This window comes from Dama dama, chromosome 30 (assembly GCF_033118175.1).
Source record: "Dama dama isolate Ldn47 chromosome 30, ASM3311817v1, whole genome shotgun sequence".
Classification (NCBI taxonomy): Eukaryota; Metazoa; Chordata; class Mammalia; order Artiodactyla; family Cervidae; genus Dama; species Dama dama.
Window position 1 is genome coordinate 70,147,826 of NC_083710.1, and position 144,179 is coordinate 70,292,004.

At 40.4% G+C, this 144,179-nt stretch overlaps 2 protein-coding genes and 2 non-coding genes across 7 annotated transcripts; 1 reads left to right on the forward strand and 3 right to left on the reverse strand.

Moving 5' to 3' along the window:
* Nucleotides 1–19,526: 19,526 nt before the first annotated feature.
* Nucleotides 19,527–19,599, reverse strand: TRNAF-GAA (transfer RNA phenylalanine (anticodon GAA)). Its single transcript has one exon. It is a non-coding gene; the product is annotated as a tRNA-Phe (tRNA).
* Nucleotides 19,600–37,316: 17,717 nt separating this feature from the next.
* Nucleotides 37,317–55,123, reverse strand: TGDS (TDP-glucose 4,6-dehydratase). Of its 3 annotated transcripts, none has more exons than XR_009691229.1 (12): nucleotides 54,932–55,123; nucleotides 52,812–52,878; nucleotides 51,971–52,039; nucleotides 50,746–50,836; nucleotides 46,506–46,648; nucleotides 45,275–45,373; nucleotides 44,129–44,188; nucleotides 42,845–42,888; nucleotides 42,078–42,243; nucleotides 40,620–40,678; nucleotides 39,887–40,087; nucleotides 37,317–38,724 (listed from the first exon to the last, which is right to left on the reverse strand). XR_009691229.1 is itself a non-coding variant. In XM_061133049.1 (12 exons), the coding sequence occupies exons 1-12, from the start codon at nucleotides 55,015–55,017 to the stop codon at nucleotides 38,639–38,641; spliced, it is 1,068 nt and encodes a 355-aa protein (XP_060989032.1). In that variant the 5' UTR covers nucleotides 55,018–55,122; the 3' UTR covers nucleotides 37,317–38,638. The 3 variants fall into 3 exon arrangements, 2 of the variants coding, with proteins under 2 accessions (XP_060989032.1, XP_060989033.1); XM_061133049.1 differs by having other exon boundaries at nucleotides 39,990–40,087; nucleotides 54,932–55,122; XM_061133050.1 differs by lacking the exon at nucleotides 51,971–52,039 and having other exon boundaries at nucleotides 39,990–40,087.
* Nucleotides 55,124–58,132: 3,009 nt separating this feature from the next.
* On the forward strand, nucleotides 58,133–96,390 carry GPR180 (G protein-coupled receptor 180). 2 transcript variants are annotated; one of them, XR_009691228.1, is made up of 11 exons: nucleotides 58,133–58,322; nucleotides 60,432–60,590; nucleotides 66,459–66,659; nucleotides 72,109–72,289; nucleotides 72,432–72,481; nucleotides 75,435–75,592; nucleotides 79,115–79,306; nucleotides 81,180–81,257; nucleotides 82,253–82,582; nucleotides 90,980–91,065; nucleotides 95,898–96,390. XR_009691228.1 is itself a non-coding variant. In XM_061133045.1 (9 exons), exons 1-9 carry the CDS (start codon nucleotides 58,178–58,180, stop codon nucleotides 82,409–82,411), a joined length of 1,323 nt encoding a protein of 440 aa, XP_060989028.1. In that variant the 5' UTR covers nucleotides 58,133–58,177; the 3' UTR covers nucleotides 82,412–84,532. The 2 variants fall into 2 exon arrangements, 1 of the variants encoding a protein (XP_060989028.1); XM_061133045.1 differs by lacking the exons at nucleotides 90,980–91,065; nucleotides 95,898–96,390 and having other exon boundaries at nucleotides 82,253–84,532.
* Nucleotides 96,391–116,809: 20,419 nt separating this feature from the next.
* Nucleotides 116,810–116,999, reverse strand: LOC133049769 (U2 spliceosomal RNA). Its single transcript, XR_009691457.1, has one exon. It is a non-coding gene; the product is annotated as a U2 spliceosomal RNA (small nuclear RNA).
* Between the last annotated feature and the right edge of the window lie 27,180 nt (nucleotides 117,000–144,179).

The following is a 144,179-nucleotide window of genomic DNA, read 5'->3' on the forward strand; positions in this document are numbered from 1 at the left end:
GTTGCCTGAACTGGGGCCTCTGCATGGATCTCCTGCAGCCTCTCCTGCTTCCCTCCAGTGGTTCGTCTTTGATGATCACAGTTATTGCTTAGGAGACAAGTTCGACCATCTCATGTCTATGTTTAAACTGAATTATCAGGATAGATTCCACTTGTAGGATAAAGTTACAAATACTTAGCAGGGACTCAAAGGCTCCCGCCCCCCATCATGATTTGTCTCTCCCCTCCCTGCAGTTTCTTCTTGCCCCATGGTTCTCCTTAATCTCTAAGCTTCCATATTATTTCAGTTCCTAGAATGCACCAAATTCCTTTGAGCTTCAAGGTCTTTGCTCATATGCCTCTGATTGGATGGAAAGTCCCTTCTCCCTTGCCCCCTCATCATTCTATCTGGTGATTTCTTAGCCCTAGTAGCTACATATTTAGCTTAGATAGAGGGAAAAACTAGGAGATCCGAGATACAAAAACTGAGCACAGCCTGGTCTTGCATCTAAGGAGTTCACATCTGGACACTTGTTCCATCTCATCTAATCTGATCCCATCATAGAGCGAAATTATTTTACATCAAGAAGCATATTGAGACACGTGGCTAAGGAATTTAAGGAAGAGTCATTTGAATCATGGCCACTGTAATCTATTGCATGGTTTCTGCCCTGCTCAAAGAAACATATTCAGGAGGTAGCTCATAACTAAAATCCACCCACACTTGACTTTCCAAGCTATGTCAGTGGGGACAGTGTCTGTGGGGACTGCATCCCCTGAAGACGTGCCTTTTCTAGTTTGCACAAAGTAGGGTAGGGGCTGCACTTCCCAGGTGGTAAAGAATTTGCTAATGCAGGAAATGAAAGAGACCCAGGTTCCATCTCTGGGTCGGAAAGGTCCCCTGGAGTAGAAAATGACAACTCACTCCAGTATTCTTGCTGGAAAAATCCCACGGACAAAGGAGCCTGGCGGGCTACAGTCCATGGGCTCGCAAAGAGTTGGACACAACTGAGCAACTGAGCAACACATGTACACACAGCGTAGGGGCAAGCGGCTTCCTTGATTCACATCCCGAAGGATGTGGGTCTCGGTGATGTCAGTGGTGTTCAAACAGATGGAATAGCCTGAACGCCAACCAGGTAGCAAAGGAACCAAGAAAAATCCGACACTTGTGGCAGATCCATTAATCAGCCAAAGAGCAACTCAAACTGTTAACTATGAGGGAGAACAGAAGAGATCTAAATTCCTATTGAGTTCTGAGATGGCAATTACGGACTTCTAATAGAATCTGTAAGTGGTTCCTATCTGACTTTAAGATGTCTCTCAGAAGTCAAGAAGGGTCACACGGAGCCTCCAAACACAAATCCTGCTGCTTAACATGCCCAACAATCTCAGTGTTCACCCCTCAACAGCTTTCAGATGCTGCACCACTCATCGCAAAATTAAAATTAGAATCAATACAATGAATACTCGGTGTGTAAAACAATTCAGGGCTCTATTTCAGCCTGAAGTTTCATTTAAGCTGTCGGAATAAAAAGAAAAGACAACCCTTTGTTCTCTCCATTTCACAATCCTGCAAAAGGCCTCTTAGCCAAAATAGCTCCTCTAATCTTTAAGTTTTAATTAGCTGCCCACAATTCATAAAATATCAGGAATGAAAATGCTGATACCTCATTCTCCTGAGACATAGCACACAATTAACCTCTTTTTTTTCTGGTCAAAGGCAGAAATTGAGAAAGGGTAATGACAAAATTAATCTATTCTAGTGGTAAGGCCTGCCACCGTGCTGGAAACTGCCTTGATCCAGCGTCAAAGGGGAATATAATCTGGAGTGTCGGGAATGGTAGATGCCTTGAGGAATGCCTTCCGTATTCACAACAGGTTACATCACAAAACCACATTGGGTCCCCAAGTCTTACTAAAATGTTAAGTGATTCCCCAGTTAATAGACCTAACTGACCCCCTTTTTAATTTCCACTGAAAATAGATACACACGTAGGCTTTTTAAAATATAACTTTATTTGTTTATTTTTGGCTGTGCTGGGTCTTCATCGCTGTGTGGGCTGTGGGGCATGGTCTTCTCACCGCTGTGACTTCTCTTGTTGCATGGGGCATGGGCATGGGGCATGGGCTTCTCACCGCAGTGACTTCTCTTGTTGCAGACTGTGGGCCGTAGGGCACAGCCTTCAGTAGTTGCAGCACGTGGGCGCAGTAGTTCTGGCTCCCAGACTCTAGAGCACAGGCTTGTGAGTTGTGACCCTCAGACTTAGTTGCTCCTTGGAGTGTAGGATCTTTCCCGACCGGAGATCAAACCTGTGTCGCTTGCATTGGCAGGCGAATTCTTTACCATTGAGCCACCAGGGAAGCCCCCATAGGCTTTAAATAATATCTGAAACTCTGGCTTTCTAGTAAGGGGAAGAGAAGACTGAGAAACGCACTCCTTCCTGGAATGATCTCAAGGTCAAAGATATGTCCGGCAGCAAAGACAGATGGAGTTGCTACTGCTGAGTTTATGCTTTCTTTGAATAACTGTTCCCTGAAAGAGTTAGACTCTGCTATTTTTTTTTCCTCCATGATGGCAAATTACATGGTGTATATTTAAGTAGGACTAGCCATAACCATCTAAATTTAGTGGAAAGCCTACAGAGGCAAAATAGAGTCCCAAACCTTGCAACATATGCTCTCAAGGAAGATGAGGGGAGGTGAAGGGTAGGATGGAGGCTGTAGAATCTACCTTCCTTTAAACTCCAATGTGGTGACTCACTAGCTCTGTGATCTAGGGCCAGTTGCTTAAGCTCTCTGAGCTTTATTTGTCCCCATATGACTAAATGACTGAAAAATGGCTCAAAGGGTAAAGCGTCTGCCTGCAAGGTGGAAGACCTGGGTTCGATCCCTGGGTCAGGAAGATCCCCTGGAGAAGGAAATGGCAACCCACTCCAGTACTCTTGTCTGGAAAATCCCATGGACGGAGAAGCCTGGTACAGGCTACAGTCCATGGGGTCACAAAGAGTCGGACACGACTGAACGACTTTACTTTCAATTTTCACTTTATGTCTAAACTGGGGACCAAAACTTGTGTAGGAGGATGAAACAGAGAGCCTGGCATTTCAGGCAAGTGCTTATCAAGGTTAGCGTCTATATGGTCAATAGAGGAACCCAGATAGCTTTTAATGAGTCCAAAAACAGAAAGATACCGTTTCACATTCAGAACACTTGGGTAATTCCAACTGCTGCTATTTGTTTTTCAGGTAACAACTTTATTGAGATATAATTCCCATGCCATACAGTGAACTCATTGAAAGTGTCCAACTTTCCATTTTTAGCACATTCACCAAGTTACACAACCATTGCCACAATCAACTTTAGGACATTTTCTTTGCTATACAAATCCCCATACCCACTAGCTATCACCCTCTTTTCCTCCCAGCCTTAGGCAAACACTAATCTACTTTCTGTCTCTATAGAGTTGACTATTTTGGACGTGTCATATAAACTGAATCACATAATATGTAGTCTTTTGGTAAATGATTGCTTTCACTTAGCATAATGTTTTTCAGGTTCATTCACACTATAGCATATATCAGGACTTATTTCTTTTTACGGCTGAAGAATACTGTTGCATGGATATATGACATTTTGCTTATCCATTGCTATTATTCCTTGATAGACCCATTGTAAATTCAGTGCTAAATAATAAAAGCATAATAACACACAGTGCCAACCATCACCTATATAGAGGTGCTTTCTAGCTGGCAGGGTATGTCAACACATGCAATTTCATTTGCACATGAGCGATTTTATCTGCAACTCACAACAATCCTGGGTGGCAGGCATTATCTTACGTTTCATAGATGAGTGCAAAGAAATTAGACATCTTAGCAAAGATTACATTGCCACACAGTCACTAGCAGAGCTGGGACTCAACTCTGACCTTCTGAACAGAGTCCCTATTTTTCCTGATTAAGGCTGAGCTGCAATCAACTGGTCAACCTGCCCCATGGTGAGGGGTGTGTAAAGGTCCCTGGTCCAGGATACATGTTTTGCACCTTGGAGGGAGCAGAGAGGAGATACAAGATCTTGTCCGTGACCTCTATTTGTCCCCCAAGTGCAGTCACCTGTGACCACATAGCCAGGAGTGGAGGATCTTAGCTTTCCAACTTCAAAGTGAATGTATTAATATTACCACTTCTACAAGGGCTGGCCAATTCCTTGAGGAAGCAAAACAACAGTTCCTTTGTTAAAGTTTCCATCGTCACAACCACCTCCCTCCCACACACACACCGGCCAGGTCCCCATTTGAGGTTTTACAACTAGGCCATTTCCAAGCAGCCCCCTTGTAAGCAGACACACATTCACCCCTGGCCTCAGAGAAGGGATCAGTTCCTTCTTCTGTATTGACCCCCCTGCAGCGGAACCCCCTTTGCTCTGCCACAAACACACACAATAGCCCGTTCCCTCCTCTTCTGTAGATTTTCCTGCTCCTTTAGCTGGGCAGAAATGACTTCACTTTATTTTACTTATTTACTTATTTTCCAGATAAGTGTTCTAAAAACTTCAGTTTTAAAAAATCACTTTTCATTTCCCTCAAGCCCAAATCAGAGTCATCTGATAACATTAATGTCTCATGGATCCAGCTCTAGTGTGTACGAGATGTATATACAATAGCTGGAAATCACTTGGGAAGAAGGGGATAAGGAAAAAGATAAAGGAGGTGGGAATCTATCTGTGGATTCAAATTCAGTAAAATGGCGTGCTGCAGTCCATGGGATTGCAAAGAGTCGGACACAACTTAGCGACCGAACAACAACAACAACAGAATGAGCTGACCCCCTCCCCCTTTATTTGAGGACAAGATGATCTCCTTCCAGACTGTTCTATCCAAGAAAGACCTTCTGGAGCAAAACTCAAAACCAGCTGTGACTGGGGCTGAGGCGGTTGGAACCTGTGACCAAGAACTACTGGCGGCTCACTTCTCTCAGAAGCTGCAGTGAACCCAGCAAAGCTCCTTAGAGGCCCTGGAAGTTCAGTGGGTGGCAGCATCTTCAGAGGGCCCAGCAAGGAAAAGCATCACTGCACAAAGCATGGCGGGATGCCAGCGAGCCGCTATGGGTATGGCTTCTGTCTGCTCCACATGAGAGGGTGTGAGGTTGCAGGGAATCCAGGACTGGGGCCAGCCATCAGCCTCCACCAGCTCTCAGCCATCCTGGGTCAGCTCAGACGCTCACCAGGGCCATTCACCAGTGGCCCTGGGACCCTCAGACACATGGGCTCAGAGTCCTGGGCACTGAGGTGGGATAAGACAACCTTAGCCAGCATCACTCTGCTGGCTACATGGTCCTATCACCTTCCATGAAAAAAGGAAGATTCTGCTCCAATTTAAGCTCCTGGGCAGAGCTGGTTCCTTTCTCCCTACCAAAGAAATAATAGAATCTTCTCTTGGTTCATCCTCAGTGGCTGTTTTCAGAAAATGCCAGCAGGGTTTCGTTAAGGGTTGAGTTGTATTCCCCAAAAATAAATTGCTAGCCCCAGTATCTCAGAATGTGATCCTGTTTGGAAATAAGGTTGCTGCAGATGTAATTTTTTGTTGTTTGTTGTTTAGTCTCTAAGTCGTGTCCAATTCTTTGTGACCCCATGGACTGTAGCCCTCCAAGCTCCTCTGTCCATGGGAATTTCCAGGCAAGAACACTGGAGTGAGTTGCCATTCCCTTCTCCAGGAGATCTTCCCAATCCAGGGATTGAACATGTGTCTCCTGCATCACAGGAGGATTCTTTCCCACTGAGCCACCTGGGAAGATGTAACAGTTAACTAAAAATGAGGTCATTCAAGTGGGCCCTCACCCAGTATGACTGGTGTCCTTATAAAAAGGGGATGTTTGGACAGAGAAACACAACAGGGAGAACCCTGCGTGAAGATGACAGAGATCAAGGTACTGCTTCTACACACAAAGGCGCCAGCAAACCACCAAAACAAGGCAAGAGGCACTGAACACGTTCACCCTCAGAGCCCTGAGAGAGCCAGCGCTGCCCACACCATGATCTTGGACTTTTAGCCTTCAGAACCGTAAGACGATAGTCACCAGGATTGGGGGATATTGGTGGGACAGCCCCAGAAAACTAATACAGGTTCCTTTCCTCGGTTTCGCCATTACTTCGCATCTCACCCTAGACCCTCCCTCACATCACAGAGGGACCTACCTCTGTCACTTCAGCCTCATTGCCAGGGGAGGAAGCATTCCCTTCACCCTTGCAGGAGGTGGTGCCAAAGTGGAGTGTGTTATGTTAAACACAACTTCAGAGACCTCCAAATGGCTGAGAACATGAAAAATACCTTTCCTTTTAATAAATTCATCCCATTTGTCTCTCTGCACTAAATTATTGAGAAGATGAGAGAATATCACTCAGCCACAAAAAGGAACGCATTTGTCAGTTTTAATGAGGTGAATGAACCTAGAGCTTATTGTACAGAGTGAAGTAAGTCAGAAAGAGAAATATAAATATTGTATACTGACGCATATATATGGAATCTAGAAAGATGGTACCCATGAAATTATTTGCAGGGCAGCAGTGGAGAAACAGACATAGAGAACAGACTTATGGACAACAGGGGCAGGGGACGGTGGGCAGCAGGAAGAAGGAGAGGGTGAGATGTGTGGAGAGAGTAACACGGAGACTTACATTACGATATGTAAATTATATAGCCAATGGGAATTTGCTGTATGTCTCAGGGAACTCACACAGGGGCTCTGTAACCATCTGGAGGGGTGGGATGGAGAGGGAGGTGGGAGGGAGGGGATACAGGTACACGGGTGTACCCATGGCTGATTCTTGTTGATGTTTGACAGAAAATAACAAAATTCAGTAAAGCAATTATCCTTCAATAAAAAAAATAAGTAAACTACAAAAAAAGATGAAAATATTTTTATACTACAAATATTTGACATAGTCATATAGCAAATACCATTTTAGATCTTTTCATGTGCCAGCTTCTGTTTTTTTATATATATTTTTAATTGGAGGATGATGTTATTTTTTTTATGTTATTTTTAATTGGGGGATAGTTGTGCCAGTTCAGTTCAGTTCAGTCTCTCAGTCATGTCCAACTCTTTGCAACCCCATGGACTGCAGCACACCAGGCCTCCCTGTCCATCGCCAACTCCTGGAGTTCAAATTTCTGCCATAGAACAATGTAAATCAGTCATAAGTATACACATAGTACCTGTCTCTTGAACCTCCTTCCCACCCCCACATCTCACCCCTCTAAGTCATCACAGAGCACTAGGGTGAGCTGTCCGTGTTATACAACAACTTCCCACTAGCTATCTATTTTACACATGGTCATGTATTTATCTAGAGAAGGAAATGGCGACCCACTGCAGTACTCTTGCCTAGAGAATCCTGTGGACAGAGGAGCCTGGTGGGCTGCTGACCATAGGGTCACACAGAGTTGGACACAACTGAAACGATTTAGCATGCATGCATGCATGTATATATCTGTTATATACATTAGCAATTAAATGATCACAACAATCCTATTAGGGAAATACTATTATCATCCCCATTATACGGTGAGGAAACTGAGATATAATGATTCCCATAGGGTCAGTGGCAAAGCCAGAGGTCAAAGCCAGACTAGAGCCTGGCACCAGAATTCATGCTCTGAACTACTGTGTCAGACCACATCTCACAGTCAGGATTTAATAGCATCCAGCTGGGGTTCTGAACAAGGCCCATCATTCTGGGTGTCAGTAATCCCTGCCATTGAGGGGTCCAGGCCAGTCCTAAACGTGAGATGATGGCGCACTTCCATTCTACTCCCCGGGGGTTATTTTATACCACAGCACTAGCAGAACTGGAATCCATAGGCAGGTCTCCCCCACAGAACATAGAAATGATCAGCACCCTGACAACACGAATGTATCCATGTCAGGGCCCCGTGGAACTATGGCAGAACCTATGAGGCCAAGCAGGAGACGAGAGAAGCCTGGTAGACTAGATTTCCAATGGTGGCATCCAGCAATCCAAGATTTTTTTTCTGAAAATATATGAAACACCTCCAGGCAGGTAGGCAAGATTCTTTATGATTGCTGAGTTCTTCAATAAATAGTTGGGGCAAAAGACTTTGAATTGGGGTAAAAACTTTGAGTTATTACCAATACCATGACCCTATCTGTACCCACAGGTTGTTTTGGCAGGGCGAATTGTGTGTGTGTGTGTGTGTGTGTGTGTGTGTGTGTGTGTGGTGTGTGTGTGTTAGTCACATAGTCATGTCCAACTCTTTGAGACCCCATGAACTCAAGCCTGCCAGGCTCCTCTGTCCATGGAATTCTCCAGACAAGAATACTGGAGTGGGTTGCCATGCCCTCCTCCAGGGGATCTTCCTAACCCAGGAATCAAACCCACATTTCCCGCATTGCAGGTGGATTCTTTACCATCTGAACCACCAGAGAAGCCCAGGCGAACTGTAAATAAGTGCTAATAACATATCAGTACTTTAAGATGGCACAGGCTAGCTTAGATTGCCCTCTTCAATGGAAACTACCTTCCATAGAGCACAGAGCCTCTATGGAAAACTGAAGTCAATTCAGCTCCTCAACAGACAGCCCAAAGAGGTGTTAGCTAGAAACAATATAACTCTCAACCTGGGAAAAGTTGGGCTATGCTTCCAAAACAGTATTAAGAACCAGCTTGGAAGCTAGTAAGTAACACAAAATCCTTCTACAGCTATAGAAAGTGTGCCCTTTATTTAAGGCCCAGCAGGTCAAAGTATGTGCACAGAAATATGGCAGCTACCAAGGACCAACGGCAGCTACAAGGCAGATACAATGGCAGATATAAGGTCTAGGATCCAAGGCTGACAGGTCTAATTCTGAAAATAGCCAAGTACCAGAAGGCCTGGACCAAATGATTTCACATTGACACTGGACAGAATCAAGTCCTGGGAGTTGTCAGGGCCTGTGACATCTGGGAGCTGCTTTTCAAAGGGGACCTCCCCAGCACTTCCACTGAAGGCCAACACCTGCGAAGCCTCATAACTGGCAAGAATGAATGAGCTAGTCATTAGCAGATTAAGCAAAACGTTTTCATTATTAAGACATGTTTCTATTGTGCTGGATTGTTTGCTTTCTTTATATTTCTTGGGTCACAAAACCTTTATTTAGCTCTTAATCTCCATTACATCTGGAAGGTTTTCTAAAACCTGTTTATATAGTGGTTGTTCAGTCACTCAGTCGTGTCCGACTCTTTGTGACCCCATGGACTGCAGCCTGCCAGGCTTCCCTGTCCTTCACCAACTCCTGGGGCTTGTTCAGACTCATGTCCATTGAGTCAGTGGTGCCATCCAACCATCTCATCCTCTGTTGATGAAGATTTGTGTAGTTTTCTATTTATCTAGAAAACTATGTAAATCTTCCATTTAAAAATAGCAGTCAGTATATCTTAAAGAACTTGAAAGATGGAAAGTTACTGTTGTTAAGACATTTATTGAACGGCAACCATGTAATGTGTGACTGTGACCCTCCCTCACGGGTTTGTGACCTACATTAATGCAGGTCAGTGCCCCGGCAGATCCTGGTCCCAAAATGCCTCAACTTGTCTGTGAGGCCAAGACAACCGCATTCTCTTTCTGGACACTGACACAGAGGCCCAGTTTCTTGCTTGCCTATGTTGAAGAAGGTTTAGAGTTAGTCGCTCACTCGTGACTCTTTGCGATCCCATGGACCACGGCCCTCCAGACCCCTCCATCCATGGAATTCTGAAAAAGGTTTCTTTTTCTTCCTTTCCTAAAATGATACAAGTGAAGAAATATTTAATACATAAACCAAAGGAAAACACTAAAATGCATCCATAATTTTAAATCAACCACAAACCCTTTCTAGTCTTTCTGAAAGAGTTACCCACTGTCAAATCAATAGATGTCAAGAAGCATTTCTTGAGAACCTAGAATGTTTCTGACACAAGGCTGGGTGACCTAAGGCACAGAAAAACAATAGGGGGACTTCCCAGGTGGTCTAGTGACTAAGACTCCATGCTCCCAATGCAGGGGGCCTGGGTTCCATCCCTGGTCAAGGAACTAGGTCCTGCATGATGAAACTAAAGATCCCTTATGCCACAAGAAAGAGCAAGGACCCCAAGAGCTGCAACTAAGACCCAGAACAGCCAAATAATTAATAAGCAAATAAACATTGAAGAAAAAAAAAGAAAGAAAAGGAATAGGAATCTCGGCCCAGACCTTCAAAAGAGTTTGCTCTCTTGTTAGAGAACAAAATAAAAACAAGTACAGCCAGAGGCTATAATATACTGATGAGCGACCATCACCGCTGTCAGGAGGATGAAAAGGGAAATGTACTCATTTATTGGATAAATCTGCATTGAGCACCTGCTGCGTGGTCTCTGCTTTGCACATGGATGGACATCTTAAGGAGATGATAGCAGCCAGTCAGGAAATATTATCTAGGTGGATAAACAGATAAGGTGCGGGAAGCACCACGTGGAAAAACCCCGAGGATTTCCCGGGGAAACCGGCAGGAGCTGACGCTTGAACCCAGTCCTGAAGGAAGAGAGCGGCCAGCAGGGGGCGCCAACTGAGCGCTAACTCTATGCCCAGTGTCACAGGAGCACTTCCTGGATCATTTCATTCAATTCTCTCATGAGCCCTATATAATAAGTATTTATTTTTCCCTCTATTTTACAGGTGAGCCAGCCGAAACTGAGAAGGGTTCCAGAACCTATGAACATTTCACAGCCAATAGGTGGAGTCAGAGCTCAGGCCCAGGCAGCTCCCACCACGTGTATCCACAGAGCTGCGGTACCCACCTGTGGTTTCAGCCTTCTCCTCTGCCTCTTGCTGGACCGCATTCCTCAGCTGCATCTACTGCGGCCGAAAATGCACATGACTTTGATGAACCGTCTGTTTTTACAATGTGAGAGTTCAAGGCGATAAACCATAAACTGTTGCAGTGACTCGCAATTCAGGTCCTTCAGCCAGGTTGGTTGAAGCACTCCACTGTTACCATGAATGCAGCTGAGAACTCAGATTTAAAAGGAATAAAGTTGCTTTCTGGCTCTCCTGAAGTTTCTCTCAAGGTCTGAGATAACAACCCTCTCCTAAGTGTTCCCCGCTTTTAGGGGCGAGATCAGCCGTCCCAACGTCTGTCTCTCCAACCCCACCTCCGCTAGGGAGAGGATTTGACATCCCCTACTGCAGAACTTCCATGGACAGAGGAGCCTACAGTCCATGGGGGTCACATAAAGTTGGACACGGCCGAGCGTCTACACCACCCCCACCCCCACCCCTCCAGCCTGCCAGGTTTTTTTCTGTTGTCTTTGCCCTTTTCCTTTCCTTCTTCGAGCCCAGCACTCCTCCAGCCTCTCAGGGAATCAGCTCACATCCTTCCAGCCATTCCCAGTCAGATGACTTCTTTCAGAGACCACTCCTCAATAATACTCACATTTTCCCGCTAGAACACGGAGACTCTCAAGATGGGACAGAATCACACGCCCAGTGCAGAGTGCAGAGTGCATAGCGACCAAAATGGGAGCAATCCATTGCAGCTTAATCTATGGGGGATAGGCTTCATGAAGAGGCAAAATGTGAGAGAGAACTTGAAAGATGGACACTGATTGAGGAGACACTAACAGAATTAGATGCGGAATAAAACAGGAACTTGACTACATTTTTCTAGGAGCAGTTTGCCATTCTGAAATAAGAAAATGCTCACAAGGGAGATGTTTCTATGCACGCTCTACCAGTATTTCGTTCCTGCCTTCTCAACAGCTAAACCTAGTCAATAAATCAGGCCTTCATTTTGTTAAAAAAGGAACAAAACCAAACTTTTCTGTTAATAATTATTCCTAGCATAAGAGGTCAGATCGTTCAAATGTAGATATAGTTTATGGATTTAATATTAAAATCCCTTAGCATTAAATGCAATTAGGGAATGTAAACATCATTGCTATTGGGTGAGATTATCTCCAATACTTTAGGGGATACTAAATATGGTTTAAATGTTTCAGGGGTTTCAGCTCAGGGGTTTCCCAGGTGGCTCAGTGATAAAGAATCTGTCTACCAATGCAGGAGACATGGGATCAATTCCCTGGTCCAGGTAGATCCCACATGCCGAAGAGCAGCTAAACCCGTTTCAATTTGCCTGAAACTCTATTGAATTTTTTTTTTTAATTTTTCTAACACTGAGTCCATCTTTAAGGAGACATTTGCTCTGAGAAAAGCATTTAGAAGAAAAAAAAAGTAGTCTACTTGCTAAGAAGTTAGATAAGGCAATCCAAGTTTTAAAAAGACTGGCTTTGGGACTTTCCTAGTGGTCCAGTGGCTGAGACTCCGCCCTCCCAATGCAGGGTTAGGTTCCATCTCTGGTCAGGGAACTTGATCCCACATGCCGCAACTAAGGCAAGGTGCAGCCAAATAATAAATAAATAAATAATGTGTTTTGTTTGGTTTTTTTTTTTAAAGACTGGCTTAAAAAAGAAAACAAAACAAACAAGAAACTCTTAAATAAATCCAAAAAAACATCCAACAAGCCACATCTATACATAAGATGAGCTGTGTTATCAAATTTATAGTTCGTTTGTTCACGGTAGGAAGAAGTGATTTTGTCACAGCATTTTTATCTATAAAGGTTACTACCTGTCTTCAGATAACAACATTGAGATGGTTGTGAATGAAATTATCTTTAATACAGAGTTAATAACTTTCAGGAAAGGCTCATAGTTTCATTTATCATGGGGACTCTACCCAGATAGAGGGATGCCCTGGGGGGCTGTCTTGGTCTATCTTAGGATGCAAAGTGCTTTTTAAAATTCTGAGGCAGGTATACTGGTATACTGGTATTGCTTCTAGACACACTTAACATTAAGAGACAACAGGATCGATCCCACTGAGACCACCACACTTTTTATGCTCTCTGCCAGCAACGTCCACAGCTCACTCTCCTCCACCCTCTTCCTTCCTGAACTACCAGCGGCAACAAAAACAAAGAAGAAATCACATCTCAGGAGAGATTTTTGAAGGGTAGCAGATTCTGCCTCAAGGGTAGCAGAATATGCCACCCCAAATATGCCACTTTGGCAGATTATTATTTTGCGCTAAAGGCAAATGAGAAGAGAAGATGCAGATACAAGCAAAGCTCTGACCTCCCTCATTTGCTTAAAAACAGGACTTAAACTTGTAAGGATGTTCCCCCTTCCCTCTCTACCAGAGAGGACAGAAGTTAATCCCCGGAGACAACTATACACCCTACTCAGCCCACCAGTGGCACCTGAAAAACCTCTGGAATAAACTTTACTAACTAGTCTTATCTACCATTTGTTGTCGTTTAGTGGCTAAATGGTGTCCAACTCTTTTGTGACCCCATGGATTTGTAGCCCGCCAGGCTTCTCTGTCCATGGGATTTTCCAGGCAAGAATACTGGAGTGGGTTGCCATTTCCTTCTCCAGGGGCTCTTCCCAACCCAAGATTTGAACTTGTGTCTTAGAATGCCTGGACATGGACAGCACTCTGGAAATGGCAACTCTGGTCATTCTTCGCTTCTCTGGACTAGAAGGCCAGTGGTGTATGTAATGGCAGGGTTGCCCCCAATGCACTGTAGAATATATTTAGGTAGTAATAGTCAAATATGTGCACACCCCTGCTTTAAGACCACTCATTATATGAAATTTTCCATTTTTTTGAACTCACGTGAGACCTGGGCATCTGTTATGAAGAGCCTTGCCCCTCATCAAACTGTCCTGCTTCATTCCCCAGGCTGTCTGCTGGCCCTCTCCCAAACATTACTCGGCAAACAACCCTCCAAGATTTCCAGTTAGATAAGGGAGCTACCCTTAAACAAAGCAGTCCTTTCAACATCACCTATTAAGGATGATTGTGTAGGATTCATGCATTCCCAGAACTGAAGGCAAATTCCAGCAGGAGTCGTAATTCTTTCTTTTTTTTAAATTTTTTTTCTTTTTTTTTTCCTTTTAATTGTAGGCTAATTACTTTACAATATTGTGGTGGTTTTTGCCATACATTCACATGAATCAGTCATGGGTGTACATGACCCTCCCTCCCACCATACATTCACATGAATCAGCCATGGGTGTACATGTGTTCCCTATCCTGACCCTCCCTCCCACCTCCCTCCCCATCCCATCCCTCAGGGTCATCCCAAAGGAGTTGAATTTCTGACCAACATCAGATTTCAACGTTAGATAAGTCTGAGATGGACAAATACTATAACATGAAACTAAGCTATAAACCACTCTACATTTAAATGAATAGAAATAGGACCTAAGACTAATAAAATGGGCATTAAGGCATGTACACATTGATTACACAAAAAGCCTCAATGAATTATTAAATGCTCATCTAGTTTTATATTGTGGGTAACAATTGTAACAGTTTCATTATATCCTAGTTCTGACCTAAAATGAATATAGCATCTGGGATAATTAAGAGATAGTCATTTAGCAATGCTTGCATGTCACCTTAGAAATTTATCAGATGACCCAGAGGTCCCAGGTTTTTTCCAAAAGCTCACCAAGGAAACAGGAGAAAAAGCCTTCCCCCTGGCCACCCAAGATAAAGGCCTTGAAGCAAGAGGAGATATTCACAACCTTTCTGCTGACAATAAAGACCTGGGCTGAGCATTAAGTCTTATAAATCTTTAATGTGATGGTGTTCTTTCCATTGAAAGCATTTCTCTTCTGGAATAAGGGCTGACTCCACACCTCACTTTCACCCTTTACACCCTTCTCTGTTTATAAAGATCTACACACCACCTCTGATCTGTTATCAAGAGCCAGGAGATGCCTGGCATCAGAGGGTCCCTAGAAGACAACGCATGTTCAGTATTTCTCAGCCTTCACCACCGGAAACTGATGGTGTTTGACATCTAGGAGAGCAGGTCACATGGCAGTGAAAGGCAATAAAAATGATCAGATTACATCTTTAGACTTTACATATAAAGGCTAAAAAATTACATGGTATGAAGATACATGTACATGTGTGCGTGCTCAGTCATTCAGTTGTGTGACTCTTTGTGGCCCCATGGAGTGTGGCCCACAAGGTTCCTCTGCCCATGGAATTTTGCAGGCAAGAATGCTGGAGTGGGTTGCCATTTCCTACTTCAGGGAATCTTCCCCATTCAGGGATTGAACCTGGGTCTTCTGCATTGGCAGGCAGATTCTTTACCACTAGCTCCACCTGAGAAGCTCCAATATGTATATGTATACATGTGTAATATTTTTTAAATAAAAATGTATGCATATATAGTTATTTTTAATAAAATACATATTTAATTTTTTTAAAGGTTGCCTACCTTCTTCCTAATCATTCTTGCCTCCCTCAAAGTCAGCAAAACCTTTTAGGAAAACAGATCCAGTGGAGGCCCGCCCAAAATATCCTCTTAACTGTCCCCTTGTTTAAAAAAAAAATGAGCTATCATAGTTTCCATATGCAGTAGGCTGAAATATTTTGAATTGCTTAATTTTTGAATTTTATTTTTAAGTTGCATGCTTTATTTTCTTGCAAAATAAAAATGTAATATAAAAGCAAAAAAAAAAAAAAATTAGCTATCAGGCCCAAACTGTAGCCACTTATGCTAAGCCCAAGGTCATCAAACTGAGACTTAACACCTAACTTGTCTATGGCTAAACCACCCTGGACGCACCCCATCTCATCTGATCTTGGAAGCTAAGCAGGGTTGGACCTGGTTAGTACTGGGACGGGAGAATTAATACCTAACCAAATGGCAGCTTCCTCCTCTCCCAGGAAGGTCATCTTCCAGTCAGTCTGGCATTAGCTGGTCAGCACTAGCGAGGTGCCAGTGCCCAGGGTAGGTCACCCCAAAAATGTGTCTCAATGGCATATTGATTATTTTGAATCAAAGCTACTTAAGAAATGGCCTGGGAATTTCCCTGGTGGTCCAGTGGTTAAGAATCTGCCTGCCAAAGCAGGGAACATGGGTTCAATCCCTGGTCTAGGAAGATGCCACATGCCAAGAAGCACCTAAGCCCATGCGCCAAGAGAAGCCACAATAAGAAGTCCACACATTGCAACTAGAGAGCAGCCCCTGATCTCCACAACTAGAGAAAGCCCACGCACAGCAACAGAGATCCAGTGTAGTCAAAAATAATTTTTTTAAATGGTCAATGCTAGAGGGACCCTGAACCCTCTGAAGTCTCCCTGAAAGCAGGAAAAAAATCTCCCCTGTGAATGGTGCTCTCCCTGCATCTGGACGTAAAGGACACCCTTATCACCAGAGAGGGGGAATTCAGCCCAGAAGCCTGTATGAACAAACCTGGTTACTGTCTCAATTTACCACCCCAAGCCCAAACTCTGCTTAGATTCTTTGCTAATTAAGCACCCAAAGCCTTAGTTTCTTCACCCTGTCAATTCCTCACAAATTGTTTCTTCGTCTAAAGACAAAAAGCTGCCCGCTTTGTCCATTTCTTAGGTCTCCTTTCTCTGGGACTTCCATGAGCATGTATTAAACTTGTCTCTTTTTCTCTTGTTAAGCTCTCTTGGGTCAATTTTATTATTAGTCCAGCCACAAGAACGCAGGAGGGGTAGGAGGGAAATTCTCCATCTCCAACAGAGATGAAGTGAAGTGAAAGTCACTCAGTCATGTCTCCAGGCCAGAATACTGGAGTGGGTAGCCTTTCCCCTCTCCAGGGGATCTTCCCAACCCAGGGATCGAACCAGGTCTCCCACATTGCAGGCAGATTCTTTATCAGCTGAACCAACAAGGGAAGCCCTCAATTCGTCTGACAGACCGCTGTTGGCCCTCCCAAAGGAAGGTGGCCTTGCCTGAAACAATCAGATCTTTGCTAGAATAACTTCCTGTCCCGCCTCCTTCTGCCTTCTGAACAGCTCTTCGGACCCCTTTTTATTTCCTAGCAGGAACTCTGCCTGGTTCCTGAATCACTGAAGAAAGCCAATGCGATCTTTAAAATTAACTCAGTTAAAATGTGTTTTCCAACACCTCTTCAGACTTCTAACCCAGGGTGTGCCTCAAGCCCACCTCCCATGCAAATATCTGTGCTCCTTGTTGTGTCTGCCCACAAGGTAACCGGGCCTCAGGCTGCCTGAAACGACAGTCACTGTCACCGCCTGTCACCCACACCATTCTCCTCCCATCTGAACAGGTGGGTGTCTGGGTGCACTCCAGTTTGGGGTTTCCCTAACCAAGAAACCTTCCTCTGAGGGCCCAATCAAGACCTACTTGCCCAGAGAGCCATTCCTGATTAACCAGCAAAGCTTTTAGTTTATTCGTGCAACTGTTCTTCCCTGGGTGTCCCTGGTGGCTCAGATGGTAAAGATTCTGCCTGCAGTTCAGGAGACCTGAGTTCAACCCCTGGGATGGGAAGAACCCCTGGAGAAGGGAATGGCTACCCACTCCAGTATTCTGGCCTGGAAAGGTCCCAGTCCATGGGATCACAAAGAGTCAGATTTGACTGAGTGACTTTCACTGAAACTAATCTTACTTTTATGCACCCAAACATCCCAACATCTGTTCACTTTTAATAACATTTAGGATGTAGACACCTGACATATGCTTAATCCTTTCACTCCTATGACTGTTATGTGTAAAATGAAGATAATAATAAGCAACTTCACAGGGTAGTTATAAGGATCACAGAGAGAGAGGTATATAAGTGGTGTTCAATCAATGAGTGAAATAACCTGAGTGCACACAAGATTTCATAATGTGATTTGCCTTCCCTTTCAACCCAAGAGAAGCAGAATATATGCAAGATTTCATGCATAGGTCCCACAAGTGACTGTTTTTCATCTGTTGACCAGCAACTCATCACCTCGCTAAAATGCATCATCCCTTTTATAGTGACTCCAATAGACTGAGGGCTTCTCTTGTGGCTCAGCTGGTAAAGAATTTGCCTGCAATGCAGCAGACCTGGGTTCGATCCCTGGGTTGGGAAGATCCCCTGGAGAAGGGAAAGGCTACCCACTCCAGTATTCTGGCCTGGAGAATTCCATGGACCATACAGTCCATGGGGTCACAAAGCGTCGGACATAACTGGGCGACTTTCATGTCACTTCACAATAGACTGAATTTTCTTTCTTCAATTAAATCTGCATCCTTACAACTTCTACCTTCAGATCCTGGCTCAGCTCCCAGGAGCCCGCACAATATATATCAGGCCCCCGGGCTCCTTTTCTTTACTCAGAAGCACCTACATTAGCCTTGGAGTGGGTCCCACAGACCAAGGTCCATGCTCCCAGCACATCCCACCACCAACACACACATTCACCATTAAAGCAAAAATTCTCAGAAAAATTAATTCTGAGCAGATGTCAAAGCTTTATTTCAAAGTTGCAGGGAAAAAGACAGCTCAAGGGAAAAGTCTGTCCGCAAAAACAGTCTTAGGAAAGGCCTGTTTTAAAAACTGAAAGGAATATCTAGATAAGCGGCTCTCAAACCTCAGCTGCTTCAGAATCCCCTGTGCTGGCTTGCTTCAATACTTTTAGACCCTTTGGGACCCCATGGACTGTAGCCCGCCAGGCTCCACTGTCCATGGGGATTCGCCAGGCAAGAATACTGGAGTGGGTTGCTATGCCCTTCTCCAGCGGATCTTCCTGGCCCAGGGATCGAACCCGAGATTCTTATATCCCCTGAAGACATGTTAGAAGAGCTAGCGACGGGCCCACCCCAGTTTCCCACTCAGTTAGGTGTCAAGCGCGGCCCAGAACTTGCTTCTCTAAGTAGTTCCCAGGTGAAGTTTTGGCTGCTAGCCCTGGGATCACTTTGCGAACTTCTGATCTAGACTGTAAATAAAGTTGTTGCGACATAGAACTGATTAATTTCACGGAGATGTGAAGCTGCCACGCTTTTACCTATTGGACAAGTAACCCTGACCGTGGCATCCCAGAGCCGCGTTCGGTGCGTTTTCACCAGAAATACCAGCCGTCCGGTTCCCTCCCTGGGCAAGATCAGAGGAAGGCCATCTGATTCAACAGTAGGGATTTTACTTTTCAAATTGGGAAGCTTTGCGGATGAAATTTGGAGAAGGGCACAGCAACCCACTCCAGTATTCTTTCCTGGAGAATCCCACGGACAGAAGAGCCCGACGGGCTACACTCCACAGGGTCGCACACAGTCGGACACGACTGAAGCAGCCTAGCACGCGCGCACGCACGCCGATGAAATTTAGGACGAGCTTTCCCTTTTGGCCGCGCCCCCGCCCCTGCAGAAAGATCTACTCTTTTCTCACGGCGACCAGCGCGCATCCGCCTCCCACCACCCGGGGGCGCTGCGGTCACCGGATCGCGGCACTTCCGGCTCTCGGCTGGAGCAGGGAGGCTGCAGTCCCCACGCGCCGCATTGCGCACGCGCAGCAGCGCCTCCGCCGCCAGACCAGGAAGCGCTCGGGAAGTGGCCGGGAAGAGAAGCCACCTAGGGCTTCCCCAGAACGGCTGTTCTCACCTCTCTCTCGCCCTTCAAGCCTCAGGCTTTACCTGGGCAGGAATTAATGAGCCAGGCTACTCTACACAAGGGAATTTACGAAATTCGAATGGCTGGATTGAAAAAGAAAGACTGCCGAAACCCGGGATCGAACCAGGGACCTTTAGATCTTCAGTCTAACGCTCTCCCAACTGAGCTATTTCGGCGCCCTTTTTGCCGCCCTCAGAGTAAACTATCACTGAACTCCTGGCGTTGGCTTCTTCCGTCTTTTCCCAGTAATCACTAAAAAGTGTCTCTTCCTTGTCAGATTAAGTGGTTTTCTTTTTTTAATGGCTATACCTAGAAGTCTGTGTTTTTATGAGCCATGACTAAATAGCTAAGTATACGTTACTTAACTTTTTCCAGTATAATCCGAACCTCTGGTTTAATCGTCGCCAGCCGGCAGCGTGAATGAGCCGGTGTCTCGGCTGCAGGATTCGGGGGTCGGGCTGGCCCGCAGCCGGGTGGAGCGGGGTCAAAAGTAGCGATGGCTGCGCGCCCTCCGCCCCGAGGCCTCCGCGGCGCCTCTGCACGCGGCCTCAGTCCGCCCACAGCTGGTTCCAGCGGTCCCGATGGAGGGTAGTCCCTTTGGCTAGCCCCCTGCACTAGGAGTAGCCCCTTCGAGCTGTGAGCGCACACTCTTCACTATTGGTATAGACATGAAATGGACCGCGATCCCGAGTCCTCGCCCCGCTGCGTTTACCTGCCACCACGCTGCACGGAATCAGCCAGGTACATCTTAAAAGCTTGGCGAGCTCATTGACCACGGTCACCCAATATCAATACTAAATGTTTCTGAAGCACCAGCTACGTGTCAAGCACAGACATTCTGCACCGCCCAAATGCCCTGTTTGTTTTGTTTTGCTTTTTTCCCATCTCCAATTAAATTGTAATTCTCCAAAGGCGGGGTTGATTACCACCGCCGTTTTACCCACTTAAGTGGAAGCTTCACAGTCAATTTTGAGGGATAGATGTATGTATGCATACGAATATAAAAGAAAAAAATGTTTGAATATAGGGAGTGATAGCCATCTCTAAGGTCGCTTTCTGTGTTCCTTTGTTGTAAATCCAAACAGAAGAGCTTGGGATTTATCAGAAGTCATTGATTAAGGAAGGGAAGAGACCAAAGCGAGCTTGGGGATAGAGTTCTGTGTAGGCTTAGGAGAGGTTGGAGTGGAAGAAGGAAAAATTTGGAGCAGCTTCCTTACGCAGGTCAAACATAAAGAGGTGGGGAAAGAGGGTTTTTCTTGAATGTCATGAATGTGGGTATCTTTCACATTCTTCTCCAAAGACTGTAGGGAAGGCTTGAACCTGGGTGACTAGGAAAGTGACAGGTAAGTTTTAATGGGATTTGGAGTGGGTGTAGGGATGAGGAAAAAATCGGAGTTCATCACCTACCCCTATCTTTGCATCAGGTCCAAGCCCTTTCCCTGGGGAGATGGTAAACATACCCTATTCCATACCCTCATGTGAATCCACTTCCAACTGGCTCTAAAGATGAATGAAAAGAATCTGGACCACTACCCAGTGGAGACCACAACACTGATTTCGACCATTATTCAGCACACATGGACCAGAAAAGTGTGTATTAAGGATCTTAAGCTCACCTTCTTGTATCCCGTGATGACGTTTATGCTGATCTTCAGTTTCTTTGTTTATGGCAGATGGCTTACATAAAAAAAAAAAAAAAAAAAAAAAAACTTTGTTATGAAAGAAAAAAATATATATATACCTTGTTTTCAATTTATGTGTTACCATTTTTTCCAAACAGTTACAAAGATGTTAGACACAAATACTTAATAAATTGTTTGGGCCTGAGTACTTCATGAAAGGAACTGTTTGGTATTTCTTTTGGTCTGGGGGCACTGGAAAAATTTACAGAGACAGGAGGAGCATTATATACAGAGAAGGTTTGGAAGCCTCTAGCTTAGTGCCCTGATGTTGATAGCAGTGTTGAATGAATATTACTACTAAGTTTGGGAGAAAAATCTGCTTTGTTCTCAAGATTATAGAAGCTAGAAGAACCATCAGGCTTCTGCAGAGACCAAATGCCAAGTGCTAAAGTGAAGGGGAAAGTCTATGGACATGCTCACAGTCGAAAGGAACTGATGATAAAGGAGTTGGCATCTAAATCACTGAAAGGACTCCATGTTGAAAAGAAGCTTTGGCTGCAGTCTTGTCTCCCAAATTAGTCCAAGGATTCTGGCCAACTCCAGTCTAATTACCTATGATAACCATGAAGACTAATTAAGGGAACTAACGAGACGATCTAAGAATAACAAAACTGAAAAGAATATGTTGTATATAGTTATAATATCTAATAGATTTTTGAACAACTATCGATTGATAATCTGTCCTGAACTTTGCTCCTGGGACTTCACAGTCCAAAAAAGTAGCACTTATTTTTATTTGTGTATGATTTTAGTCAACATTTCTCAAAAATGTTAGAAGGAAGGGAGTATATCAAAAGGACATAAGAGCCAGTTTGAAGGGGCTCTTACTGGCCAAATCTGGGGAAATCTATGCTTCAAAATTAAATAAGGAAGGTGATAGATTATTTACTCCTTGAATAAAATAAGAATCCATGAGTATAATAATGCAGAGAGAATGAGATTGAGGGTTCTGGCCAGCACATAAATAATTTGCAATGACTGAAAAATGGCTCAGAGGGTAAAGTGTCTGCCTGCAAGGTGGAAGACCTGGGTTTGATCCCTGGGTCAGGAAGATCCCCTGGAGAAGGAAATGGCAACCTACTCTTGCCTGGAAAATCCCATGGACGGAGAAGCCTGCAGGTTACAGTCCATGGGGTCACAAAGAGTCAGACATGACTGAGTGACTTCACTTTCACTTTTGACTGAAAAATATGGATGGAGTGGTGGCATTGAAAATCGCCATTTTCCAAGCATGATAGTAAGACTGGTTGGGTCAAGAATCATCAGTGGATGCTATGTCTTCAGGGAAAGTTATACAGTGAGCAAAATCATGGTATGGTCTCAATGTGTCTCTTTGTAGATTCCTTAATAGTTGCAAAGGGGAAATAGAAAGTATACAGTGGGAAAACTGGACAATTCCTTGATCTGGTCATCAGGATGAACCTCACCAGTGAAGGACACTTTAACATCATGTGCCTTCTAATGTGAGTCCTTCAAAGGGACCCAGCTTGCCACTTAAATCATGGTCCAGTCAGGGATGCATAACCTGAATGGAATCATGAAGCAACATTAAACAAATTGCAATATAAAGGCAATCAAGTAGATGACTGGCCTATACTCTTCAGAACTGTTAGGTGATGAAAGCAAAGAAGAGCTGGGCCACTGTTTCAGATGGAAGGAGGCAACAGAGACATGACAACTAAATGTAATATGTGATGCCAGACTGGTTTCTATTCAGGAGGGAAAATGCTTTAAGGATAGTAGTAGAGGAATTAAAGAAATTAGAACATGGGCTGTAGATTACATAAAAGTGTCGTGTCAATGTTAAAAAACCATAGCTAGGTGAGAAAATATCCTTGTCTTAGGAAATACATACCAAAGGGCTCAGGTATAAAGAAATATCATAGCTGCAGCTTACCCTCAAATGGTTCAAAAAAATAAAATAATGATGTGTGGGCAAATACACAGAGAGAGAGAGAGAGACAGAGAGAGAGAGAGAGACAGAGAGAGAAAGAGAGACAGAGAGAGAATATGAAAATGTAAATAGGGGAAAATATTGAAAGCTGGTGAACATGGGTAAAAGATACTTGGGACCTGTACCATTTTGTAACTTTTATGGAAATTGGAAACTCAGAATTAAAAAGAATTTTTAAGATTGCTGATCTCCTGGAGCCAGAAAATTTCCATTAGAATCATGGTAATGCTAGATATGGCAGAGACCATGGGGTTTATTTAGCAAGGTTCCACAAATTTACATATCAGGAAACAGATAACCAGAGATGCTATAGACAGCTTGCTTAAGGATACCGTCTTAGTTGGCCTGGGCTGCCAGAACAAAGTACCATAGACGTTGGGAGGGTGGAGTGAGGCACTTTAACAGCAGAAATTTATTTTCTCAAGGTTTGGAGGCTGGGAAGTCCAAGATCAAGGTGATAGCAGAGTAGGTTCCTCTTGAGAGCACTCTTCCTGGCTTGCAGATGGCTGTCTTCTCACTGTGTGCTCACATGGACTTTCCTTGGTGTGTTCATGGAGCTCTCTCTCTGTCTCTCTTTGTGCCTTCTTCTGTCTCTGTCTCATTGTCTTCCTCTTCTTCTAAAGCCACTAATCCTATCTGGTTAGGTCCCTACTTTTAGGACCTCCTTAACCTGAAGTACCTCCTAAAAGTTCCCTCTCCAAATACAGTCTCAATGGCAGCTAGGCTTCAATATGAACTGGAAGAGAACAGTTCAGTTCATGCCAGTTACACAGTTAATTTGGTGCAGAACTGACTACTGATCCACAAAGCATATTCTACAGCTTCTACCAAATGCTCTTAATTTTTTTTTTTTAAAGACCCCATTTCAATGAAAAATTGGCATGAGTCTAAATCTGAATCTGGAGTCTGGGATTAGGGCTCAGCTTTTCTAATAGAGCTTTTATTTAATGCGCATCTCTATACCTTTTGAAATTCTCTATATGTGGAAAGAATTTTTTTTCTTGATGGATAGAAAGTGATTTCTCCAAGACTTATATATTAAAGTTGTAACTTAGGGGAGAAGTATAAAAAAGTTAGTAGATTGCAAATATCATCAGTATGCTGAATTGATCCAAAAGAAGTTAATTTATTTAAAGCCATTAAACCACAAGTCTATAAAGACCTTATTGGTTTTTTTGTTTTTGTTGAATCACAGACATCAATATTAAGCCTTGGGGTATACTTACAAGGCCAGAAACAATTAAGTAAATTATACTTAAGAACAACCAACTGAGCTTTTTCTATGTTCTAATCTAATCCTCCCACATCCATCAGGCAAACACTTAACTAGCCATATGGATTTTGCACAATGCCTTAAAGGCCAGAAAACTTGGACTCCAGAGCTTGAGTTTCAGAGGCTTGGCCATGCTTTAAATAATTGTTGGTTTGTCTTGTCTCCTTTCTTGATGAACTGGGCCAGCCTCCCACCTGCGTCCCTGCTCCATCTCCCTACTCCACCCTATCCAGCCATTAAGGAGGAAGACCTGGTTATTCACCCAAAGAAATAAGGCAGAACAAAGTTAAGTCAGGACTTCCCTAAATCCCTTGTTAGTTAAAAAAAGCCAGAAACAAGAAATAAATCTGTCTCTTCCTTTGCCCCACTGAAGATGCACAAAGTGAAAGTATTTGTTGCTCAGTCATAGAGGGTAGCAGACCAGGCTCCTCCGTCTATGGCATTCTCTAGGCAGAACACTGGAGTAGGTTGCCATTCCCTTCTTGAAGGGATCTTCGCAGCCCGGGGATCGAACCCAGATCTCCTGAATGGCAGGCAGATTCTTTACCATCTGAGCCACGAGGGAAGCTAAAGATACACGAGGCAGTGTAAAATGACCAGAGGCTCAGAAAAGGAGGGCACAGAAGCACCTGTGCTGTCTGGTCCTGATGCGTCTCCAGCCTCCCAGGTGCCCAGCACTCTTGACTCTGTCCTCTGCTTCCATCCACCAGTCTAGCTCTGTCTGTTGTATCCTTACACCCCCAACTCCGTGTCCCTCCTCTGACCGCTTCCTTACCCACCTCGCTTTTCCTCTGGACTCTTGGCGACGAGTCAGTTCTTCTGTCCCCTTCCTCCCTGTCCTCCTTGCACACACAGGCCAGAGTTCCTCTGGAGGACATCTTTGGCTGGAGGGATGGGATGAGACGGACTGCGGAGCTAGCTTTGCTGCCTGCTCTGCTCAGGACCTGCAGTGGAGGCAGAGGCCTCCTGGAACGTGGTCTCCTCTGTCCTGCAGGGGGCGCTGTCAGGGCAGGTGTCCAGGGCGCTCCTAGGTTACTCAGAAGGTAAAGATCTGCCTGCAATTCAAGAGATCAGGGATCCCTGGGTCAGGAAGATCCCCTGGAGAAGGGAATGGCTACCCACTCCAGTATTCTTGCCCGGAGAATCCCATGGACAGAGGAGCCTGGAGGGCCGCGGTCCACGGGATCTCGAAGAATGAGACATGACTGAGCCACTAACATTTTCACTTTTTTCAGGTTACAGGGACAGTAAGCAGGGCCCTGATCCCAGACTCTCCCACTCAGCTATCCAGCACCTTCCCATCATTAGCAGTTGGAAAACATTACACTCAGTTTTCTCCAGCCACCGAAGGCTGCATAGGGCTCAGAAAGGGCTGCAGCTCCATGCGTTTTCCCATAGATGGTTGGGTATCCAGAGCTTCCTCGAGGGGTAGGAAGGAAGCCATTATCACATCACAGACAGAAGTGTTGAGATGGTTAATTTATTGCCCTCTTGATAATTGGGTGGTTGGAAAAAGGAGAATGCTTCAACTTGGGAATGGCTGAGGTTTCCCCGCTGCCCCATAAGGAATGGGAGGCTTAAAATCAAAGTGTTTTTTCCTGTCTCCGTGAGAAGTAAACACTGACATGCAATCACACCGGTGCTTGTGTAATATTTACAGGTGGTCTCACATTGATCAGCTGGGACAGTGGCCTCTACTTTATGAGTGAGTCAATAAAAGCCCCAGAGGTTAATGATTCCCCAAGTCATACAGTCGTTTGGTGACAGAGCTGGGACCAGAACTCAGTTCTGAGCCCCAGGCCAGGGTGGTCACACTGCACAATGTCTGTCCCTGTATTAGACCAGCTTTTCTGAAATATGGCGGTTGATTTAAATCTGTGGTCCACATGCACTTTGGAGATGTTGGGTTTTGAGGCAAGCGGTCTTCTTGACCTTAGCAAGGAATCTTGCTGCTTACACAAACCTGGCTCATTTCCCCAAGCACAGGAGCAAAGTTTATGCCTATGTTGCTCTGAGAATCTTGAGGCCTAATTGCTTTCGATTCACAGTCCTCTGATGAAACTCTGGACTCAGAAAAGGACTTGCTAGGAATCGTTTATACCTCAGTGTAAATAGAAGACCTTCAGCCCGTTTTTATGGGCTTCCTAATCCTGCAATATAACTGTGCCTAGGCATCACCTTTGAAGTTCAGTTCAGTTCAATTGCTCAGTTGTGCCCGACGCTTTGTCATCCCATGGATGGCCTATGAAGCCTTCTTGCTGAAAAATGTTTGACCTGAAACTACCCATCGTCTCTAGGTAGACCTAACTTCCAGTTTATAAGAAATTCAGAAAATGGAGAAATAAGTAAGATGACACATGAAAAAATAACTAGACAAATAAGACATTCTCTAAGACTTCTGGATTGCTGTCTTCAAGATACCACTGTTATGAAAAAACAAAACATCAAAAAGATAGGAATAGAGCTCTATATGAGACTGTTAATAAAAGGATGTAACCAAAAGTAACGTGTGGACTTTTGTGGCTACAACTAAAGCCAAATAAATAAATAAATATTTTAAAAAGAAAAAAAGAGTAGTTAGAAAATAGAATTTGGGGGATATAGAGGAAAAAATCTGTTTTCCTTCTACTCATTTTGGGTTTCCTAGATGGAGTCCTGTAAATTTTTCTGACAAAAGGTAGATTAACAAGAGAAAAACAACATTTTGTTTATTAACCTGTGCATTGCACATACTCATGGAAGCCCCCAGTGACGAGTAACTAAAAAAAGTGATTAGAGGGACTTCCCTGGTGGTCCAGTGGCTAAGACTCTGCATGCCCAGCACAGGAGGCCTGGGGTTTGATCCCTGTCAGGGAACTAGATCCCACATGCCATGAGTAAAGATCCAATGTGCTACAACTAAAGCCAAATAAATAAATAAATATTTTAAAAAGAAAAAAAGGGTAGTTAGAAAATGGTATTGTCATTATGCAGGAGAGTGCTATGGTTTTAGGAGATTTATGCTGAGCTATTTAGGCTTGAAATATCACCGATGTCTATACCTTACTTTTATGTCTCAAAAATACACATATATAGATAAAATCAAATAGCAAAATGTTAATGATTGTTGAATTCTAGGTGGAGAAATTTATCTCCCAATTTTTCCATATGTTTTACATTTTCCATAGTGAAATTTTGAAAAAGATAAATATTAGTCTTATAGATCCTAGAAATTTCCAAATTCTAATGCTATTTTTTTTTTTACTAAAGATGTAAGAACTTATTAATGGAATCTTAGGCATCAGAATATAGCTAAAAATCTATTTTGCAAGAACAGAGAAGCCCTTTCCAAAATACATGATTAGTCTAAGTAGCCCCTTAGTCCATCTAGTGCTGAAACTTGTCCTATATATTTCAGGAACATATTTTTAGAGTCACCAAATTGGGACATATGGTCTGACAAAGAATTTTTCCCCCCTACTTCACTTTTACACACATGAAATCCTTACAAAAGTATAAAAATCAGAACGTGTAGAAATGATTTTGTTTATTAATGTATAGTGAATCTCCTTTCTGGAAAAATAAAAATAGCACAGTTAAGTGAAATTATGCTGTTTCAAGACTTGGAAAACAGTTGCATACCTTGTAATCAACTCCAATGTGATTTACAGCAAAATCTTTAACTTTACAAGGTCAGCGTAATAATTTATCATGACATATGTTGGGGATTAAAATGTCTTCCTTGTCTTTTATTCTTAACTTTTAATTTCCTTTTTGAATCAGGCTTTCAGTTTTGACCTTCATAATTACTAAGGAAAATCAGATTGCAGTAATTAGAATATTGCAGAAACATCATCTAAAACTATGTTTTGATTAGTCCATTAACTTCCGCAACCACAATTTCAACTCCTGAGAATTTTAAACTGATTTAATTTTAGCTATGTAATACTTTATTCTTTTTTTTTTTTTTTTTGATAGCTGAAATATTTGTAGAGTAAGTCTGAGGTAGCACACTTAGAAAGTTAGGAGGGCCAAAGGAAAACCTGCAGAATAGCTGATAAGGTAAAGGGACATGTGTAGTTTCTAAACAGTAGTACATAGAATTTTTGCATGATATGTAACACTCAAATAGCTAACATAATTTGACTTTGGAAGCTTTTTCTGGACGAAGAAAAATGGCTTCACTTAGGGTTATTCTGTTGAAAAATATGTGAAGGGCTGAGCTCCAGAGCCATTAATCAAAGTTTAAAAATTTGCTAGAAATAGGAAGATGCTTCTCAAGAGGCTTATTTGGCCTCTCTTATTTTAAATTTCTTCTATCTGTACATTTTTATTCAGCATTTTACCCTGAAAGTGTGCTTTTCCTTCTGTTCTACACCTATAGCAGCTAATTCTCACAACTGTTGCTAGTAGGGGAGCAGTGTTTCCATTCCAAGTCAATAGATGAAGGGCCAAGTGAAATACAGAACTGTTATTAGACTCCTTTTTGTGGCTGGCACTTGACATATGGTGTCTTAGCTCCCTGACCAGGGATGGAACCCATGACCCCTGCAATGGAAGCACAGTCCCAGAACTATTGTTACCAGACTTCTGATTGGAGGGTTTTCCATCATTTTGGAGTCAAGAAAGAGACCATGAATTAGAATTGCTTCCTTTGCTCCTCAAAATTGACCTAATTAAGTCAGGATAATGAAAAGGAACCTGCCTACTTTCTGCATGTAGGATAGAAGGATTCCATTGGTAAAGTAGAATATTTTCTGCCCTTGGGTAAAACTCGTCTTTTTAAGAGTGTGTCGATTTGAACATAATGAGTTTGGCTATAAACACAACAGTATTAGCAAAACTGGCTAGTAAAGCTAAGAGATCAAAGAAGAATTATCCAAAGGTAGAAGTTTCTACAGTGAAGGACTGAAGTGAGGATTAAAGAGCAGTCCTTCTAGACAACAACAAAGCATAAGTGAAATCAGTAGCAGCCTCAAGATGCAAAACTGACTCACCACTTTCTTAAAGAGTGAAGTTAAAGGAAAATGTGAGCTTTAGGTGGTCAGGGGCGTGTGAAAAAGCAAAGGGTTCCGAGTGGAGTGGGGATGTGTGTGTGGAGAGAGAGGCAGAGAGAAACCAAGAAAGAGACAGAGACAAAGAAGCTGCCCCTTTAAAACAACCACAAATGAATAGAGATGCTGCATGTCCAGGTCATGGAATACAGAAACGATTGCACCACCAGGAGTCATAGATCTAGTGGAGCACACAAACACAAACCTATAAACAGATGAATCAACCAAGTGATGTATGATGGTAATAGAGAGGACAGAACCTCGCCATCTGCAGGTGAGGCCCACTTTGGTGAGTGGCTGACATTTAAATGAGATTTTCAGGGTTGACCAGAAGTCCTTCAGATGGAGAGGAAGTTGCATTCTGGCCGCATCGACAACTGTGCCAAGGCACAGGGCCTGAAAGGACCAGGCATCCAAAGAAGACCAGCATGACCGAGTGTGAGGGCAGCTGTGGATGGAGCTGAAGGGCAGGAGGCAGTCTGGGGCCACTCTTTGGAGATTTGTGCATTGGGAAACAGGGAACTGCATCAGGGACTGGTTTGATTGATAAAAATACAAGTCTGGGGAAGTATCAAGGAAAGATCTGAGTGGACAGGGTCTGGAAGCTGGGAAACTAGTGAGGAGGGTGTCACCTAAATTCTAAGGCATTGGTGATGAGTAAAAGCTGAAGAGGAGATGCCAGATCTCAGAGCTGGTTAAGGAGGAATCTATAGGATTTAGTGACTAGACACGGGTGGTGAGAGTCAGCAAACGGCATCAAATTTGCCAGATTTGGAAAAGGTCACTGATGACATCTTCTTTCAAGACTGAGAATGCAGGAAGTGCAATTTGGGACTATGGAGATGTTCTACAGTGTAGCTATAAAAGCTGAGGCATCTTCTGAATTCCACTTGGGTAGGTCCAGGATGCAAGAGGTGCTCTGAGCCTGGAAAACCCAGATGAAAACAAAGAGGTGCTGGGAAATGAAATGTGGGAATCGTGGTCATCATGAGGACAAGGAAACAGGAGTGACTAAGAGGGTGTAAGGAGGTGGGAACATTACCCTGGGGCAGTGCTTCTCAACTCGGGGTGTTTTTGGTCCCTAGGGGACATTTGGCAGTTTGGAGGCTCTTTGGTTGTCACAACTAGGGAGAGTGAGTAGACGCCAGGACGTTGTTTGTTCTGCTTCAGTCCACAGGGCAGCAGCATAATCAAGGGAATAGGCAGCAGAATAAGAACGCAGCAAGAAAAAGAGCGGAATCTGAATGGTGAGTGGAATGGGTTTGAGGGATGCTGCTAGAGGCAAAGGAAAAAATGTTTTTGAACAATCAGGGTATGAATAGGACCGCGTGCTGCCGAGAACGAGGAAAACATTGGTCATTCTAAGAGGTTATGAGTGACGATAGTCAAGTGCAAACAGACTCAGTAAGGTAATGGGAGCAAAAATCAGATTATAACGAGGGGCAGAGGTGATCAGGAGGTGAGAACATTGGACACCGAGTGATGACTCTCTCCCCAGAGTTTGTTGGTTTGCTGCACAGCCTCTGTAGGAAACAGTATGGAGATTCCCCCAAAAATTAAAAGTAGAACTGCCACTCAGCAGTTCCATTGGTGAAAGGCTCAGTGCCACAAGACCACCCCCTATTCAGACATTAATTGCAAGTCCAGGTTACCACCTGTTCCTCTGACCAATTGGCTATAAAAATCTCAGGTTCCTGTGATCCACCTTCTTGAGTTCAAGAATTTGCTAGAATGGCTCACAACACTCAGGGAAACTCTTTACCTACGTTTACCAGTTTAGTATAAACGATGTTATTCAGGAACCACCAGAAGGAAGAGAAGCCTAGAGCAAGGTATGCGGGAAGGGCCTGCCTTCGGCAGGTGTATCTTCCTCCCAACACCTCTCTTGTTCACCCACCCGGAAGCTCACCAAGCCTTGCTGTTCAAGAGTTTTTATAGAGAAGGGGACGACAGAGGATGAGATGATTGGATGACATCACTGATTCAATGGACATGAGTTTGAGCATACCCTGGGAGATGGTGAAGGACAGGGAAGCCTAGCATGCTGCAGTCCATGGGGTTGCAAAAAAGTCAGACATAACTGCAAGACTGAGCAAGAACAACCTCCAGGTTCCTCTCTCCTCTTTTCCAGTAGGTCAGTGGGCAGGGCTGAAAGATCTCAATCCCTAATCATGTGGCCTTTCTAGGGACCCCCCCCATCCCCAGACTAAAAGAGCCACCCTAGGTCACTTAAGTAGCATAAACAACTATGACCAAAAGTTGATCAAAAGCTCCTTAAGAAAAACAAAGACACTGCTGTCATTCAAGAAATACCAAGGGGTTTTGGAGCCTGTGCCAAGAGACGGGGGCAAAGACCAGATATATTTCTTTCTTTCTTTTTTTTTTTTTCAAATATATTCCTTATTTTACCACTTAAGACTTCCTGGACCTGGATCATCCTTACGTAAGCATGTGAACGTCACTCAGTCATATCCAACTCTTTAGGACCCCATGGACTGTAGCCTGCCAGGCTCCTCTGTCCACAGTATTTTTCTAGGCAAGAATACTGGAGTGGGTAGCCATTTCCTTCTCCAGGGGAATCTTCCTGACCCAGGGATCGAACCCAGTTCTCCTGCCTTGCAGGCAGACTCTTTACTATCTGAATCACCAGGGGCCCAGATCGTCCTTAGGGTTGGCCCTAACCTGGCTTTACTCAGCTCCTTGGAAAACTGGTCTGGAATTCCATTTCTCTATTTCTCCAAGCCTAATCATTACTCAGTTCTTTATTATTCTCATGCTCTCATTCTCCCTCAAGCCCACACTCCACTAGAATGACTCTAGAAAATTTGCCTGTACATGGCTGAAACAAGTGGGCCCTTTTTAAGTCTTTGCCTTACTGAACTTCAACTCGCCACCTGCTTGTTATTATATATCTGTCCCGTTGGTGTCTGTGGTATTATTTCCTCTTGTTCTCTTCCACTCTTTCATTTTTTATTTTTTAACCACTCCTTCTTAATCTCCCTGGCTTTCCTGCCTGCAGTTAAAACCTTGGTATTTCTCATGGTTTGTCTATGAATCAGCCACCATCAACTTTGTTATTTTGTATTTTCTCCTTGTGGGGATTTATCATTTAACTCCTAAATATGTTTCTGTAGATCTCAAACCCTGCCCACCAGTTTGAACATCAGGTTCATGTTTGACTGTTTGCTAGATATCTGCAACTCAAGGTGGCTCAGGCCATAAAGAATCTGCCTGCCATGCGGGAGGCCTGGGTTTGATCCCTGGGTGGGGAAGATCACCTGGAGAAGAGAATGGCTACCCACTCCTGTATTCTTGCCTGGAGAACTCCATGGACAGAGGAGCCTGGAGGGCTGCAGTCCATGTCCTTGGATATCCCACAGATCCCTAAAACTCGTGCATGTGTGCTCAGTCACGTCTGACTTTTGCAACCCCATATACTGTAGCCGGACAGCCTTCTCTGTCCATGAGATTTTTCAGGCAAGAATACTAGAGTGGGTAACCATTTCTTTCTCCAGGGGATCCACCCGACCCAGGGATCAAACCCATGTCTCTTTAGTCTCCTTCATTGCAAGGGGATTCTTTACCTCTGAGTCACTGGGGCTTCCCTAAAGTTCACCATCTGCGCAATAGAATTTACCATTCTCCACTTTTTTCAGTTCAACATTCAAAACCTTAAAATACCAGCCAAGAGAGTGCACCTCCCACATATAATCAATCAATGAGTTTTTTTAATCTAAAGAGTTCTCACTGCTGTCACCGATGCCACGTGTTTGGGGTGTGGTGCTTCAGGCCTTATCATCACCAGCCTGATTTACTGCCACGGCTTCATAACTTGGATCCCTGCAGGAGCTCAATCTTGCTTTCCTTTAAATTCATCTTTCATCCTGTTGCCAGAATGAGCTATCAAAAAAGTAATTCTGCAGTCAATAAAAATGGCAAAAGATCTCATAATATGTAAAAATGTTCATGATACATTGCTTAATGAAAAAAAAAAGCAGGCTCCCAAACAGTAGGTTCATTCTGACCCCATTTTAGTCTTTTAAAATGTGTATATACGTTCCAACAAATGAAATGCAGAACATACATCTGAATATTAGCCAGAGTCTTTGTCCAGTGGTAGACCTTGAGTGGTTTGCATTTTTTATTGATTTAGTTTTCTGAGTGTTCTGCAATGAGCACATATTAGTTTGAAATTAACTATTAGATAAATCTCACAAATCCAATGATGTTGATTTCTTCCTTAAAATCCTGAATTAACTCTCTGCTGGTGCTGGAATAATGAGGTATGAGTGAGTGCTCAGTCATATCCAATTCTTTGCGATCCCATAGAATGTAACCCACCAGGCTCCTCTGTCCATGGAATTGTCCAGGCAAGAATACTGGAATGAGTTGCCATTTCCTTTTCCAGGGAATCTTCCTTTCCAGGGATCGAACCTCCGTCTCCTGAGAGGTCTCCTGCATTGCAGGCAGATCCTTCACTGCTGAGCCACTAGGGAAACCCGGAAGAATGAGGTAAAAGCACTTTTTTCATGGCAGACAAGCCCCTCCACGGCCCAGGTACGTTGCTTTCTGGCCTCCTCCCGCCGTCTCACATCATAGAGCAGCGGTTCTGAAACATTAGTGATCAGAATCACTGGGCTCCATCCCCAAAGTTTCAGATTCTGTAAGTCTGCGATGGAGCCCAGGAATTTGCAGGTCTAACAACAGATAAAAATGCTGTTGGTCTGGGTACATGTTAAAAAGATTTTTATTATGGTGCTAAAATTTACATAGCAGAAAATTTACTATGTTAATTATTGTTAAGTGTACAATTCAGTGGCATTAAGTACATTCAGGATGCAACCATCATCCACATTTAGAACTTTTTCATCATACCAAATAGTAACTCTGTACCCATTAAGCAATAACTCCCCTCTTCTCTCAGCCTCTGCTCAATCTCTGCTCTACTTTCTGTGTCTATTAATTTGCCTACTTTAGGTACTTCAATTAAGTGGAATCATATCATTCCATTGTTTGTATTGACCACATCTTTTCATTCATTTGTAGATGTACATTTGGATAGGTTCCAGCTTCTGGAATGTTCACTAGAACATTGGTATACAAGCACCTGTTTGAGATCCTGTTTTCGATTCCTTGGGATATATACCTAGGAGTGAAATTGCTAGATCATATAGTAATTCTATGTTTAAGTTTTTGAGCCCTTAATCAAATTTGTTTCAAACTGGAGATCATTTCAGTTCAGTCGCTCAGTCATGTCCAACTGTTTGTGACCTCATGGACTGCAGCATGCCAGGCTTCCCTGTCATCACCAACTCCCAGGGTACACCCAAACTCATATCCATTGAGTCGGTGATGCCATCCAACCATCCCATCCTCTGTCATCCCTGCCTTCAATCTTTCCCAGCATCAGGGTCTTTTCAAATGTGTTGGCTTTTTGCATCAGGTGGTCAAAGTATTGGAGCTTCAGCTTCAACATCAGTCCTTCCAGTGAATATTCAGGACTGATTTCCTTTAGGATGGACTGGTTGGATCTCCTTGCAGTCCAAGGACTCTCAAGAATCTTCTCCAGCACCACAGTTCAAAAGCTTCAATTCTTCGGTGTTCTGCTTTCTTTATAGTCCAACTCTCACATCCATACATGACTACTGGAAAAACCACAGCCTTGATTGGATGGACATTGTTGGCAAAGTAATGTCTCTGCGTTTTAATATGCTGTCTAGGTTGGTCATAACTTTCCTTCCAAGGACCAAGCGTCTTTTAATTTAATGGCTGTAGTCACCATCTGCAGTGATTTTGGAGCCCCAAAAAATAAAGTCTGCCACTGTTTCCACTGTTTCCCCATCTATTTGCCATGAAGTGATGGGACCAGATGCCATGATCTTAGTTTTCTGAATGTTGAGCTTTAAGCCAACTTTTTCACTCTCCTCTTTCACTTTCATCAAGAGGGTTTTTAGTTCTTCTTCACTTTCTGCCATAAGGGTGGTTTCATCTACATATCTGAGGTTATTGATATTTCTCCCAGGAATCTTGATTCCAGCTTGTGCTTTATCCAGCCCAGCATTTCTCATGATGTACTCCGCATATAAGTTAAATAAACAAGGTGACAATATACAGCTTTGATGTACTCCTTTTCCTATTTGGAACCAGTCTGTTGTTCCATGTCCAGTTCTAACTGTTGCTTCCTGACCTGCATACAGATTTCTCAAGAGGCAGGTCGGGTAGTCTAGTATTCCCATCTCTTTCAGAATTTTCCACAGTTTATTGTGATTCACACAGTCAAAGGCTTTGGCGTAGTCAATAAAGCAGAAATAGATGTTTTTCTGGAACTCTCTTGCTTTTTCGATAATCTAACGAATGTTGGCAATTTGGTCTCTGGTTCCTCTGTCTTTTCTAAAACCAACTTGAACATCTGCAAGTTCATGGTTCACATGCTGTTGAAGCCTGGCTTGGAGAATTTTGAGCATTACTTTACTAGCGTGTGAGATGAGTGCAATTGTGTGGTAGTTTGAGCATTCTTTGGGATTGCCTTTCTTTGGGATTGGAATGAAAACTGAATCTTTTCCAGTCCTGTGGCCACTGCTGAGTTTTCCAAATTTGCTGGCATATTGAGTGCAGCACTTTCACAGCATCATCTTTTAGGATTTGAAATAGCTCAACTGGAATTCCATCACCTCCACTAGCTTTGTTCATAGTGATACTTCCTAAGGCCCCCTTGACTTCACATTCCAGAATGTCTGGCTCTAGGTGACTGGAGATCAGAAGCTCAGAAGAGATCTTGGGTAGAGATAAGGAACTGAAATTGAAAAAAAAAAAAAAAAATAGTAATTATAGCAATGAGAGTAGATGGTATTTCCCAGGTTTTTTTAAAGTATTTCTCAGTATACTGGCTACATTACATGGCATCTGGGACCTTAGTTCCCCACCCAGGGATTGAACCTGTGCCCCCTTCATTATTGGAAGTGCAGTCTTAACCAGTTGACCAGCAGGGAAGCCCCTTTCAGGAAGGTTTTTGAGGCTGATGACCCAAAGGAGAATTCCTGCCATGGAGGTAGAATGAAAGTCAGCAGTAAGTTGAATACACAGCAGGGAGAAAAGGGGGGCAGTTTTTAAAGGCTCTTGGAGACAAAATATTTTCAGCATTGCTTCTTTTCTAAAGTTGTTCTTTTTTGTTTGTTTTTAAATATTTTACATATTTAGGTTGCTGCTGGGTCTTCCCTGCAGTGCACAGGCTTTCCTGTGGTGGCTTCTCTTGTTGCAGAGCACAGGCTCTAGGGCCCGGGGGCTTCAGTAGTTGTGCACGTGCTTAGCTGCCCCGTGGCACGTGGGACCTCCCCAATCAGGGGTTGAACCCATGCCTCCTAGATTCGTAACCATCGGGCCACCAGAGAAGTCCCGAAGTTGTTTTTTTTTTTTTAAAGATGATTTTTTAGAGCAATTTCTGGTTTACCACAAAACTGAAAGGGAGGAACAAAGATGTCTCATGTACTCCCTGACCCTACATATGTATAGCTCCTTTATTATCAACATGATTCATCAGAATGGTGCTTCTATTTTTTTTTTAACCAAGGATGAATCCAAATTGAAATGTAATAATCACCCTAAGTACACAGTTTATCTTAAGGTTCACTCTAGCTCTTATACATTCTCTGGCTTTGAAAGTAAAAGTCAATCTGTCGAGTCCAACTCTTTGTGACCCCAGGGACTATACAGTCCATGTAATTCTCCCAGCCAGAATACTGGACTTTCCCTTCTCCAGGGGATCTTTCCAACCCAGGGATTGAACTCAGGTCTCCTGCATTGCAGGCAGATTCTTTACCAACTGAGCTACGAGAGAAGCCCTTGGATAGATATAAATTGACATATGGACATCATATCATCATACGGGGTATTTTCACTGAATGAAAAGATCACAAACATATGTGCAAGAACAAATGATGCAGAACAAAGGACACAGAGTGAGTGTTTTTATTTTGTCATCTACCCTTAATGATCAAACGCCATTGAAGACAATTTGCTCTGTTTGTTCCATTTTCTGCCTGTAACTTCCTACAGCCGCTTCCCTGAGCTCTTACCCCAACTCCATTTTCTCCAGAGCTCCAAGAAGCACTCCTTCCCTAGACAACTAAGACCAGAGGACCATTATGTCAGTTGTTCTCACTCAACTCTATAGTCCTTGCGCCTCATACTACGCCCAACTCTGGCTTGGTCTAGTCTTTCAGCTTTCAGAATTCTGAAATGACAGTGTTTTAACTTCAGTTTATGTTTCATTCTTGTTTGGCAAGTCCCCTTACTAATTTTGGATTTGCTTACTGCTCTTTTCCCAAGCTTCACATTCTCCTCTCTATCATCCATCCTCAACCACTTCTGAGTTAATAACCTTACTTTCTACTCCACAGAGGAAACAAACTACCACTCATACACTGAAGCCAGAAAGTTGGGTATAGCCTTTGACCCTTTTCCTTAACTTGGTGTGATATCCAATCAGTTACCTTTTCAAATCATCTTAAAGAATTTAGGGGAGAGAAGAATTAAAAATACATGATAATCAAGTACTTTAAAAAATTTTGTACAGCAAAACAAAGACACACTTTCTAAAAAGCCACGTGATACATTAAACACATGAAAATATTGATAATTTTATAAATAAAACCATTTTAAACAGTAAATACATGATAAAGTTTCTCTGATACAAGATGACTTACATAGTTCCATGATCGATTTTGAAAATATAAAAACTACCTCTTTTATAACTTAATTTTATAAAAATTATCAAAAGTTAAAAAGTGCTAGATATGCTTCCATTTGTTCCGTTTTTAAAGCAACTGTAGCATGACATCTGACCTTAAAAACATAAATTAGGGCATAAGGCTCATCCTACATTGCCTAAAAGACTTCAGAGACTTTTTAGGCAGTGGGAAAAGCTGGAGAGTTCAATGTCAGCAAAGGCTGTCATCTGCCCAGAGCTATTACCTGTCCTTGTTCTCAGAAACAGGAGATTCATCCTTCCCGACCCACATCTACCAAGGAGTCTTTCTATGCATACTGGTTCCTAATTTTCAGGATAAAATGTTTCTGAGAGAATTATGATTATTTAAATCCTATGCTGATACTGAACCTCTTCTATAGATTGAGGCATTTTACATTTGAATTTTATACACAAAGTCATAATCTAATTCCAAATGAAAAAGAAGATGCTTCATTTGGTCACTTGATTTCATATTGCTTGTCGAGGTAGGTAGGATAATTTTCTTCTTTCTCTGAAAACTGTCCCGGCTATACAAATGGTGGTTGTACCGGAAAGGGTTCTAATGCTTTTTCTGCATTCTTCCAGTTGTGAAAATTCTCTCTGTACCACTCAACTGATAAGACAAAAGACAAAAAAATTTTAAAAACTCAACATCAGTTAACCAACTATTTACTGAGTTCCTACTAAATAAGAAAAGTCTTGCTCATCAGCTAATGTGTAGGCAAAGATTGCCTAATGATGAAAACAATTTGATTTTGAACCAATGATGTTAATCAGGAGATGTTTCATCACCTGAAAACTTAGATTTAAGAATCAACAATTTTGGGGGGAGAATGGATACATGAATATGTATGCCTGAGTTCCTTCACTGTTTACCTGAAACTTTCACAACATGGTTAATTGGCTGTACCATACAAAATAAAAAGTTTAAATAAAAGAAAAAAAAGAATCAACATTTCTTTTTCTCTTTAACTTCAAAAGTCCTTCAATATTGAATTTGCTGGTATAAGTGTTAAAACATTCTGATTTTAGACAGTTCAGGGGAAAAGGTAGCTAAGTCACCTATGCTGGTTTTAAAGTCATAGAAAAAAAGTGTAGTATTTTGTTCATGTAAATGTCACAATATTGCATGATAGGCATAGTGAGATGTGAATTTCCTTCTGTTAATATGTAAAATTACTTTATGCTGCTATCCTATTAACAAAGTTTTTCAGTTGAAAAAATGATAAATTATCTTTTAATTTGCTTTTTAGAACTCAATATAAGTATTTTGTATGTCCAGTTCTGAACAAAGACTTTTTTCCTACACTTGGCTATCTCTTCTCATGAGTACATTTCTAAACAGAATTTAACAGTTATAAATATTTATATGCAGATTTTATATAGACTTATTTTAATATATTTCTGCTGCACATATTAAATTTGTTTCCTATTTGTTTCAGTATAAAAAGATTCAAGAGACTCAAAGACTGCAACTGTCTCTATTTTACCAAATCTCAGATGTCTGATCTTAAGATGAACCATTACTTTACAGATTAGTAAGAAAAAAAAAAGTTGAAACAAGAATTATCAGACACTAGTGACTGTAAAACACATACCCCTGAAGGAGGTGAAAAAAGTGAAAAATGTGCATCTGAGAATCAATGAAATAAGTATCTGACAAATGCTAATAAGAAGAAGCCTGATCAGAAGTTAGTCTATGAAGTTCAAGACACTTAATTACTAATATTAGAAATAAATTAAATGTAAAAATTTGAAAAGTGAAATTGATTTACCATAACATTCTGCCGAATTTGTAGTCTCCTAAAAAACAAATTATTGTGCCTTAAAATTTTTCTGAATCTCCCCCTACCCTCAAGGGATCAATCCATAACATACTTGTTTTTTTTATTCCTTCTTTCCAAGGTACTTTAGGTCTCCATCCTAAGCCATGTATTTTTTCTGACTTCATTGGATATCTCATGTCATTGGTAGGTCTTAGAAAACAAAACAGATTTAAAATGACATTGTGGATATATATTTACAAATTTAAATACTTAAGAGAAATAATGAGTCCATAATTCAAATTTTTTTCTCAAAAATTTTCCCCTGATGACCCCATTATAGAAAATTTATAAAATAAAGTATATGTTAAAAACCATCTATAATTCAGATGCCTAACCCTCTGTGGCTTATCCTTTACTTATTTCAACCACATATAAACTTGTTAGGACTCTTTATATTATATGTCCTGGGTCTGGTAGTTTATAGACATTAGAAATTATATTTTAAAATACTTCCATAGCAAGATGTTACTATCCCTATGTCACACTCAAGGAAATCTCAGACTTGGAAAGGGTCAATAAACTTTAAGTCACACATGTATTCTTATGACATTTATAATTAGGAAAAAATATTTTAGCAGAAAACTGAAGAAAGAAACTTTTCTGGGTAAGGCCATACATTTATAATCTTATTAAGTACCTAAGATTTCAAAACTTTTCTCCAATTCTTTAACTTGTTACTCACCTATCATCAACATAATCAACCCAGTTTTCCATTTCAGACTCTGAATTGGTCTCTTTGATCTGTCAAAAAGGAGAAGACGTTTGAGTCAAATTATAAAATGAGGTCAGTGAATAAAAATGGTATTCAACTGTTTCAAACAACAAGAAAAACAGCCTCCTCCAAATGGGAAGACAGCTAAGGTGAATAACATTTTATTAATACTTTCTACACTTTATAATCTAAATTCTAGCCGGAGCTCAGAAAGATTACACATTATAAAAACTATAGGACAAAAATGAATTTTTTGGCTTTGGATTATTACTGAGTGTGATATTATGATTTAAAATCAGAAACGTCTATTTGATGTTCATCCCTGTTCCTGGCACAGAGCTCCTAAAAATTCCTAAGTGATGAGAGATAAAGGTGTTGTTGGCTATTTATAACAAGTCCCTTTCAACTACATCAGCATTTATGTTAATGAGTGATTTTTGGAAAGCCCCTAAGGATGAAGACTGGTGCCAAGGGAACCAACCAAGCAATTAGGGGATGGAACTCAGCCTTCCTGCCCCCACCTCCGGGTAGGGGGAGGAGGCTAGAAGTTGAACTAATCATCAGTGGCCATGATCTAACCCATCATGCCTACTTAATGAAGCCTCCATAGAGACCCCATGAGGAGAGGGTCCAGGTGCCGGGAAGGTGGCACACACAGAGGGCAGGAAGCTCCATCTGCTTTCCCTTGTATCGTGTGCCCTAAGGATCTTCTCCATCCTCTGTAATAAACCGGCAATCTAGTGGGCAAACTGTTTTCCTGAGTTCTGTGACTTCCTCTAGCAGATTATCTCAGACTTAAACCTGGCTGATTGGAAGCACAGGTGACAGTCAGGTCTCAGGACCGACATGTGAAGTGAGGGCAGTCTTGGGGGACTGAACCCTTAACCTATGGGATCTGACACCATCTCCAGGTAGATAATGTCAGAACTGAGTTAAACTGTAGGACCCTACTAAGCTGGTGTCTGAGAATTGCTGGGTGTAGAAAACCCACACATTTGGAGAATAGAAATGTTAAGTGAGTAGTGCAAAGGAAAACATGCTTTTCCATTTGCTCAGTCGCTCTTTCTACTGCATCCTGAGATTTATAATTGATGCTCGCTAATACATACAGAACTATTATTTATATATCATTGTTTCTTGATTCTAGGGCACACAATTTAACATTTGATTTCTTGAAATTGCTTATGTCTTATAATGGGTATGTACATTTAATATAGTGGAATTTTTTTCCTGAAAAGCTGTGATTGAATGAGTGATACACTTTGCAAAAATGACACATCTCAGCACATAATTATGAAGCTCTATCTCTTACCTGTTCACTTTTCCAGTGAGTAAATGGTAAATTGCTGATTTTGACAAAATTTGTGATTACTATCACTAATTCAGTGACTATTTTGAAAATATTATCCTTCTATAATATATACATACCAGCTGTATTAGTTCCTTGGCAAGCTGGAGAACTGACATCTCAAAATTGGTTCCAATGTTATAAATTTCACCTGGTTTTCCCTTTTTGAGGACAGTGAGAAATGCTTCTACTACATCAGTAGCATAAAGGAAATTTCTTGTTTGAAGCCCTGACCCATGAATGCAGCTAAAAAGATGAAAAGAGAATCATAAAGTGTAAAAAAGTAAGCTCTCCCAAATCTGGGTAACGCAATGACAGTACAATTTCAGAGAAGCCAATTCCCATAAAGATCCTAGATATCTCTTACTGAAAATACAAATTCTCATGACTTCTAAATTTTATCTATAATTCCTAACACATCTCCAAACCATCTGTGAGTACTCATTAGGAAAGTGGCAAACACCTAAGTGACCCCTGCAGAAATAGTTATTCATCAATTCTATACCTTAAGTTCACTTTGAAGACTATCTATAGTTCTAGGAATTAAATAAATCTTTTGCAAAAATAAAATTACATAAAGATAGATGACAAATTGTAATGCCATAACTCAAAGTTTTAAGGTAGATTATTTGAGAATTGAAATCATCCATAATCAAATTATAAAGATGAATTAACCATTATAATTATTTTAAAAACTATTACTACTAATTGTAGAAGGCATTCTTAAATTTGCTGTGACACTAAACTCTAAGGCCTCCAACTCTAACGCTTTATGATTTTCAAGAAAGACTGACACTAAATACTCTAACATACCAGAAAAACATGCATATAAAGGTAAATAACATACCATTTCCTGTTGTGTTGTAGTAAAGATATAAATTTTGGAATAACCTAAAAGAATATTCAAATATCATTTCAGACTTTGGAAATTCATTCATAACTATAAACTTGAACTCACCATAACATTAAAATGTTATTATTGTTAAGAAACAAACTTAAGGGTAAATTTTAATTCTTATCAGTTCACAAAATACCTATTGTAATTCTGATAAGTAAAAGAACTCTAAGATCATTTCCTATTTCATAAAACCAGTTATCCACTAGATTAAAATGAAGATAAGATGATATAAATAGTGAAAAAGTGTTCAGGTAAAGTCTTCATGAACAGTTTATTCTCACTGTAAGCTCACTTTTGTGTTGGTTTTCTATAGGCATGAATCATAGCTTACTTCTTACTTTAAATACAGTATCTACTCAATAAGTTATTGTGAAATTAACAAAAAGCAATTCCAGTGCCACTGTATTCAAAGAACATTTATGTTAAACATGGTGAGACAAGAAATTATTGAATTTATAATAAACATGTTAAGAATATTCTAAAAATTAAGCCAAGTATATATTAGTATCAGCAGGTCACGATATGGTCCTTTTCTTTGGGCAGACAGATCAATGCAATAGCTAAGAAGTAAGAAAACCCAGCTCGAAAGTTTAGCAGTAAGACTAGTAGTTACTTAACATTGGGCTTTATGGTACAGAATCAACCATATACTCATTTTCAGCCTTTTAACCACACATCTTATTTGCTAAACTACTTTTTGGAAGACACTCAGGCCTGCATAATACAGAGGAGTTGGGGAACAGTTAATCAGCAGATTGTAAGACAAATTTATGTACAAGCTTCCTGCATCACTCTCAAACTAGTATCTACCTTTCTGTTCAGCCTGACATATGGCCTGACTGCAAACTAGGAAGGAGTCTTCACTGGCAAGATATTAATGATGGGAGTATTCTATAGTACTTTAGAATCCTGCAACGTACAAGGCATCTTCACATACATCATCTCACTGGATCTTTCAAAATTCTTCCTAAATATTATCATTACCCATCAAGTTAAAGATGATGCTCAAAGGGCTTAACTAAGGCCATGCCAGCTTGTAAGTATCAAGCTGAGACTGAAATCAAGTTGTCACACTCCAAACCTATCGAGATTGGCATGTGGCCTATATAGCATTTATAATTATGGTTAATTACAACATAAATCATTTTGTACAAATAACTGAAGTGAGATTATTTTAAATCATGAGAAGTTATAGTCACTAAAACACAATGTGAATTCAAAAGTAAAATGTACCTTTTCTGGATATTGATGTGGTCCATAAACATTACTGCTTCGTGTGATGACAACTGGAAACTTAAAGAGTATTAGACATTAAGGTCATGGAAAGTTCCAATAATTGATTATCTAAAGATAAGCAGTTTTAAAATATGGGCACTTTTGGCTAAATAATTCCACACACCTTTAGGACAGAAGCGAAGGGATTTTTTTTCTAATGTAAGGTTCCTGAAAAGACAGGAGAGGATGAGATTCAGAAAAAGACAGAGGTTCCAAAATAAAGAAGAAGAGTCTCTTTACTGGGACAAGGGAAGGATGAAAATAGATGGAGGCAGGTCTGTAGGTCTGACTTCAGGAAACTAAGGACATTTCCACCTGATTATTTCAAAGACCATCTGAGCTGTTAACTTCCAAGTTGGCTTTCTCTGTTGGAACAACCCTTACAAATGAAAAGAGCTACAAGACCAATGCTACTGGAACATAAGAGCCTAGAGAACCTGAAGTAGTTCCTTGCTTCTCCTTTCTGACCCAGTCCCGAATAACTGGAAGATCAGTGGGAAGTGAAGTGCAGGGATTCAAGCTGATGATTCACAGTGGGCAAGGCTCCCGCAGGGACACTGACAGCCACGGGGACAAACCCAGCTCCGTCCACGAGGGGCCGAGAGGAGCAGTGGCAGGTAAGGGAATCTCCTCTCCCTCTGTCTCCCTTCACTCTGAGGACTTCTTGGAATCAGGATTTTCCAACAGGGCTTTTCACTCTAGCTGTCACACTCTACCTATTAGTGAAGTAGAAACAACATATATACAAATTGCTCCTTTGTTTTTTTATTTACTGTTTTGGCCATACTGTGTGGCTTACAGGATCTTGGTTCCCAGACCAGGGACTGAACCGAGGCCCATGGCAGTGCAAGCGCCAAGTCCTAACCACTGGACTGCCAGGGAAATCCCCAGAAATTGCTCCTTTAAGTGGTAGACTGGATAAGAAGAAAGGCCAATGCTTTGTCCACAAAATGTTGAAAATTAGTTTTTAAGATTTCTTAATATATAACTTTTCTCAGACTATGTCTTCTACTCTAAAAATGAAATGTGGCCTAATGATAACCTGGAGTTTTAATACCTAAGTCCAAAAAAAAAATGATTCCAGTTTCTGAAGCCAATTCTTACCTTATACTGTTCCCAATAAGACTGTACGAAACACTCAGCAGCTGCTTTAGACGATGCATAAGGATTTGTAGGTTGTTTGGGTGAAGATTCATCAAATTCCTAATTTTAAAGATACATTAAAAAAGTAAGTATTATGTATACTTCCTAAGCTGAAAAATCAGAGAACATATTATAAACTTGAAATGTTAACCACTTACATTTAAAAGACATTTACTGAAACCCAGCTATGTGCCTGGCATTTTTCTAAGCACTTTCTTTACGTGTAGTAACTTCTTTATAGTTCACAACAACCCTACAAGGCAGGCAGGACAACAAGTGCAAAGTCCCTGAGACAGAACTGCGTCCAGTGGAACTACAAGGAGGCTGGTGTGAGGGAAGAGAAACGTGAGATGAGGTGGGAAAGCTAGAGGCCAGAGCATGTGGAACCCTGAAGGCCTGTCAAAACACTGACGGGTTTTTGATCAGAATAACATCAAGATCTGACTTAGGTTTTAAAAAACATCCTGGCTACTGTGTCAGATCTGATGTAGGTCAACGAGAGTATAAGAAGGAAGAGGCTTGCTTGATAAAAATTGCAGAAAGATTTTGCAAATGGTTGATTCTCAGAAGTGGGATGGGGCATAAAAGAGAAACGATCAGGTCTGCTTTTTCTTACTATAAGTCTTTTCAAGCTACTTTTTTTTCCCCCACTGTTTATGTGTTTTGGTAAATAAATATATTTTTAAAATAAAATGAAGTCACTGTAGCCACAATGAAAAATAGAGTGAACAATGGAGCCACTTTTTGTGTAAAAGTATAATATTTACAAATGATTAACAAAGGAGAACAGATTCCAGCTTCTATAACAATTTCACACTAACTCCTTGACAGTGCAATGTGCTTTTCTGAGTGGAAGATAAGGGAGACAGGCCTTACGCTGCAGCCTAACTTACACATGCACTGGGCCATGGGAATGACATTCATGATGTAAGACTGGGTGGTCAGTAAGAGCTCGTTTTCAAAATACTGTCAGTCAAATTATATAAAATCTGTACCAGACTAGGCTGTTGTTCCCTGTGTGGGGTGGCATTATTTGATTTAAACAGAAGACACAATGGAATAACAGTCTGAAGAGTCCCACAAGTGTGTAAAATCAGAGGATTAAAAAAAAGTCCAGAGTATTTTCATCAGACAGGTTTGTTTGTATGGTGGTACAGGGTAAGTAGCTGAAACAGACATTTTCTAAGCTCACCTTATCAAGACTGCCTCCATAGACCTCATCTGTGCTGACGTAAATAAATTTCTCCACTCTGGCTTCATGAGCAGCACTTACCAACACATGAGTACCGTAAACATTAACGTAGGTAAACTCAAAGGCACGGACGAATGAAAGGTCTAAAAAAAAGAAGAAAAATTCAGAACAGCTGCTTTCAAGGGACAAAGGAAATAGCAACCAGTAGACTCAGGCTGTATATTGTCACCCTGCTTATTTAACTTATATGCAGAGTACATCATGAGAAACGCTGGGCTGGATGAAGCACAAGCTGGAATCAAGATTGCCAGGAGAAATATCAATAACCTCAGATATGCAGATGACACCACCCTTATGGCAGAAAGTGAAGAACTAAAGAGTCTCTTGATGAAAGTGAAAGAGGAGAGTGACAAAGTTGGCTTAAAGCTCAACATTCAGAAAACTAAGATCATGGCATCTGGTCCCATCACTTCATGGCAAATAGATGGGGAAACAGTGGCTGACTTTATTTTGGGGGGCTCCAAAATCACTGCAGATGGTGATTGCAGCCATGAAATTAAAAGACGCTTGCTCCTTGGAAGGAAAGTTATGACCAACCTAGACAGCATATTAAAAAGCAGAGACATTACTTTGCCAACAAAGGTCCGTCTAGTCAAGGCTATGGTTCTTCCAGTAGTCATGTATGGATGTGAGAGTTGGACTATAAAGAAAGCTGAGCGCCGAGGAATTGATGCTTTTGAACTGTGGTATTGGAGAAGACTCTTGAGAGTCCCTTGGACTGCAAGGAGATCCAACCAGTCCATCCTAAAGGAGATCAATCCTGGGTGTTCATTGGAAGGACTGATGTTGAAGCTGAAGCTCCAATACTTTGGCCACCTGATGCGAACAGCTGACTCATTTGAAAAGACCCTGATGCTGGGAAAGATTGAGGGCAGGAGGAGAAGGGGACAACAGAGGATGAGATGGTTGGATGGCATCACCGACTCAATGGACATGGGTTTGGGTGGACTCCGGGAGTTGGTGATGGACAGGAAGGCCTGGCATGCTGCGGTTCATGGGGTGGCAAAGAGTCAGACACGACTGATTGACTAAACTGAACTGAACTGAGACTCAGGCTTGGGCTTCCCAGGTGGCTCAGATGGTAAAGAATCCGCCTGCAATGCGGGGAACTTGGGTTTAATCCCTGGGTTGGGAAGATCCCCTGGAGGAGGGCATGGCAACCCACTCCAGTATTCTTGCCTGGAGAATCCCATGGACAGAGGAGCCTGGCGGCTTATAGTCCATGGTGTCTCAAAGAAGAGCTATATTCACTTTTTTTCATTTACCACAACTGCAACAGCATAAACTAACATAAAGGTGCAATGCTATTTATGATTTCTTCAAGATCAAATTACATACTACATGTACATTCTTAGAACCTAGAAAACTATCAGTGCTATATTTGCAGGAAACACTTTTTTTTAAAAATTCTAAAAAGAAATGATACAGCTAAAATTTTAAGTGCTCTTAAATTTTAAAAGTTTTGGAACTAAAAGGTAGGAGGGTTTGCTTCGCTGGTATCAAGAATTATTATAAAGTTATAGTAATTAGAGTGTGATAATGGCATAAGGATAGACAAAGACCAGTGAAACAGAATAGGAGCACAGAAACAGAACCGTGCGTATATGGGTACTTGATTTCCAATAAAGGGGCAATGGGAAAAGGCTGACTCTTTTCAATGAACTGTGTTGGGCCAAACTGATATTGACATAAGGAAAAAAAATCTGAATGTAGAAGGCAAAACAATAACTTTTATGAAAAGAATATAAGAGAATATCTCCATGCCCTTGGAGGTATGAAAAGAATTCTTACATAGATTTCAAAGAGAACTAACCCTATAGGAAAAGGTAGACAAACTGGACTACACTGAAGTGAAGAATTTCAACTGGTCAAAAGATACCTTTAAGAAAGTGAAAAGGCCAATCACAGATTAAAAAACAGTAGTGGCAAAAGGCTTGAATTCAGAGTAAGTAAGGGACTTATAAAGGAATTCCCTGGTGGTACAGTGGTTGGCACTAGGCGCTTTCACTGCTGTAGCCCCGGGATTCGATACCTGGTCAGGGAACTAAGATTCCATAAGCCATGTGGCGAGGTCAAAAGTAAAGAAATAAATAAATGACTAATAAAAATCTGTAATGAAAAAAACTGACAATCCTTTAGAAAATGGTATAGAGACTTACTTACACAGAAACTTTCTAAAGACATATATGAATAGGAAAGCAACGAGAATACTCCAATAAACAAATGCAAAGGTTTTAACCTCATTAATAATCAGGGGAAAATATAATAAAGTCACCAAAGGCTGACAACAGGAAGTACTGGTAAGCATCTCATAAGCTGCTGGAAGGAAAACTGCTTTGTCATTAATCAAGTAAAAGGATTTGTTCTAATAGATATGAAAGATTAGTCAATATATTGTGTAATCAGCACAGGCACAGACAAATAGACAAATGGGGAGTTGAGAAACAGTTCCTTGCATAAAATACTTGATATATGACAGGGCAGTGAAAACTGGTGAGCTTTCCCATGAGCAGAAGAGGTCCAATTAGTATTCAAAAATAAAACTGGATTCTCATCTTATACTGCATGTAAAAATCTATTTCAAATGGATTACAAATCAAAATGTGAAAGGTGAAACTGCAAACCTTTTCAAAAATAATATAGGAGAATATCTTCAAGACCTTGGGGTGAAAGAGAATTTCTTAAGACCCCCAAAACATTAACAATAACAAAAGATACATAAATTAATTCATAATTTATGTGAGAATATCTGCTCATCAAAACACACTAGCAAAAACATGAAAAGATAAGCCACAGAGTGGGAGAAAAAGATATCTGTAATACATGCAACAAAGGACTAGTATCCAGTCTATACACATATGTGTGGGTATATGTGTATATACTATACTCCTACAAATCAGTGAGAAAAAGGCAACTAATTTACAAATAGGCAAAAGATTTCAATAGGATTTCACAAAACAAGAAATTTAAATTATTAAGAAACCTATAAAAGGTACACAGCTTCATCAGTAATCAGGGAAATACAAATTAAAACCATAATGAGATATCACTCTGCACATTACTCAGACTGACAAAAATGGAAAAAAGCTAACAACTAAGATTTGGTGACATCTGGAATAAAAGGAGGGTTCCTACGTTCCTACGTTCCTGAAGGAGAAGAAATTCATACAGTTGCTTTGGGAACTAATTGGAAATTATCTCTACATTGAAGTGTGCAGATCTTATGATGCCAGGGCTATAATGAGAGAAATGTGTATTAATGTGTACCAAGATGCATGTATAAGAATGTTTTAATGATAGTACTGTTCAAAATTCCCCCAAGTGCAAATAATCCAAATGTCCAACAAGAGTAAAACAGGCACAGAAGTGTTATATACTTAAAGAGATGAATACTGTATGTCACTGACAATGAAGAAATTATACCTCCACCCAACTGCATGGATGAATCTACCAGCATGGAAAAGCAAGACCAAACACACCTACATGTTACTTTATGTGTGCCTTTTTATAAAATCTAAAAACAGACAAAACTAACCTAAACTCTTTAGAGATAAATACAGAGATATTTAGAGATAAATAGAGACAGTAAAGCTGCACAGAACACCAAGGGAAATTGCAACTTAAAAATCAAGTACTAAGGCAGTAGCAATACTACTTCTAAAGAGGGTTCAGCAACATTCTACCTTTTGCTTAGGTGATGACTACCTGGGTATTTTATTATCATCATTCATTTAACCTTACTTCTAAATTCTTCTGAATATATGCTATATTGCATAACATAAAATGCTAGACAAATTATTAGAAGATATCTCAGCACAAAACAGTACAGATAATAATATAATGTTTAACTGTGTATCGACCACTCACCTTAAGAAAAACAATATAAAAATACAGCTGAAGGCCCATTTCCCCAGAAGGAATCACTGTTCTGGATTTGGTTAAACTCAGTTTTCAGATAATGTTCAAGGTTACATTTTACTCTACACTAACACAAGTAATCTGGAAAGCACCAAGTATCTTGATAACAGTGTGACCATGGGCTATTCTGATACAACATGGTATATGTTCTTTCACATATGTTAAGTACCTGTTTGTTCAACCCCATTACTGGACCTTGATTTTGGCTAGACACTGGAAAAAAACTTTGCCTATTATAGCTGCAACATAAAACAATGCTTACCTACATGTGTTTGTGCGGCAAAGTGTAGTACTATGTCTATTTTCTCCGTTTCAAAAAGTAGTTTCACGAAGTGAGAATCACATATGTCACCCTATATAAAAAAGCAAACATGAAAAAACGAAGTCTCATTGAGCACTCTCAATCATAATCACCATTTTATTTCATGAACAAAAAAAAATGATAAGAAAAACGTTAATCCCACCCCAGGTATAGAAAAGAATATCTTGAAAATTCAATTGAGGGGTGAAGTATAGACAGTAATGGGGTATTTCTTCTGCATTCTAGTACACAAGATATTCAATTCAAAATATGTTTTTGTAAATAAGTATCTAAAACAGTATTTTTTTGAGCACCAACTACTACTATAAATTGTGCTAGTTTTTTTCCCTTAATAATTCTTGCCAACCTGAGGTAACTATGTTAACAGGAAAAAATTTAAACATATTTTTTAAAGTTTGAGATAACCATTATTGAAGTATATCTAAAATAAGTGTAACAACTATATTATGGATTTCACCACAACTAAGTAAATATTTTTAATGTTATATGTATATATTAGTTCTAAAAATATGTATTCTTAACAATTCTTCAGTAACTGAAGGAAACACTTTCACACAGAAGAAAAAAATTATGAAATGTTTGCCTAGTATAATCTTTATGATCTGCTGTTAAAAAGAGAGTTTGTACAATTACTTAAAATAACATAAATCACAAGTTAGTTCCATTTGACATTAAAATTTCCCTTTCTGAATTAGTCACCTGGCTTATTCTTTGGACTCTTCGAAGAGCGGCTAATAAGAATCAGCATTCCAGGGCCAATTCATCAACTTCATGGGAAAAAACTACCATGCGCTGTAAGCTGGGCTTTTTGATGACTGACTGGCCTCAGTAACATCCTACTTTGTATCAATCTCTTTAAATCCCAGCAAGGCCTTATTTAGAAGGCTAGTGAGGACCTAAAAATTACATACCATAGAAGTTCAATCAGCTACTCAGATCAGCCAAGGCACCAAAAATCACATGTAACTATAATGCAGTACTAATCTACAAGTATCAGTAATATTCTCTATAGCACATGTGCTTCTGAAATTAAAAAGGTCATTAATAAGCATGCTTTCCAAGCCTATATCACACAGGTTTATAAAGTAGAAAGCTATAATAATGTCTGAATGACTAAAGAGGCACAGGACAAAATAATTATATAATTACAAGAATACTTTCATACCTGTATAAATTTATAATTTTGTTTATTAGAAATGGTTTCAAGATTCTTCAAGCTTGCACAGTAATCCAACTTAAAATAAGTAAGGGGGACAAAAACAACACAAAAAGTGATAATAAATAGATTTTCTTATAAAATATCGATTTATTTTAAACACTATAGATTTTCTAACCATAACATAATTAGCAAATCAGCGTATACCAACGGGGGAAAACTTATTGTCCATGGTTGGCAGGCAAAAATTATTGACTTAAAGATTTTTTTTGTCTGTATATTTTTTACTATTATGCTTTATGAAATTACGGTAACTAATTGTATCTTGTGCTTAAAGTCAACAATGCAATGATTATGAATCATGGCTTTCAGAATCTCCAAGGAGATTACAATTATTACACAAATACTCTCAAAACTAAATTAATTTAACTACACTTTAGTTTTTAAAATAAATATACAATTTTCAGGGTGTGGCAGTTATAAAACCATATAATAAAATAAAATAATCAGAATATCTCAATGCCAAAAAAGGTTAACAATCACAAGATTACACTAAATATTACACCAAACATTGAATTTAGAGTGAAGACTTTCTTACAGTAAAAATACCATACTTAAAAACTTTACATTATGGGCTATCATAACAAATTTTAAAGTGTCAAGACTTTATCTAAGATTAAAAACCTATATGATCACATGACTAGGTAGGCTCCTAAGTTGCTAAAAATGACCAAATGCAAAACTAAAATATCAGCATGACAGGATTCTAATAATTTTTAAAAATATAAATAAGTTTCAGTACACAGAGTTCATTTTCTTTTTATATGGAGCTCATTTTTGTCAAACTTACCTTGTCTAGATTTATGATCATATAGTTTGGATAATCTTCTACTAAAGAGACAATCATATGTGACGCTCTATAGAAAAAAACATATCTTGTTAGTAGAAATTTAACCTTTTCCTTAAATTTTCAAATGTTACCCTAAGCTATTGAGTATTAGGAAACTATTCAAAGATGCCATCAAATTATTGCAAGATGACAGAAAGAATAACGACACTGAATATACCATCCACATTTTTTCATTAATCTTCTCAACAGTATTGATATACAAAGTCTTACATTCCCTTTTACACTATGGTGAAGAGAGAATTTATTGGTCCTGGATATAAGAAAATAATTAGCCAAAAGATTATCCATGCATGCTTTGAGTATGGGAGTAAAGCAATATCATAAATACAACAGGTGATGGTCAGTGCAAATGGACTTAAACTATAATGTGCTTTTGCAGAGACTGTAGGCATAACTGTGTAAAAATTAAGCTCTTATGAACATGGGAATTGTCCATGTTCACTGTAACCTTATTGCAATTTCTGCATGTCTACAGAAACCCTATTTCTTGATATAAGAATTTGGTGGTGTAAAGTAGAATCCTGGGGGTGGGGAGAGAGGAAGGTCCTAGAGAAGTTCTAGGGTAAACCTTGGTTTCCAAGGCTAAGAACTGCTGAAACCATCCTGAGGTGAATATCCATAGCGGCATCATGGGTATCAGATGGACCCTGAAGTGGAGACAGAGGCATCTCTCTGTGAGATAATCCACCAGATTTTATCACATGCACCAAAATGCTGGGCTCCTAGGAACAAATTATGAATCCAGAGTTTGTACCTGATAGCTCTTTCACAGAATTTTCTAGGATGTACCTTTCCTGGGCCAGCACTTAACCACCCTTCTATGCCCACGCTTCCCTTTCACTAAAGAAAACTTGCCTAGTATCCTCCTCCAAGTCACTGTCCCATTAGAAGAAGTGATCTAATGTACTAATGGGGTGGGAGCATTCCTCCAGGTGTTGAGGGAACCATAGTCTCTGTCCTCACCAGTTTACATGCTAGGGTGTGAATGCAGACACTAAGCAAGTAAACACAAATATGCAATATTATTTCAGAGAGTAGTAAGTGTGTTAGTTGGGAGAGGGGCTACTCAGATAGGGTGGGCCAGGAGGAGGTGATGTCTGAGCAAACATCTGAGCTGAGTGATGCAAACAAAGCACATCAGCAAAGGGGAAGCAAGGACCAAGGCCTCAAAAGAGGAGGAACTAGCCTCCTATGTTTCAGGGGGCAAGGGTGGCAGGCACAGAAAAGCAAGAGGAAGAAAGACAGGAGATCAGGTTCCAGCTTGGGCACCTGAGAGTCTTCTAGATGTGGCTAAGAGTCTAGATATTATTTTAAGCCCGAAAGGAACCTTTGGAGTGAAACGAGACACTTGTTTACTTAACAAACACAGACTCTGTGCCTGAGAACAAGCTCTAAGGGAATAAGGGTGAAAGAGGTATGGCTAATCAGGAAGTTACAGTAGTAGTCTAGGCAAAAGCAGACAGTAACAGGGTTTAGGGTCGAGTGGGGAGGAAGGTGAGAAGTGGTTGCTTACGAAGTAGAGAGAGGACTTGCTGATTAAATACGGGTGTAAGACGGAAAAAGGCTTTCAGACGACTAGTATAGGTCAAAACACCAGCAGAGATTTTTTTTTTTTTAAGTCGGCTGCATAAATGAAACCGCTCTCATAATCCAAAAACCATTTCATGAAGCCTACACGTACAAGGCCTGTGTTTCGACGGGGTGAGGATGGGATGGGAACTGGACCGGGGTTGGATGAGTTGATGAGAAGCTTTCTGCAAAGCGGGAGTGCTCAAAAGAGTGACAGGTACATCCCGGGCTAGGTAGAAAGGGGGACAGGTACCACGGCACTTCTGCTTTGATTGGGAGACTTTTAAAAGAAGTCGTGGTTTCAAAGGAGCCACGTCTTCGCCGGCCGGGAAAGGGGGAGAAGGTAAAACGATCCAGGTCGTGGGTTAAGACCCTCCCCCTGTCAATCAGATCCCCAAAGCTGGTCCCAAGTTGCCAAGGGCAAGCAGAGGCGCAGGAAAAGGCTGGGGTTTCTGGGGAGCCACTACTCGGCCAGCGGCGCCGTTACCTACATGAAACCAGCACCCCCGGTCACCAGGACCCGCTTCGCAAAGCTGTCGGGAGGACCCAAGGACTCGGCGCGGCCCGCAGCCGACATCTCCCAGCTCAGCAGGGCTTGGCACCGTAAAGTGCCAAGTCTGTAGATCGTAGGGAATTTCCACCGCGACTTTTTGCGACACGTCCCACTCCCCGCGACACGTTAAAGGCGCAGATAGCTGCTGCTTCCGGAGCTAGGACGGTCTTGTCCCCGCCCACCGAGGGCTGGGCGGGGCCCTCCTGTGTGCGCGCCTAAACAGCCGAGAATTATATGAACCCAGAAACCTGGCAGTCTGCAGTCCATAGGGTCGCACAGAGTCGGACAGGACTGAAGCGACTTAGCACGCACGCAAGATGAATGGGAATACTCAGTATACGTGGAAGTGTCTTTTTGTTACAGCCTTTTGAGGGAAACAAGTAGTAACATATATGAAAATTTCAAACGCAGAGACCACTCTCAGTTCAGTTGAGTCGCTCAGTCGTGTCTGACTCTTTGCTGCTGCACTGCATCATGCCAGGCTTCCCTGTCCATCATCAACTCCCGGAGCTTACTCAAACTCATGTCCATCCAGTCGGTGATGCCATCCAACCATCTCATCCTCTGTCTTCCCCTCCTCCTCCCGCCTTCAATTTTTCCCAGCATCAGGGTCTTTTCCAATGAGCCAGTTCTTCACATCAGGTGGCCAAAGTGTTGGAGTTTCAGCTTCAGCATCAGTCCTTCCAATGAATATTCAGGATTGATTTCCTTTAGGGTGGACTGGTTGGATCTCCTTGCAGTCCAAGGGACTCTCAAGAGTCTTCTCCAACACCACAGTTCAAAAGCATCAGTTCTTCGGTGCTCAGCCTTCTTTACAGTCCAACTCTTACATCCATACATGACTATGGAAAAACCATAGCTTTGACAGACCACTCTATGATCCCCAAATTTCATGATGTATAATATAGATATTGCAAAAAAAAAACATATGTTCACTTTTATGTTGCTTACAATAACGAAAATCTGGATACGATGTATGTGCCTACTAGTATTGTCTCACTTTTTAAATGTAATGGGCTGATAAAATTTAATGCAATGGGCTCTAAAATTTAATTTAATGCAATTGAATGATAATGGCCTTTAAAAAGGTTGTTCCAAAAGAAATGAAGGCCAAAATATATTGCAGGGAATACTTATGGTTTTATCTGACCAGACTTCCCTACCTTTTCTCATGTTCCCAAGTTACTCACCCAGGCAGACCATAGAATGTGTATCTGACTCACCATAGGCTAAATGAATCCTGTTCCTGAGATTTGGAATTGGGCTAAGGTTTCAGCATAGTCTGGTTGCTCTTATTGAACTCTGAGGACCTATGAAATTTGTGACTTGTTAGCTATACTAATTCAAATGAAATGAGGAAGCAAGAAGCCTGTCTTCAATGAGAGAAAGGAAGATGATCATGAAGATTAGAAAAAAAAGAAATCTTCACAGTATTCAAGGCCCATGTTCAGATTTTTTTCAGGACCAATTTTATTCCTGTCCTTGGTTTGCGAACACCACCAATTTGTAAATGTAAGTCTTAAAGGATCCACCCTGAACTATTAACAAGGAGTTACATTTGGTATCAGTATGAGCAGGGAAATGAGGAAATGAGGACTTCCATTTTGATCTCATACTTTTTGTCTAAATTTTTTTCTAAGCAGCATGAGTTACTTTTATAATTAAAAATAATGTTATTTTTAAAAACCTCATAATACTAATATCTCCAGTATATTCCTAGTCAGCCAGAGTTATAGAAAATGCTGGATACATGATATGAAGTTTTCCCTCAAGGTTTCCTTTTCTAAATTACAAGGTCTGTTGTGAGAACTTGCTTGTATGTAATAAAAGCTTGTTGTCAAATGAAAATAATTTATACACATTTATTCATGAAGTGATTTTGAGCTTCTACTCTCAAGATATAGTCTCTGACCAGCTGGAGCTTAACAATATATTAAGGTATTCAGATAAATCAGTAGACATTTACAATATAGTTTGGTTAAGTGTCCAGGTAGGGTAGTAAGAGATTCTGGTTCTTGGGGTATCTAACACAGATCTGAAGGCTTGAGAATGTCTTCTTAACGTGCCTTGGGAAAATAGAGTAGGAAAATGAGATAACGTGGGGGTTAAACAGTAGAATATGTGAAGTACTGCAGCCAGAGGGATCTACAAATGCTATAGGCCCAGAGGGGAGCATTTGGAGTGTGTCCGGCAAACTGACAGTGGCTCCGTATAAGGATGGACATCAAACACCGAGAGGTGGAAATCTGAGAGGCTTGAAAGTCATATTCTGAAGAGTTTGAGTTGTGTGCTAAGGCAGAGAGCCTCTGAAGGCAAGTGACGCAGTCATACAGTGTTTCCCAAAGCTTTCCGTGGTTCTAGGGTAGAGATGGACTGTGTGTAACCACTTGAAGAAAACTGACTGTTGTCAAATCAGTTGTCATAGGCCAAGTAAATGATGGTAAGGTGGTGGCCTGGGTAGTACAGAGGCTAGTACTTCCTAACCTAATCGAACAGAAGAAGCGCTAATAAACTGTTTCTTTGAACTGATTGGATGGAGGGAGCTTAGGGGCGGGGGTGAGGGGTTGCTACAATTAGCTCTCTGGCCTGCGGGATAATGGCATAACACAAGAAGACAGGAAACCTAGGAGGGAAAAGTCGGTTGGAGGTGCCGAGTGGCCAGGCGTTAAGCTGTGGACAGGGGCAGTTTCCTGCCTTTGAGACATCAAATTGGGCACATAGGACTTTCTTGGGTGGAGCATTTCCTCACGTCACCAGAAATGGTGCTGTTGTGTCTTTCTTCTTTCCGAAAACCACACATCACCGGAAAACCTTTCGGGCCGATGCCACGCGCAGGCGCATGCGCAGTGGCACCACGCGCGTGGCTGAGAGAAGGGCAATAATTTTTCCGTAACCAGAAGCAACATCCTCCCGAGTCTCCATAAAAAAGGCGGGAACTAGCCAACACGCCGGGGAGTGATGGGACTCCCGTATCTGCAGTCCCGCCCATGTCAGCCTCTGATTGGTGAATATCCTTGGATCGTGGCGGAGGGGCCCATATCATTGGCTGCTATTCTCCTGGGGGCGGGCCCGCGATGCCGGTCCTGCTCCCATCATCCCCCTCCCCCCATCTCAAGCTGTCGACGTGGGGCCGCGGCCGCGGGCGGTTAGGGGTTGGGGTGTGGGTTCCGAGCAGGAGGCGGGGATGGGGGGGCTGCGGCTTCTGGCAGTGGCCCTCACCTGCTGCTGGTGGCCACCAGGCAGCCAGGGTAAGACGCTGCGGGGCAGCTTCAGTAGCGCCACGGCCCGAGACGCTCAGGGCCAAAGCATCGGCCACTTCGAGTTCCACGGTAGGTTCGGGGCCGGGGAGAGGGATGAAGGCGCGTGAGCCCATCCCGCGGGCCCTTCCCTCCCCGCCTCTCTTGGGGAGCCTGGAGCTGGTAGCAGCAAGGCTGGGGACTTCAGCCAGCTTACCTGCGCTTCCCCTGTCGCCGGTTGTCTCCCCTACCGCGGCTTCCCGAAATCATGGGATGCGTTTATGGCCAACCCCTCTGTTGCAGCTCCCCAGATCCTCGTCAGCTCCCTCCCCCATGAGGGATTGTATCCTGCACCTAAAAGACCGTTTCCCGTTTTCCTCTCCTGCTAACGAATGTGCTGTTCCCTCTCCTGCTGCAAGTTTGGAGATCCTTCGCTCAAAGAAGCGTGCTTTATTCACTCCTGTCAGCTTGATTGTGTACACTAAGACACCGTAATTACATTTGAACATAAGTTCCAGAACTGAGATTTCCTGGGTTTTGTCCTTTTTGTTTTAGGATCAATTTGTTAAAACCTGCTTGCAGCACAGAAGTTTCGAATTCTCCTCACCACGTCTTATAATTTAGTTGTCACAATTGTCGGAATAGTTTGGTTACTTCCCTAGCTTTACTGTGGACCACGAGGCCTAGGATGAACTTGACAGAAATGCATGCAAGGGCGTCCTGGAAGCTTCTTAATTTGTATCCTATGTGACCCTTCTGAAATGAGATTGCATTTGATTCTTCACTTCTGGTCCCCCTCAAAAATCCATAATTATTAAATGAATGAATCTGCTTTCATTCTAATTTTTGCTTCATTTGCACCCTCAAAGTTTGAGTGTTTTTCTTGATACTTACTCTTAGTACTCTTAATTTGACTACTACTATATTTCAAATAATTATTTGCTCTGATGAAGTTAGGACCCTTATTTTATTTTATTTTTGGCCATGCTGTGTGTGGCATGCTCAAGTGATAGTAATGTCACTACGATAAATGGCACAGTCTGGACAGTGCCATGAGAAAATCTGGCGTGTATGGCTTATTCATGATTTGCAAACAGGCTTAGACAGCCCATATATTTAATTGATGATTACCTGATAGATATAGAGGAGAAACAAGTAATAAATCCAGATTTCTGAGGAAAGATTGAGGAATAGAGTGTTTCAAATATTTTAACATATGCACTTTCTCTTTTTGTGTGTGTTTTTACTATCATCAGTTTTCAGTGAATTCGAATTCAGTAAAATAATAATACCAAGACCATACTTTTGTAAGTACCGAAATAGGAATCGTAATTCAGAACATGATTCAAAATGTTAATAGGGGATAGAATCACTTTTAAGGCTGTTGATAATTTATAATGTCATTAGTTTATGTCAGAGACTTAAATGATTTTTTGATACACACTATACGTATAAATTTGTTTAAAATGTTTTGTCAAAGTGATAATAGTATAAAACAATAAAAAGAGAATTAAAAGATCTTAAAATGAAAAAACAGTCCCTTGTTTCACTTTTCCTTACTCACAGTCCCTTTCCCTAGAGGGACCTAGGGACTTTTTGCCATTTCTCTTCTAGGCCTTAAATGTAGTTGTGCTGTGCAACAAGGCTCATTGTATAGTTGTCTTACAACATATATTCTTCTGAAAATCCCTATGTAAAAGTCTCAGATGTCAAGTATATCTGAAATTCATTTATTTAAACTTTCTTACTATATTATATATGTTTGCTTTTTATAGTAAAAGAATAATTAAATATTAGCATCCATGTTATATTAAAAACCAAAAGAAACTGGCAGGACATTCCTATAGATAATTTATAAACAAGTGTTAAAGATTTGGAGTGGTTGTAAAATGAGGCGAAATTCTATCACAGTGCATGTCTACCTACAGCAGATGTTGCTGTTTATTCAGTGAAAAGCAATCAGTTATCAGCTGAAGCATAAGGAAACACAACACATTGTTTTGCATAATTAATGTGAATAATCACTTGACTTGTGTCTGAATGGGATGGTCATTCTAATATGAAGTACCTAGTTAAAATGAGATTTAAGAAAAATTGTGCTCTTTCAATTCCCGTTTTGATAAATAGAGTTATTGAATTGTCCTGCCATTTCAGTTCCATACAAGATCAAACTAGTTGATAATTTTTGCTTTAATGTCCCAGGTGACCATGCTCTTTTGTGTGTCAGAATCAACAACATAGCAGTAGCTGTTGGAAAGGAAGCTAAACTCTACCTGTTCCAAGCCCAGGAATGGCGAAAGCTGCAGGAAGGTGGTCCTGAGTATAGCTGCAGTGAAAAATTATCCAAAGCTCAGTTGACAAGTGAGTATTTCTCCTTTTCTTTGATCATTATGTGTTTTTTTTTTTTCCTCCTTAATGTTAGGAATATAGTATTTACATATCAAGATGTTTCATGGCACAGCACACACCACACTCTGCCTGGTACATTTTAAGCTAAATTTTAAGGAAACTAATCTTTTTGATCAAAAGATAGACTGCCTTTTTCCCCTCTTATTCAAAATCTTTGAAAAAAAAATGCAGATAATTTATAAAGGTATACTTTCCTTCATTCAGACTTCTAATAGGTCACATAATTCCTACCAATATGGCAGATGTATCTTGACCCAGTGGCAGCATGGAGTGAATGATTGTATTTGTTGAATGCTTATTGTCTGGTAGCACTGAGCTAAACACTAAGCATGTGTTATCTCAGTTAGTTGTATAATTTACCCCAAGTGATGCTGTTTTGCAATATGCTGTTGGCACACTTGGGACCTAGTCACACAGTGCCACAGTGTATCATTTTGGACCATCCCAGGACCACATCATTTGTAAACCGCAAGGTTCACCTCTGGAGAGGCTCTGCTTTTATTATTCTAGTTGTCTGAATCCTTGATCTCTTCCGTTGTCATCAACATTGTCCCATGCATTAGGGTGTTTGCCATCCAGAGTGAGTGCAGGCATTTTTAATGTAGAAATGAAGAGCCTGCTATGCCATGCTACCCATCCTACCCCTTGGAAGTTAACTGGTTATTAATTAGGAATGTGAAATATCCATGAGATAAACTGGGAAATATCTTTCTCCCCTTTTGCCCTTTATTTCCCCTACCATATTCTACATATTGATGAGTCTCTGAGTCTTCTTTTAGTCCAGTCAGTCAAGCCCTGCCATTTCTAAACATCCGTTCTTTGTCTTGGCAGCTGCCTGGTTCCCTCATAGCCTGAGTAGGGACGAGAGAACAAGTCCCATATCATCGCCGCCTATTGTGGGGATCTCTTGTCTAGGTTTCTGAGATGACATTGACAGTCTGCTGAAGAAGCCTGAATGACTAGATTCAGATATCAAAGAGACAGTTACTTATTTACCTCAATCCTGAATTGTAGAACTTATCTGGGAAATTCGTACAAAAGGTCATTGTCAGTTTTCTTTGCCTTTCTACACCAATTTGCTCAGCTAAGTGTTCCACACAAGTATGAGAAGTTCTGACCTTCAGTCCCCAGTTCCCATAATGTCTGCCGCCATGGCCATCCAAACCTGACCCTCTTCCAGTGTTCCCTGTTTGAGGAACCGGCACCACCATCTAGCTAGTGAATAAGCTAGAAACCGAGGAGTCTTCAACACTCCTTTCTTTAACCTCTCTATCCCCTTCCCGTCTAGTAAGTTTCCTCTAAAGATCTCTTGAATTCATCTACTTTTCTTCATCTTACCCCTATCATGTTATTCCAGGAGGCCATAGTCTCTTGCCTGTACTATTGCAATCCCTCCTGCCTGGCCACTGCCGCTGTGTTGTTCCCCCTCTGTAAGCAGAGTTACAGAACAGCAGGTTTACACCCTCACCACACCCTTAAATACTGCAGTGGGTTCCTACTGCTCAAAAACAGAGATGGCCCTCCTAACCTGATCAGGAAAGCCATCCGAGAGTCTGGCTGATACTAACCCCCCTACCCCCAGCTTCATCTCACAGTATTGCCCACTTTGGCCTCATTTTGTTTGTAGTGCTGGTTTTGTTTCAGAGCTCCCCTGGGCCTTTGCATAGGCTTTTCCTGTTTGTTCTTCCTCTTTGACTCTTCCATCCACTGAGTTAACACTTGAGGTTTTATAGCCTGTTTTCTTCCACAGCACTTGTTATAGTTACAAGTTTATATTTATTTGGTATAAAATCAATCAGTGAGAGCAGAAGGCCTCTTCTGATCTATTCATTCATTCATTCACAATACTTCCCATACTATGCTAGGCACTAGTGATAAATCAAGGGACCAAAATACTGACACTGTCCACACTGCTTAAGGCTGCTAAGGGTATGGATCAGGTCACTGTAAGTAAATGTGAAACTGAGGTTGTGATAAGAAGTATGAGTATTAGTTACATTTATGATTGAGAGAGAGTGAGAATTTACAATCACCATAGTGCTCAGTTAAGCATTGGCTAAGTATTTGTAGGATGAATTGTCATGCAGCTTAGTGCTTGAGGGGGTTTTGGTTAGTAGGTCATTTCCTTTGTATTTGGCACCTTAAAGTCTTTTTGCTTCTCTGTTAAAAGTTGATCAGACAGTTTAAAGCTTTGAGCTGTAGGAATCGATTTATTTTCTTATATTACATGGTCAATGTTATACCATATTGTATATACACTTGCAAAAACATAATTTTTATATCAGTCAAATACCTTCAGTCACAGAACTTATGTATATGGAAAGACTTGGTGCACTGGAAAGACCCCTAAACTGAGAATCACTGTTAGTAACTTGTAATAAGATCTTGTTATCTTTCACCTGCACTTTACCTATCTGTGCAATAAGGAAGTTTGACTAGTTTTCTCCAAGGTTCCTGAAAGTCTAAAATGCTGTGATTCTAATTATGACCCTTTAGGTGGAGTTGCGTGTATAGAGAGCTATAATTTATGAAACCTCTTGCTGTTGTTTCTTTTTCTATTCTCCCTTCCTCTTCCTTCTCTGTTATGTGAAGGGTATTCTTTGAAATTGTTGGAACGGAAGATCTCAGGAAACAGGAATTTTTGAGGAATGAAGATTGTTTTGTTAAATTTGAAGGTCTGAAATAAATTCAGTACTGATGGCATATATATTCCTTTCTACATATTTAATCAGTTCTTTTTCCACAACAAAAGCCAAGTCTTAACAAAATCTATATTCTCTAACTTTTGCATATTATTTTCATATTCATAGTATATTGTTATCTAGAAGCTTTGATGCATTGAAACAAAAAGTATATCCTTAAATTCATGACAGTGTAGTAGTATCACATATTTGAAAATAATTCCTTGTAAAAAAAAAATTCTCATTTCCTGACCATTAATGAGACTTTTAAGTATTAATAGCCTTTCACCTACTTGGTGATGAGCTCATTAACTGTGCCTGATTCCTATGTAAAACCTTATTGCTGCCATGAACTATGAAAAGATTAGTAGATTTGAAAAATCTCAGTGTTGAATGTTGCTTGTGATTATACGTTCTCCCCAAATTAATGTTTGAAGAATTATTTTTCAGTCTTCCTTTTTCCTCTTTCAGTAATGACATAAACCATCAGATTTTTTTAAATGGTGAAAACTATTTTGTAGGGTTTTTTTTTTTAAGAGCAAACAAAGAAGATATTTAAAGCACAGAAAATGAGTTTCTATGCAAAAGAAATTTACTGTCAGATAACAAGAATTAAATGTAATATTGTATATAAAACATTTTCAGTATTGTCTTTTTATATCATATGTATATATTTCCTTTTGTACATTTGGTATATTTTATTAACTGCTTAAAAGTGTTAGTATCTTATTATTTTGAGTAATTTTGTTAACAGTATTCATTTCATTTTATAATTCTATTGGGCAATTAGCCATTCAACGCCATTCTCTGCAAGTCAAGTTTTGTTAATATTTGAGGTACTAATTGCATCAGCATACAATAAGCATGCTATGCTGTAGTCTTTTGTTTCAAAAACAATGAACATGCAGTTTTGTCAAGAGGCTTATTTCCTAGGCTTACTGAAAAAGGCAGCAAGACAAAAACTCAAACCAGTATCTCTTTATGATGTGGTAATTTAAAATGAACACATAATTTAAAATGAAACATCAAAAAGTATATTGATGAAAATATAATAGTTAAATTCTTATTTTATCTAAGAGAAAAAGTGGAAGTGATAAAACCTCAACACAGCAGAGCTTTTATATAATAAAGTCAGATTATATAATTGCAAGCTGCACATTTCAAAAGCCTTATTTCTGAACTGCTTATTGATCATATATTGAATTCTTATTAAAGGTCTTCAAATATTTAACAGAAACTTGAGTCCTTGCTACTTTTTCCCAGAAGCTGTGCCTTAAGAAAAACAGTATAAATGTCAGCTAAATTAAGACAGAAAAAAAAAAAACAATGCTGTGGTATTCTTAACAAAATCATCTTGTCCATTTTAACTACTATTAATGAAGTTCCCAAATGTAAAGTTTTAAGTCCTCCAAATTTGAATCCTGTCTGGATAAGTCCCTCAGTGATAAAGACAACTTACAAATAATGTTTTTCCAACTTTTTATCAGGAAAATTTTCAGTTATACATACAAGCTGAAAGCAGAGTGCAACCAGCATCTGAATATTCTTGGCTTAGGTTTAATAATTTTAATATTTTGTTACATTTGCTTTATGTTTGTGTATGTTTGATTTTTGTTTTGAACCGAAATGAAAATAAGCTGTGGGTGTGTTGAGCAATTCAGCATACATCTCATAAGAGTAAGGACATTTTTCTCCATAAATATTACCGTAACAATACCATCACTGCGTTTAAGAAAATGAACGATTTCATAGTACCCTCTAAAATCTTTTCCATACGCAAATTTCCACAGTTATCTCAAGAAATGTCGTTTATTTATTAAAAAGTTTTGTGCTTTCAATTGAGGAAAAGATCAAGACTAGCTGGCATGCAGTAGGGGCAGTCTGGACTTGGGAATTGGGCTCATCATAATCCTGTATTTTAAGAACTCTTGACTTAGGATTTTCATCTACTGTCTCCTTTGCTCCTTATAAGGATTCTGAGTCAAACAGGGCAAGTGGCTTAAGTTTACTACTGAAGAAACACATGTAGAGAGGTTAAGTATTGTCTTTATATGAGTCCCAAGGTTATAAGACTTGCTCCTCTAACTCTCCTACTGTCTTTATTGCACATGGTGTTTGAGACTTTAGTCTCCTACCACGCTTATGGTGGGAGTGAGTTTCTCTTAGATCAGGATCATAGTTTTAGATTGAGAAGGAATCTCAGACATCATTTAGTGTTTCTCAAAGGGAGTGCTATTGGCGTTTTGGGTAGGAACAGGTCTTTGTCATGGGAGACTATGTTAGGTGGTGTGAGGATTAGCACTGCCCAGCTTCAAGTGTGTTCTCAACTGCTGTGACAGCAAAACTGTCAAATGCTCTACAGGGGAATAGAATTACCCTGGGTTGAGAACCGTTGATTAGTGTAATCACCTTATTTTAAAGAAAGGAAAAGGGCAACTTGTATTCAGCAACCATGCTGAGTGTATAACTTAGTGCCTGCATTGGCTCTTTGCTCTAAGTATTATGTTCATTTTACGGATGAAGAAAGTGTCATTGCTTATATAACTTGCCCAAAGTCATATAGAAGGTAAGTATAGTTTCCAAAGTTGAATGCTCCATATTTAAATATAACTCAAATAAGTAATTTTCAGAAATGTCACCATGATGGTTTACACAGCATTGTGAATGTACTTAATACACAGCTGTACCTAAAAATGGTAACTTTTGTGTTGTACACATTTTACCACTGCAACAAAGAAATTTTTAGTATTGCTCACTTACTTGAAAACTTTGGAAATATTTAATTGAAATTCAGAATTTCAGTGCAACCTTTCTAGTCATTTGTGGTATTACATAGAATTTTTTAAAACTATTTTATATTGGAGTGTAACTGATTAACAATGTCATAGTTTCAGGTGCACAGCAGAATGACTCTGTACATATTTTCATAAAACTTTTATGGTGATACCTTTGGTTGGTTAAATACAATATTTTTACCTGCTTGACTTACAGAACTTATTCCAGTACTACATCAGGGTGTGGATTACTGAGGCAATAAGAACTAAACAAAAGAATTCTAATTTCAAATTGATTGTGTGACTAAAACAATGACTACATTTGAGGGTTTTGCTTTGAAAGTGCTATTTTTTTTTCTTTGAAGTGGCCATGAATCAGACGGAACATAACTTAACAGTGTCCCAGACTCCTCACCCTCAGAAGTGGCACGTGTTCTACGCAGACAAGTACACGTGCAGAGAGGGCGGGGAGGAGTCTCAGGGGGAAGACATCCCATTTGAAATGATGTTACTGAATCCGGATGCTGAAGGGAACCCATTTGATCATTTCAGTGCTGGAGAATCTGGTAAGGATATGCACTTAGATATCCTAAGTGCAGAAAAAGATTTATGCCTGAGAATCTTCTTGTTGTGTTATTCGAATACTGAAAAATTAAAAACAACTTGTGTCCAACAGTAGAGAAATGGTTAAATAAACCTTCTTATAAAATTGTAACAGCTGTACTATTAAGTTTAAAACCATAACTGGAAATTTTATGTTGTATGTTTTCAATTATGTTACAAAATGCAGAGAATCAACAGAAAGAAGTAAAAAAATACGAACAGATTGTTTCCATACTTTGGCTGGTAGGCTTATGGGTAGTTTATAGTATCTGCATTCTAAACTCTGTTTTTATGATAAGCTAGCTTTATTTTTATGAACAGAAGAGTGTTCATAAACTGAGCAGTCTAAATTGGCAACCCAGTGATTAAGTAGGATAGAAACTCCTTTACTTCATATAGCTGTCCTTCACTAGGGTGTTTGAATATTTTTAGGAGTTGCTTTCATTGGAGTTTGCAACAATTTTAGGAAGGATCAAAATTGATGAAGTTTTCTGATATCAAATCTACTCCCATAAAATATTTCATCAGAATTTTAGCTTGACAGAATTTGAAGTTCTGACTCAGTTCTTAGTCCTGACTCCTTCTGATCTATCTTCTCCTGTGACTGATTTTGATTTGATACTTACAGTGTGTTTAAAAACTGTCTTTCTTTTACTCAAGTGGGGAATGTTACTTTGGTCATGTCACCAAGAGTATTTAAATGAAGGGGAAAAAAAATCTCACTATAGTATGGATTTCCATTAAGCATGGGATTCTTGGCAAGGCTTTTATGTGGGGATTGAGTTTTAAAAAGTGCTGTAAGTACTCAAAAGTATTCATTGCTAGGTAGCTGGCGTAATTTCCCAGGATCTCATCATTTCATTCTTTAAATATCTAGATGCCTTAAAATCTGATTAATTCTACATTGAGGAATTAATTCATTAATTCTCAACCCACTGCTGTGTATGCATCTGGAGAGCTTTAGGAAAAATACAGATGTCCGCCCCCAGAGACTGAGATAGACTTGGTTTTGGAGTGGAAGTGAGGCATTTAGCTAATCTAATGTGTAGACCCACTTATCTAGAAGTCCATGTTGCTTTAGAAATGTGTTGGTTTTAACATAAAGGCTTCAGAAGGATTCCTCCTAGTCTATAGCCTCAGGTATAGAATTTGTTTCCAGGGAATAATTCCCAATTAGTTCAGTTTAGAAACTTTTCCTCATTTGACTTATTTTCTGCCCTGAGTAGAGAAAATTGATTCGCTATGCTTTTTACTCAGAATAGACTGTTAAACCATGTATCTTAGAGGTTCAAATTAGAATAACCTGGTGCAAAAAGCTGCAATTAATGTTACATGTTACTCTGATTAAATTTTATAGTTTCCTTTCAAACCAATTAGGTATTTTATATATCTACCAGGCTTCAGTTACTCATATATTTTACAGACATAGGAACTTAGGGGTTTTTTTTAATATTGACTAAGGCAAGTTTGATGCTATTTGACAAAACACTACATAGGAATATCATGCCTCAAGTTAAAATAAAATAAAATCGCCTCTTAAAAAATTAGAATCCTTGTTAATTACTTGTAGTTGGTAGAGACCAAAAGAAGTGCACAGAATCCTGAGAGTTAAAGCATCATTGTCTAAAGTAGACTTGATTTTTCTTGGAATAATATTACAGGCTCTTCCACATCTGCCATTTCACTGTCTTTAAGACTCCAGATATGTTTATTATTTTCTCTTGTTCCTTTTTTCCTCTCTGTTATCCCAAAAGATAATGGATTGGATCTTACCTTTAGGTCTGTAACTTTGATGGAAAACTCTACTGCAAGTAGTATAGACAGTAAGGAAATTAATTCTCTTGCATAGCAATAACACCTGAGATTTCTTCAAGGCAGTTTATTTAGCATTTCTCTACCCTCATATCCTCTGACTGTCAGCTTTGTCAGCTTCCTCATGTTCACAGTTAACTGCAGTTATCTGGGCCTTGTATCTGGACAGTGGCCAAATTCAGTATCTCTTTGTTAAGAGCAAGCAAACTTTTCCCAGAAGGACCCTCATCACATTTCATTGGCCAGAGCTCGACACATGACCTTGTTACCTAACATGGTAAGAGAAATATTAAGTGAAGATATCAGAAAGGAGATAAAGGTAAACCAACAAGTCAAAGTAAAGGGTTAGGGTTAGGCTTACATCTTTGGGCAAAGAGAGTATTGGAATTTCTCTAATTGGTTTAGACTACTCAGGAGGTATCTTGAGACACCCGTGGGTGGGATGGACCTTGGGTTCTGAGACCACAGACATCACTGGTAGGCCAGACTGTTCCAGGGGCTGCCCCGTGACCCATTGACTCTCTCCTTCTCTTACCCTCGTTTCTCCCATCTCCCATCATTTAGCCGGAGGTAAATTTTTTTTAAAGCTGTCCTAAAAGTTTTCTTCCCACTGAATTTTACTAATGCTTTTTCCCATTAAGTTTGCGTTAAAATCTACTCATTCCCTTATAAGTCTTTGTCACCCATTGCATGGTGATTTAAGAGTGTTTTTCTTCTTTTGTGTATAGGCAAGACTTAATACCTAGTATCCACCTGTGTTAAAATTAGATTTTAGTTTCAAGGTGAACATAGATTGCACTCTGAGGGATGTTGGCAGAACAAAGTAAAGTTGAAGAGGAAAGAAACAGACTTTTTTCCTAGAGATGGTTTGTTTAAAAGAACCCTGAGTGCAGAAGCAGAGTTTTATCTTTAAAGAATCAGAGTCAAGGTAAATAATTTATGCAAAATGCAATGAGCAAAGTATAGGACAAATGTCCTTGTTCAAGTTACTTAATATATTATCTCAATGAAGTAATTTGTTGGTTACAGTGTTAGCTTTTTATGGAAAATACATTTAGTCTTGAATAATTTGAAAACATTTTTTGCTAGTGACATATGTCTTATTTTCAAAGTCCTTTCCTCTATTATTCTGGTCATGGTTATTGTTTAGTCTCTGAGTCATGTCCAACTCTTTTGTGACCCCATGGACTGTAGCCCACCAGTCCATCTTTCTCAGGCAAGATTTCCCATTCTTGCCTGGGAAACCCCATGGGATTCTCTAGGCAAGACTACTGGAGTGGGTTACCATTTCCTTCTCCAGGGGATCTCTCCGACCCAGGGACTGAACTTGTGTCTCCTGCTTGGCAGGCGGATTCTTTGCCCCTGAGCCACCTGGGAGGCTCACTATTCTGGTTACTCAATAGTCTGAGAATTTTCTTTTCCTCGTGCATTTCTAACCTAACAGAGCCTGGAACCTTAACTTGTAATGAATATTCTGTAGAGTACTATAAATAAATAACAATTTATAAGTAGAATACCATATTTAATTCTTTATGCTAAGAAGGACAGACAAAAACAGATTCAGAACCCAGCATAGCATGAAGACGTCACTGACCCACAGTTACAATGCCGTGCTTAGTTGCTCAGTCGTGTCTGACTGTTTGCGACCCCATGGACTATAGCCCACCAGGCTCCTCTGCCCTTGGGGATTCTCCAGGCAAGAACACTGAATGGGTTGCCATGCCCTCCAGGGGATTGTCCCAACCCAGGGATCAAACCCAGGTCTCCCGCATTGCAGGTGGATTCTTTACCAACTGAGCTACCCGGGAAGCCCACAGTTATGTTTAGCTTATTTTCTGCCTTGTTCTTTTACTCTAACAATCGCAGGCTTATGGTCCTGTTGTTTCTAAAACTAGAATACCCTACTTCTCTACGTCAGGAACTTTAAAAGAACGCACACCCATTCTGTCATTTGTTATTCTCTTCCGGAAGTCTGAACGTGCTTTCTCACCCGGACTAGCGAGGTGGATGATCAGCATTTATGTACGAAGAGCAGGAGAGACACCCAGTGGCTGGAAGACTTTCTGTGTTCTCCTAACCATGCCTAAAACATGACTGAGATTGAACTGTTTATTGAGCATTTTTCCTGCTATTTGTATCTCCTGAATTACTTTTCCAAAATGATTTCCATATAATGGAAGCATTTCCTTCTGTTGTTTCGAGTTTATCCGACATGGGAAATTGGAGCACATTCAGGGGTCACAGCTGGATAAAAGTGAGTGCAGTTTAGGCTATTCATTCACAGATTCAGTAGAGACAGCTGTCTTCATAGCCGCTGTCACTGTGTCCAGTGCTCTTTAGATAGAATATAAAAGCCCTAAAGTTAGGGACTAACTTTCAATGTGACCGAGTAAATGTAAACTGTTAAACTCAGAGCTTGCCCTGGTTTGTTATAAAAATTTTCTGAAAGTTCTGAAAAATGAAGACACAGTCAAAAGATGCCACTTAACACAGAAAAGAGGGTGTTTATCTTGAGAGTATGTGAAGACCATAATGAAAAGTTGGTGGTAGAAACTAAAGGCCGCTAAATGCCTAGCACCATTTTAAAAATTCTGCACATTTACTTTGTTCTTGTCTTTACCAGCCAACTCCCTTTACTCATTCATAATTTCCACTCACTCAAAACTTTTATTTCAGTATGGTCTGGCTTGACTCCTGTGACCTGCCCTAGCATCTATTCTTTCCAACTTCAGTTTTTCTTGCTTCATCCTTCCTATGTTTTGTGGTTTGATGTCCCAAGAGAACATGCTTAGCCTCTTATCTTTGAGAACCAAGTGATGCTATTGGCCAATGACTAGTCTTAGGATTAGTAGCCATTTGGTCAGGTGTTCTAGTTTCAGTCGCCTGTGGAGTGGAATCACGTGGTCTCCATAGGTTTTCCTTTATGACAGAACGAAAGCCCTTTCCTTCAGAAGGAGGCTCTGGTCATGAGACATATTGTGACACTTTGTCTAAGTGGGAATTTAAGGCTGCCATCCATCCCAGAGCTGTGGCTCTCAGGCTTTAGCTGCATCAGAGTCACTGAAGGACATTTTCAAACCCAGAGTGCTGGTCCCCACTCCCAGGGTCTCTGAGACCCTTGATACAGGATGAGTCCCAAACATGCATTTCTAACTAGGTCGCTAGTGCTGGTGCTGCTGCTGGCCCAGGGCTCACACTTCAAGCATTGTCAGGGTATGTAAACTATTATTGACTGACTAAGTCTATTTTTAAACGTCTTATAGAAGAAGCCCATTTTGGGGGTAAGAAACATATGTAACTGAAGGTTGAAATCATTGTTTTTTCCCACAGAGCTATGATTTTGTGGTTAGTCTGTGGGCTTATCTCCTGACCAGTAGTTTGTTTTTTAATAGATTGACCGTAGTTTAAGCTGTGCTGTTACAGTCAAGACTTCATTCCAGAGTAGGAGATTATTTAAGTTTCAACACTTTTCCTTTTTCTCTCTTGCAAAAGTAAATAAAGACTGTGACTCCAGTTAAAAGACAAGTTCTGAAAATATTGATGGAAGATTTGAAAGCACCCCAACACTGTAACTGGCTTGTTCCTTTCTTCTCTTCGCAGGGTTACATGAGTTCTTTTTCCTCCTGGTCCTAGTCTACTTTGTGATCGCTTGCATTTATGCGCAGTCGTTGTGGCAGGCTATTAAGAAAGGCGGACCCATGCACATGGTTTTAAAGGTTCTGACAACTGCATTGCTGTTACAAGCTGGTTCGGCTTTCGCTAATTACATTCATTTCTCCAGGTAACTCAAAACCATTAAAACTGTGTTCATCATTATGTCTAATTAATCCTAATTAGTCCACCAAAGTTATGTTTGCTTTGATTATGAATAATTTTGTTCACATTTGTAATTTATGCTAATATTCTCCTCTTCAATTCCTCAGTTACTCCAAAGATGGAATAGGGGTACCTTTTATGGGAAGTTTGGCAGAATGTGAGTATCTTACTAAACATTTCTTTAAAACATAAACTTGCTATCTGCTTCTTGTATGTTTTCCTTTTTCATCAGTTATTTTCTGTCATAATACAGTTTTTTCTAATCTGAGGTTGATTAGATTTGGCTCAACTGGAAATAAGATTACAGATTTAGTTTCCACATATCCTGTTTAGTTTCTGTAGGGATAGATAATGTGTTTAGCTCTTCATTGTGTTTAGAGCATATTTATGCCCTTTCTGTCATTTTTATCCTCAATAAAGACTCAGTGAAGTAGGTATGCTTATCCCTATTTTGCAGATAAAGAATCTAGGCTCAGTGACAGAAAGTACATTTCCAAATGTCAGTCATCTGGTAGATGGTAGAGCCAAGACTTAGACCTAATTTTCTGACCACAAAGCTAAAGATTTTTTTTTCCCTTTTATCATCCCTTTTTTGACTTTTTCTCTCTTTTTCTAACCTGGAGCCATAGAATAAACCTATAATTGAGCTGACTTCTCAGCTTTGTTCTTTGATTTATAAGAAGAACTCTTATGAGGTAATTTTTCAATTAAGCATGATGGTGAAAAAATAAAATTTCCTACAATCATAACTTTTAAAAGAGAACTTCAGAAGTACATCAGGTCATATGCCATTCTCAGTTCTGAAAAACAAGTTAAGATTTGCTCTAAAAAAGCAGGTCCTGAATATACAGCCATTCTAGGATTTACTTTCCTTGTATTTTCCATGTTTCTCTTCTAGTCTCCTCTCTCTTTAATAGGGTATCTTACAGTAATCTCTATAATCATCTCAGGACCCGATTATCCTGATCTTGCTACCTATTTTAAGATTCTAAAACTTCTATAACCTCTCCTTTTCCTTGTGAAGAGGATGTATATACTGTTCACTTCTTGGGAATGAGCAAAAGTTGATTCTCTTTGACATTACCAGAACCCTGCCTTGTCCCCCTGTTTTCTCTTAGATGACTCAGGATGTTTATAATAGAGTCCTAGAGTTTTAAAGCTGGACAGAACATAGACATAATTTAGCTCATGCATTTTAGATGAGGAAATTGTGGCCCAGAGAGGCAAAGCATACAGAGGCCCATCAGTAGCAAAGCTATTACTAAAATCAAGGACTTGAAGTTTTGTGAGTATCTACTATATACAAAACAGTTTCAGGCTGTCTGGCATCTTCATGGTAGGTTAAAAGCAAAAGTCTTTTTTAAAAAAACTGCAGTAAATCAACATTGATCATTTTGGTAGTTCTGACAACAGGTTTATTAAATGATAAAATTTCTTTTTAAAAAAAATTTTTGGCTGCACCACACGGCATGTGGGATCTTATTAATAGTTCCCAGACCAGGGATCAAACCTGTGCCCCTTGACCTTAACCACAAGACCACCAGGGAAGTCCCTAAAATTTCAGGATTTTTAATTAAATTCCACAGGATGGGATTTTTGTGTGATCTGTATAGTTCGTCTATAATTAGTTACTTTTCCAAGAACAGATAAGCAGTGTTCTGCCTGTCCTCATAGTTACAGTATATTATATCAATATGTGCATTAGTTAGTACACATAGAAATAAGCCAGAAAATCAGTGTACTCCCCAACCCTGTATTTGTAAAAACAAATAGCAAAAGCGAATTAGCAACTTATGTAGGTATATTCCTTTGGCTGACTTCTTTAAGTAAGTGAATATGTATTTGTAAAATGTTTAATAAAAATAATTAGCATCACAGTCATTTAAAATCTACAGTGAAAGAAAGTTATCCTTGATCTGAAAGGCCATGGTGTTTTATATCATTGAAATGTGGTGACAGTTCATTATTAGAATTCACTATTACAGATAAATAAGTCTAAATGTAAAGTATCTAGTTCTCATTGGGGTTAGGGTTAGAAAAATATGTCAAAATAAATCTGAGATCTATTATTAATAGTTTTTTGGCTTGTGACTTTTAATATAAGTATTATACTACAACTAGTCTTATCTGTTTCTCTAAGAATATTTTTGTATAAAAGAAGTATAAGTTGTAGACATCAAAGTCATAAGTGGCAATTTGAAGGAAGTTTTATTTTGTTAAATTGTGATCAAACGTTTATTCCAAAATCCACATCAAAATACACTTTGATGAAAGGTTATAATTTTTTAAAAAATCAGTAAATAGAACTTCCAAAATAAATACACATGTAAGCGGAGGTAAACAGCTGATGGTTGTTTAAACCAGTAGTGCTGAACTGGACGCAGGCGGTTTTGTCGCGTCCTTTCTGCAGCTGCCGACTTCCCCTGAAGTGTGAGTGATGGCCACCTGGTGGCGCTTCACACTAATGCATGGAGCACGTCATCTGTCTTCAGGACTGACAGTAAGGCCAGCATAATTGGATGTTACAGAGGCTCTGCGTTTCTTTATTGTCGTGCTATTGCTTACTAATAGTTTTAGAAACTATTCTTCACATTATGATTCAGCCATCAAAAAAACGTTAACAACCCAGAAATATGTAGTCTTCTCCACACTGCAGAAATTATATTTAAAATGTGTTTTCATAAGTAGTGAGTTATAGATTATAGTAAGAAAAACTAAGAAAAATAAGGAACACAAACAGATTTAAAACTGGCCTTAAAAATACGTACAGGTACATAAATATTTTTAAAAATAGGAATTTTGCCATTGTGTTAGCGATTCCCAGAAATGTTTACAAATATAATGGCAGAATTTTAATTCTTTAGATTTATTATTGAATTTCGGTAGTTTCTTTTTGAAAGTGCTTGTCTTTTGTGCTTAATAAAATAATTATGTTCTCAATGCAAAAAGGATAAAATTTGGGAATTCCCTGGCAGTCCTGTGGTTAGGACTCTGAGCTTTCACTGCCCAAAGTGTGGGTTCATTCTTCATTTGGGGAAACAAAAAAAAAAAAGGAGGAGATTTGTTGTATTGCAAAAGCTCAGCTGACTTTGGTTTTCATTTCCCATTAGTTTTTGACATCGCTTCCCAAATTCAAATGCTATACCTACTTCTGAGTCTGTGCATGGGTTGGACAATAGTCAGAATGAAGAAGTCTCAGAGCAGACCTCTCCAGTGGGACTCTACTCCTGCATCCACTGGTATTGCTGTATTCATGGTCATAACACAGGTGAGTAGTGAAACCAAATATTTCTGTTCTATGCTATTCAAAAATGCAGACTTGAACACATCTCCTGTCAAAATTGAACCCCGGGACCCATGAAACATTTGTGTCATTTTGAACTATGAGTTTAAAGTGTGATAGATCATAAGTGAAGTAAGTCAGAAAGAGAAAGACAGATACTATATGGTATCACTTACATGTGGAATCTAAAATATGACACAAGTGAACTTACCTATGAAACAGAGATTGTTCTCAGACATAGAAAATAAATTCATGGTTATCACAGGGAAAAGAGGATGGAGGAGGGATAAATGAGGAGCTTGGGATTAGCAGATGCACAACAGCTATGTATTAAATAGGTAAACAGCAAGGTCCTGCTGTGTAGCACTGGGAACTATATTCACAATCAGGTAATAAACCACAATGGAAAAGAATATGAGAAAGAATACATATATATGTGTAACTGAATCACTTTGTTGTACATCAGAAACTAACACAACATTATAAATCCCATATAGTTCAATTTTTTAAAAATAAGGAAAAAAAGAGTGATAGATCAAATAACCTGTTAATTTTCTGAGTGCTACTATATGTAGATTATAGAATTTCATTGTAATTTACCTGAATCTGAGCTTCCTATCAGCTTATTTAAGCACAGTATGTTTAACATTCAGTTAGATTCTCATTTTCTAATTAAGAGCTTTCTTTCATATTTTCTAACACTTTGTAAGTACTCAGTATTAAATCAGTCAATTGATGAATCTGGGATTCATTCATTGGCAGGAATCTACTTTATACATGAAAGAATCCAAGTGAATATCAGATTAAAGAAAAAACAAAATGTAGAATGAAAAAGAAGGGGATCTTGTTTTTGAAAGCAAATACACCCAAAACAAATTTGGTCTTTTAGAAGGGTCCTCTCTGCTCTTGTTTTGTTTTCCTCTACTGTGATATGTAGACATTCTAGGATCTCTGTATGCTTGTATGCAATGGATTTATAAAAATTTAGATGAAAGATATAAACATAAAAATTTGTACTGAATTTGTGACCAGTATAAGTTACAGATGAAAATGAAGTATACACTTGGGTTCTATACAGGACAGCATAATCTGTTTTAATGCATTAAATAAATTGAAAAACTCAGTAGTGGAGGGTAAAGCCTGTGCTTTATTCATCTCTGTACCTCTAGTACTTATTTAGTACTGTAAGTGCCGAGTGACGGTCTGTTGAATTTACATGACTGATTTAGAAAGGGACTATATCATAGGTATTTATATTTAAAAAGAAGATAATGCCAGGAAGGGAGAGCTAATGAGCAAGAAGTGAGTTGGAGGTGATTAAAATAAGGGCAAGATCCTACCAACTTAACACTTCTGATCCAGGGTTTATGGAGAGTAATGTTGCATCAAGTTCAATTCTCATTTCTCAGTAACCTTTTTTAAAAATTGAATTTTCATTATTTCATTGTAATTTAAATTCATTATCATAAACAAATACAAATTGAGATTATAACTCTACATTAGACTTTCTGTGAGCATGTGTGAAGACTGTGAGACGTGGCACTGGTCCTCAACAACAACCAGACTAGGTGGACGAGACAGGCAGAGATCATGTAAATACGTACACCATATTCCACAGGTCACACATTAGCGTGTGTGTGTGAAAATATGGGGGTGCTGTGCTTCGTTGCTTCCGTCGTGTCTGAGGCTTTGCGACCCCGTGGACTGTAGCCCACCAGGCTTCTCTGTCCATGGGGATTCCAGGCAAGAATACTGGAGTGGGCTGCCATGCCTTCCTCCAGAGGATCTTCGCAACCCAGAGATTGAACTCAGGTCTCCCACACTGCAGGCGGATTCTTTACTGCCTGAGCCACCAGGGAAGCATAGACATGGCACTTTCCCTCAACAACAGCCAGACTAGGTGGACGAGACAGGCAAAGAGAGATCACATAGATATGTACACTGTATTCCACAGGTCACGCCTTAGCATACGTATGTGAAAATATGGGAGTATGAGTATGTAAAAATGTGAATCATGGGAAATGGTTATTTTTTTCTGCTTTGTTGGATTATAATTGAAAACCAGAAATTGTATAGATTTAAGCTACATAACTTGATGTTTTGATATATATACATTTTGAAATGATCACCAAAACCTAGCCAGTTAACATCCATCACCTCATGTAGCAGGAGATATTAGTTCTGTGATAGCACTTTTTTGTGGTAAAAAGTCAAGTTTAGAAATGCATGTTGAGGAATCAGATGGGTATAATTTGGTGCGGTAGAGGAATAACTTTCAGTAAAAAAAAAAAGATCAAATATTTGGTCCAAGAAGAAAATTCATTTTGTGCAACAGGAGAAGGGAGTTCACCTAGCAAGAACATAGCAGAAGTAAAATGAGGGGGGAAGATTCAAGAATGAGGAAAGGAGGTGGTTGCTGGTAAACTCCATAAAGCCTAAAACTAGATTTAGTAATGGAGTTTTCATCTAAATCCTTTGGAAGCCACTGAAGACTCAATTCTGAGTGTTGAGTTGGTAAAAGAAGGGAGCACAGAGGACCAATGACTTGTGTGATGGTAAAAATTATCATAATTTAAGTGATTGATGTTTAGTAAAGATGGAGGGAATGTGGGCTCTGATTACTACTGAATAGCAATAAACAGAACAGCTTAATCAGGAACTTGCTGAGCTTTTCACTGGCATAGTAACCACGGGGGAGAAAAGGTGAACAAACACATAAGGAAAGTAACGCTGCCCTGGGTGCCATAATGGATATTAAAAATCCACTCTCCTTGGGACTTCCTTGGTGGTCCAGTGGTTAGCACTTAACCTTCCAACACAAGTACGCCTTCAAGCCCTGGTCAGAGAGCTAAGATCCCACGTGCCTCTCAGCCAAAAAATCAAAATAGAGAACAGAAACAACATTGTAACAAATTCAGTAAAGACTTTAAAAATGGTCCACATCAAAAAAAAAGAAAGAAAGAAAGAAATCTTAAAAAAATCTACTCTTCTTTAACCAGAGAGGTTAACGTGGAAAAAAAGAGTGAAATCAACAATTCAGACTTGCTCGTTTGTGGATTATAAAAGATACTGAGATATTTGAAACTTTATCCTGAGATAACAGGCTTGAATGCAGAACAGTTTGATTCATAATAAGGTGTTGAAATAAGAAAGAGATTGATTTAGAAGAAAGTTTGTGCTTATTCTCTTCCTCTTTTCAACTTATTTTCATCATAAGAGATGTGTTATTTGAATCATGGTAGCAGTAGTCTTTTTTGTCTCTAATACATGGTCTCATTTTGAGGGGCTTGATAACAAGGCCCCTTCCTCCAGCTTAGGGGTGTCAGTGAGGGGAAAAACTGCCCTTACTTTGTCAACACCTTATATAGTTTGATAAATCTTAGAACCTCTTAGGAATGAATGTACTGTTTAGGAGGATATATAAAAGAGTTGAATAAAGTACTTTATTCTAAGTAGATAAGACTTTTTTCTCTAAAAATATGTATTTATTATTATTTTTCTTTGCAGAGTATTTTGCTACTTTGGGAACAGTTTGAAGAAACCAGTTCTCACAACCACCATTCGCACCACAGCTTAGCAGGAATCCTTCTTATCGTTTTAAGAATTTGCCTAGCGTTGTCCTTAGGCTGCGGGCTCTACCAGATCATCACAGTGGAGAGGAGTACACTCAAAAGGGAGTTCTACATCACCTTTGCCAAAGTATGGGTTTGCTTAGAAGAGTACTTCTTTGCATTGTCAACTTCATTCTGCATTACTGGGGAGTTAGTACGCAACCCTGGGCTAATACTTCATAAACTTTTATTATGTGCCAGGCACCACTCTTAACGCCCTTTATGTGCTTCAGCTCATTTAATCTTCACAATTTATGAGCTGCAGGTGATACTATCCCCATGTTACAGAGCCCCTGGAACAGTAGTTTCCATGTAATCTTTGGCAGGTCAGTTTTGCTTGAATTGTGATTTCTCTATCAATAGGGATTTTACATTCTTTTCTATAGTATCAGAACTTTTTAAAATAGATTACTGTTTGCATTTCTCAAAAAGCAGTTTTTAATTGACTATGAGCTGTTTACTCCCAGAATTATGCAATGTTTTATAACGAACTATGAAGAGCCATTCTTCAGTGTAAGCAGAGGGAGCCAGGAGACTGAGTACACGCTGCACTTCAGCCATTTCATGGCATCCATACGAGATCATGTTGACTTCATTCCCCCTTTCCGTGTTCTTCCTATGCCAGTGAGAGCCAAAGGCAGATGGATTTTTTTTTTTCTGTACCCATTTAATAAAGGAAAAGATCAGGAGAGAGGTTGGGGCAGTCACATTACAGAAGCCTCCCTCCCTGGAAGGTAATACTTTTGATACACAGATGGAGAGAATCCATAACCCATCCTCTCGGCAACTCTAAACCACATTCTGACAAGCTGTTTGGTCACCCATCCTAGTCCACGGTCTCAGAAGAGTGAGGCTGCTATGGACAGAGGGCCAAGATTCCTTCTTTATTCCTGATGTGGAACTTTGTCAAGCTGCTGCTGCAGGCATCTTATGTATCAAACAGGCAAGGATATGCCTTTCACTTTGGAATTCTTCACAGAGACAATGGTGCCTATTGTCTGAAACGTTAGTATATACCTCGGTTGTATAAAAACTAAATTTTTTCTTTTCAATGTTTTAAACAGTACCAGAATTTTTCTTAAACTGAAATTTTTATTTTTATGTTTTCATATAGCTATTTGAATAAGTTCAGACATCCAGAAGCATTTAAAGAGTAGCAAACACATTCTCACCGCTCTCCCATCTATGAAGTTATCACCTCCTTATATAATCACAACTATTAATTCCTAATTTATTTTTCAGAGAATTAAAAATATATATTATTAAATATTTTATATTTCCCTTTGCATTTATACAGATAGTAACATACTAAACACATATTTATATATCTTGTTTATTTTTCTTACAATATCAAGGTACTAACCATGTCAAGAGCTAGTAATATTAACTTATTATTTTATTTCAAATTTAATTTTAGAAAAGGATATTTTGCCATGTTCTAGGAAAAATGGAAAATATATATTTGAAAATAAAAGAGTTAAAAAGTTTTCCATTCCTACTTTCCTAATTCCCGTGTCTTTTGTACTAAATCTCAAACACATAACCACTGTTAATCAGTTTTTTGTGTTATTCTTACAGAATTTCTTTATGTATCTATATGAAACTATGAGTGAATATTCTTATGGTTTTTACAGAAATATTGCACATTTGTACCGTACCTCGCTTTTCTCAATTATCGATTTGTTACTTGTTTAAACATGTTCGTAGTATATCAAAATGTGTATATGTGAAAGATGGAAGATTTTAAATACTCCTAAAAAAAACACCCATTTGATTAGAAACAAAGTATCATTGTCACAACAATAGCAAACTTATTTCTATCTTTTATCGCAGTTTCTACTGTACAGGCCAATTGAGATCAATCAAGACCTCCTAAATAGGCTAGTAATGTTTTCTGTCTGGTATATTATGAAAACAGAGGCACAGCTGCGCTTATTCAACGTATTTTTCATTTGTTTCAGGGCTGCATCTTGTGGTTTTTGTGCCATCCAGGTCTTGCATGCATTTCTATCATTTTTGATGACTACCAAAGAGATAAGGTAAATAATATACATGATCAAAATAGTTTTATTTTTAGTCTTTATTGGGAAATTAAGTAGGAAAAACCTATTTATCCGCTCAGTAGTTTCTTTGGATTCTATGAAATAGAACTTGGAAACAAAATATTAAACCAGTGAGTATTTCAATTTAGTTTATAAGCAAAATGATGGAAAAATAGCTTTTGTTATTCCTATTTTAACCTATCTCATAGTACTATTTTATAAATTAAATTGTAGAATTTATAAATACAGTTGTTAAGAAAAAATGATTAAAAATGTTCACTACATAATGTTAAATATGAAGATGACTTTTTAAAAATCAGTCTAGTTGCTTTAATACCCTGCAGACTGGAGTGCCGTGCTCAAGTATGTCACATTTTGGTTGCGTTGATACCTACCGTCTTAGGTGAATGACTCCATCATTTCAAAGTGGAATTCTGCCAGGAGCTCTTTACAAGCTATGCCATATATGCTTGAACACAGAAATGTTTCTTGAACCTGAGGTATTTACAGAGGGTAGATAGGAAGGTAGTCTACAAAGACAGAGAAACAACCTGAGAATTTCTGAAAGAGCTTTTAGAGTACTCGTCAAGATTCAGGTAGGGGCATTCTTTATTCCTATTACTAGATTAGCCAGGAGCCTGATTTTTCATATTATTTTCTTGTAACTTATTACTTTGTTCAGTGCATGCACCCTTGAGGAGAGAATGTAAATTATTCTTTTGTGTCTTATTTTGACATCTATAAACTGCTAAAAGAATTTTACTTGTGAACAATTACAGTCCTGAACATTAGTTGTATTTTTCTATTGAAAATTTCTTTTTTAAAATTTACCTTCAGTAAAGATGGGGAAGATATAATTTTTTATTTATATATATTTACTTAAAGTATATATATGTTTATGTGTGTATAAAGTGTATATAGGTTCATGATAAATTGAGTATAATTTCTCTGTTTTTGCATGCAGTAAAGCATTCCCTTTCTTTCCTTTTCAGGTCATTACAATAGGTGTTATCCTTTGCCAGTCTGTTGCCATGGTCATTCTCTACAGACTCTTTCTATCCCACAGCCTGTACTGGGAAGTTTCTTCACTTTCCTCAGTAACACTACCACTGACCATATCATCTGGACACAAAACTCGGTCTCACTTCTGATACTTGCTTTTCTCTAAAGGAAAGTGAATTGATTCACCAGAGTGCAATAAGGATCCAAATACAGTGACTTTTTTTTTCATACTTGTGGTATGAAAAACTGAACAGAGAAAGCAGAGCATGTTATATATATAACTGCATTTAAGCAGTACCAAACTGAAAACTGAAAAAAAGGTAATAAATGTTTTGAAATATACTTAATAAACTTTCAAGAAAGAGCGTTGTTATAAGGTGATTTATGCAATTTCTATATGGAAATAAAGATGAAAAGAATTATATGATATTTTTATAAGAGACTCATCACTTACAATGCCTCATCCTACATCAGTAGTTAACTCAGGTTTGATAGTCCAAAAAAAGTGATCAGTTAAATGATTACTTACTTATATGAATCTAAAATAAGTCCAGTTATGAAATCAGTGTAATACACTGGTTAAAAACTGCTTCTTTTTATGCTTTAAGGAAACTGCATTTCATATTGGAGTTTAAAGATATTGAAAATTAAGTTACTTCAGAAAACTAATATAAAATATATTTGTAGTTAAGTGAATAAGCTTTTGTTTATTTTTGGATGGGGTTATTCTGCATTTTCTTCTATTATTTTGGCTCTAGTTAGGATTTAGCTTGATTAGCAAAGGGTTTTTGACAGATAATTTATGAAAAACTTAGATAAATTGCAGCGGTTGTACAAAGGATTTTAAAATCTGAGCACTTAGGTGAAGGGACAAGCAGGTTAACATGTTTAAAAAGAAAGAAGGAAAAAGTACTCTATGATATGGTTACTAAAATTTTAATCCTGATATAATTCATTTCTCTTACATTGAATCCCCAATCATAATTAAGCTGTATACACAGATTAAATTAACAGAAGCATTTCACATAAATGTTGGTTTCAGTCATCAACTACCCATGAATTCCTGCCCAAGGATACTTAATCAGGATTAAATTTTCTATGAATAATTGAAAAACAAAATACTCACTGGATTTGTTATAATCCGTGTTGGCACTGGATTCTAAGTGGTTGCCATCTTGAATCCTTTGTAATAAAGCCATATTTTTTGCGAATGATGCCCTGGTATTGAGTATACAAATACTCTATCAAGTGCCTGTTTAAAAAATTGCTAAATGGTTGTTGGTACTTGCAATATAAAATGACTATTCCCATTAAGAGTCACTGATCAGAAATTATTCTGTCTTGCAAGTCCTTCAGGCCTTTTCATTTTTACCTCTGGCTTATTTTAAAGATTTTTTTTAAAAAATCTACTTTCAAAGGTGTTACGTTTTTGAGCAAGAAATAGTGCACTGATCTGGTAATTAACCGTTTTAATTAAATAGTTAAAGTAACATAGCAGAACTTAAAAAATATCTATGATTTTGTCTTTGTTTTTCCTTTGCATCTAGTCTCATTGAAAGTGAATAGTATTCTGCTTCATTTTAAAGGCAAAGTACATGTGTTCGTGACTAGCAAAATGGCAGAGTGACAAAGTTCAACCTGCTCATTAAATCATCAACAGCTCTTTGTAAATTATTTAATAAATGAGAGCTACAGGTTGAGACTAGAAAGTCTACAGTATATTTTAGATTTATGTGATCTTCTGAGTGGTCATGACCTTTTCTTTTACCACATCTCACTAATAACCCCAGTTATTGTCTGTTGTATTCAACTGAAGTGCAGTTAATTGAGCTGGAAAAAAAGACTGAAGCCTTTTCAAAAGTTTTGTTAACTTGCAACAATGGGAAGAGAATAATCTTTGTGTTACCTACACAAAGAACATGGAAACTGTAATCAACATGTATGAAATACATTACTGTGCTTGCATTTATGAGGCTTGAGCAATTTTTTTTACTTTTATTTTTTAATTTATGGTTGAATTTACTGATAATTTATTTTATTATTCAAGAGCCATTGTTAAATGAAGGAAGACAGTTTGTTAATAAATGTATAAAACAGCTGTGAATAAAGTTTAGTAATCTGAGTTCAGAATTCATAGTTCATAAGTCATGACATGGTATCCCCTGTTTTTTCTCTTCCTGAATGTTTACATGGAGATTTGTTACCACAGATTACAGAAAGATAAGTGTATACTGCAAACTCTAATTAAAAATCAGAATTTTGCCACTTTTCTTTATTTGTCAGATAATGCTTTTTTTTAAATCTATGTTTACATTTTTTCTTGGAGAAGTTGGTCTTTCCAGAGCTTTTTTTCCCCAGGAGCATTTTCTTTCTTTACGTAGGAAGGTATGTCTGCTCGGATGCTCAGTTTTGCCTGACTCTTTGTGACCCCATGGACTGTAGCCCACCAGCCTCCTCTGTCCATGGGGATTCTCCATGGGGATTCTCCAGGCAAGAATAGTGGAGTGGGTTGCCATTTCCTTCTCCCGGGGCTCTTCCTGACTTAGGGATCGAACCTGTGTCTCCAGTCTCCTGCATTGGCAGGCAGATTCTTTGCCTTCTAGCACCACCCGGGAAGGAAGGTATATGAAGGTGTTTTTATTGATATGTATAATCAATACATATCACCCTAAGCACTAATGTGATAATCACGCTCCCCTGTAACTGAGTATGAAACAGAGAATAAATGATTCCCCATAGTCACCTGACTTCTCTTTCACTTTTCTACTTTACCCTCATGATTTAATGAGCACCTATTAGATATTGTGTTAAATTTTAGTGAGAAAGAATGGCTAGCCATAGTTAACTTTCGCTGTTGGTTTTTAACAGTAAACCTGAAATTGTACTGAAAGTTAGAAATGAGCTTGAATATCTCTGTGTACCTCAGCTCACTTCAATATTTGAACCTTGGCTTTCAGCCAGATAGTGTTGCTAGCAGGGAGATATAATCCAGGCAGAAGAACTTGCTTTAGGAAAAAAAATTTTCATGATCTCAAGTAAAGTAAGCCATGTCTGATGAAAATGGGAGATATACGAGTCTAAGGCCAATTCTAACATAAGGAAACTAGAATCTATATATCAGCATGAACATTGGCCCCTTCAACATGTTTCCCTCAGGAGGCTGTGCATGTTCTCTGAAAATTCTTTGGAAATCCGGAATTATTTGTGAAACATTCATTTTAAATAGCTTCAGTGGTATCAAATCTTTGAGGTTCTTTGTTTTTGAGAAGTGATATGATATAGCCTATCAGTTTGAGACTAGATCTGAAGGGGTAGCACCAATTTTTGTTTCAACGTGTATTTATAAATTGAGACTAAAATAATGACATTGGTTTTCCCATGAGATCTGAAAACTAGTGCGTGAACTCATGCAGTGGTTTTCTAATAGTGCTGCTTCCACACTTGGGCACCTTCTCTGCACAACTCCAAGGGCATTGTGCTCTAGGAGTGATACGAGTGGGTGCTAAGTCCCTTCAGTCATGTTTGGCTCTGTGCGACCTTATGGACCGTAGTCCGCCAGGCTCCTCTGTCCATGGGATTCTCCAGGCGAGAATACTGGAGTGGGTTGCCGTGCCCTCCAGGGGATCTTCTCATCCCAGGAATTGAACCTGCATCTCTTACGGCTCCTGCGTTGGCAGGCGGGTTCTTTACCATCATAGCCACCTGAAAAGTACCCTAGGGGTGACAGTTAGATGAGAATAGTAGGAAGCCTGGAGTTGTGGAAGGAGTGGTCCTGCCCACTACAACCTGGTCTCCACACAGCAAAGGGAAATCAGCTGGATGATGGAATTCTTCATGCTAACTTTATGCCTTTTGTATATTTGAAATTATTTTAAAATTTAGAAATGTAAATGAGCTCAAAGCGACTGTCTTATTAAAGCTCTCCATTTGCTTCCCATTGCACTTGGGAAAAAGTGACTCATGCTCATGACTGTGTTCTACAAGGCCCCACGTGAACAGGGCCCTTTATATCTAATTTCATACCATTCTTCTCACCATGCCCCAGCCTTATCCTTCCAAAATACCTCATTTATGTCACTGCCTCAGAGCCTTTGCATTAGCTATTTCTTCTGCCTGGAATATTCTCTCCCAAATCTTGATGTGGTTCATGGTTGAATTCTCATCCTTCAAGTTCTCAGCTAAAATATCTTTCAGAGACCTCTGACCATCTGTGGTGAATTTATATGGGGCCAATATAGCTAAGCTGCTCATAGGTTCCTCCGAATTACATCTGCATAATTCCAGAATAGTGTGGATCAAAGAGATGTTTGGCATGAGACTTAGAGGACTAAGGGAAAGCAACCAGATCCAGATTCTTTTGATAATTGAAAGCTCCAAGCGAGGCATGCACTGTTGCTGCTCACCCGGTTTATTGCTTAGTTGCCAGTTCACCTTCTTGGTTTGAAGACCAAAAGCTAGGCCCACAGAACACCAACTCCAGCTGAGTCACCTCCGTCAGTTTCTTTGACTCCTGGGCCAGATGTGTGTATTGCTCTGTGACAAAGGGTGCTGGGTTCTACAGGACAACCCCGTCATCGAGGTTGGAGACTTGAAGGCAATGAGGCGGGCCTGGGTTCCAGTGCACCCTCATAAGTTCCACTCAGTTCTTGTGGGTCGCCTCATCCTGGCAGGTCCCAGTGCACCCTTGCTTTCCCCACTTCACATCCATTTTCGCTTCTCACTTCACGTCAGTTCAGTTCAGTTGCTCAATTGTGTCTGACTTCTTGCGACCCTGTGTACTGCAGCATACCAGGCTTCCCTGTCCTTTACTATCTCCCAGAGTTTGCTCAAACTCATGTCCATTGAGTCAGTGATGCCATCCAACCATCTCATCTTCTGTCGTCCCCTTCTCCTCCCACCTTCAATCTTTCCCAGCATCAGGGTCTTTTCCAATGAGTCAGTTCTTCGCATCAGGTGGCCAAAGTATTGGAGTTTCACCTTCAGCATCAGTCCTTCCAATGAATATTCAGGACTGATTTCTTTTGGGATGGACTGAGTGGATCTCCTTGAAGTCCAAGGGACTCTCAAGAGTCTTCTCCAACACCACAGTTCAAAAGCATCAATTCTGCACTCAGCTTTCTTTATAGTCCAACTCTGACATCCATACATGACTACTGGAAAAACCACAGCCTTGACTAGACAGACATTTGTTTGCAAAGTAATGCCTCTGCTTTTTAATATGCTGTCTAGGTTGGTCATAACTTCTTCCAAGGAATAAGTATCTTTTAAATTCATGGCTGCAGTCACCATCTGCAGTGATTGTGAAGCCCCCCAAAATAAAGTCTCTCACTGTTTCCACTGTTTCCCCATCTATTTGCCATGAAGTGATGGGACCAGGTGCCATGATCTTCATTTTCTGAATGTTGAGTTTTAAGCCAACTTTTTCACTCTCTTCTTTCACTTTCATCAAGAGGCTCTTTAGTTCTTCATTGCTTTCTGCCATAAGAGTGGTGTCATCTGCATATCTGAGGTTATTGATATTTCTCCCGGCTATCTGGATTCCAGCTTGTGCTTCATCCAGCCCAGTATTTCTCATGATGTACTCTGCATATAAGTTAAATAAGCAGGGTGACAATACACAGCCTTGACGTACTCCTTTTCCTATTTGGAACCAGTCTGTTGTTCTGTGTCCAGTTCTAACTGTTGCTTCCTGACCTGCATACAGGTTTCTCAAGAGGCAGTTCAGGTGGTCTGGTATTCCCATCTTTTTCAGAATTTTCCACGGTTTATTGTGATCCACACAGTCAGTAAAACAGAAATAGCTTTGGTATAGTCAGTAAAACAGAAATAGATGTTTTTCTGGAACTCTCTTGCTTTTTCAGTGATCCAGCGGATATTGGCAATTTGATCTCTGGTTCCTCTGCCTATTCTAAAACCAACTTGAACATCTGGAAGTTCACGGTTCGCGTACTATTGAAGCCTGGCTTGGAGAATTTTGAGCATTACTTTACTAGTGTGTGAGATGTGTACAATTGTGTGGTAGTTTGAGCATTCTTTGGCATTGCCTTTCTTTGGGATTGGAACAGCCTCCTATAAGAAAATCCCTATAATAAATACCTAATTTTGTATATTAAAAATGGAATGTGTGTGTATGTTGGGGATGTCCTAGTGGTATTTCTTTTCTGATCAGACCCTACAGATACACCATCGTATTTAATGCTGTTCCCCATCCTAATCACTCTATTAGATTATTTTCTTTTTATAGTACTGCTTTCTCTTTGCCATTGCCTCTCTCCTCAATTAGATTGTAAATTCTGAGGGAGTTTGGCCCATTGTATTGTTTATTGCTGTATCCCTAGGACCTAGAACATTCTCTGATTGGTGCACCTTAGATGCTCAAAAATACTTTTGAATGCATGGATAAAAGAAATTCTGAAAAAGTTTTAGACATATATTTAGCAATATCTCCTATATAGTGACATCAACAATGCTGTGCTATTCTTTGAAAGTGACAGTGAAAGTCCCTCAGTTATGTCCAACTCTGTGACCCCATGGACTGTACAGTCTATGGGCTTCTCCAGGCCAGAATACTGGAGTGGGCCTATCCCTTCTCCAGCGAATCTTCCCGACCCAGGAATTGAACCAGGGTCTTTTGCATTGCAGGGAGATTCTTTACTAACTCTGCTACCAGGGAAGCCAATGTGCTGTTCTTTATTAAGTTATTAAAATATGGAACTGAGAATGTGTAAAAATCTTGAGTAGTCAAGTGGTTATTAATAAACCTAATCTCTAAAATTCATCAATTGTAGAAGGATTTTTCAAGTTATCAGAGAGTCAGTTTCTCTCTATTTTAGAGAGACCATGTGGCTGGCATCTTAGCCCACCACAACTAAACGAATCGATTTAAAAGATGTTTACGTTAGCTAGAGGAAGGAATGTTGACAGTAGTCTGAAGCATCTGGGAGAAGACAGAAAAACTATAAATGACCCTAACACTCAAATTCCAGCAGCCTGGGGTCATTTAGTATGGGTGAAAACAGCCCTGCATGCCATGATAGACACTTAGAGCTTTATTATTCAATATAGCTCATGACAGGAATTCCTTGGTGGTCCAGTGGTTAGGTCTCTGTGCTCTCACTGCCAAGGGCTTTCACTTGATTCCTGGTCAAGGAGCTAAGATGCCACAAGTTGTGCAGCCTGGCCTATATGTACATATATATATATATATATATATACACACACACACACACACACACACACATATATCATGGTAATAACACTTAATATTCAAAGATTAAATAATGTTCAGTATTCTCATAGAAATGTTCAAGTACATTGTTAATGTTTTATTCTTATTAAATTGGTAATACATGTACCTTGATTGTACAAAAATTAGAAGCTTGAAAAGAGTAAAAAATTGAGAAATTAAGTCCCTACGGCCACTTATTTCCCTCCCCTGGATTCAACCTCTACTCCCAGTTTCTTGTGTATTTTTCTACAGGTGGCCCCATGTATATGTAAACACATGTGAAACGTAAACTGGAGCATCCCATACAGGTTGTTATGCACATTCAGCAGTTTGTTTTGTATCCCTACTGACTGCATCACCCCATCTTTTCACTGATTGCTTAGAATTTCATTATATGAATGAATCTTTTTAAATTAGTGATTCAATTAGTGATTTTTAAATTAAATTAAATGAATTTTTAAAAATAGTCCTCTGTTACTGGACATTGTTGGTTTCAAGCCTTTTGCTATTACAGGTAGCCCCCTAAACTTCTGGAATAAAAAATTTGCCTGGCCCTCTTCCCCTATTCCCAGACCCTCCCTGCCCTCCCTGTCTCACTTTCCAGGATCTAAATCATTGAAATTTCCAGAGCGATAGAAGTGTTTTTGTTATTCATGGTGGAAACTGATATTTTGTGCTAATGAGATGACTCAGTGTGAGGGTTGACCACACCAGAAAGGCCAAACATGTGATTAGAAGGTTGGGGCTTTGAGTCATGAAAATTTCAGCCTGATCTCCAGGGAGGGAGGAGGCAGTGAGGATTAAGTTCAGCCTTGTGGTCAATGAGCCAATCTATCATGCCCATGTAGTGAAATCCCAACAAAAACTTTGCACACTGAAGCTCAGATAAGCTTATAGATTTTTTTAAATGCAGGTAGAATTAAAAGCATTTGTTTAATGGCCACTGTGTTCTACCTGTGTCACAGGTAGAAAAGCCTTACTTCTTGGAGATTATGTTTAAACCCCCATATTTTCCTCTAGCAGTCTTATTTTTTTATGTTTAAAGTTTTGATCCACTTGAAATTAATTTTGCTGTAAAATATGAACTAGGGATACAACTTAATTTTTTTCAGAAGGTTGCCCACTTATTGCAACATCATTTATTGTGTAATCCACCTTTTATTTATTGATTTGTAGCTAGTCTATTTTGAAACTTTAGGCCTTTCAATAAACTTGATTCATGGTCTAATACCACACTGTTCTAATTATTGTAGCTTTAAAATATGCCTTACTGTCTGGTTGGGATAATTTCTTGCTAGTACACTCATTTTTCCTGATTTTTTATTATTCGTGCCATTTTTTTCATATGATCTTTAGAATCAATTTTTTTCTGATTTTCTTTTTCAAAAGAAAAACAAATCTGCTTTCTGTTTTTAGTGGAGTGAATTAAATTTCCATATTAATTTAGGATGATTTGACTTACTTAACATGTTGGATGTTGATTTCACAGATGGTAGCTCGTCCTTTTGGCTCCTTAGCCAAACATGTCATCAACTGTCTGAATTGTGGTTGCTTCCATAGTGATCCAAGAAACTGGTATGAAATACCTTTCTGTTTTTTTCTAATGTGAACGTTATTTGTCATCACTTTTTAAAGCCTTTTTTATATAAAACTTGAACGTTTCTTGATAATCTCTAGATATTTTAATGTTTTCTTTCACTTTATGTTGCATGTGACTGTTGTTTTATATGTGAAGACTGTTGGTTTCTATATTTTAATTTTGCTTTCAATCACCCAACTGAAATCTTCTAACAGTTGTAATAACTTTTTAGTTGACTCTCTGGTACTTTCTAGATAAACAATCATGATATCTGCAAAGAATGATCATTTAAATTCTCTTTCCCTTTTTTACCCCTTATTTTCACTCCTTATTACTAGTATCTCCAGAACAAGAGTAATTAGTTTTGGTAACATGGTGTTACTATTCCTACATTCCACATTAGGTGGTTCCAAGAGACTGTGAAATATGTATACTGTAATGCCTAGAATAACAACTAAGAAAAAAAACAAGTTATATATTTTGTCAAAATGCAATAGGAAAATTGAAGCAAAATAATTTTAAAAAGTTCAAAACAAAAAAAAAAGGAAAGAGGAAACAAAGAAATTAAAGACAGAGGAAAAAGAGAAAAGCAGAAAACAACAAAATGATAGACCTAAATCCAAACACATCAATAATTACGTTAAATGTAAATGTTTAGAATATACCAATTAAAAGAGACAGAATAGGCTTTTTAAAAATGTTCCAACTATGTGTTATCTATAAGAAACACACTTCAAGTATGATATAGGTGTGTGTGTGCATGCTCAGTCACTTCAGTCATGTCCAACTCTTTGCAACCCCATGGATGTCACCCACCAGGCTCCTCTCTCCATGGACTTTTTCAGGCAAGAATACTGGAGTAGGTTGCCATGCCCAATAATGGGAAAGATATACACATGCAAACAACAATCAACTGAAAATTGTTACTACTGTTGTTGTGTAGTCACTAAGTTGTGTCTGATTCTTTGTGATTCCATGGACTATAGCATGTCAAGCTCCCCTGAGCATGGAATTTTCTAGGCAAGAATACTGGAGTGGGTTGCCATGCCCAATACAGGAAAGTTACACACATGCAAGCAGCAATCAATTGAAAACTGGAATTACTATTGTTGTTGTTGTTCAGTCGCTAAGTCGCTCTTTGCGACCCGATAGACCATATTGGACTTCCCTGGTGGCTCAGACGGTAAAGCATCTGCCTACAATGTGGGAGATCTGGGTTCAATCCCTGGGTCAGGAAGATCTCCTGGAGAAGGAAATGGCAACCCACTCCAGTCTTCTTGCCTGGAAAATCCCATGGACGGAGGAGCCTGGTAGGCTACAGTCCATGGGGTCGCAGAGAGTCAAGACATGACTGAGCGACTTCACTTCACTTCACTTCAGACTGTATGCAGCTTGTCTGGCTCCCCTGTCCTCCACTATCTCCCCAAGTTTGCTCAAATTCATTCATGTCCATTGAATTACTATATTAAGATCAAAGTAGACTTCAGAGTAATGAAAATTACCAGGGATAAAGAAGGGATGAAAAGATAAAAGGGTCAATTCCCTAAGACAACATTGCAGTCTTAAATGTATACATCAAACAATAGATCTTCAAAATACATATTTCAAAAACTGACAGAACTGAAAGGAGAAATAGGCAAGCTCAATTTGGAGACAACAACACTCTTCTCTCAGTGATCAACAGAACTAGTTAAAAAAAAAAAATCAGCTAGAATATAGAAATGAACACCACCACCAATCAAGCAGATCTAGTTGATATTTATAGATCACTCAACCCAACAGTAGAAAAATATACATTCTTTTCAGGTACACATGGACCATTCATTATGATAGACTATATCCTGGTTCATAAACCATAACAAATCTAAAAGAATTGAATTTATACAAAATATACTCTCTGATCATAATCAGGAACAGATAGATAACTGGAAAATCTACAAACACTTGAAAACTAAACACTTTTTAAATGAACCATGGCTTACCAAATATATTTTGAATTGACAGAAAATGAAAATACAGCATATGAAAATTTGTGGGAAGAAGCAAGTGTGTTTCTTAGAAGAAAGTTTATAGTATCAAAAGCTTGTGCAAAAAAGAAGAAAGTCTCAAATTAATAACTTCAGCTTCCAACTGAAGAAAATAAAAAAGAAGTGAAAAATAATCCCTCTTTTCGACCCTATGAACTGTAGCCCACCAGGCTCCTCTCTCCAAGGGATTCTCCAGGCAAGAATACTGGAGTGGGCTGCCATGCCCTCCTCCAGGGGATCTTCCTGACCCAGGGATCTAACTCATGGTCTTCTAGGTCTCCTGCATTGGCAGGCGGGTTCTTTACCCCTAGCATCACCTGGGAAGCCCATTTAGCCATTTGGGAAATATAAAGGGCACAGTGATAAAAGAATCTGCCTGCCAATGCAGGAGACGTGGGTTTGATCCCTGGATCAGGAAGATTCCATTCTCCATGGACAGGGAAGCCTGGCAAGCTGCAGCCCATGGGGTCACAAAGAGTCGGACACAGCTAAGCATGAGCGTGCACATCACATATGCAAATTAAAATTGTGGTGAGAAATACCACTAGATGCCTATTAGAATGCTAAAATAAAAATAATGAAAATAGCAAGTCCTACCAGGGATGTGGAGTGTCTGTAACTCTCCTATATTGCCGGTGGAAATGCAAAATGGCACAGCCGCTCTAGAAAAAGTTTTGCAATTACTTATAATGTTAAATAAATTACCATATCACACAACAATCCTACCTCTGAGTATTAACCCTAGATAAGGGAAAACTTATACTCGCATAAAAATCTGTACACAGACTTCCCTGGCAGTCCAGTGGTTAAAACTCCACCCTTCCACTGCAGGGACCACAGGTTCTATCCCTGGTGAGGGCACTAAGATCCCACATGCTATACAGCACAGCCACAAACAAACAAAAGATCTGTACCCAAATGTTGATAGTAGCTCTGTTCACAATCATAAAAAACTGGAAACAACCCATATGCCCTGAATTTACAAAGTAGGATATATCCATGCAAAGTAATACTGTTGGTAACAAAAAGAAACAAACTATTGAGTCACACAACTTGGATGAGTCACAAAAGCATTCCAGTCTTAAAAGGTTATATACTATATGATCCCATTTAGACGGCATTTTCAAACAGGGCTTCCCTAGTGGCTCAGTTGGTAAAGAATCTGCTTGTAGTCATGGAGAAAAGATCAGTGGTTGCCAGGAGTTACAGGTGGGAGAAGGGTATGACTGTGAAGGGATAACACGAAGGAGTTAGTTGGATGTGATGGAACCTTTCTGTATCCCAGTTGTGGTTGTGGCTACATCAATCTGTACATGTGTTAAAATTCAAAGAGCTGCACACTGAAAAGGTCAATTTTATTGGGTCATAATTTAGAGACTAAAATAAATTTTACGAAGTGGATGTTGAATTTTGTCTAGTGCCTTTCAGCATTTAAGAATATGATATGATTTTCTCTTTTGTTCTATTAAATAGTGAGTAGTATTAACAGATTTCCTGAAGAAGAACCATCATTCAGTACATTTTTTAAAGTTTTACCATCCCAAACCAATGAGATTTTTAAAACTGGGATAATCAACAGGGTATAAACTTGAGCAGTTTGAAGACTGAAAGTATTCAGATTCTCTTATTCTTTGAGGATGTCTTTGAAAGACAAGACTCATATGTGTTTGTTCTGAAAAGTGCATTTAAAATCAGTTGATTTATTTTTATTTTTGCTTTATGCATCACTTATACTTCAGGGGTTTTGCCACTAGATACTTTATAGAGCTGGTTAGTTGTAAAAGGTGCCAAAGTCTGTCATATTTAGAAGGTATTATTATCTACTAGGAAGAGCAGAGACTTTTTGACAAGACAGTCTGATTTCAAATCTTGGCTCTGCCATTTTTCAATCATTTTCTCGTATGTAATCTTGTTTGGAATGAACAGTGATTCCTTTAGCATGGCGAAGGGGTCATATTGAAAAAAGCGAGGAGTGTTCAGCTGTGAGAGATGGTTCTGACGTTACCAACTCACGGGACTGGTGTAAAGATTATGTCTGGTGCTTGTGCCTGTACAGTGCAGTGCTCTTTATTTATAGGCTTGAAGGTTGTGCGCAAAACTTTCAGTGAACCAAAGGTTCTTCCTAACCTATTCACTCACAGAGATAATATTTAAATGTCCATGAGATGAAAGTGTGTGTTTTAAATAATGGTACATATGTGGTTAGAACAGAAAGTAGGTGTGATTGGAATATATTCAAGATTCTATCTACTTCACACACGACTACATTCCAACATACACCCACACAAAATAAACTTTTAAATCTCTTGCCTAGCCTGTGAGCCTTAAAGATCTTTCAGATTAGCTTTTAAGACTTACCCAGAAGTCAAAGCATTTGTAAAAGATTTGATGGTGGAGGGGGGGGAGGCAGAGAGGTGTTGAAGTGCAAAGTGGTTTCTTCTCAGATGCACCAATTTCTGTGACCAAAGTTCCTTATCAATTTAGTAAATTGTATTATTCTTTTGTTCCTTTTGTGAAGACATCAGGTTCTGTAGAAATCAATGACATTCCATAGTTTGTTAAAGTTTAGTAGTTAGTTTCAGACTAACAATCTTCTTAAACCCCTGTAAATTCTATCTTTGGTTGTTCCCAAATGCATAGAGAGTGGTTCACACGCTTAATTTGAGAATTCAGGATAGAAGGCATTCTAGATGTAGCAGAGTTAGGTTTTACGAACAGTATCTAAAGTCACGAATTACGGCTGCTATGTAGATTTCAAGGTCATAGGTATCTCACCTTTTAAAATATAAATTCCTTTCCAGAGAGCAACATTTCCCTGCCTGCCCTTCAGCTTCCGAGATCCTGTCTCTCTCACTCTGCCCAGTAGGACCCCTTCCTTGTGCTGAAAGAATCTCTTTGCTCCGAACCAGATGTTTTCCCCCAGGGCTCGGCTTTAAGTCGGTAAGGCAATATTTCCTGCCTTTTGTCTCCTCATTTCTCATGCTTCTACTCTTTATCATAATGTTGTTTTGGTGTTTCTAGTTCTTGATGATACACCACTGTCAGCTCAAGCGCACGCTATGAGTTTCAACAGCTGTGACATGTCTAAACCGCATTATCTTGAAAGTGTTGGCACCAGTGAAAAATAGAAAGGAGCCAAATTAATAAAACAAAACATTTCAAAGGGTTCCTATGGATACACCCTGAAACCGGGAAGTACCCATTGGGCTGAGTTGACTCATCCCTCCTGTAATCGCCTCTCCTAGCCTTGCTGCATCATTTATGTCCACACCGTATAATGCATGCTTGAGGAGAGTCGGAGCATCTGATGATTGCAATCACATCACCAAAGGTGTGCCTTTTTGCCTATAAAATCCATTCTTAAATGGGTTATTGTGTTTGAAGTGATTGATTACAGTCTTTAGAGATAAAATATGAATACTGTACAAGGGGTGTGGAAACCAAGGTACAAAAATGGTATGTTTTATGTAAAGGAGTAATCAGAAAATAATGAGTATGCATTCTAATGAAGGTAAAGTCACTGCAGCAGATTGAAAAGACTTCCTTTTATTGCGAGTAGAACCTGTGCAGAGCCGGGCTCAGGCAGTAATAACGCGGTGTTACGTTCCTTTACATCTGATTTTATGAGACCTTTAAGTGTCGGTGCTACTCTCCTCTTTATGTATTCGTATTTTAGTTTTAATATAGTTGCTTAGAGTTTGATTTTTTTTAATGAGGTGAAGCTTCAGGGTGTAAACATAAATGCCTCTGAGTTATGAGTGGCAGGGGAGGAGTCAGGAAAGGAAGAATATAGTCTGAAGTGAAGATCAGTTTATTTTTCATTTGAAAAGGAAATGCTTTTTATCTCCATATGTGTAGTGACCTTTTTTTCTTTTTTGCTGAGTGATTTACCTATACCTGACCTTTTCTATTTAGTTCTTCATCATTCCCTTTATACTTTCTAAGAGCTTTGCCTATAATGCATATTGGAAATTTTTCCTTGTTTGTGATTTGCTTTTCCGTTTAGTTTGTGATTTTTTTGGCATTCGGAAATGTAGTTTTCATATAGTTAAATATGTGAATATTTCCCTTTGATGTTTCTACCTTTAGTGTTCTTTAGTACCTTAAAGATTATATATACAGTTATTTTTTATTCACTAATTCCATGGTTTGTTTTGTTTTGTTGTGATCAATTTCTTATCTACTTGGAGTTTATCTTGATGTAAAACAATAGTTCTTATCCGGGGCTGTGCATTAGAATTACGTGAGAAAAACATTTATGTGTCTAGCTAGATGCCGTCCAGACTAATTCATTTAGACTTTCTGAGGGTGGGGTCTGGCCATTGTATTTTTCTTAGAATTTCTGCAAGTGATTTGTGGTTTATAACCAGGGTCAAGAAACACTGTTTAAAGAATCAGGTATGGATGCAATGTTTTGTTTTCCATATTGTTTCAACCTGCATTACAAAGATGTTTTTGAAGACTATTTGCAAATATGAAAATGGTGATGATAAAATGTGCGTAAGTGAAAAAAATTGACAAACTTTACATGTGTGGCGAATATACCTATACCCCCTGATTCCAACAAAAAACTGAGAAAATACATTTAAATCTTTAAATACATTTAAATCAGAGATTTAAATCTCTGATGATTGTCTCAGAGTAGTGGAATTCAAATGTTCTTACTTATTCCTTTCTGCCTTTTCCAAATTCTCTATAAGGAGAATTAATTGCCCTTTATCATAAGAAAATTCTGTTGCAGAAGGACGTTACTTTTTTAAAAGATTAATTTCTAGTCGTTACTTTTTAAACAGTACATCGAAGAGTATGGGAAATGTTTCGGCTGTGACTGTTTTCATTAGATTAGATCTGTGGCTTGTAAGATGAGGACATTGCACTTGCATACCTAAGTTTTACTGTTTGCTGCTTTTATTTTATAAACAAAAATATGTTTATTTTATAGACATATACTGATTTAAATCATAACCAATTTTAAGTTTATGAAATGTTTGCTTTTTAGCATTAAGTTATCTCTGAGAATAAAACACAATTTTGGAAAGACTGATAAAAATAATCTGTAGAGTTCAGCATCTGATTTCTTTGGCCAGTAAGGAAATCACAGTGGCCAGTATGGTTTTATCTTAGCTTGTGTTAACACATTTCCTCATTCTGCAGAAGAGATTCAATTTAATACTAAGATTCATGTAGGACTTCTGTAGACATTAGAAACTGAGAACTTTAGACCGTATCAAATCCATTCTCCTGGTGACAAAAACAATTTGTTTAAAATTGAAGTGTAGTTGATTTGCAATATTGTGTTAGCTTCAAGTATACAGCAAAGTGATTCAGCTTTTCAGATTCTTGTCCATTCTTTTCAGATTCTTTTCCATTATAGGTTATCACAAGATATTGAATAGAGTTCCCTGTGCTATACAGTAGGTCCTTGTTGTTTATGCTGACAATTGACAAGACTGTTTGAAGGCCATTTATTTTACTGGAGCCTTACAAAAGTTCTTGTATTCGATTGGTGGGATTTTACCATATGTAATCGAATCTAGGGTTTCATTGTTTTAAGATTTACCGTTAATTTTACCAAGAAGCGGATTATGCCAGAATGCTTTCCAATTATATTGACTATTAAATGCATTCAATTTCAAGATCTTAAAATCTGAAACACATATGCATCTTAGAATTGAAACACAGCCTTTTTTCTTTTTAAATGAGAATATGGGAAGATGAAACTTTCTTTTCCAATACATCCAGGATTTAAACTTTAACATTTGAATGTTCTAGACCATACAGACAATTAATCTGTAGATGTTATAACAGATTAGTGAAGAAAGGACGTGTATGATCATTTTTTGAGGAGATGTATTTAGTCCAAGTGATGAAAGTATTATTGTGGGAGGTCAACCTAAGAAGGATCAGAAGCCACATCTTCCTACCAATCCAAGTAACACTGGTTTTCTGCCATATGGAGTGTGATATCTTATGGCTAGTGAGAGTTCTTCTGCACAAGTTTTCTAATTAGCTAAATGACTCAGGCCCTACTTTGCTATAGCTTTGGCATCTTCCCTAAGTGCTAGAGGGGAATGAGGGGATGCATAAGTATTTAACTAGTTAGATCTGAGCAGAGTGGCAATTACATGACTCAGTCAAGTTTTACAGTTACAGCTTTGAAAAGGAATCTTAGAGATTCTCCTAAAACGGTCCCCTCATTTTGAAGAAAGGAATCTAGAGGCTCTGGGCAGAGGCGAGGAAGTGTAAATAATTTGCTCGAGATCACATAGTCACATACAGGCAGAGCCAAGCCTGGAATCCAGGCCCCAGGCTCCCAGTCTGATACGCCCTTTCCACTGTTACACATTCCCCATATTCAAGGATATGAAAATGGTGGGTGTTAAGTAAGTTTAAGCACACTGAATTTATAAACTATGTGCTGATTTTGGCATATTTGTTTTGTAAGTGTTTGCTTCATCTACTTTGGGAAAATCCAAAAAGGAAACTGGCAGTGATGACTTATTTATCACTCACAGAGTTCAAGGCAGAGCCAAATACTTTGTCTAATATAATCCTCTCAACAACCTCCAGAGGGAATGAGTTCAAATAGATAAAGTAATTTACACAAAGTTACACAGTTTGACAGAACTGAGAGTGTAAAGCTTATTAACTGCTACACTCAACTCCCTTCTTTGGATGAAGTCAAACTTCAAGTGAGGTATTCTATATTGCACAGAAGGTGGACACCCTGAGCCTCTCATGTTTGCAGACGATACTTTGACAGACTTGCCAGAACATTCATAGCCCCGGCTGAGAGAGGAGTAGGAAGGGCGGCTTCTTTGGGGAGGAAACTTTCACTGATGCTGTTGTGTTATATTTGCAGGGAGGGGAAAGAAAAGGCCTTCAGATCTCCCAGATCAATCAGCCTGATAAGCTGATTTTTATTGGTAGCATAACATCTTTCTCATCAATCAGATTATCGCTCATTTTTATTAAATAATATGGATTTACTGAGGTGTGTTAAAGAAAATAAAAATCTTTTATTTTTTTAAGTTGTAAATTTGCTTATTCTATTATTAAGTGTAATTTTAAGCATTTTTTATCCCTTTGCAAATATATGCCATAAAAAAGTATTAAGCGTGACCTCAAAAATAGGTGTGTCCTTGGTAAGAACTGTAAAATGCTCTCTTCAGGAATAGTAGTAACATTAACACATTGCTCTCTCATCACAACTTTTTCTTTAAAAAATTTTTTTAATGAAATTCTAAAATTTGAGTCCAAGTTTGTTCTCTTCACACACATTCCTGAATGATTTTTTTCCTTGGTTTATTGAGATATAATTGACATGTAACACTGTATAAGCTTAAGGCATACAGCATAATAATTTGACTTATATATATTATGAAATGATTATCATTACCATAATAAGTTTAATTAACCTCCATAGATACAAAAGAAAAAAGCAAGATGGCAAATGAAAAAAATCATTTTTTGCTGATGAAAACAGCAAAATGTTGAAGAGAGCTCTTAGGAGGTATTCTCTTAACAATTTTCAAATATAGCATAGAGCAGTGTTAATAGTGGTCATCATTTTGTATGTTACATCCTCAGTACTTACCTATCTTAAAACTGCAAGTTTGTATCTTTTAACATCCAGTTCCCTGTCTCTCCATTCCCCTCCTCTGGTAACCACAAATCTGATCTCTTTTTTTGTGTCTTTGGTTTTATTGTCATGTTACTGTTTTAGATTTCACATATAAATAAAATCATACAGTGTTGGTCTTTCTCTGTCTGATTTATTTCACTTAGCATAATGTCCTCAAGGTCAATCCTTGTTTTTTGCAAATAGCAAGATTTCCTTCTTTTTTAATAGCTGAATTTTATATATATATATAAAATCGCCATTCATTTGTTGATGAACACTTAGGCTGTTTCCATATCTTTTGCTGTTGTAAATAAAGCTGTTGTGAACATGGAGGTACAGAAATCTCTCCTTGAATGATTTTATGTACACATATCAAGATAGGATATAAGACTGCTAATCTATTTAAGGGGCTTCCCAGGTGATGCTAGTGGGAAAGATCCCACCTGCCAGTGCAGGAGATGTAAGAGATGCAGGTTTGATCCCTGGATCAGGAAGATCCCCTGGAAGAAGGCATGGAAATCCACTCCAGTATTCTTGCCTAGAGAATCCCATGGACAGAGGAGCTTGGTGGGCTATAATCCATGGGGTTGCAAAGAGTTACACATGACTGAAGTGACTTAGCTCACAATCTGAACAGATTTGTCAAGACCCTCATGACAAAGAGGGATTGTGTTGGCTATTGTTCTGTTGGCCAAAAGATCCGTCTTGAAATGTTTCATTTTTAAAAAATTGACTTTTTCCAAAAGTTATATTTATTAATATTAAACAGTATATAATTTTAAAGATATGGGGAGCTAGCATCCCACATGCATCATGGCCAAAAAACCAAAACATAAAACAGAAGCAATATTGTAACAAATTTCAATGAAGATTTTAAAAATGGTACACATCAAAAATCTTAAAAAAAAAAAAAAAAAAAAAAAAGGTGGGGGGACTTCCCTGGTGGTTCAGGGGCTAGGACTCCACAGTCCCAGTGCAGGGGACCTGAGTTAGATCCCTGGTCAGGAAACTAGATGCCACAACTATAAGTTCACATGCCTCAGCTCCTCAACTAAAGATCCCTTATACTGAAAGTAAAGGCTTCCCAGGTGGTGCTAGTTGTAAAGAACTCGCCTGAAGAATGCAGGAGACTCCAGATACAGAGGTTCGATCCCTAAGCCGGGAAGATCCCCTGGAGAAGGAAATGGCAACCCACTCCAGTATTCTTGCCCGGGAAATCCCATGAACAGGGAGCCTGGTGGTCTATACTCTGTGGGGTTGCAAAGAGTCGGACATGACGAGTGTCTGAATACACACATGCTGAGACTAGAAAGATTCTGCATGCTGCAGAGCGCTGCTCTAAGACCCAGAGCAGCCAAATCAATAAATAAATGAATAAAACATTTTTTTAAATCACAAACAAAAAGGATGTAGTCAAAATATTCTTGAAAAATAAGAATAAAATTAGACTCACATGACTTGATTTTAAGACCTTCTATATAGTTACAATAATCAAGATGAGATGGTTTTGGTGTGAAGATACAGATCAACGAAACAGAATATAGACCCCAAAATTGACCCACAATTACATAATCAAATGTTTTGCAACAATCATGTCAAGGCAATTAAATGAGGAAAGTCTTTGCAACAAATGATACCAAAATGACTGGATAGATATATGTAAATAATAATGAACTAATGAAACTTGAACCCTCTACCTCATACCAAACCTCAAAAATTAATTTGAGAGGAATAATAAGTCTAAGACATAAAAACTAAAATTACGAAACTTCTAGAAGAAAACATTGTGACTTTGGGGCAGGAAAAAATTTCTTAAGACACAAAAAGCACTAAGCATCAGAGAGAGTTCACACAGTGACTTCGTCAAAATCAAAACTTTTTCTTTTCAAAAGATACCATGAAAAAATGATTGGCAAGACATAGATCAGTAGAAAATATTCACAATGCATGCAGCCAAAAAAGGACTTTATCCAGACTAAAGAAGCCTTATAATCAAATAAGAAAAGCACAACCTAATTTGTAAAAATGGGCAAAAATCTTGAACACAAAAAAGATAAATGAATGATTAATAAGCCCATGGAAATATGTTCAACATCATTATCATCAGAGAAATATTAATGCAACTCAAAGCTGAATACCACTTCACACCCACTAGAATGTCTGAAATTAATAAGGCTGTTTCCAAACAATGAGGCTGTGGAGCAGTTCAAATTCATATACATTAAATTACTATTAGGAGTGTAAACTAACACACTTACTTTGGAACACTTATTGCCAGTTTCTTATATGGTTGAACAAACATACATTGATCCTAGGGCCCAGCAATTCCACTCCTAGGTCTTTATCTTGAATAAAAAATATATGTCCACAAGACATTTGGTTTAAATAAGAATGTTCAGAATGGCCAAATCCTGGGAACAACCCAAATATCTGTAAATGGGGGAATGAATAATAGTGCTAGATTCGTGTAATCAAATATCACGCAGCAATAAAAGAGATTGAACTATGACATATGCAACAACATGAATGAATCACTAAAGCATTATGTTAAACAAAAGAAGCCATACATGAAGGAGTATGCCCACATTCATATGAAGTTTTAGAGCAGGCAAAGCTAATATATGGCAATGGAAACATAAACAGTGAGAGCTGATTAGAAGGAGACAAAGAGAACTTTGTGGGTTACTAGACATAGCCTTGTACTTCCCAAGTGGTACAGTAGTAAAGAATCCACCTGCCAATGTAGGAGACGCAGCTTCAGTCCCTGGGTGGGAAAGATCCCCCGGAGAAGGAAATGGAAACCCACTCCAGTAGTCTTGCCTGAAAAATCCCATGGACAGAGGAGCCTGGCAGGCTACGGTCCACGGGGTCGCAAAGAGTTGGACACAACTTAACAACTGAGCACAAGACATATCCTTACCTTGATTGGATGTTTGTTACATGGACATGCAGGCTTATCAAAATGCACCAAATTGTATGCTTAAGATCCACACATTCTAGTCTGTATAAATTTTACCTAAAAAGTATTTTTTAAAGATGCCATTGTATTCATAGCTATGAAGGTAGCTAACAAAATTGTTTCTCATAAAATGAGGGCATAGTTAAGTATACACAGTATAGAAGAAAAATTTGTATTGGACTGCTACTGAATATTACTAAGCAATGGAGTATATTTTCTCTACAAAACCTGTATGTACTAAATAGAATCATCACACGGAAGAGCTGGAAATGCATTATTTGTTACTGAAACAGGTTTGATTGGATTGTAGTATTTTGAGAGGACTATGGATGTATTGGGGCTTCCCAAGTGGCTCAGTGGTAAAAAATCTGCCTGCCAATGTAGGAGACATAAGAAATGCAGGTTCAATCCCTGGATCGGGAAGATCCCCTGGAATAGGAAATGGCAACCCACTCCGGTATTCTTGCCTGGAGAATTCCCATGATCAGAGGAGCCTTGTGGGACAGGTCCTTGGGGTCGCAAAGAGTCAGACACAAACTAAGCGACTGAGCAGCAGCATGGATGTATTGAAGAGGATAGAAGACAAAGCAAGGTGAAATAGATTCTATGAGAAAATGTGAAATGAGTGACAGTTACAGGATTCAAAAAATGGCAGAAGGGGCTCTTTAAAAAGCAAACAAAAAATGTGAATAAAGGAGCATGTGGAAGAAATACCTCTTTTTATCTCACAGCTGACGTTATATGTAATAATTCAAAACTATTATATAAGAGCAATTTAGTTTAGACTTTTAGAAAGAAAATTCGTGATTGAACAAGCTCGCACTGGCCAAAGGTCAGACCCTGGAGCCTGAAAGTTCAGTGTTGGTGCTGCCTGCAAGCTCATGGAGAGCTACCAGCAAGCGGAGAGCCCCTCTTGGCCCTGAACTGGAGAACTCAGGACATCTGGGCTCAGTCAAAGAAAACCCCTAAGCCAGTACACATCCTCATTCATTTCAGTTCTCATGAACTATGGAATAAAGGAAGATGTTTGTTAACATTTTTTTATTAAGAAGAATCCCCCGACTTTTGACCTTTGGGACTCAGCCAAAATGTCAGCTCTTATGATGTCAACTTCCCTGTGGGAAGCCTCTCTGGTTCACCCTTCTCCCAGGCTGTGTTAGATGTTTCCCCTTTATGCTCATGGTTATGGGTTCTCACCATAGTATACTGTATCGAATTTTCCAGTTCTCACATTAGCATGAACTTAGTGGCCTAAAAACAACATACATTTATCACGTCAATTTCTGTGGGTTGACAGACCAAGCGTGACTTAGCCGCGTCCTCTGCCCAGAGTCTTATAAAGCTACAGTTAGGAATCAGCTGGCTTGTCTTCCTTCCTGCAGCCCAAGGTCTTACAAGCTCATGTGGTTGCAGGCAGTCCTTTGCATCTGTAAGGCTGACTTGCATCCCACTCCCTTGCTGGCCAGGGGTCACTCTCACCTCCTAGAGGCCATCTGCACGTGGTCCTCCCACAGGTCCTCTCCCAAAATAGGAACTTCCTTCTTCAGAGCTAGCAGGAGAACCTCTCTGACGTCTAGACCTCTTTTAAAGGGCTCACCTGATACAATCAGGTCCATTCAGTTTCATCTCTCTTTTTTTTCTATCTCTCTTTGATGAAGTCAAGGCAAACCAATTAGGAGCTTTAATTACATCTGCAAAATCCCTTCACCTTTGCCACTCAGTGTGACCTAGCCCCGGGAGGGCTGTCCTACCATCCTCATAGGTCTTGCCCACAGTGTGGGGGGTTATTGGGGTGGCCTTAGGGTTCTGTCTACCACTGATAGTGTGGCATGAGTTGAAATAGAAAATACATGAAGATGGGCCGTTTTTATTGGTGTTAAATATTGAGTTTAATATTGGAGGGGTTGAGTTTGAAATGCCTGTGTTACCTGGATGTAGAATACTGTGTTTGGTGACTTTCCCCACAGTGCCTGTGCGCTTTGGTAACCATTCCACTCCAGCACAAATACTGCAAAATCATCTTCTGAATAACTGTATCCATCCAATAGGACAGAGGGCTTCCCTAGTGGCTCAGATGGTAAAGAATCCACCTGCAATGCAGCAGATGTAGGACACTGCAGGTCCGACCCCTGGGTTGGGAAGACCCCCTGGAGGAGGGCATGGCAACCCACTCCATATCCTTGCCTGGAGAATCCCCATGGACAGAGGAGCCTGGTGGGCTACAGTCCGTGGAGTCGCAGAGTAGGATACGACTGAGCGACTAAGCACGGTACGCAGAAATGGGAGAGAAGCAGTGCCTGCATGACTGATAAGAACACCTTAAAATTTCTTGTGACTGTGCCATTACAAGCTTGATGTAAATTTTCAACTTTATACACTTCATAGTTTTGTGCACATGTGTTTGCACACACACATCTTGAAATAACATAAGTTCTTTCCCATGATGTATGTGCTTGTAAGCAGTGTGAGATATTCCTATGAAAGATGGATACATAAACCACCTGTATTCCATCAACAGTATACATTTATTTCCTAATATTTCCTGGGTTCTCTGGCTTTAGGATAGAAACCAAAACACATTCTCTCTTGAGCTTTGAATTCTAAGAAGCATCTGTATAATGATATGTTATTATGTCCTTCTGCAGAGTGTGATCTCATGCAATAAAATGTAGTTTATGTGATACCTGATATTACACAGTTGATGTCCATGAATATTGTTGTGTTTTGCACTTACAGCGTGTGGGTTGGCATTTTATGGGAGAGTCTGTGTTACAGCTGCACAGTGGCCCCACAAAGGTTGAAACAGCTGCTAATAGAGAGTAGACACCACCCGAGGCCTTTCAGAGCTCCTTTTAACTACAAACACAACATCAAACAAGATGGCGGATGGCTTCATTAGCAGCGTTTGAAAAGCGTTTTCTCACTTTGAGATAAAAATGTTCTGAAGCGTTTGTTTCGGTCTACTAATGAATATTTCATCCCCAGTGGAGGGAACACACCGGGGAATGCCACGCAAACAACCCTACCATGAACTCACCCACACTTTGTGTTCAAGTGGCGTGGGTATCTGGAGAGAAGTGCTGACTCTTTTCCAACGTGGTTTTCTTGCTGTTTGGTTTGATTCGCCATGTGAAACAACTGAATTCTCACTTGCAGTCTCCAAGTGTGGTACATACGTGAGACATTAAATGAGAGCAATATTTGTTTAGTAAACATCTAATTTCAGGGTTTTAAAACCCTCCCTCCTAAAGATTTTTATTAGGGTGAAACTTCACATGGAATTTAAAATTAAAATGTTTACCAATAAGCATGTTTTGCTGTGTTGCATGATGACTTTAATTTTTGAGTTAAAAAAAAAATCTTTGAAGTGTATCAGCCCTTACATGTTCACAAGATCTGGAGGATGAGGCCCTTCATTTGCATTTTTGTATTTTCTTTAGCTCAAAATAGATTTGATTAAAAAACAAAATTTGGCACAAGATTAATCCATAATAGGATTTTATTGCTTCTGTTATTTAAAAGAAACAAACAAACAGTGTTACTCTTTGAGGTGTGATTAGCGCATAAGTACAGCCGCTACTTTTTGGATATGTCTCATTTCATTTTATTCTGTATTCACTCACTGGATTCCACATTTGTGGAATGCCATGTTGGAAGCATACAGTTTAGTTCACTTTCCTTACATCCACCAAGAGACACAAAATATAATACCATTTGCTTTTCCCTGGCTGTAACAAATGAGTATTCACATTTACTAGGTGTGAGGTTTCATTTATTGCAAAAACTAATAGCTTTGCCAGGGCTTCACAGTTGGTGCTAGTGGTAAAACCTCGCCTGCCAATGCAGAAGATAAAGAGACACAGGTTCCATCCCTCAGTTGGGAAGATCCTCTGGAGGAGGGCATGACAACCCACTCCAGTATTCTTGTCTGGAGAATCACATGGATAGAGGAGCCTGGTGAGCTATGGACTATAGTCCACTGGGTTTCAAAGAGTCCGACACTCTGAATCGACTTAGCACAGCACACACAGTACAGTAGGTTTGCCCAGAAGTAGATTTTTTTTTAATCTAAAAAATGTAGATTTTTGAATTCTGAGAAATTTAAAGTTATGGTTGAAAGGCTAAAATGAAATTGCCCTACCCTACCTCAGGGGCCAGATTTTGCACCATTAGACATCTACATACGTAAGGATTTCAGAAATCAGTACACTTCCTGTAGTGTAATCTACTTGGAGCATTGCTCTTTTTTCTAATAGTCTATTTTGGTTAGGAAACTTAAGATCACAATGACTGTTGCTTTTCCATAAATGGCCAGTTTAATTTTTTTCTAGACGTGAACATGACCTTTGATTTTGAATTGTTCCCTTTGTTTCCTGTAACATTCTAATCATAATTTACTATTTCTTGAGCACAAGCTGAGAATTAAATAAGGCTCAAGACTGGAGGGTAAACTTGGTTCTTGGATTTATGATCTAACTTAGGCGTATACTTCAAAGACAAGCTGTTGAAGTATGTAGTTAACATAAAAAACTCATTACCTGAAGAGGTGACTCAGCTTGTGCTTCAGGTTGGCCCAATGACACTTGATTTCACAAGTTTTGCTGGCAATTTGGGGAGAAAAGGAGTCTTACCATTGTTGTTTGTTTTTTTGTCTTGTTTTGTTTTTACTTTGGGGCTTCTGAGCTAATAGTGTATATGTTTAGAGGCTCTGAAGGCCAGTGCATGGATTAGACCCGCCTGAGAGTGAATCCAACACAGAAGATAGTGCGAGCAATGGAGGAAGAGGTTGATGTCCAGGTCCAGCCCATGCCAGAAACCAGTTAAATTCCCCTGGCTTCTTCAGTGATAAACCAATGAGTAACAGTCTTCACCCTTCACCCCCAGTCCTGACTTACATATGACTTAATCAAGAAGTATTGATTACCCACCCATGCTAGATTTAAAGATGCAGCAAAGAACATGCTCCATAAATGTTTGCTTATTTTGATTTTTATTTGAATGGCCTTGGGATTGGAAAGTTACAATTTTAGCCTCTAATGATCTTTAATGTAGATACCTATAAATGAACAGTTGCCAGCTTCCTCAAAAACAGTCAAATATTCATTCAATACATTACAAATGGGCTTCCCTGGTGGCTCAGTAGTAAAGAATCTGCCTGCAATGCAGGAGACCAGGGTTTGATCCCTGGGTTGGGAAGATCCCCTGGAGGAGGGCATGGCAACCCACTCCAGTATTCTTGCCTGGAGAATCCCCACGGACAGAGGAGCCTGGTGGGCTACAGTCCACAGGGTTGCAAAGAGTCAGACACGACTGAAGTGACTTAGCACGCACACAAGCACGTTACAAACAGCAAACCAACACATTGATATTCTGGCCCAGAATGTAAAGAAGAGACCGTCTCTACCATGGAGTCGTTCACTGGGTCATCAGATGGAAAAGAGAACATTATCACAGGGAAAGCCCTCAGGCTCCTAAAACCGCAATGTGCACAAGCAAGACGTGTAGTTCAGAGACAGGAGAGGCTGGCCTGGGTCCTAAGAAGGTTCTGGACTGAGTGAATGCTCACATCCAGGTTCAGTGGTAAGAGACTGGGGGCAGGTACCAATTCTGTGGAGCCTGAAACTTATCTAATTTGGTAGAGAGGGAGTCCTCTTTAAGAAACACAGGCAAAATTAGGTGTAAGCTCTTAGAAATGACCCATGCAATAGGTCCTGAGGTCTAGGCTTCATCAGATTGATGGTGAATTTGTCTGGGCAGGAGGGGTGTGAGTACATGTAAAAATCGAAGTCCTGGTTCAAGGAAGAGCAAACTGGTTTATCCAAGTATGGTCTAGCAGATAGAGGAATGTCACAGTTGCATTACTGAATGATTGAAAAGGCCACAGTACCTTTGGGGGGCCTCAAAGTTCAGGACATGAGATTTCAGGGTAATATTGGGAACTAGAGCCCACTTCTGAGAAGGGAAGTTGCATGTTTAGGTAGATCTTTCTTGCCACTGGAGTTAGGATGAATTAATTAATTAATAAAAAGGGGCCCTGGGGCTCCCAGAGATGTTTCTGGCAAGAAATGATGATTTTGTAAACCAGGAAGAAGACTGCAGAAACTGAAAGGAAGGAAATGAAGCCAAGTCCAAGTGTTATTGAAAAAATAGTCTAGACATTTGGGAGAAACCCAGACTTAAAATAAGTCCAAGCTTTCAAGGCTGAAGTGCAAGGAGGTTGGCAATAGGTTATCTTGTTTTTGGCCATGCTGTGTGGCATGCAGGGTCTTACTTCCCCCACCAGAGACCGAACCTGTGCCCCCTGCATCAGGAGCACAGATTCTTAGCCATGGGACACCAGGTAAGTCTCAAAGGATTCATTTCGTGATGTCACTGTTTCCTAATGTCATAAGCTTCCAGTGAGGCAAGCCTTAGGGTTTTAGAATTATTTTGCACTGTTTTTGGTAGATGCATGTTTAGCAAAGATCTAAAATTCTTCTTCTTCCACGTTCCGCCGCTGTGCTCTGAGTATCTGTGTGCCCTTCCTGCCAACCCCGACAAATTCATATGTTGAAATTCCAACGCCCCCACCCCCCCCCCATCATGTGATGGTATTAGGAAGTGGGGCCTTTGGGAGGTGGTCGGCTCTGTCCTCATGAATGGGACTAGTTTTCTCAAAGAGACTCGAGGCCTCCCTCCCCTTCCACCCTGTGAGGACACAGCGAGACGTCAGCAGTCTGAAGAGGGCCTTCGCCAGAACCCAACCATGAGGGATGATGAGTAAAGTTCTGCTGTTTCTAAAGCACCAGCCTGAAGTATTTTGTTGTAGCAGCCTGAACAGACTGGGACATCCAGTAACGTAAGAAATCTTGATTCTCTCCCCATCTAAGCCATCCAGGGCAATGCTATGGAGCCTCTTCCACGATCAGTGGATGTGCTGGATTCCATTTCTATCTGGTCTGTAAAAGGAGCAGGACTGGGAACACAGCTGAGGGAAAGGAAACCGACACTCAGGGGAGTGGGGTGTCTCCTCCTCTCAGTGTTCAAGGCTTGAAATGCTTGGCTGGCCTCAGACCAGGGAGAGCAGGCTTCCTGTGGAGGCGGAACCTAGAAGGAAGCCACGGAGGATGTTAGGCAGTTCATCTCACCTTCAAACGCTGAAGGAAGGAGGATTCTTTGTGCAGAGTGAAGAAAAGGATTGGACACCGGATGGCAACGATGACCAGGCGTTTTCTAAGTGGTTACACTTGAGAGACAGGGTTCTTTCATCATATAAAAGTAATTCTGTCCTAAAGGATTGAAATAATCCAGTTTGGGCCAAACCTTCTTGAAAGAAAGGTGCAGGCCATTTCCATGATTTACTCTTTCCCTTCAGAAACCCAAATCCAGTATTTTGAGTGCATCACACCCCTGGTCTATTCCGTGATTTCAGCGAGGGGAATTGTAAACACCAGAGCTCTCAGGTTATTTGTCAGTTTTGAGAAAATCCTTGAAAAAGAAAGCTGGCTCTATGGTAGGATTTAGTCCCATCACTTTTTGAGAAATGAGGCTCTGTCTGAGCATAGGAAAGGAGGAATTCAGGGAAAGCTCATCTCAACTCTAAATAGTCTGACTTTGTTTTTTATTTTTTTCTTCCAGTTTCTTTGCTTTGAGCCTATAAACACACCAAGTGGGCAGTTTTGAAAAGGAGAATGTTCATAAATCACAGGAACAGGAAACGGACCACTAGGGGGGATTGTTAGGCCATTTTGTGCAAAAAAGAATGACTCTTAACTTTTGGAAATGACTGCAGTTTCTTTCTTTTAAATTGTCTTTAGTCAACTTTAAGCAGGCGCCGCACACCAAAACTGGAATTCAATCTCAGGAAGCAAACTCATATCTCCCCCCACCCCACAGCCACCACCTCTGAAAGCGATCGAATGCCTGTGAACATCCCTTTCTTGTTTAATTGCAAACGGATTAATGCAGGCTTTGAAGAAATAGCTGTCCCCAGTACCTGCTTCCAGAAGCAGCTGTTCCCACAGCATCTCGGCAGGTGCAGCCCAGAAGCTGGCCCTGCCCTTATCATGTGGCGGAAGGTATATTTGCAGAGTCCAATGTGTGTTCAGCTCTGAATTAGTAAACTTTGTTATCTGAATTCTCCTAAACCCAAAGCCTAACAAGAAAATAGCAGAGAGTAATTCCCCCACAATGATTACAGAAGGATGGGGATCAGGGGAATATGGAAGAGGCCGGACTGAAGAAAGCGTTTTTCAGACAAAGAGGTAAAACTCTAGATGAGAGAGAGATGGAGAGAGACAGAAAGGGAGAGAGAGAGAGGCAGAAACACACATGTGGGGATTGTTTATAGGAAATATCGTGTTTCTAGAATTGCTTTCCCATAGGATAAGATATCTGCCTTGAAGTGTGTTAATAATCGTTTTCAAATCGGTAGCTGGAAGTGGCTCTCGGCAGGTGGCAAGTCCCAGGTTTGGTGTCAGTGCAGAGACGCTGGGAAGATGTTTTGGAAGAGAACGAATTAGGAAAAGGTGCCAGGAGGCGCCAAGGGACACCAGGGGGGGCATGCAAAAGACTCACGATTGTTTCAGTCATTAAACACTGATATTTAATTTTAGTTTAGTAATCCGGGGCACTATTATTTGGATTCAAGCAAAAAAAAAAAAAAAAGAGAGAGGAAAAAAGAAAATTGAATAAGTATAAAAAAAGAGCGAGGAGGGGCCAACCTGCTTTGGGCCAAGAAGGGCAATAAAGGAGTCTTTATAAGCGCAGGATGGTGGAATACGCTTCCGCCCCCCCCCACCCCACCAAGCAGAATGTCAAATTCTGTCCCCCTTTTTTTCCCCTCTCAAAGCATGCTAAAAGGAAAATTCTTCACAGAATCTTAAAGAACTTTTTTGACACAACAGCTGCAAAATCTATTTTCTAAACAAAGATTTATACATATTTATATGAGCTTAATCCAGATTTTTTTTAATAAATCATCCTCAGAACTGCAGAGGTAAACTATATGTAAATACCTCAAGTAATAGGCTTGTAGTGTAAATCACATCATTTTATCTTCAATTTTGCATTCGTTTTTCTGGCTTAAAGGTGCATCAGAGATATGCATTTTAGCATATTCAGAACACGGGGCGTGAAATTAAATGTTTGACAGAGTGAGAAAAATATACAGACTTTGGAGATGCCTTAAAAATAGTAATTTATGCAGATCTAGAGGAGTGAAATCATTTGCAATGGAGTGACCTCTCTCCAGGAATTTTGTGCTCAGTGTTCTTCCCTAATCTCCCGCTGTATCTTCATTTTTCATTGAACTAGCCAGTTTTCTGCGAAGCCGTCTTGTAGATAAGGGGAGTGCTAAAGAAGAAGAAAGAGGACGCTCGGTGGGTCCGTTTCCATTGCACTTTTACCCAAGGCAATGGGCAGAATTTAACGGATTCCTTCCAACATATGTTTTTGCCAGATAAGTAAACAGTGTGTGTCGGAAATGAAAAAGCATTTGCAATTTAATGACATTACAGCTCTCAGCTTAGGCTGGCGTGCTGCGAGGCGAAAAGCAGAAAAAGAGAGGAGAGTAGAAAGAGAAAAAGAACAAAGTTCATCTTCCCTTTTGTGCATTTTTATCAAGGAAAATATTACTTCTTTCCCCCTCTTGTTCTCTTTTTTCTTTTTCGTCTTTTGGCTTTTTTGTCTCAGTCATTTACATTTTTTTTCTTTTCTGCCTTTCTGTCCTCTGTTCACTTCTGCCTTTTTCTCATATTGCTATGGACTCATTTCTTTTTTTTCTCTCCATTGTGTGTCCTTATTCATCTATTTTGACCATTCAGTTTTACCTTCTAAGAAGCTGTTTATCCTACAATGTATCTTTTTTTCCTGTGTTGTACTCCTAGCGCTATAGCTCATAGTCAACAGGATTGTCGGAGGGATTATAACGTTTCATTTCAAAGCACTACAAATCTGCTCTTTTGCCTTCAGTCTCTGCCCCTGTTTCTTCTGATACTTGTCGTTTTATTTCGCATTCATTTCAGTCTTTAGTTTCACCCCCAGACGTCACAGCGCCCCAATATCTAACCACTGATGCTCACTGTCTTTGCACTGTGTGTTAGTATTGCAAGGTTCTAGAACCTTCCCCTTGAAATGGCAGAGCCCTTCTCTCACACCCTCGCTCAGGTTCGGAAAGGTGCAGACGGTGAGCGTGTGGTCAGAATGGGTCCTCCCAGAGGCTGGTGGCCAGGACAAGGCATCCCGCAGTCTCTGCTTGTAATGAGCCGTCTTCCAATAGAAAATGAGTCCCACCAGGTACTGCAGCTGCATTTGCTGCTACTTTTCCTTTGTGTGAGGGCAATTACTGAAATATGTGTAGATCTGAGTTCTGTGATTGTGTAATCAGGTGTGTACCTGTGTGTTCATATGTGTGTTTGAAACCTGACTATGTGATAAGCGTGTACAGATTGTTTAAGGCAGTACACTGTAAGTCTTTGAATACAGACATATAGAAAGACATGACTAATATTTCAGATCTGATTCTACCTTAAATTCCAGCAGTAAAAGTTGTGTGCAGAAAACAATGTTTTCTCCCCACTCAGGTTCACAGCACTTTTATTTCTAGCATTATTTTCACTGCCCCTTTTACAAGGAGGAATAAGATTTGGCACCTGAGTTCATTTTTGTAACAGACTAACTATTTAAAGGAGGAAGCCACCCTATTTAAGAGAAAGGAATGTGTCTGAGTCATTGTTGCCACTTTTGAGTTGTTAGTCTGTCAATCTAAGCAGTTCCTGAAGAAACAACTTCTAACATGAAGATTAGTATTCAGGGTTGCTTTCTATTTTTGCAAAACAAGTTCACATTATTTTAGATACTGTTATCACAAGCATTTGAATATTAGTACTCCCGATGTTTAACATAAATTCCATTTCAAGAATACACTTGAAAGTCACCGGTTAACCTGCAGGTTGAGCGTAATTGAAAGACTCCGTAATCAAATTGTAAGCCCTATCACAGAAATACTCTACAGACTTTAAAAAGATGCTTAAATAAAATGCTCTTGTCTAAAGACATGTGCATGTTTTTACCATAAAATTACATCTTCAGCATCTTCCAGATCCAGCACTTGGTAAGTAAAAAAGAAAATCTATTTGGACAGAAGGATGTAAAGTAGCTGGAGGTGGTAATTTAATCAACCAAGGATATATTTCAATGTTTTTCTGGTCTTCTAGGCATTAGCACTTTAAATTCATTATGTCGGTTTGACAGATATATGCAGCCTTAAGGATCTAAAAATGAAATCCTAGAAGTATAGCCTGCTAGAGGATATATATTGAACTTAAGAGATTAAAATGGTATAACCATTGCAACAGAATGGAACATATCACGTTTCTCATTTTTCCCCCACTAAGCATGAGTCTTTTGCAGATGTAAAATGCAGTTGTCTAATTATAAAACCTGGCTGAAGAGCTACAGCTTTCTAACTTTTATACTGATGAAGTGGATATTAGAAAGAAAATGTTGGCTTCATGTACAGTCTGAAGAAGTCCTCCGTTTGGGATTTTCCATATCAATAATTTATCAGGGGAAAATGACTCAAGTAGTTACATGCAGCCTGCTATTAAAAGGCTCGCTTGCATGCTTTCCCTATTTAAGGCAAATAACAAAAGAGCCAAATTATCAAGCAGGTCTTAACTGTAACTGGGACGTTAAATCTACTATGTCATTATGCCAATTTAGTAACATTAATGATCTGTAATATTAATTCATCATCCTGGAACATAGGGAAGGTTTGCCATAATTAACTATATTAAGCCACAATTAAAAAGTCATCCAAGCTGTTGTAAAGATTCGAGTGATGATAAGTATGTTCGTTATATTGCAAACCTTTCTGACCATGGACATTTTGAACATAAAACTTTGTTACCAACAGCCCCCCCACCCCGCTTCGAATTCAGATGTGTCAAAAGAGCAGCCACCCACGGAGGTGGTGGCAGCAACCAGACGCCTTATCAGCCATTTCCATCGCCTTCTGTGGTTTAACACTTTCTTACAGGGAGAATCAGCTTTGAAAGAGGTACAACCTTTTAGCATATCTACTTTAATTCCTCAAGGGGGAGCAAAAATGGGCTGTCTAGCGAAATTCACATCTGTGGGACAGAATATCTACTCCTCTGAGATTAGGGTCATCTTTGAAAGTCACATTTCAAACTGCACAAAATGAACATTTTGATGTTTTAAAATGGAGATCCTGTAACGTCTAAGCCTAAATCCGAGTCTCCTATCACCAGATGTCTACAAGCTCCTAGTTCTCCTCCCCACCTATTTGAAGTCTTTATTGTGGACGGGAATCTTTGAGTCACAGACGATATTGGGTGAAAGATAAATGGGACCAGGAAAGGGGTGAGTTGCAGCCCAGACTATTACTGATGTAACCGTCCAGCCCAAAGGACCCCCTTTATCAGTGACCCCCAACCTTTTTGGCACCAGAGACTGGTTCTATGGAAGACAGTTTTTTCAGTGACCGGGGATGGGCAGGGGTATGGTTCCAGGATGATTCAAACACATCACATTTATTGTGCACTTTATTTCTATTATCATTACATCAGTTGCTCCTTCAGATCATCAGGCATTAGATCCCGGAGGTTGGGGGCCCCTGATGGGGCAAACCAGTGGATGATAAAGGACTATTTCCTCCCCATTTTAAAACCCCAACTTTTCTTTATACCCACTGTTATTAGCCTTGCCATTAGTGGTCATGAATTCTTCCTCCCTAAAGCAACATTTAGAATGCTGCTATCTCTGTGTACAAACACCCCCTTCAGTTGCATTTGTAATCACTGTCACTGCTGTGGGAAGCTGAGGGAAGAAGGAAGTGTAAATGGTAACTTGCACACACGTGTAACTGAAAGTAATTTAGGACAGCCGAAGGAGGAGGCACATCACCAACTTGGTCTGAAGGAAGGACTAGGGGTTGGTGTTTGCAGAAATTGATAAAGGACTCCTGTGTATCTGGGTGTGGCTGTTCTTTTGCCCATGAAGCCTAGAGCTGCATCACAAATCCGAAAGCCTGCCTGACACAGGATTGCTCAACATCTAATCAAGATTTTCAAGGAGAAGAAACTGCACTGAGTCCCCTCACACCATGTGCCTTTCTTTCTGTTTTTCTTTTTTGCACTGTTGCTGGAGGCACTGCAATACTAGGTCGACACATGGAGAGAATAGAGCAAGCTCCTATTCCAACTCCCTGCTCCAAAAATCCAGAGAGTACGTTGTCTTTGATAGAAGACGCATCAGATATTAAACAGGTAAGAACAGATACTACACTTGATCTTAGCCAAAAGACCAGGAAGCGATACACCATGTACCTTTCCATCCACATTACAGTGTGTGCTTTTGTGAAGATACACGTATGCTCCCCACTCTGATTTCTGCAACTCTGCTTTGTGTCATATGCCAGAGAAGTCCTGACAGTGGTACTGATGCTCTATCTCAGTGACAGGGGACAGATCACTTGACAATCTTAGTCTTACTGCTTTGAGTAGTGACATTCCATTTCAGTATTCTCACTCAGCAGGAACCAGTAACTCGTTCTCAGAAAAATAAAATCTCTGCTCCATGCTTGTAAACCAAGAAGCCAGTCTAAACTTCCAGCCAAAGAAGATTCATATCCCTTCATGGAACGCTGGAAGCTTTGTGACTGTTGGCTTAAAAGTGTGGTACTAGATAGGAAAGCAGCAGCTACTGCTTCTGACATGAGAGAGCTCCAAAGAACCTGTCTTCCAGCAGACTTTGCCAAATGGAAAGCAGGGCTCTCAGGTTACCTCTCTGAAAAGTCCAAGAAATTCACCAAACCAAACCTAACTTCACTCCCACTTCTCTGGAGTAATTGCCACCAACAAGCCTGATTTGTCCTTTCTCGGCAAACGATGTTAAGGGATATAAAGGTGAAAAGACACAGTTTTCTGGACAATTTTACAAAAACCCTAGCCTCGATGTTGGAAAGACATTCTTGCCGAGTCTTCATCCGTAGATAGTCTTGGTTCCTGTTCTCTTCTGTGTGTTTTGAAGAGAGTGTTCAAAGATTCAAGTGGGAGCCAGATTTGCGGTACTTTTCTGAGGCTCTCAAGACACTTTCCAGTTGATATGAACTGGAGTCCTTTTGAAAACCAGTTGAAGTGGTGACTCAGCTAAGATTGCCAACGGTGTGTTCATGGTCACAAAAACATGCACCTGTTAACAACTACTCTATAGAATCCCGGTTCTGAAAAGACAAAAGTCAGTCTCTCAACCTCGCCATCAGACGTTTCTGAATCATCCTGGTGAAGGTGATTGGTGTCCCCAGACACGACCAGTCTATAGATCAGCTCTTCCTCTGCACTTACTTGGACAATTCTTCCTCTGCACTTATGTAGACACAATCGTGTCCATGATCCTTTTAGTTCTCAGATATCTTTGCCCATTAAGCCTTCTACATAGGTTAACCCACCTGTCACAGGCAAAGCCCTCAGCTCCCATTTCCCCTGTAGGACTGTCCACAGAGTAACTTCCAGTGCTGGTAAGTGGAGAGGAAGCTACTAAGAGAGGAGAGGAGCACCTGGCCATGCTGACAAGTAAGAGTTCCTCTAAATTTCTCATTTCCTGTGATCAGGGCCTTGATATTTCCAGGACCCCATCCTTTCACTGTGTGTGGGAGTGGAAGTAGCAGTTATTGGCAGGTCAGAGTTGAATCAATGGAGCATACGGTGTGCAGACAGCATGAATTAGGGACTGAGGGTCTCTGAATTGGAGCGCTGAAAAGAGCTACTTCCTGTCCTGTCTCAGGAATGATGGGAGTATCTCACCAGGTCGTTCAGCGTACAGTGGTGACGGATACATTAGTCTGGGAAGGAACTTAAGGATCATTTGCCCAACCCCTCGTAAGGATGCTGGGACTAATAAATGCTATAATCATCCTTCCATATCCAAGGGGGATTGGTTCCAGCTCACCCTGCCTCCCCACCCCGCTCAGATACCAATATCCATGGATGCCCAAGTCCCTTATAGAAAATGTATAGTGTTTGCTCATAACCTATGCACATCTTCCAATACACTTTAAATCCTCTCTAGATTATTTATAAAACCTAATACAATATAAATGCTATATAGATAGTTACTGGCAAGTGGCAAATTCAAGTTTTTCTTTTTGGAACTTTTCTGAGATTTTTTTTTTCCCTGAGTATTTTCTATCCATGGTTGGTTAAACTCACAGATATAAGAGCCACTGTAGTTATCTTCCTAAAGCCACCAGTCAGGGACTTCCTTGGTGGTCCAGTGGCCAAGACTCCACACTCCCAGTCCAGGGGGCTCAAGTTCCATCCCTGGTCAGAGAACTAGATGCCGTGTGCTGCAACTGTGAGTTCACAGGCCACGACTAAAGATCCCACATGCTCCAATGAAGACGAAAGATCCCTACTGCCACAACTGAGACCCAGTGTAGCCAAATAAAAATAAATGAAAAAATATTAAAAATAGCAAAGCTACCAGCTGTCTGAGGAGACCATGACTGAAACGCAGAACTCTAACTTTGTCCGGGTCTCTTTTCACCAGCTGACTAGGCAATTCTGTCTTTATAAGGAATCATGACTTATCAAAACCAGACTTTGCTAGTAGCTTTTTAAATCAATCTTTTTGAAGCTTTTGAAAATTTATTTTTGGTCAATGGGTCAGGAAAATGAGTTGCAATCATCTCCCATCCAGCTCTCTGATCTAACAGCATCTTATGGTGTGGCACTTGCCTTCCTGTGACTGTCTAGATTAAGGGGCTTTTGCATTCACTGTTCATGAATCAAAATTGAAGCTAAGGAAATCATACCAGCTTATCATGGCTTCCTTTTATGAAACCCAGAAGTATTTGGATGGTTGTCCAGTACGCCTTAATCTGAGTAGAATTGTGTTCCCCCAAAAGATGCTGAAGTCCTAGTCCCCAGAATCTGTGAATGTAGCCTTATTTGGAAATAGGTTCTTTGCAGATAATCAAGATGAGGTCATTAGGGTGGGCTTTATTCCTTTTTTTTTTTTTTTTTTTTTGCTTTGTATGCAACTATTCCCTATTGTTGTTTAGCCACTAAGTCATGTCCAACTCTTTTGTGACTGCATGGACTGCAGCCAGTCAGGCTCCTCTGTCCATGGGATTTTCCAGGCAAGAATACTGGAGTGTCCTTATAAAAGGGGGAACTTTGGGCAGGAAGAGGGTGTGAGGACATAAGGAGGATGCCAAGTTAAGACAGAGGATTGGCATGATGCATCTAGAAGCCAAGGAAAGCCAGTGATGTCTGGCAAACCACCGGAAGTCGGGGTCAGGCCTGGGACAGATTCTCCCTCACAGCCTCAGAGGAACCAAACGTGCTGACAACTTGATCTCAGGCTTCCAGCCTCCAGACTGTGAGACAATATATTTCTATTGTTCGAGTCACCCAGTCTGTAACTCTGTTGCTGCAGCTTTAGGAAGTTAATATACCTCCCAAAGAAATATGAAATGCAGGTTTCTTTTCGTGGGTTACTTCAGATGTGTTTGGTCTTTTCTTTCACTGAAGGCAGTCTTGAGGTTACTGGTTTTAAATGTATTTGCAGAAAGGCACCCTAGACACCCTTGGTGTGATATGGAAGTATGGATGTGAGAGTTGGACCATGAAGAATGCTGAGTGCCGAAAAATTGATGCTTTTGAGTTGTGGCACTAGAGAAGACTCATGAGAGTCCTGTGGACAGCAAGGAGATTAAACCAATCAATGCTAAAGGAAATCAACCATGAATATTCATTGAAAGGACTGCTGCTGATTCTGGAGCTCCAGTACTTTGGCCACCTGATTCAAAGACCTGACTCATTGAAAAGCACCCTGATGCTGGGGAAAATTGAAGACAAAAGAAGAAGGGGGTGGCAGAAGATGAGATGGTCAGATAGCATCACTGACTCAATGGACATGAATGTGAGCAAACTCTGGGAGATAGTGAAGAACAGGGGAGCCTAGCATGCTGCAGTCCATGGGATGGAAAGGAGTCAGACACGACTTAGCTACTGAACAACAATCCTTGGTGATCTTAAAAGGAAATGAGATTTGTAACCCTTAGTTTGTAACTATTTAAACTCTGTTCTTCAGGGATTCTTTGACTTTCCAGTATTATTTCCTCTTTATTTCTGAATAGGATTCATTAAGTATCCCTAGGATTTGTCACTGTGCTTGGTTTTGAACTTGATAGACCCTCAATGCCTGAGTTACTTAGTACACTTAATAAGGCTCTATTTGACCTGTGTTAAAGTGCTAAAAAACACTTCGTGTGGCACACGGGAAGCTTGTCTAATACTAAGTGAGTGAATTACGGAAGAGGCATACATGCACACGCAGGACAGGCCAGGAGACTTTGTGGCAGCTAGAGTTGACATCACTGTATTTTAGTTCTTGCAGAGTAGAGGCGGTTTTGTTCTTTGCAGAGTTTTCTGTTATTTTCTAGAATATTTCAGGGTTGAGGCAAAGATTTTGTGATATTATTTAATTATATATGGAGAAAAGTTACCTGCTAAATATTAAAGAATTGGGAACATATGATCAACTTTTTGACACTCATACATACTTTTAGGGGAGTGAGGGAAAGATGGAGGTGGAGGTTGTATAGTGATGTAATTTCTAACACCAGGTAGAAAATTGTAAAACAGAAGCTACCATGTTTACTTGACTCAGAGATCTAAGAAGGCCAAATTACATATGCTACTCAGAGAGGTTTATGGAAGACTACCTAAAGGGACTGAAATTGACAGCATTTAACAGGCAAGAGTTGAATCACGTGCCTCCACGGGACACCTCGCCAGCCAGTGCAATAGGTTTCCCTGGAGAGCATCTTTCAGGACCCCCTGCATGTGCCATGACAGGCCCGGCTGATTAAAGCAGAGATTGAACATATACAGCACTTTATCCGCCAAAGCCTTATTTAAGCTTGTCTTTCAAAAAAAATAAGCAAATCTTCCTGGAATTAACAGCTCATATATTTCCTGAGAATCTTTCTTGGGTCTTTTTTTTTTTTTTTAATAGTAATTGAAAAATGATATTACATTGACGTTTAGCCTCTGGTTAGTGTACTGCAAAAACTTCGCTTTAGGCAAGATAGAAGGCATGAAATGTGATACCTACAGGTCGTGCAGGGGCCTGGGGCTCTTGGCTCTCCTATCTCAGCTCACCCACTGCCCTCCCATCACCTCCTGTCAGCCTCCTGACCTCCTCCTCCCCGGCGGTGACAGCCTGGCCCATCGCAGGGCCTTCCCACCCGCTTTGGGCTCAGGTGCCCACCTGGGATGGCCAGATAAGAGACCCAGTCAAATTCAGATTTCGGACAAACAACAAATGCTTTCTTTGTGGAAATGTGTTCCAAGTATTGCAAACTTATACTAAAAAAATTACTTGTTTATTGAAAGCCTAACCCACTTCATTCATCACCTGGCTGCCTCAGGTTCTTCCTTCAGGTGATTTAAATGTCACTTCCTCAAAGATACCCCCTCCAGGCACCAGATAAGGTAGGTTATTCTATTATCCTCCAGACCACTGCATTTGCCCTTACCTCATCTACATTGCTCCGGAACTAGATTTTTATTTTTGTGTTTATTTGATTCATGTCTGTCTTCACCACAAAGGCAGGGATTTACGCCTCTTGTTTGCTGTAATAATGTCCAGTGCCTGGTCCTTACTAGACAATAAATATTGAATCATTGAATGGATGAATGAATAAATGAATGGGGAAGGGAAAGTTAAACTGAGACAATACCCTTGTCTTGCCTTCCTTCTAATTTGTTTAATAGAATAGCTAATGGTTTAAACAGGTTTACAGAGAAGAATGAGATTCTTCAGGAAGTAAATGTAATTTTCACAGAGTATGTTGAGAGTAGTGTTCAAGTATTTCAGATCATGTCGTGTGTAATTACATGTTAGAAAGTAGATGTTCAAAGTATTATATATGAACCAGGGCTTCATCTCATTCAAATAATTTTGCTAATAGATCTGCTGTTTGTTCTAAGGTAGAATTCTGAATAGAAAGGTTATTAGTTCCAATTCAGTTGTTAAAATGGTCAAATTAAAACCATCACCATTTCTATACATTCTTTGGAGAATGAGCTGCAAATAGCTCATTCAGTTGGACATGTAAACCCATCTAATAAGTGGCAAAATGTGTCTTATACAAGAATTTTTGAAAAAGAAAATAGTCATAATGTTTCATGGAAAATGTCAGCTTCTCCTCAGCTACAAGAACTAAGTAACCAAAATGGCTCATGCTTTTAGGGAAAATAGCTTCAAAATCACATATACAGAAAAACAGCAAAGATTTTCCCATACTGCCGATAGCTCTAGCAAGATGCATATTTTCTAATTAAGAGTCCAAGATGAAGTTCTGACCGTTTTGTGGGGTTTTTTCCTTCTTAATGACTCGTTACTAAATATTGGATTGCAGTTGTTGCTTGAAAAACAGTTTCAGAACTGACAGGTTAGGGTTGGATCAACTCAGAGGAAATGAAGAGAATGGTTGGACCAACAGTTTTGATGGGATATTGGCATGAGTTTAATTTACTGGAGGATGGTTCAATTTCACTTCTTCTTAGCTTTGTAGCCATGTGACTAGGACTGTAAATTGGATATCATTCAACAGTTGCCATTTACATATTCCCCCTCTTTAAAATAATGCCACAACCAGCTCAGTTACATAAAAATCTCTTATTTTAATCCATTTTTACTGGATAATGACTTCATCACTGACTCTACCAATTTTATAGTTTTTTATAATATCACAAACTTATACAGTGAAAGATGGAAATGCTTGTATTTAAAATTTCCAAACACCTTTATTTCACTTTTTTTTAAGCTATCAACCTCTATTCAGTGTAATTCTTGAAGGAAATTGGAGTAAGGAAAAATTGTGAATATATGTCACAAATAATTGCTGAATATTTATATATAGTGTTATATAAACACACACACACATATATATATATATACATACAACACACATATATACAAAAGATAGCAGTTATGCTTGGCATACAGCATATATGGTATATGGCACGTAAGGTATACCAACAAGTACTGATAAGATTGGATTATGAACTGATTCACTTTGCTGTATGTACAGCAGAAACTAACATAACGTTGTAAATCAACTATATACCAATAAAAATTAATTTTAAAAAAGGAAAAAATTAGATTATGTTTAGGCCACAGTCTGTGATCCATCTAGTTAAAATATGCAGAATCCCAAACATGTGTTTTTGCTCAGTCGTGTCCAACTCTGCAACCCCATGGAGTGCAGCACGCTGGCCATGCTCCCTGTCCATCACCAACTCCCAGAGTTTACTCAAATTCATCTCCATGGAGTTGGTGATGCCATCCAGCCATCTCATCCTCTGTCATCCCCTTCTCCTCCTGCCTTCAATCTTTCCCAGCATCAGGGTTTTTTTAAATGAGTCAGCTCTTCGAATGAGATGGCCAAAGTATTGGAGTTTCAGCTTCAGCATCAGTCCTTCCAATGAATATTCAGGACTGATTTCCTCTAGGATTTTCTATTATTATGCTTTAAATAGGACAGAATTGCATTTTTTCCAAATATTCATCCAAAATGCAAACGACATTGATATGGTGGTTCTGTGTTTTTTTATTCACTTGAACAAGCTGGTCCAAAATTCCAAAATGAACTTGAAAAAAATTGCACCCACTTGCTTAGCAGAAGCTGTTGAGTTTGCGTATGCGTAATGCTTTGTTTCAATTTTGTGAAAACAATTGTGGAATCTCCAGGGCCTTTTACTCAATCACAAGGTGGCTCAGTGGTAAAGAATCCACCTGCCAAGCATGAGACACGCGTTGATCCCTGGGTGGGGAAGATCCCCTAGAGAAGGGAATGGCTACCCACTCCAATATTCTTGCCTAGAGAATCCCATGGACAGAGGAACCTGGTGGGCTACAGTCCATGGGGTCACAAAAGAATCAGACATCACAATGAGCAAACAACAGCAAAGTGGTCTGTAGACAGAAAAAATTAAATCACACATAGAGGCAGAAAGTCTTCAGGACTACACGATATTTTTCACATTTTTAAAACCAGACAGTTCAACTTTTTATAAAATGACCTAAAGCAAATCATCGTACTTTTAGGGATGTGATGGAAGGCGTTACCCTGTCTGCCACCCTGAACACACTGACAGTGGCCTGGGATCACACGAGCACTGACAAGGTCAGCCTGACATTTCTGGGTTCCCGTCTTTGTCACCACAATAAGCGGCTTTGGGCTCAGGATTCCACGCGTCTTTTCTCTCCGAGTTGCAGGAGATAAATGGAAGTCTTCTTTCAGCCATTGTGGCAACCTGAAGGACATGTTCTTTGAGCTTTGCTTTGTAACTTTTAACATCCATTTACTTTTTTTAGTTAGTATGGCCAAGGACCAAATTAGGTGAAGTACTTGGTAGTGCTTGTTCAAAGAAGTTGAGGACCATTGACATAAGTGTTTTCTAGAAAATCAATAGTTGAGATGTGTGTCCACGTAAGATGTAAGCAACCCAGAGAAAGGGTGTGTGTGTGTTTGTGATTGAGATGAAGTTTCTATGTATGCCATCTATGTTCAACAGACAAGTTCACATGGAGAAAACTCTTTAACCTCATGACGAGGATGCATTTTTCTTTGCAAATTAGCAAACAAATTTAATGTGAAAAGTGTTACTGTTTTTGCCGAAATGACACAGCTGCTTGCAAAATGAATAGATGCTGACTTTTTAAAATCTTATTTAGTGATTAACAATACATTTATGTGGTTTGAAAACAAACAACATAGTATATAATGAAAGGCCTCCTTTCTGTCCCCTTGCACCCTATTCTCACCCACTCATCCATGCCTCTTTTGTTTTTCTTCCCGAGTTCCTTATATTTGAAAAATATATCAGCACTTTTGAAAATATGTTAGTCTCTCAGTCGTGTCTGACTCTTTGCAACCCGATAGACTGTAGACCATCAGGCTCCTCTGTCCATGGGATTTTTCCAGGCAAGAATACGGAAGTGGGTTGCCATTCCCTCCTCCAGGGAATCTTCCCTACCCAGGGATCGAACCCTGGTCTCCTGCATTGCGGGCTTTGAAAATTTGTGAAATCTTAAATTGCGATACAAAGTATTGGTTGGATTTTTAAATTTCCTGACTCAGTCTTTTGACTTCTAAGTTAGAATTCTTTGTTAAAATATTTAAAATTATATACCTGTGTGAACTTAAAATAATCCTTTTCAAAGGGAAGTGAAATGAATCAAGTTGTTTTATTTGGAAAGTATTGAAGTGCAATTTCCACTAGGTGGCACTCATGTGCCTGGAGGTCAGGGAGCAGTCACTCTCCCCCCCATCTTCAGACACAGTCTGCTAATTAGCAGAGTTACTATGGAGACTTCCAAGGTCACACAGAGGGAAAGCCCTCCTTATTTTTTCCCCTCCAAAGAATGAGTGTTCTGCTCATATTTCTGCTCTATGCTCTATGGATGACCTTCCAAGTAGAGTGAAATTGTTGTGGTCTTCTCTTTACACTGGGAGGTTATGTTATATGAAGTTTGTTCGCGGATGAGACAGGATCATGACAACTATTACTTTGATCTGGGAAAAAACCCTAGGTGAGTTGAATTTTTTTATAGAGAAGTTGCCTATAGAACAAATATGATCTGGAACATGACTGGTAGGTCTCTAAGGATCTTAATGTCCATCCAATAACCAAAAGCTTTTAAACATGCTTTACTGATATTATCTCTCTTAAGCATTGACATAGCCTCTCTGCTATGGAGGGATCAAAGTGCATGAGGCATTCTGATTTCACACCCTCCATGAGTCAAGTAGAACATTATAGATGTGTGTATAATAGTAATAGTAATCTGGGCATTTCCATTTGCCACTCAAATGCCATGGGCATTTCCATGTGCCACTGTCACAAAGTCAAAAAGATTAGCAGCAGGCATTAGGAGAAGGAAAAAAGAAACTTATGCTAAGATAGAAGAAAGCTAGAAATACACTTGTTAACTTTTAAAAAAATATTTATTTATTTGGCTACCCTGGGTCTTAGTTCCAGTGTGTGGGATCTTTAGTTGGGACATGCAGGCTCTTAGTTGTGGTGTGTGGGATCTAGTTCCCTGACCAGGGATCAAACCTGGGCCCCCAACGGTGGTAGCAGAGAGTCTTAGCCACTAGACCACTAGGGAAGTCCTGCACTAATTAACTTTTTATTCGATGTATTTGATCATGCAATTAAGTAGTTTCTCCTGCATTAATTTATCAGTCATTTGTTGCCCATTTATTGTGCCTGGCACTGTGCTGATTGCCATGCACATAAAGATAGATAAGATTAAAACTGTGTTTCAAGCCTGATGAGAAAGTGAACTTTCATCCAGAGTCCTTCCTCAATCAAACTCCTGTCTTCTTTACAGGAATTACTCTGACTCAGCCATGTATCATTTTATACACCACTCACTCTCTTCCACTTTCTCTCATCTGCATCAAAATGTCACTCAAATTTATCTCTTTTAAGACACCTTCTAAGAATCTGCCTGCAATGCAGGAAACGTGGGTTCCATCCCTGCATTGGGAAGATCCCTTGGAGGAGGGCATGGCAACCCACTCCGGTATTCTTGCCTGGAGAATCCCCATGGACAGAGAAGCCTGGAGGGGTGGGGAATGGGGCGGCTACAGTCCTTGGGGTCGCAAAGAGTTGGACATGACTGAGCAACTAAGCATAGCACAAGACACCTTCTAACAGATAACTTCCTTACGCCACATACTCTACTGCATTTATCATTTGTAAAAGTGTTTATGTCACCTTAACCTGGAGATAGGTCACGTGACTGACAGTTCCCCTGCTCAGAATGATTTCACGTTCTTAAAAACAATGTCTTCTGGGTCTCTTGCACACATAGTATGACCTCAGGTCTCCTTGACTGAAATACCATTTTTGGTGTTTTATTAGGAGAGACAAACAAAAACCCGTGTAGTAAGACCCTTTAGGGAACATGAGACTAGTGGGTCAGAGGGCATCAACTCATCCTTGGGGGCTCCTTCAAGTGACAGCTGTCCAGTGGGACATGGATGACATAGGAAGGCTTCAGGCTAGTGCCCAGGTCATGCCAACTGTAGAGGTGATCATTTGCGCCTCTGGCTTTTAGAAGTAATGCTAATGCCCAAGTAGCCCAGATTCCTGTTCCTCAGTGAAATGTGTTTAAAGAGAAGTAAGGGGGTTGGGGAGATAGAAAAAAGAAAAGAAAAAAGAAGACCCAACATCCTCATCTGGTTAGTGCTTTCCTTATGAAGTTGCTGGGGTTTTTTGTTTGTTTGTTTGTTTGACAGTTCTTCCCCCAAAGTGGGAAGAAAGTGAGAGAAGACAGGAAAGAGGCAGTCTCTTCTCAAATGACTCTAAGGAAAATTTTCCCTCTTGTGATGCAGGTGAGATCTCAGTGCCCTTTCTTGGGACTCCGTGGAGTCAAGGAGAGCTCTTCATCCCTGGGGGATACCATGAGTCCAGGTGAAGCTTTGGAGGGGAAAGTCCTTGAGATGAAATGCACTCCTGGCTGCAGAGAGCAGGGAAGATACTATAGGGTTGTTTTCTTTAAAACCACCAAAGCCTCTTCATACTGTTCATGGGGTTCTCAAGGCAAGAATATTCATTGGAAGGACTGAGGCTGAAGCTGAAGCTCTAATACTTTGGTCACCTGATGCGAAGAGCCAACTCATTGGAAAAGATCCTGATGCTGGGAAAGATTGGAGGCAAAAAGAGAAGGGAGAGGCAGAGGATGAGATGGTTGGGTGGCATCACCGACTCGATGGACATGAGTTTGAGCAAACCCTGGGAGATGGTGAAGGGCAGGGAAGCCTGGCATGCCGCAATCCGTGGGGTTGCAAAGACTTGGACATGACTTAGCGACTGAACAACAACAAAACCTCTTCAGGACAAGCTATCAATATTGTAACCCGAGCTAAAATGCAAGAGAAAATCCAAAGAACTACCTGATGCTTCTCCATGCCTGGTGGACTGTGCCTTCCTCGGGTGAGTATAGCGAAGAAGGGCAGAGATACACAGTTCTGAACATGATTGTGCCTGCTTCCGCTTCAACATCTTCCATTCTTCAACTATGCATGAGGGTCTCCTCCATTGTATTCTTTAGTCCTTATAGGTGGAGAGGAGTGCAGTCTTTCCTTGCAAATGATTTCTCCAGCATTTCTCTTCCCTTATTATATCTCTCTGGGCTTGGTTGAATTTAACGAGCACTCGTCCACATCAAGTGAATTCCTTCTATAATCTGATATGCCAGGGACGCATAAGGATTGATCACAATGGATACACTATAACAGTTATTTCCTTTGGCCATCAAACTGCAAATATCTTAAAACCAAATCCCATCATAATTGGTGTTTATTGGGGATGACAGGCAATAAGTGGTGGTGTGATTCTAATGAATGAAGTGAAAGTCACTCAGTCATGTCTGACTCTTTGTGAACTCATGGACTATACAGACCATGGAATTCTCCAGGCCAGCATACTGGAGTGGGTAGCTGTTCCCTTCTCCTGGGGATCTTTCCGACCCAGGAATTGAACCCAGGTCTCTCGTATTACAGGCAGATTCTTTACCAACTGAGCCACAAGAGAAGCCTGATTCTAATGAGAGGGAGATGTAAACATGCATCTGGAACTATTCCTGATCTTAAGACACATATTGTCAAAGTAGGGGGCTTCCCAGATGGCTCAGTTCTAAAGAATCTGCCTGCCAATATAGAAGATGCAGGGGACACAGGTTCGATCCCCGGGTCGGGAAGATCCCCTGGAGAAGGAAATGACAACACACTCCAGTTTTCTTGCCTGGAAAATCCCAAGGACAAAGGAGCCTGGCAAGCTACCGTCCATGGGGTCTCAAAGAGTTGGACACAACTGAGCATGCACACAGTCAAAGCAGAACTAAATAATGACTTGTAGTAGGCTGTGACTTGAGACACTGTGTTTTCTAGAAATTCTGAGGAAGATTTAGCTACCCAGTTAAGAAACCTCACAAAAGGCAGGAGAACTTGGCCTGAGCCTCAAAAAATGAACACATATCTCAGTGACAGGCTGGAAAAATCATTCCAGGTGGATGAATGGTGTGACTAGACTGGTTTTAGTGGCGTCTACAAAGACTGTGGGGAAATAGTGGGCAAAAAACTGGAAACGTGGATTGAGGCCAGATAGTGGAAGGAAACTAAGGCGCTTGGACTTTATCCTGGTGGTAATGAAGAGATAATGAAGATTTTTAATTAAGGGTTTGGCATGATTAAATGGTGTTTTAGGGAGATTACTGTGGCAGCGGTGAATTGAAGGGGGAGAAAACAAGTAGGCGATTAGTTAGGAGGCTATTATAATCACCCAGGCTTGAAGCAGCAGGGGTCTGGAGGCAATGGGAATTGAAAGAAAGGGTGGAGTGTGAGAGATAGTGCAAGGGAATGTCCAAAGCGCCTTGAGGACTTGTGAGTCTTCAGGACAAAAGGAAGGAAGGTGGCTGTGAGCACCAAATCTGGGAATCAGGAGGGAGAGCCATTTAGTAGTAGAGGGGAGTTTGGAGCACTGAGTTAGCTGAGCCTGGCAGTATCTCCAAACGTCCAAGTTCAGGTGTCCAGCAGGTGGGTGGAGATGCAACACAGGGTGGCTCCGGAGAGCGGCCAGGCTAGGGACCTTGACTTTTCTCTCTTATTGATTCAATCTGACTTCCTTCTCCAGAGAGCACTGAAATTCAATGCCTAAGCAATTATGACAGAATGTGTGTCTTATAGGATGTGTGCCTACATATCAATAGGAAGGAAGAATTAGGTCATTCTTTGAATATTTTAAACTTCTGGGAAAGCACTTTTTAAATAAATCACCCAAATATTTCAAATGAATATTTTTTTTTAAAAGCTAAATTTCCCAGATAATATTCCCAAATGTTCACAGTTCTTCCTTCAGGGAGGCTCAACCTTAGCGTCTAATAGAGTTCAATTACGGAGTAATTTCCATGTTGAACGTGGTGGCGATTGCGCTATCTGAGTGGAGCTGTGTAGCAGCTCTGTGACGCCAGATGAAGAGTACAAGAGGCCCGTAAGCCTCGTAGGCCCTCTGCCTAATTCTCTCATGCAAATTAGAGGGAAGAGAGGTTCCCATGTTTCATTTATCAGGAAAGTGCATCCTTCTCACAAAAGGAATCGAAGAGAAGAGGCACGCTGTCCTTTAAGGTGTGCATACAACCTGCGCAGGTGGCCACCCAGAGTTCCAGCAGACTAAATGCCAGCCAGCCCTTTCCTTCAAAAAGTAGGACGTTCTGGATAGAAATGTGACCAGGGCGTGGTCCAGTGGTTAAGAATCCACCTGTCTGAGCAGGGGACACAGGTTTGATCCCTGGTCTGGGAAGATTCCACATGCCCGGGGACAACTATGACTGTGCCCCGCTACTAGAGAAAGCCTGCTCACCACAACAAGACCCAGGGCAGTTAAAAATAAAAATGTTAAATTAAAAAAAAAAAAAATGTGACCAGGGCGGAAATAAAACAGCTTTGGACTTCATCCTTGGGTATGTGGACTCAGCTGCCAAAATCCTCCCCATACAACTCAGACCTTAGTGGTCATTGTTTGAGTTTTGCTGTGAAATTCAAGGCACTGAACAAGTCAATCAAATCAGTCACTCTCTGTAAATAAAGGGAAAAACTTTTTAAAACCTGATAAGTGGTAAACAATTGGCTTTCAAATCCAGAAGAATGGCTCCTCTTAGTTCACAAATGCATCTGAATGGCACTTACACGAGACTTCATGAGACTTACAAGGGGTAATTTGAAGGCTCTGCTGCCATCTGTGAGCCCCATGGTGTTTTTAAGATGGGGGCAGTCATGAGCGGGATCCCTGAGTTGTACCTCTGTGGAGTTATAATCACCGTGTCTGGTTGTCATCTGGCCACAAAGAGCTTAAACTCCTGTCCACTGTCCTTGATTCCACCATTGGAACTCGTTGCTGCCCTCATGCAGAGGTATGCTCCACTGATGTGCTAGGAGAATTTGCCAGCATTTTAAGTCATTTCTAGTTAGACCAGGGCAGTGATGACATGAATTTTTAACTGAAGCCCAAGCTCAGCTGCCCAGGACCTGCTGGAAACCTGGCAGGGGATATTGAGATTTCTTGGGTATCACCATTTCCTCACCCCTACCCCTCCTTACTCAAGAAGCATCTGACTTTAGCAGACACTCAGATTTCTCTGGCCTCCCGTCCCATCACTTCATGGCAAATAGATGGGAAGAAAATGGAAACAGTGACAGATTTTATTTTCTTGGGCTCCAAAATCACCGCGGATGGTGAATGCAGCCACGAAATTAAAAGATGCTTTCTCCTTGGAAGATAAGTCAAGACAAACCTAGACAGCATATCAAAAAGCAGAGACATCATTTTGCTGACAAAGGTCCGTATATTAAAAGCTATGGTTTTTCCAGTAGTCATGTGCAGATGAGAGAGTCAGACTATAAAGAAGGCTGAATGTCGAAGAATTGATGCTTTCGAACTGTGGTGCTGGAGAAGACTCTTGGGAGTCCCTTGGACAGCAAGAAAATCAAACCAGTCAATCTTAAAGGAAATCAACCCGGAATATTCACTGGAAGGACTGATGCTGAAGCCAAAGCTCCAATACTTTGGCCAACTGATGTGAAGAGCCAACTCATTGGAAAAGACCCTGATGCTGGGAAAGATTGAAGGCAGGAGGAGAAGGGAGTGACAGAGGATGGGATGGTTGGATGGCATCACCGACTCAATGGACCTGAGTCTGAGCAAACGCTGGCAGATAGTGAAGGACAGGGAAGCCTGGCGTGCTGCAGTCCCTGTGGTCGCAAAGAGTCAGGCATGACTGAGTGACTGGACAACAGATTCTCAATCTTAGGCACTGTTCAGTTCAGTTCAGTTGCTCAGCAATTAACAAGGGATCCCATCTAGGCATTCTGCTTTATTTGTGGTCAAACCTTTTCACTGGCAGATAATAGATAATATTGAGTAATCAAGAAGTTTACCAGACAGACTGGCTCAGTTCGAGAGGCACTCCTTCCTTCTCCACCCTCATAAGATAATGTGTTATCAGTAGAGCCATGTTTTAAATACAAGGTGGTGAGATTAGATGACTTTAAGGGCCCTTCCAACTCTGAGATCTTCTGTTGTCTTTTGATTATGATGAATATAGTTGCACATTGTCCGTGATTCCGTGGACCTCTACTCAACTGAACATTGCCTTTGACCTTCCCAGTAATGACCTCAGTCCTTGATTTGGTGAAGCCCTTATCAGAAAATGTCTGCTGGATACTACAACTTTCAAACAAACGGGGGAGGCACATACATGAACACACACATTTAATTTAAATTTTAACTCAGTTGATCCCAAATTTTCTGATATCCCCAAGATTTATCTTTCTCCATATTTAAACAATGACTTTTATATTCCAGTATTAAAGTACATACACCTGTATATGTTTTTGCTTGCTAATAATCATTCCTAAGAAGACATTATGTAAAGAAATCTAATCATGGTTAATTCAAGTTTGCCAAGGTTGATAGTTTGGTCTTAGTTCCCCTTCAGCAAAAAAAAAAAAAAAAGACAAAGGTCAAAAAAATAATCTTTTTTTACAGTAGTTCTTAGTTGTGTCAACTACAAATGAAAATAAATTCTGAATTTCTCTTTTATTAATACGTTGCCCTTTTTTGTGTGTCAGAAATAGAAATGGGAGAGAGCTGGAATGTGATCTTGATATATGGGCTTACTGCTCTTTCTACCAACTGCTGAATTATTATCATTTCACAGAAATTACATCTGAAAGGGAGGCATGTGTCCTTAAATCGAAAGATTCCAAATGAATAACCTTTGCTAAAACGATTAGTAATTTCTCCAAGCAGTGAGGTTATAAATACTCAGTTCCAAGGATCTATATAACCCGTTCATTCTTCTTTAGTACTGTCACACGCTGAACAGAAAACACAAGCGGGAATGTCTACAATGCATGAAACGCATTCTGTTTTACTAGGGATCAAGAAAAGGGAAAAAAAAAAATACCCGAACCAACTAGTTACTGGGCGGTGAGGGGAGAAGAGTGGAGGGTGGGATGGAGCTACTGTTAAGTACTTGAATTAACAAAAATGAATTCCCCAGTGGTCCCCCTATCCATTAACTCTATCAGAAAGCTGCTCCGCAGGCAAATTTAACTTCAGGAAGTGACTTAGGACTGGGAAGAATAGGCCACAATATTTCATCAAATGCAGCAAAAACAAATTACCTCAGACTCAGGAACCCTGAGACCACTCTCTGAGAGTGTGTGCTGCTTGAAGGGGAAGGAAACTGCTTTCTCAAGGAGTGGTGGCTGGCTTCCCGGCTCCCTCACACTCACCTTGGGAGGGGACCTCATAAATCCCAAACTGGCAGCCTCTGGGCATGTCCTGCTGGCTCCTGAAGGCGACTCAGATACTCCTGCTGTGAAGTGGACCTGGCTTGCTTTGAGTCTGATGAAGATGAGGGTGATTTTCGTGTCTGCTCAGAATCCCTGGGAAGCCTGAATGAGCAGGTTCGTCAGAGTCAGCTGCAGGCCTGAAGGTTCCAGCAGGGTAGGAGTGGATTGCAAATGGCTCTGGAAGTTCCCCCCTGTTTCACTTTCTACTATTTAAGGGGGCTTCCCTTCTGGCTCAGACGGTAAAGAATCTGCCTGCAATGCAGGAGACTCATGTTCAATCCCTGGGTCGGGAAGATCTCCTGGAGAAGGTTATGGCTACCCACTCCAGTGTTTAAGACATTCCTCTAGGTTGTTTTATTGCTGTGTGTTCCAGGCAGGGTCTCCCTTGGATCCAAGACAGAAGAGCCACCCTATATCCTTCTGCTCTCCCAGTCTCTAATGATAACCAAGGCAGCACCTCGTGGGTGGAGAAAAGCAGGATGTTATAGTGGTTAAGGTCATGGACCCTGAAGACTGCCTGTCTGGCCTCTAACCCTGGCTCTATGACTTAGAGTCATGGCACCTTGGCCTCGGGACTTAACCCTGTGCTTTGATTTTCCCATCTGTAAAACAGATTCATTCATTCATTCATTTTTATAAGTGTTTATTCAATATTCTTCCCTGGTGGCTCAGATGGTAAAGAATCTTCCTGCAATGCAGGAGACCCAGGTTTGATCCCTGGATCAGGAAGATCCCGTATAGAAGGGAATGGCTACCCATTCCAGTTTTCTTGCCTAGGAAATTCCATTGACAGATGAGCCTGGAGGGTTACAGTCCATGGAGTTGCAAAGTGTCAGACACAACTGAGCAATTAACACTAACTATTCAATATTCTAGGCACGGGGGTGAATAGAACATATGAAGTCTCTGCTCTCATGGAGTTTGCATTATCGTAGGGAGAAAAACAAATAAATGAGGATGTATCAGATAGTAATAAGTGCACTGAAGAGAATTAAAATAGGTTTATGGGGTAGAGTGTCACATGGCTGCTTAGCAAAGTCCTCTCTGAAGAGATGACCAGAGTAAGAAGTCAACCACGAGAAGATCATGGGGAAGAGTTTTCCAGGCAGAGGAAACAGCAACTACAAACTCTGATGCAGAATGAGCTTGGTGTGTCCATGTTAGAGAAGGGCCAGTGTGCCTGGAGCATGTGGGCAAGCAGGAGAGACGAGGAAGTCGGGCCAGAGAACAGGATGCTAGTGGCTGGCAGATCAGGGCATTTGAATGACTATGACATGATATTTCTATCTGAATATGGTAGAAACCATGATCTGACCTTCACTGACTGTGCAGGACAAGAGTGGAAGCAGAGAGGCTAGTCCAGATACTACAGCAGTGACTTAGGTAAGAGGGGAGAGGAGCTGGAGAGAAGTGGGGAGGTGTTGGATATGTTGAGGGAAAAGAGGCCGGAGAAGTTAGGGGTTTGGAGATAGAGACTGAAAGTCAGGGTGCCTTCTAGGATTGGGGGCTTGAGCAACCAGGAACTGTAGGTGGTAGTGTCTTTCATGGTCATGAGAAGGACTGGAGGGAAGAGCAGGTCAAGGTGGGAGAGGATCAAAAATTTGGTTGGAACATGATGCTTAAGATGCCTATTAGATGTGCAAAGAGAGAGAAATATTGGGCAGAATGCTGGATAAACAAGTCTGAGTTCTGGGGACTCATCTGGGCTGGTGCCTTGAGGACCGCAGGAGTCTGTGTGGATTCCTGCAGCCTGGGACTGGACAAGGTCATCTGGACAGGGACTGCAGATGGAGAAGATAAGAAGGTAGAGGTGGGAGGGAGGAGGAGAAGCAGCCTGGAGACGGATGGAAAGGGAGGGTGGGAGGAACCAGAAGGGCCTGGAGTCTGAAAGCCCAGAGGAGAGAGCGGGCAATGGTGTAAAATGCCACCGAGCGCTGAGCAGCACGGGAACTGGGAGCTGACCTTTGCTTGGATGTTCCAAACTGGGGTTGTGGGTAATCCCTGGTGAAGCGTCGGTGAAGTGGGGAGGACAGCTGTTAGTGTGCAATGGGCTGGGGCAGCAGAGGATCGGGTCTAATTATAAGCAAATCTGTGGTCAGTGGGGAAAGGCAGAACGTGGTGTTGGTGAAGATGACTGTGGGACCTGAGGCTCTACAGCAGGGGGTTCTTTTCATGAAAAATCATACAGGCCTTTGGTGGCTCAGTGGTAAAGAATCTGCCTGCCAATGCAGGAGACATGGGTTCGATCCCTGATCCAGGAAGATCCCACATGCCAAAGGGCAACTAAGCCCGTGTGTGCCACAACTGTGAGCCTGTAGTCTTGAGCCCCGGAACTGCAACTACTGAAGCCCGTACACCTAGAGCCCGTGTTCTGCAACAATAGAAGCCACTGCAATGAGAAGCTCACGCCCTGCCACCAAGATGAGAGAAGGCCCACGCAGCAATGAAAACCCAGAGCAGCCATAAACAAAAATCAATAAATCTTTTTTGAAAAGAAAGATCATACAGAGTTAATACAAAGTAGGTGTGACTGTCAATACCTATTTAGAATGAGAAGTCGTAACTTATAAACTTGAAAAGTCTGACAAATCCCATATACAACAAAATATAGAAAAATAACATTTTTATAAATTAAATACTAGATGCACCTCTATTTTGCCTTCCTTTTTGGTCTAGAGACACTTGTTTATATGATAATAATTTTTATATAGAATATACACACACACATACAAGTCAACCTCTTCACTTGCCCTCCAGTGTCTATCAATACATATTTCATAGATGGCTAGAGTTCACTAAAGTCCCTGGTGGATTATTTTTCTTTTCTTTTTATTTTACTGGTGGTATTTCGAGTACTATTTGTTAATAGGAGTATAAAAAAATCTGTTCTCCACTATCACCTGGGGCCTCAACTACCGAAGTTTAGCCAAAGAGGTCAACCAAAGCTTTCGAAATAGGCTGCAAATCGAAGGTCGGAAGAATCCTCTTTGGTATCCTATTACACCAGTGTTTCTAAGCCTTGCACTCTTTTTTTTAATCTAACTTCTTTTTTTTTTAATTTATTTTTATTAGTTGGACACTCTTAACAATGGGGGCCAGATAGTTCTTTGCTGTCGGAAGCTGTCTTGTGCATTGCTGGATGTTCAATGATTCCTGTTTTCTACCCACTAGATGCCAGTAGACAACCAAAAGTGTCTTCAGACATTGACAAAAGCTCCCTGGGGGGGCAGAGTTGTTCCAGTTGAAAGCCACTGTGTCGCAACTAATTGTGTGTGGTCCTTGGCTGATCTTTCCCTGTTGTGAACGTGTTGCCCAGGATTATCTGGCTGAGGCTTGGCCTTTATCTCTAGGAGACGTTGTGTAGGGATGACGATGCCATGGCACCTCTCTGCCCTCTTGGCATCTCAGATGATGCAAAGCCAGAGCGCACAGCACACTGAAAAACTCAGATTTCTAGGTAGACAAACCCTAGAGTGACATATAGCCGCAGAAACTTGACGAATAAGGCAGTGAGCGTAAAAACCCTCAGCTAATGGATGATTAGGACTAAGGCATAAGTGGTGAAAGCTGAACTAATTCTTTTCTTTTTTTTTAATAACAAGAGCAAGCATTATTTTAGGCAGAGACTACATTTAACAAACTTGTTACTCTAAGAAGTGTGTGCAAGTTGAAAACAAATTACTTTTAAGAACTGTTTACCAAATGTATGACTAGTGTTAAGATAAAGAGGTTGATACGGACATTTGAAGGGAGTATCTTAAAACTTCCTGACTTAGAAGAGACAACCAAATCAAATGCCATACATACCATTTCACACTCACTAGAATTGCAAGAGAGCTTCGCTGGTGGCTCAGACAATAAAGAATCTGTCTACAATGCAGGAAACCCAGGTTCTATTGCTGGGTCAGAAAGATCCCTTAGAGAGGGAAATGGCAACCCACTCCAGTATTCTTACCTGGGGAATCGTATTGACAGAGAAGCCTGGTGGGCTACAGTCCGGGGGGCTGCAAAGAGTCAGACATGACTGAGCAACTAACACTTTCACTTTTTTCAGCATAGCAAGAATCAAAGAAACTGAAATAAACGAAGTGTTGACAAGGCTGTGGAGAAATTGGGACCTTCGTACATTGATGGCGAGAATGCAAAATGGTGCAGTCACTGCGGAAGGCAGTTTGGAAGTTCCTCAAATGGTTAAATGTATAATTACCCTAGCACTCATCAATTCCATTCTGGATACCCAAGATAATTAAAACATAAATTCATACAAAAACATGTACATACATGCTCAAACAAGCATTATTCATAATAGCTTGAAAGTAGAAACAACTCAAATGTCCATCAACAGATGAGTGGGTAGATAAAATATGATATATACACATGGTCGCTTATTATTGAGCCATAAAAAGGAAAACATGCGACAGGGATAAACCTTGAAAGCATTATGCTAGATGAAGTAAGCCAGGCACAAAAGGCTACATATTGCATGATTCCATTTATATAAAATGGACATAAGAAGCAAATCCAGAGAAACAGAAAGTGGATTAGTGGTACCTGGGGGATGGAAGGATGAGGGAATTGAGATCAACTGCTAATAGGTACGAGTTTTCGTGAGATGATGGAAATGTTCTGGAATTAGATAGTGGTGATGGGTGCACAAGTCTATGAATACGCAAAATACCACTGAACTGTATGCTTTAAATGATGAATTTAAATGATGTCATGGGAGTTATATTTCAATTTTTTAAAAAGAGGCAACAACCAAAACCTAGAATTAGTAGGGTCCTGAAGAATCATGTTGTACAAATTTCATGTTTTCTAATTGAGAAATCTTGAGGGTAGTGTCTAAGAAAGTGGATTTCTCCTTACTTAGAACCCACTGAGACTTGAGAAGGACAAAAAAGTGTTAGTCGCTCAGTTGTATCCGATTTTTTGCAACCCCATGGACTGTAGCCCGCCAGGTTCCTCTGGCCATGGAATTCTCCAGGCAAGAATACTGGAGTGGGTTGCTATTCACTTCTCCAGGGGATCTTCCTACCCCAGGGATAGAACCTGGTTCTCTGCATTGCAGACAGATTCTTTACAATCTGAGCCACCAGGTAACAGCAGAATGATGCCCTGAACAGGGTCATAGAGGCCACCTTTCGAGATCCATCACTTAAGTAAATGAATATTTATTGAGGGCCTGCTATGTACCAGACACTTTCCCCGGTGCTGGGGCTACCTCACGAATTTAACAGGCAAAAAGAGTCCTGCCTCCATGGAACTTAACTTCTAAAGCAAGTCTTTCCTAGACAGCACATTTTAGAAGCTATGTCGTCAAACTGGTGCACATTTAGAAATCAGAACCAGTTTTCATAAAGAATGGTTGAATGAACTGAGCGTTTTCACCTTTAGAAAGGGAAGATTGAGGGAGAACATGATAACTGCTTCAAAAGCTGTTTGGAGGAGAGAGCCGTTTCATTCTCCACTGCTCTCTGGAGCAGCACTCGGCTCAGAGGTAAATGTTACAGGGAGGTGGATTTGGGCTCTGAGAGAGGAAGGGAGAAAGCTCCCTAGGTTCACCTCCTGAGCAGCAGGCATTCCACTGGGTATTTCACCCGTGTTATCTCATTTAATCCCCACGGTATCCCTATAAGGCGCAGTGATTAACACCACTTAAAGAAGTGGAAATGGAGGCTTAGCAAGGTTGTGTAAGCCACCCCAAGGTCACACCGCTGGTTAATGGCTGAGGCAACGGTCAGACTTTTCCCTGGCTGTCTCCACACTCTCGCCACTGGCCAGGCTGTCTTCCCAACAGTTAATGCTTTTAAAAACATGCACATTTGTGGAAGGGAGGCCTCCTGGGATGTAGAGGTGAACTGAATGACCTGTCTCATGACATACTCTCATACTGTTTCATTTGGCTCACTCTATGAGGAGGGTTGGGCTTCCCAGGTGGCGCTAGTGGTAAAGAACCTGCCTGCCAATGCAGGAGACATAAGAGATGTGGGTTTGATGCTTGGGTCAAGAAGATTCCCTAAAGAAGGAAATGTCAACCCAGTCCAGTATTCTTGCCTGGAGAATTCCATGGAAAGAGGAACCTGTTGGGCTACAGTTCATAGCATTGCAAAGTCAGACACAACTGAAGTGACTTAGCCCACAGCATGCATGAGGAGGGTTAAAGTGGTAAAAGGAAATAAATAATAATCCACAGGTGTGTGGGTCATTTGAAATAACGTACTTGCAGTCTAGCACAAGAGACATCAACATTGCTGTTGTTTAGTTGCTAAACCGTGTCCAACTCTTTTGCAACCCCATGGACTGTAGCCCACCAGGCTCCTCTGTCCTGGATTCTCCAGGCAAGAATACCGGAGTGGGTTGCCATTTCCTTCTCCAGGGGATCTTCCTGACCCAGAGATCAAACCTGTGTCTCTTGCATCTCCTGCACTGGCAGGCAGGTTCTTTACCACTGAGCCACCCGAGAAGCCGACATTGACAGGATGCAGCCAGTATTTACTGCGAATCTACTTTATGCCAGGTCCTCTGATATGACATCAGCCTGATCTTCATGGAGCTTACCGTTTTGCCTGACAGAGGGCACACCCTAGGATGTAAGATCCAAGCCCTTTTTCCTAGCCCCCAACCCTCTATGCATGGCAGGCTACCCTCCTCATTTTATACTCCAGTATTCAGTCAGCTGGAAAATTTTTCTGGGTGGTTCTGTGTGTCAGGCACTGTTGTAGGCATTGGAGATAAAGCAGTGAACAAAATGGAGCAAAAAAAAAAAAAAATCTCTTTTATGGGGCTTGCTTTGGTGCTTACCATAAACGAATATAAATAAGTAAAATATGTACTACATTCAAAAGTGAAAAGTGCTGTGAAGAAAAATAAAGCTTGGAAGGGGATTAAGGGAGTCCTGGGGAATTTGGAGGCTGCAGTTTTAAATAGGTGGTCAGGCGGGACCTCACCAAGTTTGAGTTTCGGCACTGACATTCAGGATAGCAAGGGTGAGCCACGCAGCTACTGCGGGAAACAGAACTTGGGATGGAGGAAGGCCCAGGGTGATTGTCTGTAATGGAGAGCCTGCTGGCTGTGAGGGAGACAGGTCAGGAAGGTAATGGGGATGCAAACTGTGTAGGGCAGGTGGGGCATGTGAAAATGTGGATTTGCTCTCAGGGAGATGGGACATCCTGGCAGGTCTGTCCGCTGTGCTGTAAACAGGCTGGATGGGAACAAGGGGTGAAGCAGGAAGTTGAGCCAGGGCAGGTAGGAGGAACCCGCCACAGTTCATGCCCTAATCCCTGGAAGGTGGGGATCTGTTACATTACATGGCTGAAGGAACTCAGCAGATGCAGTTAAGGTTACGGACTCTAAAATAGGAAGATTGTGGGACTTCCCTGTTGGTCCTGTGATTAAGAATCCACCTTGAAATGCAGAGGACTCAGATTCAATCCCTAGTCCAGAAACTGAGATCCTACAGGCCTGGGAGCAGCTAAGCCTATGCGCTGCAAATATTGAGATCTTGTGCCTCAAGAGAGTCCCTGCACCTCAATGAAGGATGCTGAACGATGCAATGAAGATTCCAAGCACTGCAACTAAGACCCGACACAGCCAAATAAATAAAATAAAATAAGTAGGGAGATGGGTCCTGGATTGTCCAGATGGGTCCAGTCTAAACACATGAACCTTTAAATGCAGAGTTTTCTTAAGTGGGAGTCAGAGAAATGCAACAGACGAGGGGTTGTTGCCATAATTCACTTGAGAGACGCTGATGGCTTGGACCTTTATGGGGGGAGGAGCAGGGTTTAAATATTTATTTATTTGACTGTGTCAGACCTTAGTTGCAGGCCACTGCAGCATGTGGGATCCCAGTTTCCCAACCAGGGATTGAACCTGTGTCCCCTGCATCGGAAGGTGGATTCTTAACCACTAGACCACCAGGGAAATCCTTGGTTTGGACCTTTGCTAAATCCAGAAGATTTCCCAATAGGTGAAATGAAGGGCACTAGAAAAAGGGAGGAATCGAACCCAGGCCCCCTGCATTGGAGCTCAGAGTTTTAGCTGCTGAACTACAACATAAGTCCCCATCAATATTGTTTTTCTAAAAAAAAAAAAAAACTTTTGAATTGAATTGAGAGGCAAGATATTTGGGGTTCTGTTTATTTATTTGCCAAGACAAATTTATAAATGTTTACTCCAATATAAAACATTACAATGATCTGACTCTGGGTCTTACCCAACATGCCTTTCTCAAGTCTCAACAGTCGTTTTCAATCCTGGGTGTACACTGGATCACCAAGGAAAATTTTAGAGATATACATGCCTGAGCTCTAGTTCTGGGAAGCTCTAACTCAGCAGATCTTCATGTATGGATGTGAGCCTTGGACCATAAAGAAGGCTGAGCACCAAAGAATTGATGCTTTTGAATTGTGGTGCTGGAGAAGACTCCTGAGAGTCCCTTGGACTGCAAGGAGATCAAACCAGTCAATCCTAAAGGAAATCAACCCTGAATATTTATTGAAAGGACTGATGCTGAAGCTGAAGCTCCAATACTTTGGCCACCTGATGCAAAGAGCCAACTCACTGGAAAAGAGCCTGATGTTGGGAAAGATTGGAGGCAGGAGAAGGGGATGACAGAGGATGAGATGGTTGGATGGCATCACCAACTCGATGGACATGAGTTTGAGGAAGCTCTGAGAGTTGGTGAAAGACAGAGAAGCCTGGCGTGCTGCAGTCCATGGGGTCGCAAAGAATCAGACATGACTAAGTGACTGAACAACAAGATCTTCAGATAGCCTTGAGTGCCCCTAATGGTTCAAACTGAAGTCGCTCAGTCGTGTCCAACTCTTTGCAACCCCATGGACTGTAGCCTACCAGGCTCCTCCATCCATGGAATTCTCCAGGCAAGAGTACTGGAGTGGGTTGCCATTCCCTTCTTCAGGGGATCCTCCCGACCCAGGGATCGAAACCGGGTCTTCCGCGCTTCAGGCAGATGCTTTTCCATCTGGCGGTGCAGGAGACCGTGTTCGAATCTTGGGTTGGGAGGATCCCCTGGAGAAGGGAATGGCAACCCACTCCACTATTCTTGCCTGGAGAATTCCATGGACAGAGAGGAGCCTGGCAGGTTACAGTCCATGGGGTTGCAAAGAGTCAGACATGACTGAGCGACTCCAATGGTTCAAAAGCTCACATCAATTCTGATGCTCTGCTACGACAGAGAGACATTCTTCTACAATATTTCTTGGTGGTATAGTGCTAAAGAATCCATCTGCTAATGCTGAGACACAAGAGATGCAGTTTCGATCCTTGGGTCAGGAAGATCCCCTGAGGAAGGAAATGGCAACTCACTCCAGTATTCTTGCCTGGGAAATCCCATGGACAGAGGAGACTTGAGACTTTCGGGCTATAGTCCATGGGGTCACAAAAGAGTCAGACACAACTAAGCAACCCAGCATTAGTCTCAGGGAGAGAAGACTAATGTCAGATGGAAGAGACTCTCTATCCAGTTTTCTTTTCTTTTTTTTTTTCTAGAGAGTGAGTGAATTATGAGTTTTGTAAGAAATAGACAGATGTAGGTATGTAGGTGCTCAGTTGTATCTGACTCTTTGTGACCTCATGACTGTAGCCTGCCAGGCTCCACTGTCCATGGGATTTTCCAGGCAAGAATACTGGAGTGAGTTGTCATTTCTTCCTCCAGGGGTTCTTCCCGACCCAGGGATCAAACCTGTGTCTCCAGCATCTCCTGCTCTGGAAGGTGGATTCTTTTCCACTGAGCCACCTGGGAAGCTCCAGGATTAATTGTTGTGGGGGAATTCACCATACCTTCTGTGTATGGAACTGTATCTGTCTGTTCAGAAAAGTGCTGGAGCAGTGTCTGGATATTGTAAAGTGAAGAAATGCCTTCTTCCTTTGGAAGAAACAAGTTAGATGTTTACCAACCTTATTTTCTTTGTTTTAGCATAGCAACAATTTATATATCCCAGCATTCTTTATAATCAGTTTGACACACTGGCTATGGATATAGGAGCTAAGAATGGCCATTGGTCCCAGGCATGGCTGTATATCCCCTGCAA

Bases quoted from the DNA above. Each gene is read 5' to 3' on its own strand.
- TGDS (XM_061133049.1), bottom strand. From the start codon at position 55,017: ATGTCGGCTGCGGGCCGCGCCGAGTCCTTGGGTCCTCCCGACAGCTTT. The intron at 50,837-51,970 runs GTATGAAAGTAT...TTTTTTATATAG, and splicing joins AAAATTATAAATTTATACAG to GGTGACATATGTGATTCTCA. The intron at 40,679-42,077 runs GTATGTATATAT...CCTTTTTGACAG, and splicing joins CCAAGGAACTAATACAGCTG to ATCAAAGAGACCAATTCAGA.
- GPR180 (XM_061133045.1), top strand. From the start codon at position 58,178: ATGGGGGGGCTGCGGCTTCTGGCAGTGGCCCTCACCTGCTGCTGGTGG. The intron at 72,290-72,431 runs GTAACTCAAAAC...TCAATTCCTCAG, and splicing joins AATTACATTCATTTCTCCAG to TTACTCCAAAGATGGAATAG. The intron at 79,307-81,179 runs GTATGGGTTTGC...CATTTGTTTCAG, and splicing joins TCTACATCACCTTTGCCAAA to GGCTGCATCTTGTGGTTTTT.